The following is a 128,146-nucleotide window of genomic DNA, read 5'->3' on the forward strand; positions in this document are numbered from 1 at the left end:
GCATTTCATATTAGCTTACAGCAGAAAACTACAAAGTCCCAAGAACAAGTTCTCAACAGTTTCTTGTAATCTCTAAGAACACTAGATTGGTTTTATTGTGAATTATGGAAGCAGACAGATTTCATAGTCAGAATTTAGACTCTCCCTACTTAGCTGCTATAGAAGTAGAAAAAGGTGACCGTCTTTGCTCTGATGATTATATAGTCCAGTTTAGACTTAAGAGGGAAGATGAAGGCTACAGCAATGGGAACACAGGGTTACATACAATCATTACAATGGAACCTTTAGGATTCAAGTTTAAGATAACAAAATTTGAATTCATCCATGGAGTACATGCTAAGGTTTCTCTTCTAAGATATCTGTGAAATGTTACTATATTTTGGGAGCTAGGGCAGTTACTCATATGTGAAACTATTTTACTTTTTTTTTTTTGAATGTGTTTTCCTTTCTATGTACCCATTATGTTATATAATGGGTATATTATGTTATATACTGCTGCTATAAAGCAGCAGCAGTTCTGTATGGTTATCACAGACCTCACTCTACACCCGTAGAGGTGACAGAGGGATATAAAGTATTACTTTAACTACAACATGGATTTTTGTTACCAGCATAGTAACAAAGCTAGCAAATACTTCTAAAAGACCCAAACTGCTGAAGTGTTTGCTTGTTAAAAACTTCTTTTGACATATGCTACAAAGTATAGTTAGTATGATTCATTAGATAATTAGCATGCCTGAAAATGTATTCAGATAATAATGCTGTCTCAATTACTTACTTCTCCAAGGCTTGATAAATCAGAAAAAAAAAACAAAAACAGGAAAAGCAAGCCAGTAGATCTTAATATTTGAAAAGTCTCCAGATGAGTTGGGCCTCACAGAGGCTACGTAAGAGCCACTACCTGAATGATCATCACGCATCTGCCATTAAGCATTCTGTGCTATGCCAAAGAATGCGAGGCAGATGTTTTAGGACAAGAGGCATAACAGGACAGAGACATACTACAAAGACAGTAGAAAGATCTTCCTAGGCACCAGTTAAACAAATCTGACACTTAACTATATTGTGAGATAAGACAAATTCCAAATGTAGAAGTAGCTGGACAAAGCTTTCCTTTCCTCTTTTGTTTTCAAGGGAGTAAACGTGCAAAATAAGGTGTAGTTAAGAGTGAAGATTACACAAATCAATACAGATCACACAATCTCAAATGTCAAAGCTAGGGCTTCTAAATAACCTCTATATCTGCAGTGCCATGCCTCCAGAAAATATAGCTGCTCTTTCCATCCAGTTACTTGAAACAACTGCTACACACTACCTACTTCCTCAGAAATGTGACAAGCATATTTTAGCTGGCCTGTATAGTGGTTTCCTGTCTGCGTATATTTGGTAAGAAAAAAATGAGAACACACACTTTTACATATAATTTCTTTGAGAGAAAGTCCACTCCAAATAGTCTTTTTATGCCTAAAACTAATCTGAGTAAAAGACAAAGTAAAAGATACTATGTGACACACAGAGATTTTCAAAACAACTTTGTAAACACAGGTGGAAACCATCTGCATACCTGAACCTCAAATAGAAAATGTTTTGTGAACTCAGAAATAATGTAATCATTACTGAAACACAAAGCATTTGTTAATTTTATGTCAAGGGTTTGTAAGACAGGTCACCAACTCCTCCCAGGTATCATTTCATTTAGCTAGAAAAAAAAAAAAAAACAACACAAGAGTGCCAAGTCAAAGCAGAAAGCAGAAGCAATTTTATCCCACATCTCTGGCTCGTCATCCAAACAGCACAAACTCTCTCAAATGACCTGAAGAATGCAGATGAGAGAATTATAAATAAATACATAAATAATCTACAAACAGCTACAGGTTATAGATTTTAAAATCCCCTTTGGTCTGAAAGTTTTAACCATGAACATGTATGATGGCTCAATTTTATCAGATTATTTGCAATTACTTACAGGAGCAACACTGTTGATTCTTACTCCGCTGTGGGCCCATTCTAAAGCTAAAGTCTTGGTTAGGTTATTCACTGCAGCTCTTGCAGCTCCTGTATGCCTATTGAGAAAAGAAGGCAAAAGAAACATCTCTTCCCTCAGCTAACAGTGCCCAATGTTAATTCTACCACAGCCTCACTAAGTTAGTCACTGTAGCTTTCTATGGCTGGACCAACCATCTGAGACAGAGAGAGAGAAATTTTCTAGTTTGTAAGTTTGACCATAGCTTTGCAGTTTAAAGAAGCTATGCTATGATTTCCTGTCATTTCTGGAAATACTTATCATCTCTTCCCCAACATGACATGAGGTCAGCTACATTCTACTGCAGAAGCACGCTTATAAAATGAAAACAAAACAACACTGGAGGCAAAGTTCAAACTCTGTACAACTATGAAAGGTAGGCTGCACAGCTAAAGCAACACTTGGAAGGACAGTGCTCTAAAAATAGTTTAGATCTCTTCTGACAAATGCAATTCAAATAAGCCACTATTTGAAAATTACTATGGTGGATGGAGATAAGAGACCACCGTAGGCAGAGTGAACTCATTTACCTTGATGCTCTAGGAAACAACTCTGAAATGATTACAAGCTTGAACAAAGGCAGACAAAATTACTGCAGTGATGAATAGCGGACAGCGGGACTCAGAGAAAGCCATTAGAGTTTAGTTCCTTTAGCCTAGCAAAACAGACTTAGAGGAGATAGATAGAATAGCTTCTCAAATACCAGGAAAGGAATAAGAAAAACTTCAGAAAAACATAAGAAACCCCAACTTATTTATCTGTTTAGGCCAGAAATAAATAACCTCCAGGCACACTATAAGCAAACAAACTTGACTAGTTTTATGTTCAAAATTAATACTTATGAAAAATTTTATCAGATTATTTTTGGTATGAGCAGTGGCTGGACTTGTAAAGCCAAGTCTTTTTCAATAGTACATTTCTAAAACAAGTATCAATTCAACAGGAATTTAATTTGAAAGTAGTTTTGTCTGTCCACCTACATCCACACACAACAGTTATTTGGGAAACTTTTTTCCACTGTTATTCAGAATTTGTTTTTTCATCTCTTGGTGCAACTCTTAAATATAGCTTCAATCTATTTGCTGTGACAACTCAACCCAGACTTAACCAGAAGGGAGAAACTCAAATAATGTAGCTTCAGCACCACCCTGTGGATCTCTAAATTTATTTTGTACTGCCAAGAACAAGCTAGTAAGAAAATATTCTGCTGTTCCTTAAAAATTTTAAATTTTGAAAATTGTCAACCCTGAATCAGGACAAAGAGAGGTCATGTAACATTTGCTCAAATTATATTTTTGTATTTTCTTCAATAGAAATGCAATTTCAAAGTTAAAAAAAGAAAAGGTAGTTTTAAAGAAGAAATTCAGATTTTTTTTTCAATTAAGAAACTGTCAAAATGCAGCATTTTGACAATTTCAAAATCTCCTTTGAAAACAAAATAACTGAAACAATTCATTTTTTCTGAGCATTATTTCTCTTTCAACACATTGGAAGCTTTTTGGTGGAGAAGCTTCAAATCAGAAGACTCCTGAGTACCTCCATTTTGAGGGTAAAGAAATTTGAACAAATATAGTACACGTATGGATACGGAGATGATGCTGCATTTTCATGCAGACAGCTGTGATCATTTGTGTCAGTATATAAGAACTACAAATGTGGTAATACGTTTGTACCCATGAGCCTTCTCCCAGTCAAGAAAGGAGCAGAGAAAATAGAACTGATTCTCTGCATCAGAGACCTCCTCCAAGAAAGATGGCTATAAAGCAAGAGCAAAAAGGAAAAAGCCAACACCTGGTAACACACTAGAATGTTCTGCCTACTATCCTACTCCCAGCCCAACTCCCATAACTCGTTACACCATCAAGACTTGTAAACTGACAGTAGAAGAGGAAAACAGGTGCCAAGTTGTTGCAAACCCTCCCAAAATTTGGAGGGAGAACAAATAAAGGTTACATTTCAGTGCAACTAGTCCCACTAGCATACCACTTCCAGTTAAAGCTTCACTGGCAAGTATTGATTCATAGTTTCTTACAAAGAAGTTGACAGAGAACAGAAATGTCGTTTACTCCTGTAGACTCTACTAAATAAGAGATCCCCACACAAACAGCCAACTGATACTATTGCTTTCTCTTGAGCTAACTGCTGTATTTCTATACTCGGCTGCTGTCCAGTACACACCTTTTTCTAAAGTGAAGTATTTGGGAGCAATTAGTACTTCTAGGGGAAAAATATAGGAAAATGTAAAAATAAAATATATATTACGACATTCCAGGAAACCCATTTCTCACGGCAGCAGTAATGTTGACAATGACTCCTCCATGTTCCTGCATCCAGGCATTGTACACTGTATGAAGGAGGAAGATAACCTATAAATATCAGAAGAAATGCATACAAGTGAACTTGCCAATTGGAAGCCAAATTTGTGGTCTTAATTCCAATTACACTACACATTTCCTGTGCAGATTTAGAAAAACAATCTGCTCTTTGTACCATATTATCACCACTGGATTGGTGAGATAACAGGTGTGGTCCAGGTAAGGCTCAATGTTTGTCAAGAAGCCTTTTGGTGGACATCAAGTTTCATGCTTCCACGTAAATTACTTTCATTTCCACATTCCCGATGCTATTCGATTATCATGCATCATACTTAAATTTAACTTTAAATTTACATCCCTGATGGGATAGAAATCTTTTTCTGTGTTACACACCCTGAGTACAGGCCACAGAAGTTAAGTGATTTTCCTATTGTCTTTCAAGTGAGTATCCAAGCCAAGCAACTCCCCAAACTTGGCCTTAACCAGAAGGTCATACTTGCCTAAATGTATGTTTGTATATATGAACAAATGTAATGTACAGTTTAAGGTAAAGCTTTGGATGAGATTCATGATGTCCTCTGTCAGACTAAGTGTGTGAAAAAATAAGGCAGGGAAACTTTACATTTCTTGTCTTCTGGTATTGCTGTGAAAAACAAAACAAACAAATAAATAAAAAAAAAAAAGCTGAATGTTCAGTCCTTACCTGCTTTGCAGCAGTAGAAGGTCCCCGTCAGATTTGTGTCTATCACGGCATTCCAGCCTTTTGCACGGATGGCTTCAGAAGGACTTGCAAATTGGCCCCCTCCATTATTCACCAGGAAGTCAATCTTCCCATGCAGATTCAGAGTAGACTTCACCAAAGCTTCAACCTGAAACAGTATTTGTTAGTATGCTGACTAAGCTATATACCCAATTTAATTCTCCGTGTTTTCTCTCTCATATTCTTTTCACACACAAAGAGGAGGTACCAGCCTTCAGAGAGGCTGGAACATTGGTCTGACAGGTTTAGTCACACAAAAAGGATTGGGCTGAGTCCATGTTTACTTCAGAAATCTTCCTGGTATAATGCAGGTGCTACTAAAATAGCAGCACTGAAAGAAGAAGTGGATCTATGCCATTGAACATTTGTGAAAACAAACACACACAAAAGCCTGCAAGACCTACTAAGAATCTCCTGACGTTTTTCATAAGGGTTGGGATGTTCACATCAGATGCTGGAAGAGTTACATATAAGGTAGCTACTGTGTTTTTCATGACCTATATACCTGACCATTTTAAATAGAAAACATAAGTCATCTTGTGAAGTTTTAACATTCTTATCTAGAAGTTTTGTACATTCACTAAAGCTCTGACATAATGAGTTCACAATAGACAATTTTCTTACGCGGACCAAGAAGGTTATTTTGTTACCCCACAAAACATGAACTCTAAAAAGCGCTGGAAATACCACATGTTGTCTTCTTTAGCAAAAGAAAGGTGAATATTTGACTAAGAAGATTCTTTCTTTCTACAAGCAGGATGAATACTTACGATTAAGAACACTGTCTGGCACTATTTACCTTTGGGTACTCTGGTATTGTATTAACAGCAAATACCAATAGACATTTTATTCACTCAAAGAGCTGTCTGTGCAGAAAAGGAGTTGCTTACATTCACATGGAAAGAAAGAGATTTTGAGAACCTAAACCTAGCTCTAACACTGACCTAATGTGAGCTACAGGCTGTAACCTAAACCTTTCATATTGTCTTCTGTTTTGGAAGTACAGCAGTTTTGCCACACACACTAAACACAAAAGAACTTCTGGAGGGGAATGTATTTCAAAGCACTCAAAGATTTTACAGATACCAAAGCTGATGTATTTTTCCTATTACAAGATAGCAATAAGAACTCTATAGCAACTGCTCAATAATTAACCTTTATCTCAAGTAACAGGGGAAATGGGACAACATGACTGTTTCCTGCTTACATTACCTATCATAACCAGATACTATGCATCAGTTACTCCTACTCAATCATATAAAAAAAATTAATCTAGCATCTGTGGTCAAAGAAAACACAGACCAAAAAAACCCCCAAAAACAAACAGCAGGAGTGATGCTGCTGCTGAAACAGATTTAACTAAGGGAAGGACATCAATCAGCCTTCCTCTGTACTGAGTTAACAGTAGAAAACATCAGAAACAAAAGAATAAGCAATGCATGATCTGTATCTCACCAAGAGTGTCACCAACCCACTCTCATAAATAGCTGCCTTACAGCTTTTGCTGCTAACAGTTCAGGATGGTTTTTTAGGTTTCCTAAATCACCATCTTTAAGTTCTGAATGGCATCTTATTCCTCACTGCAGCTTGTGGGATCCAAGGGAAAAAAACACCAAAAGCCCAAAACATCTCTGACAGCAGTCCCAAACCCATAACTTGCGAGAACCACCTTGCCACAAAGACTTCTATGTTTGCTCACAACCAGAGAAAAGTTATGTCTCGCTAGGCAGCTGTCATGGTTTGGCCTCAGCCAGCAACAAAGTACCACGCAGCTGCTCGCTCGACTCCCACAGCCGTGGGAAAAATCGGCAGAAAAGGGCAAAACTCGTGGGTTGAAATAGTGTAATTTAACAAAACAGACAAAGGGAAGAAGAAAGAAAAACAATAACACCGAGAAAGGAATACAAGAACGCGATTACAGTACCGCCGCGCAGCGCACCGGCCGGACCCGCACCACCGCAGCCCGCCCCCGAGTGGCGACTGCCTCCCTCTCCCCGGCTAGCGCCTCTTATAGCTGGGCATGGGTCACGCGGGATGGAATACGTGCCTCCCCTGCCGGCTCCTTGGGGAAATTAACCCCATCCTTGCCGGAACCAGGACAGCAGCAAAAGTTATACTTTGCTCAGCAATATCAAACTCTTCTCCCTGTCAGCCTGAGAATCTTGCTTTGAATATCGGTTTCCATAAGTCACTGAAATATGGGTTTATTTATGGAAGATAAATGGTTTCAGTACAAGGACTACTTGAACAGACTAAGGCTATTCAGGCTGGGGAAAAAAGAGAGAAAGAGAGAGAGAAAAGGGAAAATGTTAAGAATCTTAACAAAAAAAACCCAACACAAATTAATAGATAAAAAATACACTGAAAAGAAATATTACAAGCAACTTTTCAACAGGGGGACAAAACCTGCTACGACGTATCAATTCAAAATGGTTCACATGTTGTATCTTAAGAAACTCTGTTGTTCTTCCTTGTCGCATCATATTCTTAGGGCAATAAAAACCCCCACCTAAAACGCGTATCAGTGCTTTCTGAAAGCCAGCAAAGGCTGGCAAACTCTCCAATGACGGCTCACACAGCTCCAACTGTCGCAATCTTCACAATGTTTTCTGTATTTCAGAGAAAGCGTCATTGCAGTGCTTCTCCCAATTACAGTAAACACAGTAACAGCAGCCACCAGCACAGTAAGAAAGAGGATCTGGTAGAACACATTTAAATCACAGTGAGAACTAAAGAAGAGTCCTGTCTGTTCCTAAATATTCAGAACCCACAGCGAAAGAACTTCATAAATGTTCTGGTTTGAAGTAAAACAGAACCAATTTTCCATTCAGTAATTTTATTTTGCGGCTAAGCCTCTTCTAACTAACTGAACTCTCTGTCTGAAATTAACAATGTATTGTGGAGACCCTGTTCGTTCTCAGAGTGATCTTATGTTTGTAATTTATACCAAGGAATGCTATGCAGAGAGACTCCTGCTTATACTTATTGCTATAACAATAACAAGTCAGATAACTTTGTTGTGTGCCCCATTGGATGGCCAGAAGTGAAAGAGGATAAAGGGGTTGCACCTGTGGGCAGGAACAGACAGGACAGGTGACTCAAAACTGACCAACAGGGCACTCCATCCCATCTGCATCACACTCATTATAAAAGCTGAGGGATCAAAGGGTGAGCTCTTTTCTTTAATGGTCGGCATCCAAGGAAGACTCTGTTCATCTGCCTTTGATCCCGACCCCTGCATTCCTGAATCCAGATCCAGAATCCAGTTCCCATCCATCACTAAGTCCAGTCAGTCTGGGACTTTCCCAGTGCCTGCTGGTGACATGACTGTCATCCTGGGGGCTCGATACTGGTTTTGTATATATTTTCATTATTTCCTTTTTATTATTTTATTAATATTTCATTAAAGTAGTTTAATTTCTTCTACACTCATAGGTCTCTCTCTCTCTCCCTCTTCTCCTTGGAGAGAGAGGTGGGGGAGAGCATCTGTCATTCATTTTTAGTGGCCAGTCCAGCCCAAACCACAACAATAAAAAAAGCTACTAAAGACTCTCTCTGGAAGCAAAACATAACTGCAGAAGCTATAGTTAACAGTTTAGGATGTTCTTCTGAAAAAGACTGAAAATAACAAAATCAGGCACTTCAGGCATAATCAGAAGACTGGAGCTCTTCAATAAGGACCTTTTTTGTGTGACTGCAGCTCAGAAGTATTATGCAGTAGCACACTTTCATAGATAACTGAGATGACAGTACTCACTGACACAGAAAAGGGACAAATGTCCACATGCATTCACGGGTCACCTTGAACTTGAGTAAAACTCCACAGACAAACTACCCACTACAGAGTGTTAGAGATTGCTATTTGAGGGCTAGAACTAGTAGGCATTCTTGCCCAGTGTTAACAGGCATTTTTAAAGTACAACAACAGGAATCTCTTATCCACAGCTCTCCACCAAACCACACTCTTCCACTACAGGCTTCACACAGACAGGCGTTAAGTGTTTATAAACCAATTGAGACTATGCTAAGCGATAAAGTTTATTGGAAAAGCTACTGGTGAACTCAGACACAAAGTGCTAAATAGTACTCTATTGAGTCTGTCTCAAGGATTCTTGTTTGTCAGACACCCAAGTGATAGCTTTTACCCTCTGGATCTCGTATGATCTCGAGGGGACACAGTGCACAGAATTCTGAATTGCTGGTTTCAGGAAGAGCAGTGGCCTACCAGAAGTACAAGGGTTTATCTTCCACTTACATAGATATGTCTTCTACTTATCTAGTTACCAGTTAAAGAAATGTTTGTCCAGAGCATATAGCACAAAGGCTTTACAGGGCTAAAAAGTTCCTCATGTCTGTCTTTCCCCCATCAATACATTTGCTGTAGCTCAACATTTAAGACACACAAACACACACTTCCCCTTCCCAACACCTACAAAGATAAAAGAAAGCTCTTTTCATAATGGAAAAATGATGGGGTCTCTCTCCTCCACTCTGCCCACCATTACATTGAGGCACTGAAATTAATTAGATCCTTGGATTTTGAAAAAAGAGCTTGGTGTAAAAAGACACACACACACAGAGCTGTCAGGCCTGCATCTCAGCAAGAGCAAACTGACTTACTTTTGTTATATTCAACACATTATGTGGGCAGTGCTAGAAAATATCCAAATAATTAAAATCACTTCAGCTTCACAGTCACTAAGAAGCAATGTTGATCACGACATACGCTCCAGACCACAGGATAAGGCACAGGTGCACAATCACTGCTTCAGGGTACGGCGCCATGAAGACAGAACATAGAAATCTCAGGTGCTCTTGCCAGCATCCCAGAACCCTCTACTCTTCCACCTTTAAAAACAAAATAGGTTTGCTACCCTTTACAAAACACTCAATGGAAAACTAGCCAAAAGCAGCAACAGCAAACTCGTGACAGAAATAAGCCTGACAGGTTATGCAGTGGTTGAAAATCTTTGTACATTAATCTTGCACATTAAACGAAAAGTAAGCTTTGCTAGAAAGCAAGAGGACCTCTGAGGATGAATATTAAGAGACTTAAAAATGTGAATTCATTAAACTATTCCCATGATATCTGCCATCAAGCTTCTGCAGCAATTAATTCACTGCACCTTCTTTGACTCTTCCTAAGCCAGAAAGAGCTGTAACAGACATATTGCACTATATGATGACGGATGAATCTTCCAATGCTTGAATTTCACAGATCCAAACTAGGGCACACAAGAAGAATGAGCTATGTCATGTTCAAAGCAGGTCAGTTACTTTAAGATTTGCAATAGGAGGCAACAAAAAATAATCATCTGGCAATTTTGAAAGCACTTTCATCTTTCTTAGATCTCCTCTATTCAAAGTCCCTCCCTCCAGTTTGCCTGATTATAAAATTAAAACCAGGACAAAATTCATAGGGTCCTTTAGAGAAATGAAGAACAACTGATGGAGAGACGGAAATAAAAAAAGGTCTGCTACAGCAAGAACAGATGGGTTGTTCCTACAGGTGATCACAGTGGCTTCCTTTAAGAGAAAGATTTACTCTTAGAAAGGTTTCGCTGAGATAACAAAGAGAAGGACACACTAAATGAATTATGTAGTTCTTGAGGAAGTTTCCTGGGCTTTGTAGCTTGTGATGGATTAGTTCTGACATCTAAGGAGGCTTAAACTCTTAAGTTTTTTCCCTTGTTGAAACATTTATAAGGTCTTTCTCCTTCACACATTCTTTGGTACCTGGTATAAGAACTGAGAAAGAGGATGTAATAACTCACAAGGAATACTTGTAGAGGCTGTCCTCTCTACTCAACAATGTGCTTCCGTGAATTTCTGAGGTAAATACTCTTCACTCATACGAAGCTGAAACCAGACAATGAGTTGTAAAGCTATTAATGAGTAGCATACAAAGCCAACACAGTTATACAAGTTTTGTTTCTTTCGGGAGGGAAGCCAAAAGTTTAAATGCCCTCTCACACCATCTTCCACTGTAAACAGAAGCTACTTCTGTATTTGTGAAAATGCTGAAGTGAGTTAGATTGCTGTGTTCCCTCTATTCAAGATTTACGTCATAGGCTAGAGAAGTCCTTCACTACATCTTTTACTGATCCCTGTTCTTAAGACTGCCAAGTCCTAGGCACTAAATTCTGGGTTAAGAATGGAATAGGTTTTGAAAGTGGATGTGTGATGCTCTTTGAACAACAGTGCTATCCTCGCTACAAATTTATAACTGAAAACGTGCTCCACACGTTCCTGGTCCAATAGTAATTTTAGAAATCAAGTAACAAGTAGCAAGGATTTAGCAATCTTTGAGAATTTCAGCATTAAAGAACTAACAAGAGGAGGACGGAGCCAGAAAAACAAGAGCTAAAGAACAAAAATCACAGGATGTCTCTAACCAGTAAAAATATCTGATCTTGGAAATGGGCATCTGGAATAGGTAAATAATTGTTTAGCGGGTACACTTAAGTTCTTATGTTAACATGCAACAGAGCTTCTACAAAAGGCTTACGAAATTTTCACAGCGATTTTTTTCTAAATAGGACTTCAACAGAAAGAGGAGCAGCTGGAGAACTGAAGTCAGTCAAACTGTAAGACTGAGTCAATGACTGAAAATTTCAAGAGTGGAGTTTCATCTACCATATTCCTCTGAACCCTCTCTTCAATAGATACGGACATGAAATGACAATGGTTTAAGAGAACTTCCAGTGGCAGGAGACACCTGGTGGAGGCTTCTCCAATATCATCTGAAAAGTTCTGGTGCGTCTGTAAATGCATAGAGCTTAAAACTAAACTGGAAACAAGACAATTCTATGATGAACTGCAGGGTAATGGCAAAGATAAAAGTTTCTCCAAGTATCAGCATGGCTACCAGTAACACTGAATAATGCCTAATCACTTTACACAGCACTATAAAAGAGACTTTAAAAGCACCTTTAAGTTTCCAAAGTAATTTAAGACTGTTTTGTCAAATATGTATTCAGCCACACTTAATAGAGAACAAAGAAGGAATAGTAGTTTGTTTAGTGATTACTTCATTTCACCATTCAAGCCCTCTACAATCTCACACAACACTGCAGTTCCCACTAAATAATTTTTAAACTGATGCAGAAATAAGATTCACTTGTAGAAGGTTATTAAGCATGCCAGAGTACTTTGCAAGAACAGTGATGTGAAAGGCGGCCTTTTCTCTCTCTTTACCTCTTTTCTTTCCTGTAGCTTTAATCATGTAAGCTGCCCTCTGACATCTGTCATAACCTATTATATTGCACTGCTGATGCTAGTAAATACAAACCTAAAATTCACTGGTAGGTGAAGTGACATACTGCACAGCCCCAGGCTTCATATCCTTCAGGAGAGAAAGTCTAAGTATATCACTATAAATATTTTATGGCACGAGCTGTTCCATGAGGGAAGAATTTTACTTATTTGCTTTATGGTTGTATATTCGGATGTTTCCAGAATCTACATAAGTACTGCAAGTCATTAATATTTCTTTAAGTTATGCTAGAATTTAACAGAGATTTTGAAAGGTTAAGAAAAAATAGCAATGAGTGGTTACTGAGATATTGTCTAGCTGTCTTCAATAAGTTAAAAGTCTAACCTGATGCTGGACTTTTAAATGTTTAATTACACAGGTTAAAAAATTAGGGTGTGAATGCAGACTTCCAAATAACTTGGATTAAATATTTTTGCTCTTGATCTTCCATTTTCTGTAACATGAAGAAAAAAGAAAAAACTCAACTGGGATGGTAATAGATTTTGTAATGAGGTACACCTCAAATTGTAACCAAAATTTGCAACACGGCGAAAAATAATAATATCTGTGGGGTTTTTTTGCTTTACTACAAGCAAAACTGACAACTCAAGGCACTTTCGTCAAGTCACAACTGCTGAGATTCTATGCTATGACTTTCTGTTTGAAGGAACTATTCTGAGGTTTCCATCTTCACAAGTTAACTGCTGTCACAGAAACGTGACACAGAACCATGCTAAGTGGGCTCTGGGTTGGCTGTAGAACATGCCAGTTCCAAGGCCATCTTCTCCCAGAAATATCTGAAATACGTATGCATAGTCAGAAAAAATATTTGCAATTACAAATGCTTTCTTGCTTAGGTGGCTAACAAATTACGTCCCCCTTGTCCCTATATCAATTTAACTGTGCTTTACTTCACTTCTCCCCTTGATCTAAGCCACTTTTGAGGGGGCCAGATAAGATTTTTGCAGATCTGAGAATATATATACACAATATGCTTTTGACATGTTAAGCCCCAAAACAAGATCACTAGTCTTTACCTCATCTTCTTTGCGGATATTGCACTGTATGGGAGTCACTTTGGCAAGACTCATGGAAGAAAATGTATTATTCAGTTCTTCTGCAGCAGCTTTTAATCGGTCAAATTTACGAGAGGCAATAACAACATTGCAACCTGTAAAGACAAAATGAAACATCCTTCAGCTAACATAGTTAAAATTACAGTTATGCTAGTTTTTTAATAACTTCATGGAGATATGTGTTTATTAGTCACTGACTAGAAGACGCAGTGTTGAAGTTCTTGCAAGAGAGAGAAATGACTGATGTCAGGTGCTTCTTAGCAACAAGATCCCACTGTGCCAGAAAAAGAGCAATCAAAAAAATGTGCACAAAGTTCCCTCTCCTTACTGCAGAAGGGAAGATAGCCTGTGAGTTGCAGTGTCAGCAAAGTACCTTTCAGACATCACTTTTGCTGCCTCTGCTCACAGCTCCCTCATTTATCTATTATGCGATTTAAAGATGTTTCAGCAGGTCTTGATTACAAAAAAATGCTTGCTCCTAAAACCACAAAAATAATCTTACTGTATGTCTGGCTGTAATTTTGACCAGCAGTGAGCAAATGTAATGCTCTGCTTTTTAACCCTACAAAGTCTGAAGGAAAGGATGATAGCCTCACGAGATTAATTCCTATCTGCAGACTACAGACAGCAGGAACAGAGGCTTCCCTGTGGCACTGACACAAGCTGTAGAATCCTAGCTCAGAAAAGAGATGAAAAAAACTAGGTAGGAGTTTAAGCCTTCTGTTTTTTTCAGCATTTGGAGGCAGAAGGGTTCATTCTACAGAAAAAAACTATGCAGATGCCAAATTAATGGCAACCACTCATATAACAACCAGTCTAGTTTATTCTGTCACACCAGCAGACTCAGGACAGCTTTAAGGCTTCAGCAATTGCTACTACATGAACTAGAACAGACCACCCCAACTTAATTCCTAGTGCAAATCCTGTAGGCATGCAATTTTATATTATGGATAAGCAAATTACTAGCTTCCACTGCCAAGCAAGCAAGGAGGTCTTGCTCTCAGTTCCTTTCTTCCACAACGTCTACATCTCAGCAGAAGCCATCCCTTCCTCATACCAGCTCTGTAGCTCATCTGCTTTAACATAAACCAATTCAACACTCAACCAGAGAAAAAAAAGTTAACATCGTGCTAGGTGGTCTTTTGTTGTTGTTGCTATTTTACTGAGTGGAATTTGGCCTCTCATAATCAAACAAACACCAGAATCAACTCAAAATAACTAGTGGGAGTAAAGAGCAGCAAGCTGTTCATTTGGCTCAGGCTGTCTTGTGAAACTATACATAAAACTAAAAATAAAATAATAGAGGAGTTGAATTCTTCCAGAAGGAAGTGCTGCAACTACATATCCCTAGGAATGGGAACTTCACCTTCAATCAGCGGCCATCTTAAAACAACACATGTAAATGTATTAATCTCTGAGGTCTCCTGATTTTTTAAATTAAGAACTCTAGTCACTTGGGCAACCACTTGACTAATGCAGAGTTCATAAAATGGCACACACAATTACCGATTAACACAAAATATTAAATTACAGCAGCACGGTTATATTTATCAACTTAAGTGCTTATTAATACACACACTGATATAAAATAAGGTCCAGCAAAAGACTGTATTCTTGCTAAATACACTAATTAGTGGAGGGGGAGATTCTAACTCACTGAGGAACACATGGTACCTGCTGTACAAGCTGAAACTGCTTCACTTATTTTTCTTCACAAAGAACAACCAGACCATTTCCTGATAGGGTTGAAGGGAAAAGGGGACAAATTTCCAGATGAAATGTTTAAATTTGTCCAGAAGGCTTCAAAGGAGACTAGTTGTAAAAACAAAGTACATCATGACTGGCATTATCTGTCACTGCTCCTACAGGCATTCTCTGTCCAGCCAAGCCCCCCTCCAAAAAAATACAGCCTAAAGCACAAGGTATACATGGAAATAGTTCCCAGTCATGTTCTTGTCAGGAGTAGGCAGCAAGTCTGCAGGTAAGGAAGATTACTCAGATAGATTTAAGCCATAGCTCTTTCTCTATTTTCTCACATGTGCTTTGTAGAGATTTGCAGCCTTGTTTTGTATTTAGTATGTCACAGACACACACTTTTGTTATTTGTATTTTGCTTGAGAAAAATAATGCAGATCAAATTAAGTACAGTTTTAAAGTAACTGGGTAACATCATCAACCAACAGTACGATAGTGTTTAAAAAGCACCTCTTTAAGGCAGCATGTAAGGACATCTTAAAAAAATGCTTAGTTCCCCAGTAGCACAAAGGTAGCGGAACTAGCCCCTACTTCAGCTGCAAAGAGCAAGCAGAAAGCTGGGGCGACAAAGACAAGGAGAGGCAGAGATGTTTCCCAGCACACAGTCTTAACAAAGAAAAGCTCTTTACTATGCAGTGGAATGGCGCGGTGCACATTTCGAGAGCGCAAACCACGGGGAGTGCGGCGCCGTGAAGCATAACGCTAGTTGTTGGTATTCTGAAGACAGCGAATCTAATAACGACAATCAACATTATCCGAAGCCAGTCCGATGCCGATGATCCCTAGCACCTATGTTGAAACCTGCAGAAAAGGTGTTGCAAGGTGATGACTCAGAAGTCTGCCTTTCACTCCAGATTTTACCACTTCTCTGTAATCAGCAAGCAGGGAAAGCAAACCCAGACAGCGCACGCTGAAGGGATACTTTAACTTCAGGAGATTCCTGTCACGCGCACCGCCAGAGAAGCACCATTTCTCCAACCTTACTGTGCGGACAACCGTTCAAAACCGTACTACTCCATAAGACTTAGTTCAATAACCAGATAAATCCTCCACTTAAGCAAGACGAGGACTCAGCTTAAGAGAGAGTATGAGAGACAGGGTCCGGGTTTAATATAACCTCACTTCGACCGCTGTATTTAAAACAGCGTATCTGTTAAGTGCCAGGGGGTCAAAGGACGCATCCACCTCACCTCGCTCTCCCCGCTACTCCCTGACCCCCGTCACAACGTCCCACCTACAGACTCCTCACAGACCCGCTCTCCGGGCGCTGCCTACCCCCAAAACGCACCACAACCCCCGCCCCCCCCCCAACACTCCCTGACCCGGCCCCTCAAACTCCATTCCCCGCCTTCACCTCACGCCCGGCCCCGCTCCCTGTGGAGCTGCCCCGTCTCCCCTCTCCTCTCCTCTCCGCGCCCACCTAGCGCCAGCAAGTCGGCGGCGATGGCCTTGCCGATGCCGGTGCCGCCGCCGGTGACGATGGCCACCCGCCCGCGGAACAGCCCCGCCGCCAGCAGCCCGCGCGCCGCCGCCGCCGCCGCCATCTTACACCCCCCACCCCCAGCTCACACCAGCGGCCGCCCCCCCCCCCCCCACGTGACGCGCGGCCCCGCCCGCCGCGCCGGGGCTCGGCGCCGGTGAACGGCGAGCGGGCGGCGGCAGAGCGGTGCTGGCGGTGCCCGGGGCTCCGGCGAGCCGGGTCGCTTCCGCGTCCCTGCGGCACGGCACAGCGCGGCACCGCCCCCCCCGTCCTCCCCCCGCGCTGGGCGGCAGGTAAGGGGGTCGGTTATCCACGGGTCGGTAACGCCCGGGGTCTGTCCCCGTGGTTGGAGAGACCGTTTGGCCGCACGTTGGGCGCCTGGGAGGGATCGGTTCCTCAGGCAGCGTCCCGGTGCCTCGGGGTCGCCTCTGCCGGCTGGAGCCTCGCAGCAAACCCACCTATCCCCCATCCGTGTTCTCATCTGCTTTAAAAGGAGGGGGGGCTCGTGTTTTTCTGTACCGTTTTCGGGTCACCTTCTGCAGCGAGGCGGGAAGGCGCCCTCAGGAGCACGGGGAGTGGAGCCTCAGGCAGGAGGAGTCGGTGTAGTGCTCTGAAGGTGTCAGAAAGAGCAGAGAAAGCTGATGGTGTTCTCCTGGCAGGGACCCGCGGACGGAGAATCCTCTCTCCAGGCGTGGACTTTGTCGGGAAGAGGCCGCAAAGGCTGAGGTGATACCATTTACCACCTCCCCAACATAGCCATTTTGTGCTAAAATACCATTATGGTGGGGTTTTTTTGACTTAAAATCTCCTTCAGTAAGCTCAGTATTAATTATTCAGTTGCCACAGAGGGCAGCCAACGTTATTTTCTTTTCTATCCCACAGTGAAGTGACAGAGCATCTTTGTCCACGGCAGGTGATTTTAACCAGCGCTGATGTGCCCAGGAGTATGCGTGTGCATGTTCAGTGTCTTTCCAGGCATCTCCTCTGTCCTTCTCAATAGAAGAGATGTTTGAAAGTATATCTCAATTTTGTCCTGTTATTTTTGCCTGAGAGGAGATGGCTAATGTGAGAAGAGAGTGAGGAAAAAAAAAAATTTAAAAGAGACACATATCGGTAAAGTGGGAGGATCATTGAGTCTGTTTTGGTTTTCTCATTTGTTAAACAGGTTTATTTACTTTTCTCAAAACATGTTCTAAGGTTTTATACTTTAAATCAGAGACAATTGTAAGATAACATTGTCAGTGTGTTTCAAAGGAAGCTGTATACCCTGCTTTTATGTGTAGGGAAGGGGAGGCATGGAGAATTTAATGGGGTATCCAGACTCATTCTGCAGAGGGTGACAAGACAGGAATGGACTTCTGCATAGGGGCTTAGGCCAGTGAGGGAACCATTAGACAAAGTTGCCTTCTGAGTGGGTTCATATTTGCAGAATACTTTAATGTTTTAAACCATGGTATTACTTTCTGGATGCAAAACGTGAAGCACTGTGGGTGACACTGCAAGAATACTTTTTTTCCCTTTTAATTATCTTCCATAATCTGGAGACTCCACTGTCTGTGGCTGCCCTACATATCTTAGGCAGGCCGTATCAGAGCGATCATTAATTAATCCCAGGGAGAAGCATTCATCTGTGGTAGTGAACTAGAGCTTCATATTCCAACCTACTTGCCATCCTGACTGAGCCACGGGCCACCAAGGAAAATCCAGTGGGCCTCACTGCTCGTACGGCTTGCTTGATTTCAGTGTTCTTCCTGGAGAGCTCTATCAAATGATTTTTCTTCCCTATCAGCTTAAGTTGCTTGTTTGTTGGAATTTCTCAATTAATGTTATCTTACCCATAGATACACCATAAATAAGGGGCTGAGCACATGAGTTAAGGTTCTATGAGTGATGGGGTGGGGGTAGAAAGGGGAAAGGCATAAAGATTGGAGTGTAAGGAGGTCAGAAAAGGGGACATCCATTCCTTGGCATTCAATGGAGGGTAGCTCCTTCTGGTACAAAATCTATCCACAAAGAACAGAGCTGAGATAACCAATGCTTACAGATGTTTTCAGCAAGACAGTGGCTTCTATTCACTGTTGTGTAGTTTGCCTTTGAACCACAGATTCAAAGTGTACCTTTGTGTGGATCAATTTTACTCCAGGGGTTGAAATTCAAAATTATTTAAGCTGAAAAGAAGAAAATCTTATTAACTGAAATCAATTTTAATCTTCTATGCTTGTACTTTCTTATTCGCAAAGGAATGTTCGTTTTCTTTTATTGGTAGCATTAAAACATGTTGGTCTGTCACTACATGCAGCCATAGTGGTAAATTCAGTGAGCAGAAGGCTCTTCTTACATATTTATGGTATTCTATAAACTTAATGTTCAGATTCTTAATGTTTATATGTTAGGAAATAGTGTCTGATTAGACAGCTGATTTTTTATTTATTTATTTTTTCAGTATGTGTCAGCTTGCATTTAGAAGAAAATAAAAAGAATTTAAAGCCTTGGAGTCTTCTTTTTTATTTTTTTTAAGTTAAAAACCATCTGATTTTTTTCTTCCTTGGTATATCTATCACTTAAAACATTAACCACTCAAAAATCAGAATCACACAGTTAGGAAAAAGAATTCATCAGTAGTTTTTTTCCCAGTTGTCAGCTCCTTCAGAGTTGTGGAATTAGCAAGTCATTCTTCAACATCTACTATTTATAGATTGAAGAGGAAAAACTAGATTTCCTGTTTTCACAGCTCCCAGATTGTGTCTTGGCTTTGAATGAACTAGTTCAATTTGTTGAGATGAATAGGAAACTGCGTTTTCAGAAAAGACTACTTTTGTCAAAAGCTGATTTTGTGCTTTGCCAGCCTATGGCTCAGCTATTCAGCTGATGACATCTGCCAGTCCAGTACACTGCCATGCTTTAAAAATCCTGGCAGTGATATGTACTGCTTAATAATTCCTTATCGCCTGCTGTCCTTCAGGGGGTCTCTGCCCTCCCATAGCTCATAATCCATGTCGGCAAGGGGGAAGGTCTCAGAGTTGTTAAATACCAACCCGATGTGAGAAAACAGATGGCTCCAAACAGGAGAGAAACCTGGGAGAGGTACCCTGGAGCCAACAGTCTCACAAGGAGGAGAGAGCAGAGGAGATTTAATGAAAAGCATCTCAGTGCCAGAAATAAATCTTTAAGGTCAAAGATGATTTCTGACAGAGGGTCTCTGCTAGTTCGCCTTCAGGAAAAAAATCAGGCTTGCACTCCAGCAGCCTCTGCTTTCCCAGAACCTCATTCTTATGGATGCTCCATGTTCATATCTTTCTTGTCCTGGGATACCAAATTGCATGAAGTGTGGCAACAATAATTTTTTCTGCCCCCATACCTATGACAAGAAATGCCCGGATTGAGTGAAAACCAAATGAAAACTGGTGTGGATTTTTGTTTCCTTACCTCTCTGGACCTTTCTGTGGGATTATGCAAAAGGACTCTTTGGAAATCCCTGCTACTTTCACCTCCTGTCTGTGTATTTTCTCCTGTGGCTGTTTTTCTTTTCGTCGTCTTCACCAGGAGGTGAGAGTCTCTGTTTCGTGGCATCTGGTTTCCATGTCAGAATGCCTTCTGGTCAGCCTCAACTGATGGTCAGGCTCTCTGGTCAATTGGTTTCTTTAGGGAGTTCTCCTATGGAAAGGTACTTTACTCTCAGTGGTATCTCGGGGAATTTCAGTCTAATTAGGAGATAATCAGGATTTTACAGCCTTTCATTGTTATCCCTAGGAATTTCATTCCAGCGATTAAGAAAAATACAGGAGATACTGCAGACAGACACCCCACTCAAAGCAGGGTTTGTAGTGGTGCAAGGTGTAGAATGTCAGCATCAAACAGTTTGAAACTGGTACATAGCCAGATTTTCTAAATAATCACACACCCCACTAATATCTTACTAATGATACTGAAGCATTCACTTGTCTGCAATTGAAAGTGCTGCATTTTTAATTCTCTGGCACCATGGATCTGTATTTGCACTGGTATACAATCGAGAGTCCCCTGAGCCAACTAATTCCTGTTGCTGGAGATACTGTCTAAATATCTTAGATTATATTTACTGTGCAATGCATTAAGTAATCCTGAATCACTCCCAGGGGAACCTTCCAGCTCTCTGACTGTGCAGTTTGGCTCTTAAGCAACTCCTGGGCTGTAGCTGGGCGTAAGTAACTCAGAGAAGCTCTGATCTGAAGCCCCAAAATATCTTGCCCAGATAAAAAACGCAGAATGTAGTTTGGTGTCAGTATTTTTCAGATAATCCTTTCCAGACTGGGTTTACAATTGACTGTGTTTTCCATTGGGCTGCGTGGTTGCAACTTCTTGCTCTCTAATTGCAGGTATTTCTGTGTGGTCTCTCCTCACTTTGTCTGAGTAAAGCACTAGGGTGCTTGATCTTGACAGATGACTGATGTCATCTAGATCTAGATAGATGACCGATGTCATCTACCTGGACTTGTGCAAAGCGTTTGACTCTGTCCCACACAATATCCTGGTCTCTAAATTGAAGAGACATGGATTCGACAAATGGACCACTCGGTGGATACAGAACTGGCTGGACGGTTGCACTCAAAGAGGTGCGGTCAACAGCTTGATGTGCAAGTGGAGAGCAGTGACGAGTGGCATTCCTCAAGGGTCAGTACTGGGACCTGTACTGTTCAACATCTTTGTCGGCGACATGGACAGTGGGGTCGAGTGCACCCTCAGCAAGTTTGCCGATGATACCAAGCTCTTTGGCGAGGTGGACATGCTGGAGGGGAGGGATGCCGTCCAGAGGGACCTGGACAGGCTGCAGAGGTGGGCACAAGGCAACCTCATGCAGTTCAACAAGGCCAAGTGCAAGGTCCTACATCTGGGTTGGGGCAATTCCAAGCACAAATACAGGCTTGGCGGGGTATGGCTGGAGAGCAGCCCTGAGGAGAAGGACCTGGGGGTGCTGACTGACAAGAAGCTCAACATGAGCCAGCGATGTGCGATCGCAGCCCAGAAGGCCAACCATATCCTGGGCTGCATCAAAAGAAGTGTGGCCAGTAGGTCAAAGGAGGTGATTCTGCCCCTCTACTCCACTCTCTTGAGACCCCACCTGAGTACTGCATCCAGCTCTGGAGTCCCCAACATAAGAAGGACATGGACCTGCTGGAGCGTGTCCAGAGGAGAGCCACGAGGATGATCCAAGGGCTGGAGCACCTCTCCTTTCAGCCTTCAGAAGAGGCTGAAAGATTTGGGGCTGTTCAGCCTGGAGAAGAGAACACTCTGGGGAGATCTTATTGCGGCCTTCCAGTGCGTAAAGGGGGCCTACAGGAGAGCTGGGGAAGGATTTTTCACTAGGGCATGTAGCAATAGGACGAGGGGGAATGGCTTTAAACTGGAAGAGGGGAGATTTAGGTTAAACATTAGGAAGAAATTTTTCACTTTGAGGGTGGTAAGGCACGGGAACAGGTTGCCCAGAGAGGTTGTTGAGGCCCCATCCTCTGTTTTCATGTAGCTTGCTCCATTTGCTATTTTTTTCTAGGCATCTGCTTGGATGTTTAGAGGAAGCACACCACCAGTTTGATGTACAGAGTGAGGTCCTAGTGCATCTTCCAATCCTGTTTAATATAAAGACTTCAAACGGAGGATGGATTGGGTATTATACCAATAAAAACAGCTGCTACACCTAATCCCAGCCTAAGGGCACCACTGTGGAAGCAGGTTGGTGGGACCCACTTGGTTCAGGAGTTCCTGTAGTACCTTGTAATCCGGCAGTGACCTGGTGGATGGGGTAGGAATTACAATGGGCACCCGCTGTTTCAAGGTGCAGGATGGACTGCTTTGGCAAATGCAGAAGTGAGGGGTAGAGCAGGGGAACAGAGAGAGCATGTCTCCACTTCATTATTGAGATTTTTTTTCCTACAATATTTAGGGACTTCTGTTGAGTTTATTCAAGATTCATATCTAAACCACTTGGTTTGCTTTGAAGATTTCAAACCAACCTCCATTTCCAAGTCATTCTCCTTTTAAAGCCTTGGCTTTAAAGGCTAATGTACACATCCCATTCATTGACATTTTTAGCATAGTATGATAAAGAAACAGATCTCATCTCTGTGGAGGCAGTGTGAAGCTTTGAGTCCTTTGTCTCCATTTCTCTTTCTTCTAGCAGTCTGGACAAAGAAGTGGGGAGACAAGGGAGAGACAGCTGTTCAGACTTTTGCACTAAGAAAAGGTAGACCACTACAGATTAGGGATTTTTAAAAAGTTGGTATGCAAGAAAATCGATTAAGTATTTAATTTAATATAAAGTAAAATGCACAAGTATTCTTGTATGCTGTTTTCCAGCCTTCAGTAATACTTATCTACACAGCAGTTGTTATTCTGTGACATTTGGAAAAGTTATGGAACAGCAGAGGAAAATAAAAAGAACTGATTCATAAAACAGATACTCTGTAAAATGTCCTTGACTTTTAAAAAAATCCTTTGAAAATGTCATCCAGAAACAATTTAGTGATACTTTGCAACGCTTCTCTCTACTACTTTTTTTGTTGTTTTGGCTGTATCCGTAGGATACTGTCAGCAAGCGTTGGGGTGTCTCATGGAAGGATGGCGGGGAGAGCAAGGGGCCTGAGCCACCCAGCATGGCACTGGGAGCCAGCGAGCCCTTAATCCACACCAAGGCAAGTCTAGTCTTGCTGCAGCTGCAGCTTCAGCGGTGGTCAACCCGTACTGGCCAACACAGGTCCAGCTCACTATGTCAGTGGGATTGGCCCAGAAGCTGCTTAGCAATGTGGGGCAGCACTGGCACTAATGCCTCCTGCTGACTGGCAGGAGCTGTGTGCCAGGGATAAATCAGAAGGACTGGGTAAACTTGTGTCTGTCGGTGCTCACCTGCAGAGATTCTGTCACTTGCCCACTCTTCCCTTTGCTTTTAGCTTGAGCTTTTAGCACCCTCTGCTCCTGAGGGGAAGGCATGGTGCAGGGGGGCTCCATTAACAAACACCATAAAGATTTTTATGGCGTGAGTCATCTCACTGCATTATCCCCTCTGCTCTCATGCTCAGTGCCACCTTCTGCTTTTGGCAGTCCAGCTTGAGGTCTGCTCCTGCTCAGATGCACACCCAGAGCATGGTCATTTTTCTTGTCTCTCTCTCCAAGAAACGAAAGTGTTTTGAAGCTTGTGGATTAAGAAGGGAGGGAAAGACGTGTGTGATCTATGAGCTTTGCTGTTTGCTTTCTCCTACCATGCTGGGATGGCATAGGTGGATGTTTCTCTTTGTGCCTCTTACTATTGTTACATAGACAATGCAGCCTTACAATGGGCTGCTGCCTTGAGGGGTAGTTTTTCTCCCCTTCCTTAGACATTCTTTCCTCTAGGGGTACCTGCATGGTGAACCTGATGAGGAAATCCATCTGGCTGAAAATAAAATTTTATTTTATTTTAAAATGCAAAAGGGTTATTTTCAGTGAGATAAATCCTCCTGTCAAGCTCACCACAAGCTGCGTAGACACTAGTACTGATAGGGAGGGGCTGCTCTTGCCTCACCTTCTAACATGTCATTCATCACAGCCTTGAGTATTTGCTAGAGTGAAGTAACTGTGTAATCTAATTTGAGCTATTTCACCGTGAAATGGAGACAGACATCCTCTGTTTCAGCAGGGTATGGTGAGGATGAACATGTGAAAGATCATGTGCAGTCATTTAGGTATTTAAAACAGATCCAAAGGTGTTGAAGGAGCTCTACTGTTTGGCCCTCTCCCAGCATAACGTCTGAATTAAATGTGCTTTCTTATATAGGTCTTGCCATGTTTTTTTGTAGGGTCTGGGGCTGCATATCCTGCATTAGACCAGTACATTTTGTCATAACATGATTGACTGGTGATAGACAGATCTGTCCCAAACAGCTGGATGTATCTGATACCATTTATTTTTCATGTGTACAATCTTCCAGCAGATAACCCTTTTAAAAATACTATTGATTGGAAATAATCCTTTGGGTAACATGCATCCTCAGAAACACACGTGCACATGCACAAAATCAGAGGTGGGGTTGGGTGGAGAAGGGACTGGGGATGGGGAGGCTGTGGAGTAAAAGGAGCAGGCAAAGGAGGATCTGTGGCTGGGGAACTCTCTCTCAAGGTAGGTCTCTGGAGTAAATTTCCCCTTATCTCTTCCCCACCCTGGGTAACTCACAGTGCTTCTAAAGCACAGGTTGCTTTTTGTTTCTGCAGATAACCCCTGCATAATGTGAGTGAAGATGCAGTGCCAGTTCTTCTTATGTGTTGTACATTTTATGTGACTATAAAAATAAAAATTGATGCTCCTCACTGCTTACCACCTACATTTTTTCCTCTCATGTCTGCTCTGAGCAGTCATAAAAAGGTTACTTGTGCTGTAGCAGGGATTTAAGATCAAGGATTTTATTAGCTTGCGGGAAGGCTCTTCCCTCCTGTCTGCACTCAAACCGGATAATTTCTCTTCTGTTAGTTGCAGGATCAAGCCCTGAAAACCAATGGAAAAAAACCTCCTTTGACCTAAATGGTGCAAGGCCAAGCTTTTAGGCTCCTGTTTTGTGTGTCAAAGACTAACACTGTCATGGGAAGCGTAAGCAGCAGTACCTTCCCTGCATAGTAACAGAAGACTGTGCTTCTAAAAATTTCTCTACAGAGTGTTTTTGCAGAGCCGCCTCCCCAGGGTTCTCCATCTGTTTTCACACGGAGATTAATAACAAATTGTTTGGCTAATAAACTGCTCCCTGCTATCTCTGAAATTTGACCATTTCTTTTCCTTCCCTCCCATGGACATTTACTAGATTCCTGACTGCCCCTGTGCTCCCATGTGGGAGACATCACTAATATTAGATGCATGGCAGTTGTCATGCTTCAGCTCCGCAGCAAGGCTTTTAAGGGGTGAAGATCTCAGTGTATGGCTGAAAAAGTTGGTGCCATGGACAGCTGTGTAGTGATGAGGGCTGACTTTGTTCTTACAGGATGTAAAGAAAAGGAAGAGGGGAAAAAAAAGCTTTGTGTATACTACTGTGATTTCTGCAAGAGCCCATTTTTTGTTTGCACCTACGGAGAAAATATCCCCTGGAGAAATGGGACTGGGGCAAGAACCTGTTTGATTCACCAGCATCCCTGCGAGATGTGGGGCTGATGGTGGTGTTTCAAAGTGCTGTGTTCAGAAGGTCTGGACCAGGTGGCAGAGGGTATCCCAGCTGCTCCATTGGCAGAAACAGATGAGAAAAGAATAAACAGCTACTGTGGAAACAGGCTTAAGACCAGGAGAGATCTTTGTGATCTTTCAGTCTGACTGCTCCTTAATACAAGACCACATAAACACCTCTTCTGGTAGAGTACTGGTGACAAAACTGCTTCCAAGATACACAGTCCAGATTTGGAAGTTTCTGGTGATGTGACAACTATCCACAGCCCTCCATGATGTATATCAAGTGACACCTACCCACTTTGTTAAAACACCTACCAAACGTCTGCCCTGTATTTCTGTCTTTCAGCTTTTTATCTTACTGCATCTTCCTCTGATGGATCAGAGGGATCTTCTTCACCGTGTTTTTGTTTCTGATGTAGACAGACTGACATCAGATTTTACCTCTTTGTGCCTTAAAGAGAATAAGCTGGGCTCCTTCACTTCCTTATCCCAGCTACAGCAATGGCGCTTCTTAGGGGCTTGCCCCCCATTGCCCACTCCTTCCCCTTTTCTCAGCTCAGGATCAAGGAAAGAAGAAACTGAGCTGCCACTGCTTGATAACCTTGTTGTTGAGGTGTTTCTTTCTCATCCTGGTGGTAACTCACAGTGGCAATAGCTGCTGTAGTGGGGATGGGAACATCAGACATAGCAAAACAATTCAGATGTCATAGGCATCTTCTGGCCATTAATCGGCATCCTGCCTGCCCGGTGAGCAGAACTGGACACAGGTTTCCAGTAGCAATCCTATCTGTGACAGATTCAAAAGCAACATCACCTTGCTCCTTGCATAGTCAAGGCTGACGTAGTCCTTTAGGCTTTGGCATCACACCAAGAACTGACATTGGCTTATCATCTACTGTGAGTTTTACCAAGGTCACAGCTGGATAAAATTCTAAGAAAAAAAGCCCAACCACAAATCTTTGCCTGTAGCTTTGGGTTATTTTAAAATGTTACTAGCAAATCATCCCTTTTCCAAGGCAGTAGGGACTGAGCATGGAACTACAGCCAGGAACTTTGGGAATCTAATCCCAAATCAACTTCCGTGTCTCCAGACTTCTAATAGATCATCCCAGCAGTGATGCTTTTGACTTCTCTGTGACTCCAGGCCTGCTTTCTTTTCACTGCCTCTGGGAGGGGACTCTCACTGTTGTCTTAGGGACTCATTAGGCTCAGTCAGGTGATTTTAGGATTTCACAGAGGCAAAACACAAAGTTTTATTGTTGAGCCTCATAGAAAAACGTTAAAGCCTATTGTACCTCCTGGATGAATTTACTGCAAAGAGTGAGTTTATTCCATAGAATAAACATTCCATTTCCCCATAAAGGCATTTTAAAAAAACACTGAACCAAAGCTTACCAGAATTCCAATGGATGTGAAGAGATCTGAGTCCTGCCAATGTTAACACGTATGCTATCTTTGAAGTGAGTGGATGGTTTGCTTTGGAGTTAAAAGGGGGAAGTAGAAAGCAAAACATTAGATTTCACTGTGAAGTTTCTTGCATATCCCATTCATCTTTTATATTATGGTATGTAGAAAACTGCCTATCTGCATGCTGCTTCCAAACAGATGTAAAGGCCACATTCCTCAGGCAGACAAGGTACAAGAACTATATTAAGGAATTGCTTCTCATTAGCTCAGTTATGTGGGGTTTTTTTGGGGGGTGGAGGTGATAAGATGTTTCTTCCAGAAACCCAAGGGGAGCAAAATTCCCTTCTTCTTTTTGCTCCATTCTTTGTTGGGCTTGGAATTTGGGATGAGAGGAGAATGCACAGGTAGTGATCTTGGACAACCCACACACTGAACTACACTTATTTGGTACACCAGACTATGGCATTCATCATCACTGCCCCTCTTCGGTCTTGCTTCCCTTGATCAATAGTGGAATATTTAAACCGAGTTGCTTCTAGGTAATTCTAAAGTGCAACACTTGACACTGCAGTGAGGGGAAAGTATTTGCAGTAAATGTAGTATTTTATAGAGCTGTTTTCCAGTATGTCTGCAAATTTAGGCATACATTTTCGCATGGCAGGCGTAAACTCAGATGGCAATCTAAACAATCTGTTCCCAGCCGTGTGGCAGAGTTAGCTGAGGCTACTCCCTGCCCAGTGATTTAGAAGCAGTCTGACTTCTGGGGTGTGCCGAATCTTGATTTTTTTGAATTCCATTTTATGTGTCTTCTGATCACCAGGAAAGATTTATTTTCTCTAATGCAAAAAATAACCTGAATTGTTGAGTTCTTTAAAGCCACAGAGCCTACTGGCCACAGTCTTAGGTGTTAAGGTGGTACGATTTAAAGGGGAGGGGGAGGAGTGTATGTGTGTGTGAGTGTACGAGGCATAAATAGTTGATCTAAAGTTCTGCAACAAATTTCAAAACAAACCAGCAAAATCTTATATCTGTAAGAAGACCAAGACCATACTGCCAAATCTAAAAATGCTCAACTTTTTTCTAGCATCTGTTCAAGTAAAACAATTTCCCAGCATTGTGTGGGGTATAAATTATGGCAGCTGTGTTCCCTAGTTTCCTATTCAAGAGATGACTCAGATACTAGGTAGAAGCTTAACTGTTGGTCATGTGCATTCTTTTAAATTCATGTAAATGTTCAAACGAGCTCTTCAGAGTTGTTAAAACATTATTCAGTGTATTCAGATTTGTACCGAAATACTTCATGAATACTTAGCACAGTTATGAAATCTGAGAACCATTAATCCTGTGTCTTCCATGTTCATGGAGGAGGATTTGTCTGCCTCAATGCATTTTTAATTATATGTTTTTTTACTTAGGCAGCTTTCCCATAAATAACAGTGTCACTCGATATTGCTGTTAATTTTGCTTGAATGAGGAGTAAGAAACGGAGCCCTTATATGTTACAAAGATTTGTGAAGATTTGGGTTGCTTTCCCTGCACAATCAGAAGACTTTGCTGTGGTTTCGAATTCCCTCCCCAGTGAAGTCATCTTAATAGTAGTTTTGCTTTAAATCCACTGTGTATACTGTATTTTTAAGGTCTGACAGTGCTACATAATGCTAAATTGGTAAGGTTTGAAACATCATTCATTTTGACATAATTTGATTACTTTTTGTAATGTCCTTGCAATGAGCAGTAAATCAGAAGACACTCAAAACGAGAAAGGCTGGCACCAATATAGCTGTTATATTGGATAATGCAGGATGAGCGCAGTGTTCCTGCTGCAGTTGTCTCTAATCTAGGCCAGTCCTTTAAATCAGTCAACTTCTTTTTGTCTATGGTTTCATTTCTTCATTCTCATGCATGTGGGCCAAAACTATTGTCTTCTGTTTGCTTCCAGCATTGCAGAGGAATGTTAAAATCACCCAGTAAGCCGTACTTGTTTAATCTCTTCTTATAAATGTGTTGCAGTTTAACCCCAGATGGTAGCTAGGACCACTCACACAGGTCTCCCCTTTCCCCCTCAAGAAGGGTAGGGAGAAGAAGGAGAAAAGGAGGGGAAAGGAAAGGGAAAAAAACCTTGTGGGTTGAAATAAAGACAGTTTAATAGAACAATAACAGAAAATAACAATAACAATAACAATAACAATAACAATAACAATAACAATGATGACACAAGTCACTCTCACCACCCAGTGAATTAGTGAAATTGGCACCTTCCCAAGCAGTGATCATGAATTCCCGCCCCCAGGTCAACCCCCATTTATATATTGAGTATGACACCTACAGTATGGAATATTCCATTGGCCATTCCATTGTTCTGTCTATGCTCCTTCTCAGCTCCTATGGGAAGCTGAATAAAGTCCTTGCATGGTATAAACATTGCCTAGCAACAACTAAAACAATATGCATTATTGACATTCCTCTCTTACCAAATCTGAAACAGAGCAATCACTAGAAAGAAAATTAACTCTATCCCAGCTGAAACCAGGACAAAATGTTAGTACTCTCCTTTTCCAATAGCTTTGGTTTGTTATATTTAAAATTGGAACCTGAGAATCAGGGTTAGATGACATTACAAAACATGTATCCGTGTAATCAAATTGATGTTGAAGACAGTAATAAGGATCTTCAGATGACATTTAAACCAGCTGGAAGTAATCCTTTTTAGGAAAATTCTAGTATTTTTTTCTGCTTGGTAAGAAAAAGACACTTTTTCAGCCTTCTCTCTCATTTTAGGCTGGGAATGGAGTGCATAGTTTGGATGTCAGCAGTGGGACACCTTACCAAAACAAAGCATCCATGGGACTGTTGTCTAATCAATGACTTCTAAGTGCAGGAGTTGTTAGATTGGAAACAAGTGCTACAAAATGCCAAGTGAGGTGCTTGAGAGCAGCAGTGGGATGGAGGAGACCATGCAGAAAGAGACCAAGTCTGGAAGCCAGAGCCCTTGCCGTGGCACTGTGAGAAGAGCTGTGGCAACCACTGTCACCTTTGATGGGGAAGCCACTATGGACCGGAGGAAAAAGAAGAAGAAAGAGTCCCGTCCCGAGTCAATAATAGTGTATCGGTCAGAGAATGAGAATAAGGTGGAAGAAGAACAGGTGGATGAAGAAGGAGGGGAGAGGACATCTGAGGAAGGCTCCAAGTTCCTGGGTCAGTCCATGGCAGATGGTACGTATTCCTGGGAATGCCCACTTTCCATAAACCTTTTTGATGCCAGCATGCACTGAGGTCAAATGGAAGTGACTGTGGCACCAACCCTCTCCAAAACTGCAGGCAAAGAGAGCTTGAGTTCATACATGAAAATGCTCTGAAATATAAAGCACTACAAGCTGATTTGGTGTCTTCTGCAGTTCTTTGCAGACTTTGGTTGTTGCTGCACTCTGAGTTTTAAATGTACATGCTGGTTGGGGTTGATCCAGAAAAATGCTAAGCATGCTTTAAGCCAGTGATGCTATGATCAAGCCCCTGTCCATGCCTAAAACAACTGCCTGTTAAGTGAAAGGATGGAAGAAGATGGATTTAGTGGCTCTACCTGTGATAGGGAGTTTTACTCATTATCTAGGATTTGCTGTTGCCTTCTGTTTGCATATTCTCAAGACAGCTTCCTCTTTAAGAGCAATTATTGGGCAAAGTCATCATGGGGCATCTTGGAGCCACTTTCACTTCTGATGTCTGTCCTGGATAGCCTTGCACGGGAGCAGTGTGGGAGGCAGGTCCTATGGCTAATCCTCTTGTGAGTCAGCAGAGCAAGCCAAGACGGTCTTCAATGTGAATGCATGCTCCTGGTCCATCAGCCACACCAAATTCCCCCATAATCCCAACCCCTATCCTTATGGCTTATCTGCTGCCTTTCTATTTTTGTGGACCACTTCAAACTGTTCTGTCTCCTTTTAAGAGTCTCTGAAGACCTCTTTCCAAGTTAGTCAGAATTAAGACCAGGAGGAAGCATGTTTTATCCCCATAGAAGAGTTTATGGCCAGTACCACTGCAGGGACCATCATAAACCAATGTCACTTGGAAACTAAGGCAGTCTGTTTGTGACTTTAACACACATCACAACACTTTTTCTGTTTGGTGCCTTTGTTGATCCCAAATATAATTATATGAGAGTCTGTAAGGATTTGCTAAACTTTGGTAATTATTTTGCATTGAGATACAGTGCAAATGTAAAGTGAAGTATCAGCTATTCAAGTATAACTCAAAGTGTGGATGTGCTTATTCCAGAACAAGAGTCTTAGTCATGTTTAACTAATTTACGCCAAGTGTCCACCCTGTTCAAGAATAAATCTATGTGGGTACCAGAGAAAATAGGCACACCATTTTTTATTCAAGTACTCTGTCTCATCTGTCTCACCTGTCTCATCTCTTTCTCTTACTCCTGCAGCACTTTCCCTTCACGTATTGTCCCCAGTGCAGATGCTGGAGTCTCCTCCCTTGTGATTTCTGCTATCTGGAATTCCTGTTTTCTCCCTCATTAGCTCTTCTTCCATTTTCTTCTGTGATAATCTTCTATATACTGCATTGCTTCTTGCAGATCTTTTTTTAATTTAACTATAACTCCATATGCACTATCTAATTGTCTTTGGGGATTTACACAAAATAATCCATACAGAAAATAAATCTAACATAGACGAGTTTATCTGTGTCCTTAGGTGTCTGGAACATGCCTTTAGACAGCCGATACGTCACCTTGACTGGAACAATCACCAGGGGAAAGAAGAAGGGTCAGATGGTGGACATCCATGTCACACTAACAGACAAAGAGCTGCAGGAACTGGCTAAGTCAAAGGAACCTCCTAAAGAGGATGTACCTGAGAAGAAGAAGAAATGTGATGTTGGATTGGACAGAGGACCCCACATCGTCCTCTGGACCATCATCTGCCTCCCTATCATTTTTGTAGTGTCCTTCGTGGTTTCATTCTACTATGGAACCATTACATGGTACAATATCTTCTTGGTGTACAATGAAGAGAGGACCTTCTGGCACAAAATCACCTTTTGTCCCTTTTTGATCATCTTCTACCCAATTATAATTATGATTGTGTCTTTTTCCCTAGGCCTGTATTCGGCTGTGGCACAGGTAGCATGGTCCTTTGGGTACTGGTGGCATGCTGTCAGGGATATGGAGAAGGGCTTCTGTGGCTGGCTCTGCAGCAAGCTGGGTTTGGAAGATTGTTCTCCATACAGCATTGTTGAGCTGCTAGAGTCTGATAATATCTCAGGTAGTCTCTCTGGCAAGAGCTCTGCACAGGGGGTGGAGACCTCGGCAGTCTGAGCCTTTGCCCTGGCTGACTATTTTGGTCATATGTGAGTGGTTTTCACCTAGAAAATAATACACTGATGATTTTTATATACATATATATATTTAAACACAAACTTAATGAATAAAATATTGGGCTGGGAGTGCTCTTTAAATGTCACAGAATGCAAGTGTGCTAGCTTCATGTGGTCTGGGTGGGGACGTGCATGGCTCTCCAAGGATTTGTCATCTGTTTTAGCTAATTACAACTTCTGGGAATGGTGAGAAAATCCAGGTCTGTGGGACTTGGGCTGTTTGTGAGGTGGCAGAGATATATGCTGAAAAGTCCACTTGTGTAAAGTTAGACTTTACTTTTAGGGAATGGGACATAACAGTGACCTGTTGACTCAGTGAAAAGAAGTCTCTACTTGGGGCATGACCTTCAGGAGCTAGGAAATCATTCAGAGGTGAAGACTAAATTGCAAAATGTGATGTTCTTGCAGTTTTCCTAGAAGGGGTCCTTTTCCAGTCCTTCCGACAAGCTCAGCAAACCTTCCAGGTCGGCTAATTACTTAGACACTGTCAGAAAACAGTGTTTAGAAAACAGATCCCTACAATAGTTGTGCCCAGCCTTTCGCTGGGAGAGGACAGCATAGCCCCCAACAAAGGCACATGAGCCCTACGCTGACTTGATGGAAGAGATGATGGAAGAGTAGGGCTTGCTCCGTAATGTGGTGCATGGAGACCTGACAGCCCTGTCACGAACCACCCTCAGGAGACTGTAGGTGCAAAGATAGGTGCTAGGACACAGCTCCATTAGATCTCTTGATAGGTGCACCGCTAGGAAGGAACGGGCTACAGGTGCTATACACAGTGTGCAGTGCAAACAGTTGCATTATAGGAGTGGATGGTGCTTGGGATGGGAAGGTCGATTGAAATGGTCGTTCTGTTTTTCAAGTTGCTGTTATGGAAGAGCTGCTGGCCCTTCCTTTTCAGAACAGGGACATCGCTGAGCCCATGTCTGTTAGTGCCAGTGCAAACTGTGTTCAGCTCTGGAAATCTGCATCCCCCACACACTTCCTGGTTAATTATATGGAAGAGCAATGGATTATACATCGTCCTCCCCTCATGTCTCATTTTCATAATTGGTTTCCCACCTTTTGGGACTTTGCATGGCATATTAGGGGGCTCCCAGAACAGGCTGAGGTGGCCACCATAGGCTGGAGAAATTCTAATTGACTCTTTAAAAAAGTGACTATCAGGAATGTTCTTTTTCTGAATTGACTGTTGGGGTTTTGGCCTAAGGAGGAGACCAGGAAAATAAAAGAGAGGTATAATGGACTCTAATGGGGACTGAGTTACATGTCTAAAACATGATTAATTTTCTGAGTGCTCTAGTTCAGCTGGTGCTGCTAGAATGTCTGGCTCAGGCCCAACCCAGAGGAGCCCCTCATTTGCATGCGTGTAGATAATTCTTAGTATGCAGTCAGTCAGGCTGCACAGTCACTCATGTCTTTGTAGGTGTTTCACTTCCTCAGTCTCCCTACCAGAGGGGGAGCTGCTCTAGTTTTAGGATGGTGAAGAGAAGCATTCAGAAGCTGGATTTCACAGGAACTAATTCTTTGTGTTGCATTTCAAGGAAGAGGTCAAGACTACACTGATGGGCTGTCCTGGTTAGGACATCTGGGAACTGCTGATGTATAAACAAGTCCATCTGATGCTCTAGGCCTGACACTAAGTAAAGTCCCTGCTGTGTTGTTGGTCCATCCCCTTCCGGGATGTCCAGCCACTGGCCAAGCACTGGCTTGAGGACTTGACGGTATGAGTAGTGTACAAGCCAAATATCAAGAACAAGCTTGGCCCCACACTTTACTGACAAAGCAGAGGTGCTCCCTCGGCCACAGGTACAGCCAGGCTCTGTTTGCTGATTCCTGATGCAGAGCTTTCAACTTTTACTGGCTAAGTCTTTAAAGGCAATGACCAACTTCCAGCAAAAAGAACAAAAATAAAATACACCCCAACCTGTGAGGCAATGGCAGGTAATTCAGTGGGGTTCAAAGAAGCTGACATACGCTTGGGACCAGTTCAAGCAGTGAAATGCTGTTTCAGTCAAGGAGCTTGATATGCCTCTGAATTAATAGAGAAGCTGAGGATAAGTCATGCCAGTGCTGGCAGTATGTAGTGATCCAGTGCAACCACTCTGCTTAATACTCCTCCACATGGAAATCGCAGGCTCCCACACGGCTGGAGGGTGGGAAGAAGTGATGCTTAACAAGCATTAATGGGAAGGAAGGCCCGCTGGCAAGTGTTCTCACGCTTTGCCTAGAGGGACACTGCTAGCGTGAAAGGAGTGGATTGTGTATCTTGGCCCCAACATGCAGCAGACAAGTGGGTTTGGGGGATGGCTGGCTGGCAAGTGTGCATTGCTGCAGAGGGAGAAAACCCAATTCAGCTGTCACTGCCAAACAGCAGCTGTTCAAGGCTAGACGAAAGGCTGGGGTCAGTAGCACAAAGAGCCTTCAGCTTACAGAGGGCTTGAATGATAAATACTAGCTCATTACAGAATACAGCCGTGTGAAATGTCTGCTGAGCTGCAGGATTTGCTTTCAGGATTGCAAACAGCATGCCAGAGTGGGGACAAAACCAAATCTGTGCCTCTTACTGCTATGTAAACACAAAGGAGCATCAGAGAAGTCCTATTACCCTCCCTCTGCCATGGCAGCTATGCTTCTGGGTTTGGAGGCCACCTTTTGGGGGATAATACTGGAACAATCCATCATGTGTTTTCTACTTCTTCACACTTAACCAAGCTTGCCTCTGCTCCTGCTGAAGTCAGGGTGTTCTGCCATTGATTTTGGTGGGGGCTAGTTTAAGCTTGGGGTTAGTTCTGGTGCTACTTGTAAAAGTTTTATTCAAACTTTTCTCAAAACAAATCTGGAAAGCTTTCTCTCTTGCTTGTTATCCCCCAAAGCAGTTTGCCTGCTGCAAAATATATAATCATAATCACTTGTAATATAAAAAAGCACAAGTTTTTGTCTTCTTCTACCCTTGCTTTCAGAAACTCACAAGTAACTTCTGCTTATGTGCCACTGTCAAACTACAGGGAGTTATTCTGATTGTTGAGTGTGTTTCTGGCTGCTCTAGTCTGGATGTTTTTTTAAGTAAAGATAATGTATGTTTGCTGATTGTTACTTTTAATTGCATTCCCTTTTCCCATCCTTGCTGGCCTGGGTGGAGAATAAAGATGTGTGTCGCTTTAGAAGAGTGCTGCTCTCATGCTTCTGCTTGACTTTGAGGTAAACACAGTGCTGTGGGATGGATACAGTCATTCTATGCTGATAATTGATTACAAATCATTATCTTTCAAGACTCATTTTAAAGTGTGTCTGAAATGGGTCCCAGTTTTACCTCTTGTTAACCTGTGCTTATTCAGAGCTGTCATAACTCTGGGCTCTTCTTTGCTTTTACTTCATAGTGCACAAATGAAAATTTTTTGATTTAATTTCACTCATTGGGTATCTGTTTGGCTTTAGCCCCAGGGATCTGTAGGGAGGGACATGCTTCCATATCAAAATAGGAAGTACATTTACTCTACAAATATGGTCTGTGGTCTGTGACTTGGAGCTGCTATTTACAGCTGTGCTGGGAAGATTTCTTACAACCCCTAAGTACTCCAGACATGTCTCTGTTGTGACAAGTCAAAGGAGAATCCACCAATTCAGTTCTTCGAGGTGTCTAAATATTAAATGACACCCTCCGTGCACTCCCACACATTCTTACTACAGTCCTACCCTCCTGCTAGGCACAGGGCAAACACTTATTTGACAATTTCTTTCTTCTAAGGAGGAGATGTGGATCTTTGAAAAACTTGAATGAAATTCCTAGCTGAGGGCTGGCACAGCTTCAGTGTAACAGATCTTCAAGCCAAAAGGCTCCCTGTAGGTGATTTCCTCAAACTGGCAATGCCATGTCCAGCACTACAGCTGGAAATACCAGGAATATGCTCTTGGTCTGATGCCAGCTGCAAACGTTGACCAGGGAATAGGATTACCTGCATGGCGGATGTATGTGTGGGACTTCCACCTCCAGTGAAGAACCTGGTGAAGGACACTTGGCTTCCTGGTGTGGCAGGGTGTGATGAAGGTAGTGGACCCAGAGAATTAGCTCATTAACGTTTGCAGTTCTCACCTTTGAGGTACAAGGTAATCATTTTATAACATACTGATTAGCAGTGAGATAGACTCCTATTGAAGACTCTTGCACCAGGCAAAACACACGTGTATGACTGCACCATGTATTTCACCAGGGGAAGAGAAGGTGCTAACTCTGCCTGCTGACTTAGCCATCTCATTCATTTTCTCTGAGAACTGAACAGTCATAGCGTGAACTGTGCTTTTAACCACAATTAGTCTCTTGAAATTACCCTTAATCCCTCAGGCCAGTGCTTTCAATCCTGAGGCCAGGATCCTGCAGTTCCTCACTCTAAGACTATCAGCAGGGGCTGCTCCACGGATCCATGTGGCCATCCCCAGGGGTACCTTTCTGAAGCTGCAACCACTAGTTACGAAAAGCTACTCCAATCTGCTCTTGCACACTGAAGCATACAATTACATTAGTGTTAAAGAGAGAAAATAAGGATGCACAGCCCACGTTCCTGCCCCTCTCATGGACACAATTTTGCTCAAAACTTATGCAAGCCCTTTTTGTCCCTGGCAGTGAATTATCTGGGAGACCAGTGCCCTCCCTGCTTCTGTGCAAAGACTTGTTGATGTGAAGGCAGTTAGATTAACGTGGATTTATTTCTGAGTAGATTAGTCCATCCAAATTTATTCCTTGGGTGGAAATGGGAACTCACAAAAAGAGAGAGAGGCTGAAGCAAATTCAGACCTTTTCGAAACACCACTACCTATAAAACGGGGCTAAACCACTTGGAAACGCAACTTTTCAATTAATGTGGCAAATTAGAAGGGACATCATATTTGCTTGTCTTAACTACTAATGCATGATTTCTCTTCTAACAGGCAGCCACTTAATGATGAGGGAGGGTTTGTGTGTTTGATAACAAGGTAAGTTGCCATGAGGTTCAAAAAGCCCCCTAAGCATCCTTGCACATAATCAGGTGAAATGGGGCTGCATTTGAACAGGCAGCCCAGAGAAATGAGGCTTGAGGGGCTTTCATGGATCCCCTCTGGTCACCCAGTTCCTTTAAATTTTAGTCTCCCTAATTTCTTGTCATTACACAGTAGCTGAAGTCTGTCAGAATGCATTAAAATAAAGAGACTGCCTGAGTCAGGCCAACAATGTGTTTGTCTCTGTTAAAAAAATGCCCTTGCTTTTTAGCGTGCTAAAATACAAACCCGTCCCCCCAGAATAGAGCAGCTAAAATCCGTTGTTGTTTGCATCCATTGAAATTAGGTAGGCCATGGGTGAATTTGACCTGTAGCCCTCTAAGATGCAAAGTTTCTGCCCAGATGTGATCCCCCTGTTTTAGGGGTCCTTTTCCCAACCATTTCTTCCAGCTGGAAATTTAACTTCACAAGATAAAAAAGGATAACTATGGAATTTGATAGTATGTACTGCCTGGTAAATAGGATAAAAACCCACCTCCCAGGCAACATGTTCCCTCAGGACGTGGTGTATTACAAGTTCCTCCATCAGTAATGTATATTAAGACCAATATATTTCAAGGTGTCTTTGACTATCTTTACATGTACGCCAAATTCTTTCTGCTCCTCCAGTGATAAGGTAAGTGAATCAATTATTTCTACTACAAAATAACAGCAAGCTGGCTCATTGTGGTATAAGACAAATATAGCTTAATTTATTCTAGCCTGGTTATCTGAATCACATGCAGTTGTGATCCTAACAACCCCAAATATTGCAAGTAAACTGAATGGTTTTTGCAGTGTCAATGCCAGGCATGAATCCAACAGCTCTTGGAGTAGTTTGCCTGAGGAGAGCATGCCATTTGTTCAGTCTTTCTTTCTAAAACACATTACTTGTCCTAAACTATGGAAGTGTCAACTTCTAATGTCTTAGGCTATGATGTATTTAAATGTATTTGTAGTGAGCCGCCCTTATAATTACAGTCAATTACTAGAATATCCTTCCATCATAATGGAGATTTTCCTTAACATTTTAACTATGTAAAAATTGCACACAGAACTAATAAACACAAGCAATTTTAACCTTCATTAATTTATTCAAATGAGCTCCCCTGTGACTTAAGAAATGAGCAGAAATAATTCCTAGTATCTGCATGTAGTAAAAAAAAGTGAAATATTTAATATAGTAAGCAGTATCATCCCAGGGCACATGTAGTGTCATCGCTAAATGACATCTCACCAAATCTGTGTTGGTAGAGCTACCTTTAGTGACCAGTGACGAAAAGCAGATAATAATACTGACTCCTCTACAATGCGATTACATGTTGCAGAAGCGATTAATTTTAATACTGACACAAGCTCTAAGGCAAAAGTTTCACGTGGCAGTGGTGACTTCAGCCAGCCCCATGATTACAGCAGGATTGCTCTGAGGCTCTGATTCCACACCAAAATCAAGTCTCTTTTGACGGCTAAATTTGTAATTTATTTCAATAGGAAGTTATAAAAATTTGAACATCTGCCTTGTCTAGCACAAGAAAACCCTGCAGAAATCAGCAGTTGTCATTCTGATGACTCCCTTCCCTCCAAGGAATTCCTGCAAAAAATAACTGACGGGGAAAACATAAAATTATTCTTCCCCTGCCTCTACACCCGACATTATAATGTATTTGCTAGTGCCATGGGTTGGTATCAATTTACACAAATAAAAATCAAACTTAATCCCTTCTTCTTTCCTCTCAAATAGCAGCTCTCTCCTTCACATTGCTGCTTTGTCTCCCAAAGCTGTACAAAATGGGAATGCACAAGAATTAAAAGCTTTAAAACATGATGTCCCATCCTCCGTGTTTGCAATGCTCCATTTTAACAGTGCATTAAGGCTGATATTTCTCTAAAGATCCAAACTTCCGTTCTTTCAGTCTGATTTCAATCTGCTTCCAGGTGCAGCAAACAAATAGGGATTTAAAATGGGATCCTCTCTCCCAGCTCGAAAAGAGCCGTGTTTGGCAGCTGAATGCTCTTCCCGTCCCCTCCTGCAGGCCAGTGGATGGATAAGGAACAAATCCCTGTGCTATAAGGATTAAATGGGACTACTAGCCAGCGTGCATGTCTGCGTGCATGCATACGTGCATGATGCTGGTGGGGGAAGGATGAAACAGGGAGGGTACTAAAGGCTTATCCTTGTGCATCCACAAAGCAAATCCTTCACACAGTGAGTTATCCTAGCTAGGCTGTCCAGAACAATCCCGCTGCATGAAAGTGCTTTCCAGAGATGCCGAAAACACAGCTGGAATGCTAATGGCTGCAAACAAAGGCTTACTGCACAGACAGAGGTGAGATAGAGAGAAAGACTGTGAAATCAAGAGCACGTGGAGAACAAGATGGATGAGATTCTGCTTCTGGGATAATCCAATCTGAAACAGCAGCAGCCGATACAAGATTTCTAGGCAAATTGTTGTTATTTTGCTGTATCTTATAATGCAGTCTGCATTTTCCCCCAGTTTCTAACATACCTTTTAATTTTATTGGCATCTACTTTGTATTTATTACCTCTTCCTAAAACACTGGCTGTAACTTTTTTCAAACACTATTTGCTACTCTTTTGCTGGGCTGGTGCTTTCCTCAAAGTGAGCATATGAGATATGAACTCCCTGGTCCTCTCCAGGGTCCCAAGTGCTCTGAAGTTCAGTCAAGCCATACTATTTCTATTAATTTTAAAGAAAATCAGACCCTACACTACTGATAGTCCTCTAAAATGCAATAAAGAAATAATCTGTTGTAACGGATTTGAGAACTAATCCAGAAAAGCCTACCAGAGTTATTTCAAGAGTAGAAATATGTGTCAAATTTTCAGTTGCTTAGCAGTGGGAAATATTTTGCCTCTCATGATACCAGGCTGAGTGGGCCTTGCATCGTCTCCTTCAGAAACCCTTTGGCTAATCCATGGATTTATAACTGAGGAAAACATCATCCTAAGTAGAAATACAGCTTAATAGATTTTAGATGTAGGAATACATTTATAAAACTACGTTCTAAAAAAAGCACAATGTAAAAATATTTTAATTTAAAAAAAAAAAATATTGTCTGATTTCTGCCATACCTTTATGCAGAAATTCCTCTGCAGTTTGGTGGCGCTTGCTGGGTGCAGCTCCCGAATTCTGCAGGCTGCAGTGCTGCTTCTGCCGAGGTGACTGGGATCATGTTGCCCTCCAGTGGCTGAACTGAAAAACAGGCAAAAAAACCCGCTGCAGTATTTTTTTTTTCTGCCTTAGAAATGCATCCAAAGAAGTCTATATACCGTGAAAGTGCAATGGCAAATACTAAGAAGTTACCTCATGCCAATTTTTAATATGTGCATATAAAATTAATCACTCCCTCCCCGTTCCTTATAGGTATGCAATATGAAGCAATCTTCTGTCAAAGGAGTTCATGCTATTCTTTCTCTGGCGTGCCAGCTTATATAGTGGGGCATGGGAAAGCATTTAATGAGAAGCCAATCCAGCATTTTGCTTTGCCCTTATATTCCAAAGTGTGGCTAAAACCCATTTGCACGGATAGTGCAAAGCAATCTCTCAATAATACATGCCACTGTGACATGTATTTCACATAAATATTTTTTTTTGCAATAACATGTGACATAAATGCTGATAACCTTACATGTGGCAACAAAGGCACAAGGATTTTAAAAGCTACAAATGTCTATGAAGTCTAAGTGCCCCTCTGAGATGCCTTGCAGCTGATTTTTTCAGAACATTTAGCATCATGAGGCATCTTCTATGTTGAAAGTGAAGCTCCTTTCATGAACACCTGTGAGTGCTCAGCACTTACGCAGATCTGACTGTATCTCAAACTGAGCACTCAGAAAATGTGATTCACATAACCAGTGAGTGACTTAGGTTCAAGTGATTTGTAAATCAGAACACGGGCAACCTGCTGAACAAAACCAGAGAATTAATTCTTAAAATGTCACTCAGTTACCATAATCATAAGAATTTCTTCTTTTGCTTTATGTCTCCCAATTTTTGTAACAAATGAGGCAAGACTCTTATGACTCCTTCAGTGCACAGTCCTAATTTTATCCCAATATGTATTGAAAGAGATGATGGCATTGTGGGACAAAAAAGTACCTGCTTCTGTAGTTGAACCTGTATCATAATATACAGACATAAAGCACTTGGTTAAGGTTGTAAGAGGAACTTTAATGTCAGAATTTCCTTGGATTTTGGAGCTGGACTTTTGCAACTTTAGTGTTCTCTTTACTTCTTAAAGAGAAACACATTAAAGAAATAAAACGAGATTCCATTATATAGACTCCTCCTGACAGCTACATGGGTTTGAGCTGGGCTGAAGCCTTTGGACCCACAACATATGCTTCTGCCTTTTCAGCTAATTAAATAACTGACAGTTGTGGAAGACCGTCTGTTTACAAAGGTCACCTGCAATCAGGCAGCAACACAATTAACACCAGCAGCACGAAGTGATCTGAGATAAAACAGGGAAAGTCAGAGTGTGCTTAAACAGCAGAGATGTTTTTAAATCAGCTGAACCAGGTGAAGTTCATCCAAGGCAAATATAAAACTGACTAAAGTAATCTCAGGAATATTAATGATTTTCCTTGAAAAGATAGATGAGATTACAAGTATAGTATCTACTTCTAAAAAGGGATGAGGGAGTGCAAAGATGTTAGGGAGTTATGGAGTATTTGTGCTTCAACTACTGGAAACTAGAACAGCCAATACTTAAACCATTTATAGGTGCTCAGAAGATAATAAGTAAAAGGAAAACCAGGGGTTTCTTTTAAAGAACAAATGGTGTCAAATCCACCCCCCCTCCCCCCCTTTTTTTTTGTGACAGAGAAACAGGCTTTTTGGATAGAAATTATTTACCTTGATTTGAATAAAGTTTGATGCTGTTTTAAATGACATTCTCATAAGCAGGCTAGGAAGCTCTTGTGTATTTTGATGTATGATAAAGTAGCTGCAAAAGCAGCTAGAATGTTATATACAGAGCTTGCCTAGTAGTTTCTCCCAGGGGTGGCCATCTCAGGCTGAGCACTGTTCCTTTATGACTTGGCTGAAGACAACATGAGCGTATAAAATCTGGAAACGACACCAAACTGAGTGGGATGGCAAACACAGTAGCTGAGTAGATTAGAACTAAAAAATGATTGTTGCAAATTTCATAAATGGTCTGAACAAGAAAAAAAAACAACACAGCAGGACAACTTGCTAGGCAAATGTGGTGTTCTGTTCATCAGGAATAAAGAACATCATGTGGCAGAACTACTGGATGGGCAGCAATTCTGCAGGACAGCACGCGCGTGCTACAGGAGTGTGATTCTCAATGTGAAAAAGGTAAATACCACATGGGGAAAAGGGGGTTGTAAATAGAGTTGGCTTATGACTTCGTGCTTTCCCTCTCTGTGGCACTTAATAAGGTCTCTGCTGGTGTATTACAGCCAGTGGAAGTTTTTATTCTGCCTGAGAAATGCGCGTTAGCTGCATAGTCTGGAGAAGAGACAGGGACCGGTCAGAGGGAAAGAGGAGGCTGTAAATTCAGCAGTTGGGGTGGGGGGCAGTGAGGAGGAAAAGCAACAGTGACACTGTCTTTTGGAAGAGGAACGATGAACGTGGGGCCTCAGAACCTCTCAGCTCTGTGCAGGAGGATTTGTGGAGCCGTTTCTGAAGTATTCCCTGTCTGTTCTGCGATGGGGTGGGACTTAGGAGCTGTGGGTGTGCTGCTTTGAAGTAGTTTGTGTATCAGCCGTGATCCACCCATGTGCCAGTTGGGGAGCCTCTGAGCTAGAACACGCCTGGCAGGACACAGCTGGAGTCACTATACTCTCCTAACTTGTTATCTCTCCTAACTATGTTTTTCTTCTGTTTTCAGGCAAGATTGGATGGTGTGGTATAATCCTTTCTATCTAGCTTTCTCATTTTCCTAGCACAATAATTTTCTTATGTTCCTTGGTAGACTCATTTCCTTCCATTGCATGAACTAAATTGAAAATGGACTGAGCAGGTAGACCAGCAGATAGAAATTGTTAAATCCCCAGAAGGATATATTAATTTTTAAGTTTATTAAAGGCACAGTTTTATAATGTGCCAAGTGTTCATGAGTCATAGACTGCCAAAGGACAAGCCCTGTGGACTTAAAGCTGATCCTCAAAGACAAATTTTGCTTTGGAGAGTGAAACCAGTGTTTGAGATCTTTTCCCTGGAGACGTATTACAGAGAAGCAACTAAGCAAAGACAGTGTGTTAGGTTTGCATCTCTTGAGGGGATCATCAGGAATCACTAAACAGACATAATAAACACTAGTGTTGGTCTGCACCACTGTTTTGGCATGTGCTTGCAAGCAGGTGTTTGGAAAGACCTCTTGGGAGAAGACAACTGTGCACATCTCATGAAGCCTAACGCAGGAAGATGCTAACAGATGTGCTTCTAAGCCCTGCTTTGCTTTGGGTGCCAATTTCCTATCTACTTTGTCTTTCAGTTTGCTGCCAAGCTTGTGCTGGTAGAAATACAAAGCTGATTGGTGTCACAGTGTCCTTGCCCTGCTTTGTTTATCTCTGTAAGAAATTCAGTTCATAATTCCTCAGTGTGCAGTTAGTGCCCATGTCTACGTACGAACCCAGGCAAAGAATAGCTAATGGTTGCAAAGTTAATTCTTTGGAAAAGTGGAAAAGTTCTGTTTCATGTATCTATTTCAATAAAACCATTGGGCTAGATCCCAGATGGCCATGGTATTCCTCTTCCCACCAGGCACTTATCCAGAGTTTTACCCTGTAGGCAATTGCTCCAAGAGGGAGAAAGGCCAAGACATCTTTCTGCTCCTACACCGAAGCCATTAACATTTGCTCAGAGCTGCCCTAAGCAGCTGGGTCCCAGCTGCAACTCTCTGGGCAATACATTCCTTCTTGTAACAAAACAGGGAATCCATTTTCCTTGCTGCCTTATAAAGGCATCGAGTGAAGTTAAACACGAGGCAGGCCCCTCATTGCTACTTCCCAAGAGCATGCTTATTCAATCCAGCCTTAGTTTTTGGGGGGGAAGAAAAGTAAGCAGAAAAGGAGTAAGCAGAGGAATGAGTGAGAACCTCGCTGGGACTGAGGTCTGACTCACTTTGTTGCAAATGAGATTACAGCTGATCATCCTGGACACTGAGTCCTCTGAGACGTCACATATTTATTATTTATACCCAGAGACTGACATTCTGTAAAATGGAAACGGGCAATTAATTACAAGCATCTTTTGGCAAGTGTTTACAAGCAAAGATCTTCAAGTCAATCCAGGCTAACAAAGCCCCAGTGCCCCCAGATGGAGTTGATTAGTCGGATCTGATGATTACCTATAAGGGAGCTCTGTGTGGAGTTGTGAAGGAAATGGGGCTTAAAGTTTGTTTCAGAAACGATTAGCCAGTTCTTCTTTGAACAGTGGAGATAGCTCTGAGGAAATCTGGCAGCATGAAGGGGCAAAGGGGAGAATGTTTGTGTTTATTGTTTGTGTATTTTGCTGAGAGAGTTATAAGACCCCATTGATGCCAGACTGAGAGCTAATGGATAGGAAGATCACAGATGGAGTTTCATGGGTACAGGTGTCTTCAGTTTTACTCAGACTTTGTAAAGGAACAGGGCTCTGTACCTGGGATGGGCACACTGACCTTCCTGTAAAGCAGAGGTTCCTCGTTCACACCCAAATTAGTAATGAGTAATGTTTGCAATTATTGCTCTATCTATGAGAGTTTGGACCAAAGTGTGGCATTCAGCTTTTATGTCAAATGAAGGATTCAGAGAGGACTATGAAGGGTTTTGTGTCAATATTCTGTGCCAGCAGTCAGGGCTGAGGTTTTACTTCCCAACCCTGGCATAAAAATAAAATGTTCATTGATTATGATGCCTTGCAAGATGCTTTTCTGCTGGTGCGTGAAAAGTCATTGCTGATGAAGTTGATCAATTCTTATTTCTCTGTCCTTCCCATTTATGTGTATGGGTGTGCACATCTCTTGTGTTACACCTAGACTGCAAGCTATGCCAGAAATCATTTGGGGTGGGGGATTGCCTGATTGCTAGCCCATGGTGGGGCTTTTGGGCTGTGGCAAGCACTCCTAGGGACTAAGATAACATCAGGAACAATAATAATAATAATAATAGTAAGCAGACCTGATTTCCTTGGCTGATTAATCTGAAATCCCCTTAGAGACATTCAGGAAGACAACACATGGCTTTCTCTTGCAGTTGCTAACTGCGTTTTTTGTCTACTGGTTTCCCATAAAATGTTTGTCTCATTTCCAAGCTGCTCTATGCCTTTAATATGCAAAGTGCTTTGAAGAGAGAATCCCTCGATTACCAATATTGCCAAAGCATGGCAATGTAGTAAGCAGGGGAAGGGGATTTTTGTCTTCTGACATCACTCAATATAAAAAGGAAAAGTTTACATTTGAAGGGTTGGTTTTCTGCTACAAGGTTTTTGAAGTGTTCATGTGAGATTTACTTTTCTGTAGCAGTACTAGTACCACCACTTTGCACTCTGTTTTGAGAATAATTACAGATAATAATGTGGTTGAGATACACTGAGAATAGAAAGAACACTGATAATGACATTCTCAAAGGCTACAGGGAAGGTAATGCAGAACAAGAAGTAATCAATACGTGCGATGAAATTTTGCCATTCTCTGTGCATCTCTGCTCATGATTTAGTATCCAACAGGTGCCAAAATACATGTAATATAGCATCCGGTATACTTGGACTTTTTAAAATCAGCAGGCTTCAGTTTCATCAAACAGCCTGAATGTAATTTGGTTCAGACATTGTCTCTGTTGTTAATGCTGAGAGAAAGCTAGTGTTGTGCCAATGTTTAATTAAATAATCCTGTCCCACTGGTGATCCATGGGCAGAACGCAACTTGTGAGACACTTCCATCCAGCCCCACGCCCGGTCCAGGTGGCAAAGGAGAATGGCTGTTCCCTCAGCAGACATGTCCTCCAGGACTCGGGGCACTGGGAGGAGGAGACTGGAGGGTCCTGGCTGGCTGGGCCCTGATGGTGGGCGACAAATGGGGTGAGCCAGGGGGTGCCTAGAGGCAGCAGAGGACAGGAGAGCCTCTCTGGCCCCCGAGACATGTCCTGCTGCTGCCTCTCCTCAGGGACCCGAGCCAAGTCCACCCAAGCCAGCCTTGTCCTTGGCTACGCTGGGCTCACCCTGTGGCCGAAATCACCAATACAGTCACGCCTGTGAGATGTGGCACTTTGATGGGGGCTGAGGAAATGACCTGAAGAGAAAGATGAGGGGACCACCCCACATCTCCCTTCCCTCTCACCCGGCCCAGCCACCCCCTGCGGCCTGCCCCGCACCCGCCTCGGCCCAACTCCAGGCCATGGCTGAAGAGGCCGCGTCCCCTCACGCTGCCGCGTCGCCCCCCTCCCCGCTGCTGGAGTCTGGGGCTGGATCAGTGACGGGACGGGCCCCTCTCCTCCCCTCGCCCTCCCTTTGTCTCCGTCCCGCCCGCGCCGCCGCATCCCGCCGCTGGGTGGCGCTGCCCCTCCCGCGGAACGCCAGGCGCCGCCGCCATGTTCCCGGGGGGACGCGGTGCGGACCAGGGCGCGTCGCCGGCCGGAGCGCTGAGGGCGGTGCACCGCGTCCCGGAACGGGCGAGATGGCGCGTAGCGGCAAGGTGAGGGCGGGGAGGGGGGAGAGGAGAGAGGAGAAGGGGTCTTCTAGTATCCCGACAGCCTTTGGGCACACGCACAACCTCCCCCGGCCCGGTGTGGCGGGGACGTGCCTCAGGGGTGGGCTGCCATGGAGGGGGTGCTGCCCGCTTGGGCCCGGCCGCGGCGGGGAGGGGGTGTGGGGGGGAGGGGTAGGGTGTGTGTGTGTGGAGGGTGTGGGTGGGTGTGTGGGTGGGTGTGTGGAGGGTGTGTGTGTGTGTGGAGGGGGTGGGTTGAAGGGGGGGGGGGGTGTGAACTGGACGTGCTTCATACCCACCTGAAGGAATTGGCTTTACTGCCATCAGGCGGCCTGGCTAATAATAGTAGAAATGGTTTTGCCCTGTTAAAAATACAGTTTGTCTGCCTGGTGTGTTTAAGGAGTCCTGTTGGTGAAAGCTGCGTTAAGGTCTCTTCTGATACGGGGCAGTTTAGTATCTGTTAAACACAGGCTTTGTCTGTGCTGCAGGCTAAATTGCTGCTGTGGCCAAGTCTATCTTAGTTTTATTGTAACTAGCTTCAGCACTGAGAGGTTGGAGATAAAGGTAGGCTCGTCTCATTTGCACTCTTATCAGCACTTGAACAAAGCAGACTGATGTTAGCTCAGGTGTGACAACGTTGTCCTGCAGTCACCCATGCTGAGCATTTTAAAACCGTCGCTTGGTATTCTGCACGTGAAAATGGCAGTGGTGGATGCTCAGTTAGATGCACAGAGGTTAATAACAGATGAAGAGACATATAGAGGAGGATTACCAAAAGAGACATCTGCCCTCTTTCTGAAGGAGGATTCCACATACCTGGCTAGGCACCAGGCTTGGAGTTTTCTGCCTTCCAGAAGAGCACATTAGCGCTTGACACTTGATCACTTTCTCTCAAGGAAAACAGCAGCTCTTCACTCCTGCACTTGTTTGGTTTCTTTGCTGTCATCTTGCAAGCTGGGAAGAGCATTTTACCTGTGTTGGACAACAGGATTAATTCAGCTGCCAGCCATTTTGTGTCTTGAGACAGGATAGCAGGAAGCTGAGGGGCTGCAGTTGCTGATGCTGGTAGAGTAATTCCTCAGGCTGGCAGGTGAGCAGTAACAAGGCTCTTGTGAGAACCTAGTGCAGCCTCAGTTACTGCCTCTATTCTACTCTTAAGCTTCTGCTCGCCTAGCTGCCTCAGAGGCATTAATTCCCTGCTCCCAGGCAAGCCACTAGTGAAGGCAGAGTGAGGAGCAAACTGCTGAGACAGAGTATAACCTGCTGGATGTCTTGTGGAGCCCTGTTGCTCAGCCTTTTTCTTTCTTCCCTTTGTCCTGTCCTGGGAGAATGCAGGGAGTTAAACCAGTGCTTGTTAAAATGACAGGGGAGATGCACAGTCTATTTTATAAAAAGGTGGAGGATGAGAAAGTAGTTTGAGAGCTGCTAATACAGGGCATTAGGCAATTAATCTGGACAAATTATTCCTATAGACTTGATATTAAGAAATATCTATTTGGGCGACAAAAAGATTCTTTTGGTTGATGTTTATAAAGGTACTTGGAGTTATTTGCATGGTCATATGCAAAAGAGTTTTGACCAGCACCTTTTCTTTCTGTTCATCCCTTTTGTTTTGCAAAAGCAGACTATGCGTCTGGTGTCACTTGATTCTTAATCTCCTGATTTATTGCCCACGTCCCTTTGGCAGCTTCACTTTGTGGAGAATTGGATGTATTTTGTATTTTAAAACAAGGTGACTGGCTCCAAACTAGATAATACCTGACCTTCCTGTGTTCTGGCTAACAGTATTTTTTGTATGCAGTGTAATTTAAGCTACTGGCTGTCCACCAGGCAAGATTTTGTTGTATATTTAAAGAACCTTGGTTTGGTCAGTGACAATAAATTCGATCTGGCCTTTTGTCAGTGTCCTTGAAGATTCAGGATGTAATTTTGTTGAACTCCTCTTGTAGCTTCATTCAGCTGGATGGTAAAATTACTTAGATTAATCAAGGTAAGTAGAGTCTGTGGAGAAACTTTAGAGGAACTTAGCAAAAACAGTTGAATGGGCAATACACTGCAGGTAATACTCATTATTAATAAATGTTGAACAAGAGAGCTCACAAGAAGCAATTTTATTTTATTCATATGCTAGTTTATAAATCAATTAAGGGGAAGACTTGGGCACTGTTATATATAGATAAGTTAAAGCAGTGATCGGAAATGCAAACACATATACTAGCTTGTGGGATTTAAGCCCCTAAGTTGAAATCAGAATTCATCTTTCTGAGGCATTAAGAGCATAGCTGCATGCTGCAGGCACCGGTGCTCACTGCAGAGGCGCCTCCAGTAGCAACAAATGTTCTGACTCTCCCTGGAAGCCGTTGGAGTGCAGTCATTCTTATGTTCTTGGGTTAGACCAAACAGTGGTCTGCAACTATTGCAGGCTATCTCAAAGGATGGATGTAGCTGTATAGTTTAGGGAACAAGCTTGTATCTCCACCTTGTGTTGTGCTGGTAGTTGTCAAATGAAATATCTCTGGTTTATTTCCTAGTGTAGAAGAGCCCTTTCATTCCTAATATGTTTACAGTGTTGAATAGAAATTGCCCCTCTTGACAGATTATTGTGTAACATAGGATTTATGTTTTCCATTGAGATGCCTGGAACCATGGTATAGGATTAAATGATTCTCAGTTCAGTGCAATTGTACTGGTTCTGTCCTCCACCATTGTCTCATATTAACAGTTACTCTAAAAGAAACCAATACTGACGTAGTTTGATTTTTCTTTTTTTTTTTTTTTTTTTTTTATGTTCAAGGATCTGAACTAACCCTTTCAAGTAATTATGCTTATGTTTGCCCTTTTACATTCTTATTCGGTATTGTCTTTCCTTTGTAGGCAGCCATAGTGCTGTGCCTGGATGTAGGCTTTACAATGAGCTATTCTGCCTCTGGCGAGGAGTCTTCACTTGAGCAAGCCAAGAAGGTTATGACAAAGTTTGTGCAGCGACAGGTATATGTGACTTTACATGGGATCAAAACCTGTTAAAAAGGGACAAGCAGCAATGATATCTGTGAAATATTTTCCTCATTTACTAATAATTTAAATAAATGAGAAATGAGTAAGAAATAGTTCGGTTTTATGCATGAGTAACTGTGCTCTTTGTTTCAGCTGTACTTTTGTGGAGATGTGGCAGTTGGATTGGTCACTGTTTCTTTTAGGGAGGAAAAAAGTTGCTCTTTCTCTAAAATGTTTCAACCTACTTAAGATTTACTATATTGAAGATTCATTTCAAGGACTGAGTCAGCCAGTTTTACTTGTTTAATCTCAGATAGCCTCATGTCAGTCTGGTTTAGTTATATCTAAATTAGTGAACTCTCCGGTTACATTTTGGTAGGATAACACCGAAAAAGTAAGACAAAGTAAATCCACTGTACTTCACACTGTTTCAAAATTAGTTCATCTTGCTTGAGTCTACTTAATACAGTTGTGCATGAATCTACCTGTGTTTTTATACCTGTTTTGTATTTTCTCTGTTTCCAGGTTTTTGCTGAGAGTAAAGATGAAGTCGCTGTAGTTTTGTTTGGCACAGGTGGTACTAGGAATGCGCTTGCCAGTGGGGATCAATACCAAAACATTACTGTACATAGGTCACTAATGCTACCAGATTTTGATCTGCTGGAAGACATTCAAGACGGGATTAAACCAGGCTCTGAACAAGCAGACTGTATCCTTTTGGGCCGGAAATCAATGAACCATAGAATGGTTTAGGTTGGAAAGGACTTTGAAGATCATTGGGTTCCAACCCCCCTGCCATAGGCAGGGACACCCCCCACTAGAGCAGGTTGCCTAAGGCCACGTCCAGCCTGGCCTTGAACACCGCCAGGGATGGGGCCTCAACAACCTCTCTGGGCAACCTGTTCCAGTGCCTTAACGCCCTTAAAGTGAAAAACTTCCTAATGTTTAATCTGAACCTGCCTTCTTCCAGTTTAAAGCCATTCCCCCTCGTCCTATTGCTACATGCCCTAGTAAAAAGTCCTTCCCCAGCTCTCCTGTAGGTCCCCTTTACGCACTGGAAGGCTGCAATAAGATCTCCCCGGAGCCTTCCCTTCTCCAGGCTGAACAGCCCCAACTCGCCTCTCCTCATAGGAGAGGTGCTCCAGCCCTCGGATCATCCTCGTGGCTTTCCTCTGGAAACGCTCCAGCAGGTCCATGTCCTTGTGTTGTAGAGCCCTTCTTGAACTGATTCAGCTACATAGGAAACAGAAGTTAGTGTTGTGAAAGGGGCTCAGATTTGCCTCCAAAGTTTTAACTACTAAGAGTTCAGCTAATTTGTAATTGTAAGGTTGTTCAAAAGCAGATTAGCTGCTTTTTGATATTCTTTTAGGCTAGCAGATGGAGTCTTTGCCTTAGGGAATTGTTGCTTTTATGAAGTGTTCTGATAATTAAAGAGAACAAAGATAGCAATAATATAATTTTAGGCCTCAAATGAGGCATGTGTTTTTAAAAATAGTGTTGCGGAACTTGGTATATGCTTTGTCATCAAATAAAAATATTCTTTACGAAATATATCAGCCGAAGTACCAGAAGCCAGACAAAGCAGAATAGAGGTTTATCAGATTGATTTCTATATAAAGTATTTCTAACATTGCTAAATGTCACTTGCTTGTTTGAATGTTGTTCATGGTTGAATGTATTCTGTTAGCTGCCTAAGGTGAAGAGTTTTAAAAGAGGGCAATCTATATAGTGTCCCTCTGTGTGTTTCGGTTGCATGCTGTTCTAATTTCCCGTGTTGTCTTCCCTCTTTTTGGCCATAAAATGATTTTTGTGAGCTCTATTCAGACTGTCAGAGCTGTTTCAGAAAACCGTGCAGCCAGTCAGCTGTATCATAGCAGAAGCAGTGTCATATTCCTTCTTCAGTGGGTGGGCAGGATTGTGTCCAGTGGTAAAAATATGTTCCCAATGAAAATTGTGGTGAGGAAGAAACTATCAAGAGGTTGCCGGATGCAGATAGTGAAGGAAAACTTGCATGAGAAAATGGTATCATGTATTGAAAATATATATACATTTTGTTTGTGGATTCAAAGTAACATTGTGAAGACTAGATTTCTCTTTCATTGGACTTGAGCCTCCTCACTGACAGTTAAAAGATTGGGCCCTGAAGCAGTCTTTTTACTGTGGCATCAGATAAATGGGAAAGAGACAAGATCACAAAACAGAACAGTTATATAGGAACCCCTTGCACCGTAGGTATTTGAAGAGTACTTGTCTCAAAAAATTGTCTGCTTGTTAGCTATTATGCATGTTTGTCAGTGTTTGGGGGAGAGTGAAAACAAGATTGCTTCATAGGAAAAACACTTCTGTGACATGATTCATGTTCTAAATGAGATTTTTCTTAAATTTGCTTAGTTCTGGATGCAATTATTGTCTGTATGGACCTACTTCAGAATGAAACACTGTGAGTGTGTAACCCAAAGCCTTTTACAGAATTCTGACCTTGCATTTTGGAGCTGATCTGATTTCTTGTTGGTATTACATTTCTAGTATTGTGTAAATATGGAAAATGCCTTTTTTTTTTTTTAAATAATTTAAAAACAAACACCACGCTACAGAAGTCTGTCCCTGAAAAGTCCCCAGGAGAGAACTAGCTTTTCCAAACAATCTAAGAGCTTTCTGACGCAACTGGAAGCTTTGCAGTAGATTTATGAGAATATTAATGCCCTTGTACAGGGCACAAAGACTTCACATAGTATGATCTGTTTTCAAAAAACACTAATTCAGATGTTAAAATGCCTAGAAAAGGGCTACCAAATTTGTAAGGATGATGGCATATCTTACAAAGAAAAAAAACCCCAAGGCTAGAAAGGTGAATTTGTCCAGCCTAGAAAATTAAAGGCTGTTGGAGATGCCATGGCTGTTTGTAAATATGCAGGCTGTGGGAGATAAATATGCAGTAGGAAAAAACACTGTTTAAGCTGAAAGAAAATGTTGGCACGAGTGTTACAAAATTGTCAATCAGTGTGCTTAGACTGGAAATGTGACTGTTTTCAAGACTCAGTGGACTGATGGTCCAGGGGAAGGAAGATAGCCTTACTTTCTCTCAAAACAGAGATTCATCATGTTGATAAATAGATTGTATGATCTAATCATGAATGCAGAAGACTAGACAATGATGCAGTTTGTATTTCTATGAGTAAAGTCTAATCTGTGCGGAAAGCTGTATCAATTTTAACAGTTAAAACTGAGTTGTGAATTAAAATCACTGTATTTTTGGCAGTATAGCCTTGAATACCTATGGACCAGCTGCGTTTGTTACTTTTTAAGTTGCTTTTATACACCAAACCCTTTGATACGGAGTTTACCTTCAGTTGAGAAAATACTATTGGGTAAAAATTCAAGAAAATCACCTATATCCTTGCCTATCCAGCTAAAAACTATAGCTGTTTAACTGAAGTTTGTTCTGTAGCTGGTAGAACTTTCTGGTGTTTATTGTTACTACTTCTTAGCCTATTAAGTAGGCATTAAAGTCCATCTTATGCAATGAATTTACTGAATTACCTTACTAGAATGGAAGTCCTGCCAGCAACACTAATTTAAAATACATTTTCCATTTTCACAAGGACAGACTTACAGCTGCAAAGGAAATATCCACTATAATCAATAAACAACCTAACATATTTTATTAGCATTTTATCTACATTGGTGAAAATTGGCAGAATTCCATTAATTTATGTGTAGTTAGTGACTTATACAGTCACAGGGCTAGAGCGCTCAATTTTAGGGGGTAGGAGCGAGTAGGGGGAATCATATAAAGATAAGAACTTTCCATAAATAATATAGTAATGATAGAGCAAGCTCTACCAAGTGGGTTTGTTTATTTTTTTCAGTGTATTACTTTTGTAAAGCTTTGATTTTGTAAGGAAAGAATTAGAAAAAGGCCTTCTAGATACTATTTCCAATATATGTAAATGTCCTTTTTATATTTTAAGAGGAAAGAAATTCGAGAAGAGACACATTGAACTGTTTACAGACCTTGGTAGTCCTGTCAGTGAGGATCAGCTGGAAATTATCATTGCTAACTTGAAGAAAACAGGAATTTCAATTCAGTGTTTGTAAGTATGGAAGTGGCTGTTATACACTATGCCATTTTTTTAGTGAAATTATTATTCTTTCTTAATAATGATCTTGAAGGAACTGGTGATCTGTTGGTGCATTGTTTCTATAGAGGTGTACCAGTATGTAAGAGATCGTTATAAGTAGTTATATCAATTACACATGCCATGAATTCCAGTTATGAACCAAGTCCCCTTGATCAAGTGATGTGCAAATACATGTTAAGATGATGGCTTCTTCTCCAGTTAAGCTTATAGCCAAACTCTAAAATGGGAGACAAAAGATCTATACAATCAGAGAAGTGAGCCAGAAATAGTCTCAGAAGCAGTGGTTTGTCGCAGTGACAGCCTAGATCCTTTTAGGTAAGGGAGTTACTGGGAACAAATAATGAGGTAGTGTTGCAGATGTTTGTAGCCTGATTCTGGTGTCAACAGAAGAGCAAGTCTGAGGAGAAGGGTTATGTGTTCACAGTGATGGGCTTGGAAAACGGAAGTGGAAAATGGAAGCAATGTCGTAAGTGTTATGACAGGAATCTCTTGGCTGCCTTGGTATTGGTATAGGCATTGATCTGTAGAATCAATAGTGGACTGAGATCTGTATTAGTTGTTGCACATGATGGTAACATAGGAAGCTGTAGGCCGCCTAGTAGGAGTTTATTTAAAAGCAACGCTTTGTGTGAATGTTAGTGTTTGCTGTTTATAACAAATAATTTCACAGGAGAAAGTTAAAGCTGCAGTTTTACTTCTGACTATTTTAATATTTACTTTCACCTAGATCCAGTGTTCTGTAAGGAGCAATGTTGTGAACTTGATAAATTCATTAATGTCTTTTGCGGACCCACCTGCAAGATAACAGAGGGGTTAGGTAGGAAAGGGTGACTGAAAATCCACTTAATATTCCTTTTTTGCCCGGGCTTGGGAGAGGCTGAATGTAAAAATACCAGATGATTCTCAAGTTCTGTCTACATAGCAAAAGAAGATGTGCTTGCAAAGTGCCTTGACATCCCCCTTCTAGGTTATTTGAGCTATTGGTGGCACTGGAGACACAGCACCACGAACCTGAGTACATGCTGCCAGCCACAATACATCTTTCAGACACCTGGTATTTAGCCCCTGCTACCTTGTCTCCATACCTGTAGTTTGCTATGCAGACTAGCACCATGAGTTAATGTTGCAGTTTTATTCTGTGAGATTTCTGATCTGTCTTTGTCTTTTTTGTCTGTAATGTAGCAAAGGAAAAGCCCCATGGCTAATAGAAGCACCAGGGAAATGTTGCTGTTAAGGCATCAACTGCAGATTTACACCTTGTCTCCCAGCCACAAGTGCAAATGATGCTTTGAGAAATACATGTACAAATGTAAAATATTCAGGATACTGGTTTAAAAATAATTTCTTGATAAGCCATGTCCTTTCATTATAACCCATATTTCCTTCTCTCACGCCCTGTTCATTGATTAGGTTGTAACTTGTGGCAGATAGTTGGTTTTACTTTCTGGTATCAAGGGCCAAGCACGTGCCAAGCACTGTGTAGCTTTGGGTATTACACAGTTCTCATCACGGTAGTCTCTAAGCACTGTATAGTGAAAGTAGTCTAACTTTTATGTATCAGAGGATTGAAGCTTTTTGCTCTTGTCATAGCTTTAAAATACAGTTTCTCTATTTGTTAGTGGATGCTGCTTCCTTAAAAGGTACCGAACACTTTGCTGAAGTTTGATCTTTAATTCTGCTGTATGTGACACTGTTGTGCATATTGTTAACTCTGCTTATTATATGCTGCTCCACCGGTAAGTTTAGTGAGGACTAATGAGGTGAAAGTAAGGTAGAGATCTGTAGGCTACTTTTTAAAAAACATAATACAGTGCTAAAATTCTTTTACTTTGTGGAAATGTGGTAAAAGATATCATGTGGTTCATTGAAAATTAGATCAGATGAAAGATTTGAAAAATCTGCAGGCGTTGTTGGGGGCACAGAGTAGAGGATCTTGCACATCTCTCTTTTCTGTGGTTATTGTACTTAGTTAACTCTGTTATATTTTGAAGAGCAGCAAAATAATTTTCTCTATAAACCCTGGTTAAATTTTTAAATATGATTCTTGAAGTGCAGGAAAATGTGTCATCTTCAGTCAGAAATTCACCTAGTGTTGTAAACTATTAATATCTCAAAGATTAACATTTATTCCAGAAATACTTAATAGCCCTACTGCAGAGGAAGTCCCATTTGCTGGCATTTAGAGCCGATACAGAATCACGGGTCAGGAATGGCTTTTAACAAGTCATCCAGAGCAATCCTCTACTTCAGACTGGGTCAGTTGTATGTGTGTCATTGCTGAGCAGTGTTTGTCTAATCTTTTTGTAAAGATTTCCAGTGATGGAGACTGTCTCCTCAGGCAGTTGGTTTTAGAGATTATGGTTTTGAAGTGCCTTAATCAGGTTTTTGAATATCTGACCTGACTCCATGATGTAATTTGAGTGCAGGCTGCATATGAAGAATCGATGTTCACTTCCTCTCTGCAACATCCTTTTATATTTAAGACTGTCTTGCCCTCTGACTCCCTTCTTATTTTGCACAATCTTTTTTTCACAGATCTTATTTTCTAATCAGCATTGCCTATACTCCCTAATCCCTTCCTGTATGTGGACATCATTATTGATGTATGATGCCCAGAACTGATGGAACACTCTGGTCAAGATGTTATCAATGCCAAGTAGACTTGAAATAGGTCTTCATCTGCTTTGCAAGCCATGCCTCTCTTTATACATCTGACAGCAGCTAGATAGAAATTGTTGATCCTGATACAATTTTTGTTTTGTTTTGGGTTGGTTATTTTAATTAAGAAGAAAGTCAAACCAACTGCTTCTGCTTGTGTTCTTAGTCTGCCATTTCCAGTGGATGTTGGTGATGGAGGTGGAGACACAAGTGCCAGCGTACATTCTCAAACGCACAGAAACTCTTTTCCAAGCAAGGGTTTAACGGAGCAACAGAAGGAAGGCATTGTTGTGGTGAGGAAACTGATGCATACTTTGGATGAAGAAGGAGGGCTGGAAGAAATTTATACTTTCAGGTAAACTTGGCTAATCCTCTTTATCGCACTGTAAATTTACTTTCTGATTTCTTCCCCAAAAGATGAAATTAATTAAGTAATCAGTCACTTGGCTTCCAGTTTCAATGGAGTGAAATTTTATAACTTCTTGTACACTCGGTCCCTTTCAAACAGCTTCTTCAGTGGCCTTAGAATGGCTAGAAAAGCTTACAGATTTCAGTGGAAAATGAATTTTCTATACCTGTATTTAAAGAAAAAAAATCAGTTTTCTTCCATCTTTAGTGTTGGCGGATTTTGGAGGGAAAGTTTCTATAAGTGAGGTTTCAAAAGCATGTTTTGGAAAAAGTTGTAATTTGTGACATAGCGCAGGTAGAACATTTGCATTTAACAGTAGCCTTTGTTCCATGGTCTCAGACTTCTTTTAGCTCACTAGTTTATCAAACTCCCACAAATGTTTTAAGTAATGTTGTTTGTTGAATCCTGCTCTTTAATCACAGATTACTATGCCATTGTGCCAAACGATATACTTTTTTAGCAGCATTCCTAATGCAAGAATTGAAAGATGTGTTTTCACTTCATGTTTCCCCAATGAAAGAATAAAAATATGTGTGTCTCTAAAACACTGTAGCTAATGATGTATCCAAGACTTTTCCACATAGGTGGGAAAACAAGCCAAATGCATCTATGCGCCTTATAAAATTATGATTTTATTGTCTTAGTAGTTCTTTTCTACAATTTTGAAGTGTGATCTTTTACACAGTGTGTTTTTCAGGAAACTTAGCAGACCATAGCTGCAATGTGATTGTCAAGTGTAATTTTTAGATGAGGTACCTATAAGTTTGCATGCTGTTATTCGTCATTTTATATGTGGGATTTCCTTCCCCCACCTTGCCCAACTGATCTGCTTTGCGCCTCAGCTGCTGCTTAAACTGTTATTTGAGCATTAGTGTGAAGTAGTGAAGAAAAATGTGTTACTGTGTATGTATTCCATACTAGTCAACAGAGCGATCTGAGCCTCTAGAAAAAAAGCAGGCTTTGTCAGTGTATCAACAGACTGCACAGAAAAGCAGTATCTTTCTGGGCCTATTTATCCTTTGCATGAAGCTACTGTATGTCTTGGCCCCTTCTTTATATAATTTTTTTGCATCGCAGGCTCTTACTACTGTGCAAGCTGTCTTTGTGCCATGCTTTCAAGGGAAATCCAAAATCTTTGGTTAAATAGGCATTTAGCTAATAGATTAAAGCTTTAATTGTTTAAGAATATGTGAGGTTTTAGATGCGGTTAAGTTGCTTATCAAGCTTTAACAAGTTAGTCTTGCAAATCTGTCACGATAATTTACCAACACAGATACACTCTCTGTTTTCCTATATTCGTTATTCCTGCTGCTAAAAATATTTCAAATCTTGTGAAAATAAATTAGTTATGCCAGGAATGTGAGAGAGAAAATTTTGTTGTATTGTTTTAGGGTTTGGTATTCTGACTATCAGGCAGGAGGTACTTCTGCTGCCACTGGTTTTGGGGGAAGGGATTGGAGAGCAGAGAAGAGATGTGTTTTTAAAATACCAGTTGGAATGTGCATTTACTAGGGTTTTATTGGCTGAGTCATCTTTGATAACAGGGAGCATTTCTCTTCTATAAATATAAGAAATTAAAGGATAGAATTAATAAATTGAGCTTAAATGACATTTTTAGGCATTTGACACTTAGGTATTTGATTTTCATATTCATCCTTGACTGTATATGTTGCAGTAGTTTTAATGATATAGTAACAGGTTCTTTTTAAAAATCTTATGTTGATGGTCTATTGCCAGAAAAAGTAATTCTTCCTCCATTCCTTCCTTTCCCCAAGGAAAAAAAAAAGGAAATACAATGTTTATCTCATTATAAAAGTCCTAGTGCATGTTCTCCTTTCTTTGTGCTTTAAAAAAAAAAAACAACAACCCTGCTCATCCGAAGAAAGTTGAAAAGTAGAATACCAAGTTGAATTCTGTACCGATGTTTTTAGGAGTTGATCTTAATTTCTGCCAGGCAAGTGCTTTAATCACGAGAGAGGTAGATTTTGGGTTCTATCATCATCTGAAAAAAGGTGAGGTCAACACTGTTTTATCTTTACTTCATCATGCAGTAAAGAAATTTACAAGCACTGTCCTCTGCACTAGAATTTTATAGCAGAATAGTTGATACAGTTTGTATTAGCTAAAAGCTGTTCTGGGGTGCAACACTAATATATTCACAGTAATATATTATAAATTACTGCCAGTTTTCAATTTTTGGACTCCATTGGTGAAGTTGTGCAGTTGAGTTAACACTCTTCAGTACAAAATCATTACAGTTCCTTTTTTGTTTGTTGTATGAACTTACATATATGCTGTTTAGGGTAGAAATATTCAAAGTAACTTGTTTCGCTCTAACCAAATGCCCTGAAAATAATGAGTTCATTAGTACTTTATAAAAAAAAAAAAAGTTAGAAGTTAATTACCACACAAACAAAATCCTGTTAATTGAAACTAGGGTTTTTTATTTCTTCACCTCCACTGGAGAAAACATTTTACCACTTAGAGAAGCCTTTTCTAATTTGGGTTGTTCAGCTAACTAAATGCCCTAATTGGGTGAGCACCGATAAATGTAAAATGCTTAATAAGCAATTGTGTAGTTTTGTCACCTAAAGACATACTGTCGTTAAGCCCTAATGTCACACCATCACAAAGGCTCGAGATGGGAATAATCTTCTATACCACCTCTTTTTTTTCATTCTTTTCTTACAATGGTTAATGACAGGATTATTCATATGGTTTATTTTCTAATGCTTTATGCTGTCTAAGCTGAAACAATTGGATTCCTGCATCTCCTTGAAGAGAGTGTATTGTCTGTAATACTTTATTACAGTTCACCAGAGTTCATTTCTATTTTCCTCAATCCTTCATTTAGAGAGAGCCTGGAGCGCCTTTCGATGTTTAAGAAAATAGAAAGAAGACCTATGGCTTGGCCCTGCCAGCTCACTATTGGTTCTAATTTGTCTATAAGGATTGTGGCCTACAAATCTGTAAGTTCGTAAAATCGTGTGTTTTAGTGTATTTTGGCAGCAAGTTAGGTGCAGCTGCATGTTTTTTCCTTACAGCTAAGAAAATAAAAGATAAAACAAGATCCAAAATAATTGTGGTAAGAGATTTTATGTGTGTAGAAGCCAGTACATCTAAAACTGTGGTTCCCACGGCAACTCTAACTTCACCGTATTGTACACATGTTAAAGAACTAAAATTCATGATGTACAGAAATAGAAGTAATTGCTATCTACACTGTGACACTTAATGGTATTGAAGCTGACAAACCTGATTAAGATTGCTGTGGCTGTGTGAAGCTTTCCATTTGGCATTAGTGATGCGTCTGCAGCTCCATGAGACTTAATATATATTTCTTAAGCCCTAGGCATGAGAGGAATTGTGCACATGTGTATGTAAAATGGTGGGTGTAAATGTTTTACTGGCTATTGTTTCAAATCACATCTATTGTTATTTCAGACTTGGGGAAAAAAGGTGTATTTTTTCAACCTATTTGCTTTATACTGTTTGGCAGAGCTTGTGTGCAGTCTGTTTCCCTTACAGTTTATATAGGGCCTTCACACAGTGCTAGGAAGAAGTAAGTGTATTTAAACACAGCAAATGTGCAAAATTCCAATTATTGAATAATTAATAGGTAACTATATAGTGTGGCAGCATTGATGGATCTGGTGAGATAGTTTGGTTTTTATTTGAACCCAATACTAAGAGTCTGGCCAATATTGCAAGGTTTCAGGAAGATGTATTATGACGTTGAAACATACCCAATTTCTGAGAGATAGGCATACTAGCCTTGAAAGAGATCTTTGCTGTCAGCTTTCTATTTATACTTATTCTTAACTTTTTTTGTTAGGGTATTGTGCCAGACCTGTACAAATATGCAGTAAGAGTCCCCTCCCAAAGGTGTTTACACACAAAATACATGAAGCTTGGGAGAGTAAGCAATGTGAACTGAGTGACTAGCCCACGGTCATACAACAGTTGATCAGAGCTAGGAATAGACTTACGATATCTACTGATGTAATCTATTCTGTCTTTTCTGTTTTCTGCGCAGTTCTCCATTTTTCTTTTCATGCACTAAGTATACCATCAATTTCACTTAAGTAGAGAGAAAAGAAAGCATTTTTCTTTCCCTGAAATTGGGAAACATTCACTCATTGCAGATATTTATTCCTTCTTTCGCTTCCTTCTTTCCCCTCCCAGTCCCATAATGCAACCGGGATCCATTTCTACCTTTTGGAGAAGTTGCAGTAATATGGGGTATTTTTATCTTGTAGTGTAGTAAGCCTGATGCAAAACTTGGGCAAACAAGCTGAATGAGCATTGAGCCTTCTTGTATCTTTAACATACATCTTAATGCGTTGTCGAAAGTATTTATGTAGGTGGAGGAAGTAAAATACAGAGTAAGCAAGTTACATGTTGTCCTGTGACTAAAAAACTTTCACTAATGACTTAGCCTGTGACTTCAATGAATAACCAAGACAAGTGTGTTAGGTCTCCTGTAGGGGAAACTGCGTGCTGAAAGCACTGTGATAGCAGTCAGAGATGCATATTTGGGGCTGTCATTATCAGTCCCTTATTGGACTTGGTCTAGGCATTTTTGCATGTTCTGGTAAGCACTCTGGATCCCACTGAAATGTTAAATACTCCTTTTCTTTGAATTCTGATATAAAGATCACAGAAGAGAAGGTGAAAAAAATTTGGACGGTTGTGGATGCTAAAACCCACAGAAAAGATGATGTGCAAAAAGAAACTGTTTACTGCTTGAATGATGATGATGAGACAGAGGTTCAGAAAGATGATACTATTCAAGGTATGACTTCTTTATGTGCACCCTGAAGATAAACTGAAGTTAATGGCTTGTACTCTTAAATCACCTAAGTGCCTTTTAGTTTTATATGTTGAAGTGTAGCTGTCATCTTAGAATGTAAACTCTGTAAACTGATTGAACACAGAGAATATTATGTGAGACTCTTTGTCTTCACATATTTTAAAAATTCTTACCTTTGCCAGTAATAGGAATAATAATAATATCACCAGGTGGAACTTGGAAGGCACTACAGCTTCCTAAACTGCGTTCTGTGGAGGACCATACCTCAGTTCTGTAGCGAGTAGTGTGGCTACTTCTACTCTTTTTTCAAATCTTCAGTTGTACTGATAACATGAATACTTTCATAACACTGCTTTTTTTCTAGATAAGCAACTGCTATAGATATTCTGCAATTGGGAAGGTGAAACTATTAAAGGAAGGTTTAGTATTCAAGAGTCTGTTAGCTTTGCTGTTTAAATTCTGTAACAGGTTCAATCTGAAGTAGTGGTATGCAGAGTACTTTTATAACCTTCAGCTTCTTTCTGAGTGGATTAAATTCCTTAGAAGACTAAAGGGCCCAGAAACAGTATGAAATAGTCTACTTTTTAAAAATGTAGTTAAACAAATGCGTTTAATTTATTTTGATTTTATAGATATACTTTGTTCCTAGTTTTTTCTTGCCTTTGCGGTTTCAATCCCACACAAGTGGGACAAGCTTATTAACTATAAAGGGCAGAGCTATTCAGATAACAGTGTAAAAAGTGCTGTCAAATGAATAAAATAAATTGAAAAATTAAGATAAATACTGTATATTTTATTTAACCTCTTTCAATTGTAGCAATCATAGGTGTTTTGTAGCAGTAGTGGATAAAAATGTCCCAATGACAGTGTGATTTTTCTTTGGTTCTTTAAGCAGAAGTGATAGTTAAAAACTAGTAGTCTATTTTATAACTTCAAAACTTTTAGTAAAATTAAAAAAAATAATCCACTTTTTATAGCGAATATATTTTGAAGCATTTGTGACCGTTTTCTGCTGGTGTCCTGACTGCCTAAGTTGGTGAGTGGTTGTGAGATACTAGTAAAAAGAAGTGATGAACAGTTCAACGTGAACAAAAGAGGCCAAAGATTTCTCTATCGATGGTGTGATATTTCTTACAGCTAAAGAGCTGCAGATGTCTCATGGACTTTTGTGGACCTTTTGAGAAAAGTCATAATTAGGCAATATTTTGCACTTGAGGCACCCATACTGAAATTTATTTCATTCTGCCTCTGTGTTTCTGCTTTTCAGTTTCCAGGAAAATGTATCTGCATATAGGTTTTTCATCCAGGGATTTACCTCTGCTGCTTGTGCTTTATTTGCACGTGAGGATATCATCCCTAGTCTGTGACAGTATAATAAAGTGATGTTGTTACAGGGAGGGTATTGGAGCTTGAGGTGGGCAAATAAACAGTTGGAACAGATGATAACTCTGAGAAACTAACAGCTTCCTATTTTGTGGAAATACCCCTGTAATGTAAGGCACGGGAGGTAAAACACAGATGTGTATGGAAAGATCACTTCTGCATACAAGAGAGTTTTGGTTTTCCATTGCTTGTGAAGGTGTATCTCACTTCCACTGTTAACACATTTTGTTTTCTGAGTCTTTTTTGGTGTCATTTCCTGTCCATGATTTGTAGTACGTTAGGGTTTCTTTTGTATTACGTTTGCAGGGAGTGTTGCAGTCTCTTTGCTGAAATCTATTCTGATTTGCTTAATTCTATTCTGTGAGCATAACTTTGTTGGGCAAGATGTTCAGTTCCCTTACTTTCCTGCTCTCTACAAGGGTAATTGCATTACATAAAACGATGTACAAGGAGTGCAACTGCTGTTGGTGAAGTACAAAATCTGTCTATGGGTTGTGTGGTTTTTAACAGGAAAAGTAATTTGATGAGTGTGTGTGGAGTGTAGCTGTGGGGCATGCATGCATTGTTAAAATATTCAGAGAGCTAATTTCGGTGTCAGAATTGTAGGCCCATATGCTTACCAGATGCTCTTCTCTTGTTCTCCAGGGTTTCGCTATGGGAGTGATATAGTTCCTTTTTCCAAGGAAGATGAAGAGCAAATGAAATACAAAACAGAAGCAAAATGTTTTTCTGTTTTAGGATTCAGCAGATCCTCTCAGGTACAGTACTAAACTTCTTCCCATTCAGTTTCCTGGGTTGTTCAAGACAATTGATTTCAGTTTGAATTCATTAAAGTTGTGGTGTTGTGCTGGGTTCCAGCATTGGGAATGGGGCATCTGCAGTCAGGTATACTGGGGTGAATTATTTGCTGGTTCTAGTACATGTAAACAGTATGGAGTCATTTTAAGGAGAGAACCTCGTAAATGTGGCCATTGGGCCCTAAAGTGAAGCAAGAGCCACTGACCTCTGATCTCTGCAAAGTGGAGACAGAGGTACTGTAGTCTCACTTCATCTCACAAACTTAAATAGTGATACCAGATCTGCAACAGAAGATGGTCTCTCTTCTGTTCAGGTCATGCAGAATCCTTTTGGGGATTTGTCCAGCCATCAGTGTGTTCTTTTTATGTTCTTTCTAACAGAAGAAGCCTCTCCTTCAACATTAAAGACATGTTAAAGAAAGCCTGATAACCGACTGCATTCATTCTCATTTCCGTAGGACTAGTTTGTGAACTGTGACTTGCATCTTGTTTTTACTATAACAAAGCCTAAATGTAGTGAAGACTTCATAGAACTTAGATGAAAATGACATAGTTAAAAAACTCTTCATATTTCAATGAGATGCTTGGTGTTTGTATGCACTTACCTGTACTTGTGGTATTAACTTGGCCATTCATTTTACCTGGAGGTTTTTAAGAAACTTACATTGAGCAAGTACCTTAATAAAAGCTATTCAGCACAAGATTATTTCCTGCAGAAAATCCAGGACTTAAGCATTAGGAAAGCTTTAGGCAAAGGCCTAAACCCTTTATGAGGCAGGACACATGAGGAGAAAGTACAGAGATGTGAGTGCCAGTAATTGCTAGAAACATTCAGCTGCTCCCACTCTTTCTTCTCCTGGATATTGCACAGAGTGGCTGAAACTTCACTCTTGGAGTTCACTGCACCCAGTCCCCTTCATCACTCAAAACTGAAAGGATATTGTAGGGCAGCTCTGCGCCTTGTGTTATGAAAGCTCCCAGCCCTCCTGCTCTTCTTTGAAATGTCTCACTGCCTGAACAAAATAGAACCCTTGACAAAGGCTGAGGAATTGTTACCCATACAAGGAAGGAAAGATGCTAATGAAATAGGAAGTATCTGTGGGAGCTTACTCCCAAATGGATGTAACTAAACGTATTTTTACTTTATGGTACAGGTAGCACAGAGACCCCTGCTTGTTGCTAGATATACCCTTCGACTACTGCAGTGCACTGGTCCAAAGCATATTATTAGCTGCGGAGCTAGGAAAGTTGATTTATTGAAATGAGAAGCCAGCCTAAATGGGAACTGTAACCTGGTTGCTCCTTGAGGACATTCAGAACTTAAAGTTGTTAAGTAACATGGAGGCTTGTGTATGCAAAGTGATTGATTGAGAGAACATATCACGCTTGAGCTTATATGCCCAAAATTGGGCAGGGCAGAGAGGTGTTGGGGACTGCTAAATCCTGTACTGGAAACTGGGTCTAATGAGTGAAATGTGTCTGAACCCAGTGTTTCAATGAGGCAATTTCTTGCATCTTTTCACATGTTCTTAGCCTACAGCTGCGTCTTACTGTCTTCACTTAATTCTGTAAGATGTATTTCACCATGTGCAGCGTTTTCTTATGCTGGAGGCTGGCCTCCTATTTCGACTTAAAGTCTGACTTTTATCAAAAACAGAAACTAAGATGAAAACAGATGAGAAGCATCGTGCTCCTGTAAGTGAGCAGTTATTTCACATGGATTTTTTTTGCCAACGTTGGTCAGATAGTGTAGTAATACCTTCGAATACAGTTAGTAATTAATTAATTTAAACTGAAAGAGGGTAGACTTAGATTAGATATTAGGAAGAAATTCTTTACTGTCAGGGTGGTGAGACACTGGAACAAGTTGCCCAGAGAAGTTGTGGCTGCCCCATCCCTGGAGGTGTTTTAAGGCCAGACTGGATGGGGCTTTGAGCAACCTGGTCTAGTGGATGGTGTCCCTGCCCATGGCAGAGGGGTTGGAACTAGGTGATATTCAATGTCCTTTCCAACCCAAACCATTCTATGATCTATGGTAATTGTAGGAATATAGTTAATTGTAGGAATAGTTTTGGTTCACATAAATACACCTCAGAGAATTAACAAATTTGTTTTATTTTTTTTCAATGCACAAAGTATTTATTGCTTTTGATAATTTTTATAATGTACTTCTCTTGCCTATGGATTTCATAACAAATAGGAATTACATATTAAGTAAAGTGTGCTCTTGTCCTGTAACTAGGAGTGCAAGTAATTATGCTCAATAGTAGTTACATAGACCTCAGTGGAATAGAATTATTCATGTGTGATTGCAGGATTAAAATTACACTGTATAGATAATGATATCAGAAAGTTTTCAACTACAACTGGAATTGTCAAGACCCATGCTTTCCTTATATTTTGGCTTCTGAATTTTAATTTTTGGAATCATAATATAGACACTATTCAAATGTTTGTTTTATATTAAATTGTTTCTTTTAAAAACTTTGGAGAAAAGGTAATTTATTAACTAGAGAAACTGGAACAGCTCCAAATGCATAATTAAAGAAGGAATAGAACACCTCGTATTATTTTTCTGAGTTATTCACATCCCTCAGGAAAGAAGATCAGATGCCTCTTAAACTTTGATTTTTAATTTATAAGCAATATCATGTAAATCGAGAAATAATACTTGAAAATATAACAAAGGGACCTTTTTTATTTTGCAAACAGAAAAGGTGTAGTGATACACAGATCTAGATATTTATACTATACTGAACATAAAATTTCCTGAGCTTTTAAAGACAGAACAGCAAGAAATAATTGCAGGTAGAATAATACATGTGTTGTAATACATTAAACAGATCTGTTATGGTGCAAGTTGTCACTGGTTCAACAGCATTCTGGTAATTTGCTAAATAATGAAAATACAGGTTAGTTTGGAGACAGCGTAATTTGAAAGAGTTTTTTCTTTAACAGAGAAAGGTCATTTTGACCAGTGTTCATAGTAGTGTGCAGTCTTTGTGACAGGTTTTCCACTATAGCAGTGTTTCTCTGGGTATGTCTCACAGCCTCTTTAGCTCCAGCTATTCCATCAATGCCCCTTGATGAAACTGTATTATTTTTTGAGGGGTTCAGCCATGTTCATGAACAGCATAAACACTGATGACAGAAGTGTTTCTTTGCCAGCACAGCTGTATATACTCCAGGTTGCCGTTGAAGTAGCTTTATTAATTAAGGATGTGACTTTTTTCAGCTCCTTTTTGACATGTCTTTGCTAGGAAAATTTAGTAGCATGGATGTGGTGTCAGTTAGGCTTAGGTCTTTTGTTAGCTACTGTGGTTTTCCACACTGACTTTTTAATTGCTGCAGTGTTATTCAGACTGTAACAGCTGCAAGTATCATAGTCTTTCATTCCTGCCCATCAATAGGAAGGTATGAGATATCTTGCTGACTGTGACAGAATATCCATATTGAGGGATAAATGGAGATATAAAACAATAAACAGGGCTTTAACTTTTATGCATAGTAATTAAATTTTGTGGCTTCTCACTTGAGTAACATGTTAGTTTCATAATTTAATTGGTCCAGTCACACTAATGACATTTGTTTTAGATCAGGCTAACTCTTGACCATTTGAATCTAGATCCAGAGGCATTACTACATGGGCAACCAGGTTCTGAAGGTCTTTGCAGCTAAAGATGATGAGGTAAGGTGAACTGAACTTTAATGCTGAAGGTGTTTTGCTGTGGAACAGGAAGGAATGGTAGTGGCACTTGAAATTGTTCCTTCTTTCCATGTTAATAAAACAAATATTCTTAATGTGGCTTACAGAATTCTTGTTCCATTTCCCATTAGGATGAAATAAGTTGGATTAGACCCCAAATGAATACCATATCTCATGAATAATGAGAAACTGGTAAAGGGCATGGGGAAACTGGAATTGGTGCTTAAATCCATTCTTACGCAGAGCAACAGTGTGCCCTGTCACTGTTATTTAGAGCAGACCTCAAAATTATTAGAGGTAAAAACCTCACTGTAGTACTGTGATGTGTTCCTTTAAGGGTCTGATTTCCCTCCCTTTCTCTCTCTTGTAATACTACTGAGAGCTCTTCACACCTAGTGGAAAAGGTGGAATGTGCTGGATCTAAAGTTTGCTCAGCTTTGAATGGATCCACTATCATGATGAGATTCGACCTTTCTGCTTCTTCATTTTTTGAACGTGAAAAATGCTTGTGTTGAAGTTATAGCTAAAATGGGAACTAGTCCTGACTAAATCAGTGCTGTTGAATTCACCGTGAAAGATGTATTTCAGCAGACTAATGAGAACTTGCATGACTCTAGACTTTTTTTCTTTTTTTTTTTTTTTTTCAGAATGCAGCAGTTGCTTTTTCTGCCCTTGTTCATGCACTGGATGAATTGAAAGTGGTAGCTATAGTGCGTTATGCTTATGATAGAAGATGCAACCCGCAAATCGGGGTGGCTTTTCCGTATATTAAGGATACATATGAGGTAATTTTTCACCCTTACTTTTCTGTAGAGAACCTCTGTATTGATGCTTTACAAATACAAATGAATAAATGATCATATTTGAGCCACTCATTTGCAGTGTTAAGTAGTATCAGAAGAAACCAATATGACTTGGAGTGATTTTAGGAAATAGTATGAAGTCTTAGGAGAAGGAGGTAATAAATAGTATTAAGAAAATCCTATGGAAAAATATATGGAAAAATAGTGCCATATGTTTTAAATTTGGAATATAGAGGATACTAATAAAATAATCCTGATTTTTATTTCAGTGATATAGTAATAATTTCATGTTTTATCCCGGAAGCATCAATTTTTTTAGTATCTAGAAAGAGTGTAATCACATACTTATGTAATAAGTTAGCGCTGCTTTCTTGCTGTGTTACTACCTACCTTTCTGCGTACAATCCAAAGTTGCACTAGATTCTTTAATTTTCTTAAACTGTGGATTTATCTCCAGGTTGCTTGGTAGTGCAAAATATGATTTTTTTGATAGTTGGTGTGGCATTTCAAGCATGTCCAACTATGCTGTTGTCATTAGGTTTCCAAGTCAACTGGAATTGAGGGGAGGAGCTCACAGCATTTAAAGCTGTTGTTTAAATTCATATGGAGAGTTAGGAAGACAATAGTATATTTACTTACTTGAAAAGGTTAGTTTAAAAGACAGGAGAAAAAAATGAAGTCTGTTTCTTTGGAAAAAGAAAAGTTTTGTATACAGCAGAATCAGATTTGAAATAATTTTTTTTTAAATTCTGAGAGACCCAGAAAAAACACAGTGTGTTAATTTTTGTAGCATATGTTTCCACTGATCTTTCTTACGAGAGACTATTGAAAGAGCTAAATATGTATAGCATGGCTAAGCAATGACAGAGGTGGGGGCGGACATAACAATCTTCAGACTTTTGAAGGGTATAAACATAAAGGATAGAAAGGAATTATTTAGGGTGATATGGAGTGGAGGAGGTATTTGAATAAAGAAAAAATTAGGCTGAGAATTTTAAAAAACCAAAACCAACTTTTGACTTTAAAACTATGGTAAAAACTATGTTAAAAACTCCCAAAGCATTCATGTGTGGGGTATTTAAAGTTTGGCTGGTTGGAACTCTGCACAAGAAAAAGGGACGAGATGACCTGGGAGGTCTTTATTCCACCAGTAGAAAAAGGAGTGTAGCCATCACTATATTATGAAATAATGCTGTGTTTTATTCTGCTTAAAACTATGTTGCTCTGTAAGTATTTTGATATACGCAGGTATTACATCTTTGGATCTTTGTTATGTTTATATTGCCCTGATAGGACACTTTGGGATACTTTAGATTTTTTTACTTCAGACTCAGTTGTTTCTTTTTTTGTCTTGCTCAGTGTCTCATCTATGTGCAACTACCCTACGTAGAAGACTTAAGACAGTACATATTTTCATCCTTGAAAAACAATAAAAAATGCATTCCTACAGGTAAGATAGTCCTTCACTGGGCAACTGGACAAAGTAACCTACTCGTCTTCCTTTAAGACACTCTAAAAGACCTAGAATATTTGGCTCTCCAATGAAAACATAAGCTTTTTCATTATTTGAATCTCTCCTGTGCAGCTTGCTGTAGGTGACCCTGCTCTGGCGGAGGGGTTGGACTAAATGATTTCCAGAGGTCCCATCCAACTCTGACCATTCTGTGATTCTGTGATTTTGGCTTAGGAAAAAAAACCCAGTCCTTTGGGAATACATTATGGTGATGTCATCTTGAAGTGTAAATCTTGTATCAAAACTTTGCCAGCTTAGTTGCTTAGTTGACTTGAGGTTTGCAGCCAGTCTTTTAAAACTGTCCTGTTAAATGACCTCTGGCTCGGGTTATGGGATTATTAGTCTCACAGGATCTCTGTGACAGAAGTCTGAGATTTAGTCCTCTGTATCCTTTGATCTTTGAACTCATTTGTTGGAATAAATGGCCAAACCTTGTGGGACCCACAATAAGGGATTAGCTAGCTAGAATTCGAATAGAGGCATCAGCTCCGTTCGTACAAAGCTGGTCCTGTAGCCAGTTGCAGCTGTTAATATAAACTACAAAGGCAAAGACTGTATTTTCTGTGGTGTGTGTTTTTTTTAAAGCATGCACTTACTGGTGTCCAGATTCAGATGCGGGGTGTCTTTGGAGAGCCGTAGAACATGCAGCCATACAAAGCTTGACTCACTGTTCTGAGAATTCTGCACAGCAATGAGCATAAATGGATGTAGTTTAAAATCCACTCCCACTTCTTTAATTTGTTCTGAGATCCATTCAATGGGCATCTGAACATCAGGGTATATAAGGCATGCTGTGTTGTTTCTGAAACAGTTTCTATTTTCTTGCCTGTAACCAGCAGTTTGAGAACAAATCTAAAACCTGTCTTACAAAAGCAATAGTTGACTATTGTGAACTGTGTTAATTTGCAATCATAACTTTTTAAAATTTATATTACACCATTTAGTTTTTTCAAGCCAACTGTTCTCCTTATTTTCTAAGTGGCCTATAAACCTTCTGTTGCAAATAAAAACATCTTGAAAAAGAAGAAAAATGGAAGAAGAAAGGCAGCAATAATTGAGGTCCGGGGGGTGGGGGGGGGAAAGGCTTTATGACTTTACAATGTAGTCCTTAAATAAAGCAGGGGTTTTATTACTGTGTCCATTATCTATATTCTTTATTGTCAGATCTATATCTGCAGTGTATTCTGTGGCGTGTAATGACTTGGTCAAAATCTCACATTGTGAAGTGAATCTTCACGTATAAATTGTTTCAAGAAATGCATCCATCTGCAAGTGTATTTAATTTTTCTTTGTATGTAATCGCTGTCTTAGTGGATCAGTTATCTGCTGTTGACTCTTTGATTGATTCTATGAATTTGGTTTGTGAAGATGATGAAGAAACTTTTGAGGACCTGTTTAAGCCCAGTAAAATCCCAAACCCTCATTTTCAGAGGTTATATCAGGTGAGATGATCTATATGGCATTTTTTACAAACTACTTTTGTTAAGACTTTTCACCTCTCTGTCTTTCTCAGATTTATGTTGGAAAGTTCTGCATTGTGAAGTGGGAATAGAAATTCATTTGCATACATAAGTGTGGGGTAGCCAGTGATTTCTATGTTGTCCCTGACAGAGATTTTATTCTCAAAATTTCCAATTTCCAGGCACCTGTGCTGAGATGTCTGCAAACAGCGTCAGTGAAATTCACAGGCACCTAGACTAGACAAGTTAAAACTTGCTGTATTGCCATGATCATGGTGCGGACATACACTCAGTCTTCAGCTTCTGGACAAAGAGAGAATTTGACTGAAAATCAGGGATCTCTTTATTTCCTCATTCTGTGTCCCATCAAATCTCGGGCAGAGTCACTTTTCTGTGCATTGTTGCATCTAGCAGTTGTTCCAGAACAGATCAGTTTGAGGTGAATTTGATCAGTGGTTAACATTGTTGACATTTAAAATATTCCATTAGAGTGTCTGTGCTGACACATTTTATGGGCGAGCAGAACAGTTCACACTTCTCACAGTTATTGTATCAAGCTGTCTACATCTTGATTTACATTCCTTTCATCTTAAAGATTTTCATTGCAACTGTAAGGATGAGAGACTTAATTATACATTGGAATTCAAGTGCTCAAAAAAATGACACAGCAAATTCAAAAATAAGGAAAATTGTGTTGCGATTTATGCAGCTGCAAAATTGTGTTGTATACAGAGCCATGGAGATATATTGAGTGCGTGACTCCACTCTGAAAATTGACCAAAAATGGTGTTCTAGCAACCATGTTCATCATATCTCAACAATTCCAAATGAAAATTTTCAGTTTACAAGTAGGAAGAAGATGCTTTTTTTAAGCTAAGAAAATTTACCCTAGCTTCCAAAAGCCATGCTGCCCTCAGTATTGTCAAAAGAAGCGGAGGATCTGAAGGTCGTATGTATGTTTCAGGAACACGTGTAAGCCCACTGTCTTCAAATCCTACTCTGATTGACACCTGAAGAACTGAGTGTTCCCTTCAAATTCTGCCAGTCATATTGACAAGACAGTGTGTAACTGAATGTAAGATTTGGTCAGTAGAAGGTTATTGCTGGGCAAGAGCTTAAAATGGATTGACCTCTGCATGACTCGTATCTTAGGAAGGGTTGTAAAGCTTAGGTATTACAAAACAAATATGGTTTTGCTTGTAAATGAAACACATAATGCATAGAATCTCCTCTATTATATCACTAGGTACAATTTTGCATTCTTTTGGTTCAGTGGATATTACCTGTCAATGAAAGGTGTTTTTTTTAGGTGTGCCATTTGTCTTTTGAAACAGTATGATGGTGGTGTCCCAGCAGTTGTGCCAAGTGCTGCTGGAAGACAGTAACTGCATAACTCACCATAGAGGATAATAGAATTTTGTAAGGGTGAATGCTACTGGTGGAAAAAGTATTTATTCACTGTTTCAAGGTACTAGGTAGTATACAGTTCCTGTCCACAGTGCTTGCTCTTTAGAAACTCCTAATTTACCAGTCCTTTTAGTGCTTTCTTTTGCCATGTACAGCCCCATCTTTTTGTCTTGGTTACAAAACTGCTATTAATTTGTGTAGGTTACAGGAAGATTGTTCTCTCCTTTGCTGCAAACATGTTCTAGTTTCTTAATATTTTGCTCTTAGACCAAGTGGCAGTGTTGGTTCCTTAAGAACTACAAAGAAAAATCGTCTTTTCAATGTAGCCAGTAAATTGATTGGGCTCAACAGGACCTATAGATGGTTTGGAAAAATAACTTTGAAGAAAGGATGAACTCCCCCTTCATTTCCTTGCTCTGTTGCCTCATGAAGATATTTGGAATGATAAGTGAAAAGAGCCAGAATTTAAACAGAAACATCAAGCTAAATTATATCTCTGGAAGTTGTGGTAGGCATCAGGAAATGACAGAGTGGGTGGAAAGGAGTTGCTGATGCTTGCTAGAGTGGAAGATGAGGAATATCCTATATCCAGAGTTCCAACTTTTATTCCTTGCTTCCAGAAAAGTGTGACCAAACTTCCATAGCTTTTGTGATGGCAGAGTTCCAATGTCATTAAGTTACTCCTCCTAAATACAGGGATTTGAAGCACCTAAGACATTTCTGAAATGCGGTACATTTTACTTGATAGCCAAATAAACAAATTGCTCCACGATGATTGTTCTCTACTGAGACAGACCTGGGTGGAAGGTTTGTGGGGACGGTGGCCTGCAGCATTGCATAGTTCATGGGATCCAGCTGTAGAGTCTGCATCTAAAGATGCTGTAATGGCTGTTGTTAGACCACGTGTAAACATCCGTAGAGGACTGAGTTTGTTCGTAAGTGGTTGGACTTTACAGTGATGTTCTTTGAAAAAGCAGAGCAGCAGCACCACATGAGGTAGCTCACAGAAGTCTGTAAGGGCTTTCAGCAACAAGTAGTCTTACTTCTTTAAGTACTTTTGTACTGTCTTCCATAACATCCTCATAGGTAAGCTTAGGAAGTGTGGGTTAGGTGAGTGGACAGTGAGGTAGATTGAGAACTGGCTGAATGGCAGAGCTCAGAGGGTTGTGGTCAGTGGCACAGAGTCCAGTTGGAGCCTGTAGCTAGCAGTGCTCCACAGGGGTCAGTATTGGATCCAGTCTTGTTCAACATATTCATCAACCAACTGGATGAGGGGACAGAGTGTACCTTCAGCAAGTTTGCTTACGACACAGAACTGGGAGGAGTGTCTGACACACCAGAAGGCTGTGCTGCCATTCAGCAAGACCTGGACAGGCTAGTGTTGGCCAGAGGGGAACCTAATGAAGTTCAACAAGGGCAAGTGTAGGGTCCTGCACCTAGGGAGGAATAACCCCATGCACCAGTACAGGTTAGGGGTTGACCTGCTGGAAAGCAGCTCTGCAGAGAAAGACCTGGGAGTCCTGGTGGACAAGTTCACCATGAGACAGCAATGTGCCCTTATGGCCAAGAAGGCCAATGGTATCCTGGGGTGCATTACAAACAGTGTGGCCAGCAGGTCAAGGGAAGTCATCCTGCCCCTCTACTCTGCCCTGATTTGGCCACATCTGGAGTATTGTGTCCAGTTCTGGGCTCCCCAGTTCAAGAAGGACAGGGAACTACTGGAGAGAGTCCAGCAGAGGGCTACAAAGATGGTCAGGGGAATGGAGCACCTCTCATAAGGAAAGGCTGAGAGCCCTGGGTCTGTTTAGCCTGGAGAAGAGAAAAGGGAGAGGTGATCTCATCAGTGCTTATAAATATCTAAAGTGTGGGTGTCAAGAGGATGGGGCCAGACTCTTTTCAGTAGAGCCCAGCAACAGGACAAGGGGCAATGGGCAAAAACTGGAACACAGGAAACCCCATCTCAACATGAGGAAAAACTTCTTTACTTTGAGGGTGACAGAGCACTAGAACAGGCTGCCCAGAGAGGTTGTGGAGTCGTCTTCTCTGGGGATATTCAAAACCCACCTGGATGTGTTCCTGTCCAACCTGCTCCAGGTGAACCTGCTTTGGCAGGGGGGTTGGACTAGATGACCTCTAGAGGTCCCTTCCAACCCCTACCATTCTGTGATTTTTGTTTAATGTAGTTTATCTGTTGGAAGGTCATTTTGAAATCGTCACAAACTAGGTGTAAACTGAACTGTGAAACACTTGTGTTGGGATTCAGTTCACACAGGTTTAACCATGCTAAAGCTAGCTAACTAGTGTAAACTGGGTTGTCCAAGTCTATTCCATAATCCATGAAAAAAGAACCTTGGGAAAGTAATTGATACTTCTTGTTTTGGATATCCTAAGTACACAGTCGTCGTGGTTGTGTAGAGTGAGTAGGTGACTTGTATAGACTAGATGCTTATCTTTTAGATAGCTGAATGTCTGCCATGCTCTAAGGCTTTGAATACTATCAGGTTCCTGTAGGATTTGCCAAAATATGGTCTTACAAAAGTGTGTTCCCAGATGCTGTGTGGAATGGAACAAGGCAGGGTCCTTTCTTGCAGTAAGTTCCTGTCTATTCATGCATTTATGACATTGCTTATCATGGAACTAATTATGTGAAAAGCCCACTTCATTGGATCCATTGTGTCCCATGTTCCTGAAAGCTGGCTATATCTCTAGGCTGGAAATGTAACAAAATTAGGAAGAGCAAGGAGGAGCTGATACATTGCTGACAACATGCCTGAATAGAACAGTGAGTCTGGAAGCCAGTGGCAGCGTGGGTTGCCTTCTAGCCAGTGAAGGTGGGAGTGGTTCTTGCTGGGTGCAGAAGGAAGAGGAAGCGAGGTTTAAAGGGACTGTTTGGGATTAGAAACTTCAGGTTAAGTCTATTCAACTTCATCTCCATTTAGCACCTGAGTTTTGATGGTACCTGCCATCTCAGGTTTCAGAGGTTGTCATCTACTCTAAAAACAAGTGGAGGCTGTGGCTATTTAGTCTGCTTAGCTCTTGCAACTGCACACACAGAGATTTCAGATGCAAAAGCCTGAAAAACACATTGACAACAGGGGACTTAAGTTTTTTGCTTTGTGAGTTTAATTCAATCCCCTAATGTTGTTTTAATATTTTTTTTTTGTATCACAAGAGCCATTGCTGCAGCTTCCAGCAACATTTTTACTCTCTTTCAAAATAATTGTGCCTCAAATCATTACAAGTGTTTCCAAATCAGTAGCCTTGTATGACAGCCTCCTTTTGAAAGTATGCTCTAATATGGATTGGAATCTTAATGGCAGCATGAAAGCACATCAGTATTGATGTGTAGCATATGGTCTGGATTTTCTTTATTGGCAGCTTTTCAGCTTGAATAGAGGTTTTTTTTGTTTGCTTTGGTTTTGTTTTTTAAATTAATGTCATGTCTGACAGCCAACAGGGGAGCAAATCTCTGCTGTATTCCTAGTTTACTGAGTAGTTACCTTCACACTTCTAATTTACCCAGTACAATGGGCTTGGAAAAATTATTCTCCTGTGTACATCACGTGTTTTTATGTATGTATGTGTGTGCATGCACTGGCGTCTGTGTATATATATGCACGTACATATACGTCTCTACTGCTATCCCACACTTCACAACATTTAAGAGATACCTACTTTGTTTTTAAAATTCTCAATGGAATTTCTGTAGCCTGCCTCATTAACCTCATCTCTCTACCTCTGCTTCACTCCCTGACTATGTGTACTGTCTTTACACTTTGTTGAAAAAGCCTTCTCCTCTGTAGCTCCTACCATCTGTTCCAACTTTGATGTACATCTGTCAGGCCCCTTTATTCCCTCACTCTTTTCAGAGCTAATTTGCAAACATACCCATATTCCGTGCCTCACCTGTGCACATTTAACTTCTCTCTTTCTGTTTGCTCTTAAACTCATGAAAATTTCTCTTGTATGCATGCTGAGTTTTATTGACCAAGAAGAAATATTTTCTTGGTGGGACGATAAACTGACAATAACGGGAATACATGGTAGGGATATATATCTCATTGCCTAGCTTTGGAATGTATAGAAATCTCTCCCATGTGACTCTTTTATATAAAGCAGAGTTAAAAAGCTGAATAGATGCAGATGACTTTTATTTCTGGATTTTCCTAATAGTTTTCATAGAACTCATCCCAGTGAATGTGGGAACGCTGATCTGCATCAGTGTTCTTGTTTAATATCATTAATCTCCTTAAACAGCTGATCATATGACTTTCAATCCACTTGTGAGCTGGAATATTTGTCAGCGATATGACGGTAGTTTCTTTAATATGGAAGATATTTTGCATGTACTGTCTGATGTCAGGCCTACAGGCATTATACTAAAAGCACATAAACTAAATGTTTTTCTTTGCTCAAATTGTTTCTTGCAGTGTTTGCAGCATAAGGCTTTTCACCCCAATGAGCCATTGCCACCAATTGAACAGCACCTTTTAAAGATGCTGGAGATGCCCTCTGTGGTGAAAGAAAGGTGTCAGGTTGCTCTTGAAAAAGTAAAAGCACTTTTCCCCCTAAAGGAAGTTGGCAAGAAAAAAGAAGAGAAGACTGCTCAAGACATCTTCAAAGACAAGTAAGTTGGAGATGTATTATGGATTTTTTTTTTGAAACTTTTTTCCACACTTCAAATTGTTTTTGCTGAATGAAGCAGGCTCAGAGTCTTTTGAACATAAGATCGATGAGTTACACACGGAAAAAAATACTGATGAGTGGAGAATATTGTGGTACCACAGTATGTCTGGGGTATTTTGTGAGTAGTGGTGGTCTTACTATTACAGGGCAAGACACGCCAGGAACCAGTCTGTAGCTTCCTTGTGTATATTTGTTGTCACAGAATCAGTTAGGTTGGAAGGGACCTCAGGAGGTTTCTTGTTCAACCTGCTGCTCAAAGCAGGGTCATCTGTGAGATTTGAACAGGTAACTCAGGGCTTCATCCAGACTGGTCTTGAAAACATCCAGGGATGGAGACTGTACATCCTCTCTGGGCAACCTGTTGCATAGCTTACTGTGTCCTGGTCAAACAGCTTGTCCTACTGGTAGTTATAAAATAGTTTAAATAAGAATAACAGAGGGCTTAATTTAGTTTAGAGTAAATGCTGCAGAGCTTTAAATTATCTGTAAAGATGAGTCTTCCTTCTCAGCCTGCTCGATTTAGGTTGTTCTGTAGCTTTCATTTTGAATTCCGAATCAAAAGAAAAGCAGCTTCATTATTATCTGCTGTGCAATAAATGTCTTGAAAAATCAAACTGTTATGGACTCTTCCTGGAACATCCGTTGTCAGAACAGATTTTAAGATTTTTTTTTTTTATTACATATATTTACTTTATTTGTGCTGGAAATATGAAGAATAAATGCATAATTGCTACTGCAATGGTACTGTCACTCCAGCCAAGTCAATTCGCTTAAACAAAATCTGCTTCTTAAAGCTTAATTTATTGAATGCCTATAATATAACTAGTGGGTCTCCTGGGATGTTGGAGAGTTCTCAGTTAGCTCCTTCTCCCTCCTTTTTGTTATTTTTAGCTCAGTCATTTCAGCACTAGGAACAATGTCTTTGAGCCATTTTGAGGCCTTGCTTAGCTGAGCTGTCATATATGCTTTACCTTGGGTTGGCTAGAGCCTCCTCAGCACGTTATCTTTGGGAAGACATGACATAAGACTTCCGATGTTACTGCTTTGGTATAATGACCGTATTTCTGTATACAGACTGGGAAACACCTTAATTTTATTTTGTTCATTGCTGTGTGTGCCTGTCTTGCCTTAGTGTCTCTGTGAATTCATACTGATTAAATTCTCTTGTCCTTGCTCTGTACCCCAATTTCTCTGTGTGTGTATACATACATACATTTATATCTGTATTTGAGAGAGATAGAACCAGTTTAAAAAAAAAAGGGGGGGGGGGGGAGGCAAAACTTGTGTTCAGACAAGCTAGGGAGAGAATTTAAACAAAAAAACAACGACCCACTACTGGTAGTTGCTTAAAAACATGTTGCCCCAAAGGCATCAATTTGACAAGCAAGAAGGAAAGCTATTTTGTTTAAAAACTGGTTTACTTTAGAGGGGTATTGAAAGCAGCTATAAAAATAATTGAGAAGGAAATTGGTATAGGGCATTAAAATGATTTAAAAAAATCTGTAAGGGAGGCAAAAGGATAGACACTCAACTATGCAAAGAAGGATGAATGGTAATAGGCTTTAAAAATATGAAAAAAAAATGGTGTTGCTGCAGTAATGAATGGGAACAGTATTATTGTCAGTACTACAACAGCAGTGTTAACTTTATATTTTTGTTCTGTGTTTGGGAAAAAGCTGAGTGCTTTAATTAAATCCTTTGATAAGGAAAAGTATATCAGTCTGCAACAATGACTAAGGAAAATGTTAAACACCAGATAACATTCGATTTATTAAAATTATGAGATCTAGATAATTTGCAGTATAGTGTTTTGAAAAAGTTGGCTAGAAGCTCTCTTGACCATTATTTTTGTTTTCTAAAACTGATCTGTGTCTCCTGTCATCATATCACAAGTAACCTGCTCGGTTGATACGGGGTGAGTGGTGGACACTGTCTATCTGGATTTCTCCAAGGCTTTCGATATGATTCTCCACAGCCTCCTCCTAGAGGAGACAAGTGGTCTGTGCAGTGGGTGGGGAACTGGCTGACAGGCTGCACCCAGAGGATGGTGGTAAATAGCTCTTTTTCAAACTGGCAACCTGTCACAGGTAGGGTCCCCCAGGGGTCACTGTTGGGTCCAATGCTGTTTAATATCTTCATAAGTGATCTGTATGATGGGATCAAGTGTACCCTGATGGAGTCTGATGATGGTACCATCTTGTCTAGACCGTGCTTTATCCGGGAAAGGTTGGACCAGATGAACCTTAAGGTCCCTTCCGACCTAGTATTCTTTGAGCCTATGATATTGACCTGATTCACCTATGTTTGATGTTTAAGGTCTAATGGAATTAAGGCAGCGTAAATATAGGTGTGATATCTTAATACAGATTTTAATATTCAGTATTCAGTTGTTTCACTTTTGCTAAGCTCTGTGTAGTTTAAAATATCCCGTAAAATAGAAAGCATTTTACTTTTTCCTTCTTAGGTTGGCTTTGGAGAGACTGTTACCTCATCCAGTTTTGCAGCATGTGAGAGGCTTCTATATAAATGTAGAAGTGGGTGTTTTCAATTAATCTTGTATTTTATTAGTTTTTTTTCAAGTAGTAGCTGCACATTTTACAGTTTAAAAATACTGCTAATTGGTGCATTACCAGTAACAGATTCTAAATGTCACACCCTTGGCTGGTATAAATGGGTCTGGATTCACTAGTTTCTGCTGTATTGCACTGATTAATGATACCTATAGATTTGGTCCTAGTCAGTTAATTGCAGCACCATCATTTATGTTCTCCTTCTTCCTCCAATCCCAAAGCATTTTGGATTGGTAAAAATAATGCATGAGGAAAAAGATTGAGTGAGAAGTTGAGTGCAAAACACCTTTGGAGAAAAAGATTCTGAAAGAAAATTTTCATTGTTCTTTGCACCTTTCATCAAAGCATGTCAAGAATTTGGGTTCAAGTAGCAGTTCTAAACTCGCTGGTGTTAGGTAAGCATCAGTTTCTCCATTTTACAGACAGGCATATCAGCTGTCCAGAACAATGAAGCAACTTGTTCAAGGTTAGCCAGAAAGTCAGCAGAGTTGAGAATGAAGGAAGGTATCCTATCCTTGTCCTGAGGCATAACCAAAGTCATCATTTCTCTTAGAGTGATAAGTGAGGTTATGTTGGATGACAGGAGTTGCTGAGTAGAAGGGATTTCATTTCAGTAGTGACAAAATTAAGTATAGGGCAGAAAGGACTACTGAAACAAAGCGGGATAGACACTGATTGTGAAGTAGGGGGAGAGTGTGCTATAGAAAGTAAAAAGGAAGAGTGTACAAGTTTTTTCTAATAATTGATTGCTTCTGTAAGGTGCAATGCAGGTTTTAAAATCAGTTCTAACCTTGTAGAATGCAAAGTGGCAACTAGTCCAGGATCTCTGGCTTTGTCCCTATATCATCAAGCAGTTTCTTCTTTTCACTTCAGTAGTAGATTTTTTTAAGAAAAACTTCTTACTTTGTTTTGAGATTCCTTGAACACAAATACTGCCATTTAGATTGCTGAGTAGATTTCAGTCATTCTTAAACTGAAATCGATTCTTCTGTGTCAGTAGCCTGTCACATTAAGTGACAGAGAACACGGCGTCTGATTTTCTTCCCCTCTTGTGATTAGCTGGATTTTCTTCTGTTGCCAAGGTGTGCTCTAGAGTTTGGCATGTTAGATGTTGCGATTAAGTTCCTGCTTTGAATGTACACCTTGGTATATGTTACCTGTGAGGGCAAAGCTAGAAAGTAGCCTAAAAATCACAACTAGCTTTTTAAAAACAAATAGTCTTTTGAAAGCATTTTGAGATGTAGCTTAAAATGTTCTAAGAGAATTCTTACATAATTAATTGGGGTTTTTCTAGCAGGTTTTGACTCCTGTAAGTGGAAGTTTATAAAGCTCTTGTGTGCTGATGGAGAATATTTTAAACTCCAAAGCCACTGTATAAGCAGATTTGTAGTAGCTGTCAATTCCAAGACAGGAACTAGCAGGTAATTTTTGAAGAGTAAATGAATTTCTTAAATGTTAATTTTCATTGCCACTTCATGTTACGAAGATCTGGTGAGAATACCAAATGTCATGTAATATACTGTAAATCATATACTGTAAATTATCAAGGTTAACTCAATATACAGATTCCAAATAAAGTGACTGGAGATATTATGTATTGAGAAAGGTGGAGAAGATGTGTATGAGTAAATTGACTCCTGAAATAGGCATGAATAATCTTGTACCTTCAACAAGCAGTGCCTTTGCTTTATGCTAGCATAAAGTTTGATCTGTTTCTACTGTCTGCTTTCTGCAGCCTGGGGGGAAAAATGAGGCATGGCTTAGTGTTAATTTGAGAACAGTTGTATGAAGAAGTGTTGTCCAGTATTCAGTGTATATTTCATTAATTTACTGACTCCCTACTTAGTAGGCAGGACAGTTTACTTTAAGTGTTTATATTCAATTTTGTCCTTCTCATTTGCAGCAGTGAAGATGGACCTAAACTTAAGAAACCAAAAATTGAAGATGAGGAAGGTAGCTTTAGCATCATGAAACTTGCCGAAGGCAATGTCACCTCTGTAAGCATATGTTTACAAATCTGATTATTAAAATGGAAGATTAATTTCTCTAAGTGTACTATAGTGAATATACAGAATTCCTGATAAAAGGGCTGTTTCTAGCTGAAACATGACTGAAATATTGTCTACTTGTAGATTTAAGACTCTCTGCTAGAGATTTTAAAGACAACTTCCTCTGCCCTTAGGTGTATATTAGCACAACTTTCCATCAGTCTTGGATATTTTAGGACAAAATTCTCCCCTAGTGTCTAGAACTCTAAAGGGCAAGCCTGAGGATCTGAAGAAAACAGAATCTCAGATTTGAGGTTCAGTGATTGAATTTTGGTTTTGCTCTCTTTCATCTGCAACATAGAAGTTGCCTCTGTATATTTAATCAAAGGTATTGCTGAAGTTTTAGAGGCTGTTCTCTGCATTGGTTGGGGTTTTAAATCACGATTTTGGCTTCATCTTGGTGATAGGTTAAATGTCTAACTTAATTCCAGATATTGCATACATGGGTAGGTGAAGCCTGTATCATAATGTGAACCTTCCTTTATTTGATTTTGAAATTACAGGAAAAAAAGTTATTTAATATTAATTGAGATAACTTCACTTGTTGTCAAACTGTGCTTTAAGGTTGGTTTTTAAAATGCATGACTGAGATTGTAAAAAATATTTAAAATCTAAAAAGACTGAAATATTTTGAACTCCTAATATAGACTTCTGATTTTTCCTGAAAAGTGGCATTACCAACTTTAAAAGAAACAGAAGGAGACCAAGCAAGCTTATTGAAAGATCAAAGAATTATTTTGACAGCAAAGCACAAAATTTTGAAATAAACTTAGGAGAATTTTAATCCCTGAAAGGAAATATTAATCAATGTAATTTTTTTTTCTGAAGTTATTGCATCCGTTTTTCATTAGATGTTTATTTATATTTGACCTGGTTTTAGTTCATGTGTAAGGTTTCTGCACTTGTATGCTCATTTAGAGCTGTAGCTTTAAGGATCTCAGACTGGGTCAGAAAGGGTAAATGAATTGAGTGCAAGCTTTTAACTTTGAGCTTCCTGTTGGAGTGGCAAACCAATGATTCTATACCCATATGCCTGGGAGCTCCCATTCCTCATTAAGCGTCTGTCAAAATTAGTGAGAGGTCTGTGCTACAGAAAGTCTCAAAGCTGAACTAGCAGATAGCCTGAATTACTGTGCTTCTGACCTCTAAACCCCAGAGAATATGGTTGGCTTATAAGAGTGCAGTGTAGTTAAGTGTAAGTTCATCTTGCTCATGTCATAAGTAACCTTTGCTAGGAGTACTGCACGTTAACACACATTGTAAGACTTTCATTTTATGAGTCCGCATGCAGAGAATTGTAGAGCTTCTGTTTCCATATTAAAATAAACAGAAATGTAAAGATTCTTGTTGCCTCAGAAGAATAAAGAGATGGATATTGGCAAATAATTGTATCATTTTTGGACCTTTTATAGGTTGGCAGTGTTAATCCAGCAGAAGATTTCCGAATTCTGGTGAGGCAGAAAAATGCTGACTTCAGAGATGGTAAATTACTTTTATCTATCTTAATTATATTTAGTAATTTAGTAGCATCTTCAGTTCAGTAAATGCAATCCATTTCTCTAAACATAAGTTTCTAAAGCCATGTGAGATGCCCTGGAGTTCACTGCTTAGCTTCTAGTGGCACTCAGCAAAGAAAGTTGTTGCTAATTCCTATGTCAGTATTTGCCTTCCTATTTCAAAGTCTCAGATACCTGTGTTTGTGTAAGATTGCACTGGACAGCTACACTGAGGCATCTGAGCCACTCCTCAGGTGTCTCTAACAGAAGATCCCTTGGTATTGACTGACTGCCTCATTCAGACTGGGTATCAGCTTTTCATCTGGCTTCATGGGATCTTTCTGGCTTGAAGTGAAGGGCTGCTGGCTGTGCACGGAGTGAGAAACCTGTCTTCTGTTGTCTACTTATTCTGTTCTATGAAGAAATAAGAATCTGATGCCTGGGATTTGAATCTGTACATGCAAGATCGGTTCTTACTGCTTGTTGTGAGCAAAAGAAAGCGTGGGTGAATTTAGAGTGTAATAACCAGGTAGTGTGTGACTCTGAAAGCAGGATCTGTGTGCACCACATCTATTGTCAGGATACAGCAAGACAGGGTTTTGATGCAGAGGCGAGGAAGAAAACAAAGCACAGGTCAGCCACTGTCTTGCATGCCCTCAGTCTGAAAACGCAAAGGAATGTTTGTATGGTATTTCCCTACTGGAATAGCTATACAGAGATATATGTAATCTAAAGGTATCCTAAGAATAATGCACAAGATGGATGGGGTCATTTTTTTCTTTTAACGGATGAGTTGAAGGTTGCGGCAAGATAAACCTCATCTGTCGAATAGCCACTCATGTAGTATTCCTTTTCAAAGAAAAAGGTTTGCAGAGGTGCTGAAGTGAGGTGCTGGGTATTTCAACAAAGCCTGTGGTCTTTTGGACATAGTTTGAGGAGGATGTTGAGTAGTATATTGATTTGTGATACAGTCTGTTAAAGCTTACACAGCTGTTTCTCTCCAGAATTTCCAGGCTTGTAAGCCAGCTAGCCAGCTTTTCGCATGGTTTTTGCACTAGATCCAGAAGAAATTGTTTATTGAAAAAATATTTGGAATTGTGTTCTCAAATCTCACATATATTAAGATGCAGTAAAAAAGCATTGTACAATATATTAGAATACAGAAAATGTGAAACAGTTGACTACTTTGAAACGGTAATTAATTCTATCATGTAGGAAAGTTTTATGGCAGAAATAAGTATAGTGATTACCCTTGAAGATGGTTTAACTAAAGAGTGCTTAAATATGTCCACTTGGTAGCTGTGCTGGAGATAACGGTACATGTTTGGATGGCTTTTTTTTTTGAGCAATCTGCTTTTATGTGTGATCTGCTCTGTAATTATAAGGTGTAGGTAGACAGAAGGTAGTGTAGTCACCCATTTACAGGAGAGATAGAAGACACTAAATAAAAACAAGCTCTGCATATTATTTTTTTCTTCTGCATAATCTTTTTTCTGCTTTAGACCTTTTTAGGTAGCTTAATACATAAAACATTACAGGCATGTTTTTAATGGCTTGCTGTATTGCATTCTGGTTATGTAAATGGTAAATTCTGCCTTAAAACTATTCAGTGGTTCTAAGGGTTTTTTTAGTATCATTTTCTATCATATTTAGTGATGAAACTTTTTTTTTCCCCCTCTACTAGAACATGTGAAATGTAAAATATCTTTGTAGGAAAGGATCATCTGTGGCATTCAAGTAGTTTATTGGGAAAAATACCCAATAATTACATTATATGTGTCAGGATGCAAACAGGTTGCATCCTGTTTTGCTTCTTTCTTGTGTAAAAAGAGCATCCAGTGTAGTCTTCCAAACTGAATAGAGCCTATTTTCTCTTTTTAAAGAAGGTAGCAATTCCTTCTTCCTCCTCTCCCCACTAAATAGCAACAGGGTCCCTCCATAAGGAGGACAAAGGGCTTTCAACTGTTTGCTTGGGAGTGGATTTTTTTATTTTTTTTTTAAGATAGAGAAGTTGTAGCAATAGGAAGAGTTGTACTTAATACTGACAGTACAGTGGCTTTCTAACTAAGCTGCAGGTTATTGGCACACATCCTCTTCAGTCCACAGCAAGTCTCACCAAAATTATAAAGTTATCAATACCTAAGTATGGCAAAGGCATTTTTTTATTTTTTTTTTTAACAGCTTGTACGAATTTCTGACAGTATATTTATCATCAAAAATGAGTGCTAATGCATCTCCTGCAGAGGCCTCACTGGGATTTGATGATCAGGGTTTGTGCCATTCATAGGAGAAGCCTGTGTGCAAGTTAGACAGCCCATGTCTGAATGCTGGGTCCCACAGCAGACCAGAGCAGGAGAAATGATGCGTTCGCTGTTTGTGAGAACTAGGTCACTAATGTGTAAATACTTTTTTTTTTTTCTTTTTTAGACTAAGAGTTTTAAATTGGCAAGGGCCTCAGGGGTAGTTTTTCTGAGACTGGCAGCTCAATTCCTGAAACAGTAATCAACTTTGTTTTTAATTGACATCTGTGGAGTTTATTACAGTAGGGACCCACTTATGGCTTATGTGATGAGTTGTGTATGAGGGTGTCAACTTACTGTTTAATGTTGATTGCTTCTGTAACTAATATTGTGTTTCCCCTCCAGATATCTTTACTTTCTTGTTTGCATTCATGACTAGAGAGATGTCATTTTATGCAGGTCTTATTTCGAGCAGGTTACAAGTACACATCACAAAGAGCAGTCTTCTGATAACAGCTTCTGACATTTTTGTCAATGAATGCAAACAAAATAGATTAGTTTGCTTGAGTGGAATCTAATCGTTACCCCCAAGAGTGTACAATGAGTTCTTCATTGCTGTGGCTGCAAAGAAGATTCTCAAATGAAGTGGGTGCTTGCCATCTTTGTAATGGCAGAGGAGTAGCCGCACAACTACCAGTTCATCCTATTTGACTGTTTACAAGGTTCCATCCGTGTTGGCATTTCTGGACAGCAGAAGGTGTCTGATACGGGGTGTTGTATTTTCATACCCTTCTGTAGAAGATAGGTGGCTTAACAGGGGTTAAAAAAGATACTGACACGTGCATAGTATTTTCTTTGATTTGTAAATTTTCTGTGTAAGTTTATAGGCCAGATTTCATTGCATCTTACAGGACTTCTATCTGAGAACTTGATGTCTGAAGTCCTGTAGTTCAGAGAGCCTTTTTTTATTTTACTGTTTGTCAGTGAAGAGAGAAATTGGCAATGACAACTGTACAGTTTATGGACATAAGAAAAAGGTCCAGAGACAAATGGTACCAAATGCTCATTTTTATATTTATAGCAAGTTTGTTAATATTTTTATTCCTAGGCATTTCTAGAAAAAAAAAAGTTAAGAGTCAGTAATTGCACGTGTAGATTTCAGCAAATATTCTGTTGTGCCTGAGGTGTCACACTTTGCTATGGCGTATAGATAGCTCCTGTTGTGCCTGAGGTGCCACACTTTTGCTATGGCATCTAGATAGCTCCTTAAGCCAAACGTAAAACACTGGTTTTGCACTGAATGCTTTATATGCGTAAAAGAATTGTGCATTAGAGATTTGCAGTGGGAATTTATTAGACAGTTGCAACAAGGATGATATTTTAATGCAACATTTTCTGTAGAAATGTATATAGTTAACTACCTTTCTAGACCTTAAGATAATTTTTAAAAAAAATAGTGTTTTCTTTCACTTTTTGTTGGCACATGTCTTTGCGGTTAGTCTGCATTTTTATCTTACTGGATGTTTTTGTGTATTTCGGAAACTATTCATGCTCTACTGCTAGGTAGGCCAAATGCAATGACTGGTTTGATGAAAATGATTCAGTCATTGGAAGAGTATTTGCAAACCAAATACTTGAGTATATAAAATCACTTTGAAGTTTCCTGTACATCTGCTTCACAGAGGAGATGAAGCCAGATTTGTCTTTGAAGGGTCTAGCAATTGGGTGAGATGCAAAGCTCTGAGTTGCAACAAACAGAATTTAGATTAGATGTTACGGGATGAAAAAAAACACCCTCAGTGATGGTAGTCAAACAAGAAAAGAGGGTCCCAGAGAACTTGAAGACTCTCCATCTTTGGAGCTACTCAGTACTCAAGTCAGTGGAACATTGAGCCACCTAATCCACAGTAGTCCTGGTTTGAGCAGAGGTTTGGACCAGATGTCCTTCAGACATCCAGCCTAAATCATTCTCATCAATACCCACAGACCATTTAGAGAGACTGTTTCAAAACTGAACAGCACCTCATAGGACACTGGAGTAGTTAAACAGCTCTTGATCTTAAAATTCTTATTTCTTGGCTTAAAGATGAAGGAAGTCCTTAAAAAATTAGAACAGTTTTCTATTTATAATCTCTTTCTTCTTTTCAGTTACAAAAAGATGATACTTACAGAGAAGTAATTTACAATTTAATATCGGGTAGTTTAACTGATTTGTCAGCGACTTATTTAAGCACTGCCCACTAATACAAGTCATTACCACCACCAGTGGATAAATCAGAAGATTGGTAACAACAGGAGTCTTTGTCTACAGAAAGAGCTGGTTTTTTAACCTAATGATTTTTTTTAGGGGGGGAGGGGAAATCCCCTAAGAATTGGAACATGGACTATAATACAGACTTATCTATTATTATGCTGTAATCTGGTTGGCATAGTCATCAAGAATAAGGACTGAACTGAACAAACATGAAAATATAACTACACTTTTGTACTGTAACTATTCAGGGGTAACATGAATGTAATTGTTCATGGCATATTTCACAAGAAATAACAGTAGTGGTGAATGTATTGTAGAGTAGGGAATGTATCTGAATGCCAGTGGGGAAAGGATTAAATTCTATTAGAACTAAAAGATCTTCTGTTCAAAGATTATTTTTTTTTTAACCTGTAGTTCTCCAGCCTTTAATGGCTGTGTTTGTTATCTAACCAATCAGGTACAATAGAAGAGGGAAGCAGAAGATTAAAATTTATTTGGATGATCTGCAGAATGTGGTGCTTATTAGGAGTGCTGGAATTCCAGTTTATGCAAAATGCAGAATTTAATTAGTTCACTTCCTTAAATGTGTGGGGGGATAAGGAATTTGGGAGAGAAGGAAAAAAAAGTGTTTATTACACAGTAGTGGCCTGAATAGGCTGTCAGTTTGTAACTCTAGGACCTGCATTTCAAAGCCTCAATGCCTGAGATTTGTCTGGGACCCATCAGAGTTAATGGTAATACTCACAGCTTGCTTAGATAGACATCTTTATGCACAGCACGCCTTTCTGCAAAAACAGGGAGATTTATTTTTTTGCAGCACCCAGTACAAAAGATTCATGCTACTGGAAAGGCAGATGACAGGCAGCATGAAATCAACAAAGTTCTCAGACCAAGAAGTGTGAAGGAACAGAGTCCCCTTCAGAGAACTTCCAGTTATAATCCCTACCTACGGTCTCTGGTATTGTCTTTGGCCCCGTGAACTAATTTGGTAGTCTAATCAGAACACAGGAATTTTATCTATTTTAGATTCATCAATTATTTAAGGGAAACCCAATGGACAGACCCAATTTTAGCCAAGATGTTAGAAGAATCTGACTTAAAATGTTGTTGCCATGTAACCTGTTCCCTGCATCTATTATGGTCTTTCAGTGCCTAGTAAAACATTGTAGGGTTTTTTTTGGTTCCTTACAACAGATTTCAGAAGGAGGCATCTTACAGTCAGTAGCAAGAAAAAGTTTTTTCTTCTGATGCCTGCCAGTGCAATCAAAGGGAAAAGGATTTAAAAAAAATTAAATGCAAAAGTAGAGTGTCTGATAATTTCAAACAGTATGCTGGAATCATTCTGACAATAAAGACTTTTATTGCACCCTCGTAGTGCCTGGGGTTTTAATTTAACACATCAATGAAAAAGGCAGCATTTAAAAAAACACCACCACCACTGAAAACACCAGCAGGACTTACTTTTATTAGTTCAATTCGTAAGAAATTAGAACATTTAATGAGAAAATCGTTAACCATGGAAAAAAATGGACTGACTTAACTTGAGGAGCTTAAGTAGTGAGACTTCAATTTAGTTTGTCAGCTACTGGTAAAATAGATAAAAAGAGTGAGCTGATCACCTCCGGAGCAGTAGGCGCTTCAGCACACTTTCTTGTGTGATAGCTGCTGTTGGACAGAACCATTATCTGCCTCCTTTTCTAGAAACGGTAGAGTCAAAAGCTAGTGGGAGAATATCAAACATGTCTTGTTTCCCTCTTTTCAGAGCTGCTGTCCTTCAGATTCAGTTCAATTAGGCATTTTATAGAACATAAATATAACAGTGCTGTGTATGCTTACAGTGAGCAGAGTAGAATACAGTATTGAAATGATGTCTGCTTCTTGCTGTGTTTGCTTATCTTTGTCTTTTCCATCACTCTGGCAGATGATTTTCTATGTTGATGTTTCCATGGCTGAAATAGTTGCGGTAACATAAGTGCCCATAATATCTGAATGTAAGAAGGGCTATAGGTCAGGCTAAAGGTAATCCAGTAACCTGTCTTTAACAATGCAAGAACAGGACAGGCAGATGCTGTGACTTGTCCAGAATGTTCTCCTGCATTTTCTTCTTCAATGGCAATGTCATCTTTAATCCCTCTTGATGGAGTTCCTCTTTTAAGAATTCTAAGAATTTGTTCAAGCTTTTTTTTTTTTTTTTAAGCTGTTAAAACTTCTAGCATCCCACATCGGCTTGGTCTAAAGAGGTTAACTGGTTTTGTTTGAAGAGGTACTTTTTTTTTTTTCATTTGTTCTTAAATCTTTGCTCTTGCTTTGGGAGAGGCAGTGGACTATCACTGCCTATTCATCTTTTTCACAGTGCTTCTGAGTTTATAGTTCACTGTTGTATGCTCTTCACGCTTGGCTTTTCCCAGGGTAAAATTGGACAATTCCTCAGCTGTAATTAAACATGAAGAAAAAAAAGTGCTAAAATCCAGCAGAATTTAGTTGGGCTTGCAGAGCTCTTGGTGACATTTTCACTTGACACATTTGCCATGTTTTACAGCTGCATACCTTTCAGGAGCTCAATAGTGGGGATGAAACTAGTGTTCCCCTTCTTGTTGGTACAAGTCTTGTTTGCCTATGCTTCTCTCTGTCGGGCATGCACAGTTCATAATACTTATCTCCATAATCGTTAACAGCATTGCCCCCCTGAAAAATCATCAAACTACCTGTACAGAGACAAGATATATTCTAATGTCAATAACAACAGGGTAGTCTTTTAATTCCAATCACCCTACAGCTGTTGTTTTGACGTTATTACACCTTCGTTGTAAACTTAACGCTTTTATTGAAATATGCATGTATTTCAAAGGATGTTTAGGGATATGCTTTGTGTTGTAGAACATAACCTCCCTCAGCTTTAGGATCCAAAATGTTCTGCTTTTACTTTCTGTCAAATAAGCTATGCCAGTGCCTTTTTTTCTTGGCTTTCAGGGTGACTTTTGCCTTGGCCATGCTTGGATTTCTTCCTAGTGTATCTAGCTTTTCCAGAGAGATTGAAGTAATTATCAGTAGCTTAGATAACAGTTACCAACTTGAGTAGCTTAAGGCAGTATGGGTATGATTAACTCTTTTGATGCCTGTGGAATTGAAAAAGAGAGGTGTAAAGGAAACATATTTTTTTGCCCTGAAAGCGTGCATTCTTTGACTTGTTTATTTCTCCTTGTCTTTCAGTGAGTCAGCAGTTGATAAACCGCATTGATCAGTTCCTGGAAAATAAAGGTTCACAGTACTACATGAAAGGGATCAATTGTATCAGAGTTTTCAGAGAGGAGGCCATTAAGGTAATGTTAATATGTGAAAACTTTCGTATCTTTCAAATTAAAGACATGATGGGCCTATTTTCTGTATTAGAAACTTGATAATTTCTTGCTACAGCAAAAAGAATTGATTTGTAGATTAAAGGCTCTTATGCTGTTTGAAAGTTTAGAAGTATATTTGCATTTTTTTATATTTGCTGGACCACTCTCCACCATCTTTACCAAGTCTTGGGAAACGGGCGAGGTGCCTGAGGACTGGAGGAAAGCAAATGTCACTCCAGTCTTCAAAAAGGGCAAGAAGGAGGACCCGGGTAACTATAGACCGGTCAGCCTCACCTCCATCCCTGGGAAACTGATGGAGCAGCTTATCCTTGGTGCCCTCTCAAGGCATATCAAGGATAAGAGGGTTATTAGGGGCAGTCAGCATGGCTTTTCCAAGGGGAAGTCATGCTTGACCAACCTCATAGCCTTTTATGAGGAAATAACGAGGTGGTTGGATGATGGCAGAGCGGTGGATGTGGTCTACCTTGACTTCAGTAAAGCATTTGACACGGTCTCCCACAGCATCCTCATGGCTAAACTGAGGAAGTGTGGACTGGATGACCGGATAATTAGGTGGACTGCGAACTGGCTGAAGGAGAGAAGCCAGAGAGTCGTAGTCAATGGGGCAGAGTCCAGTTGGAGGCCGGTAACCAGCGGAGTGCCTCAAGGGTCGGTACTGGGGCCCATATTATTCAATATATTCATTAATGATTTAGATGAGGGAATTGAGTGTACTATCAGCAAGTTTGCTGATGACACTAAGCTAGGAGGAGTGGCTGACACGCCAGAGGGCTGTGCTGCCATCCAGAGAGACTTGGACAGGCTGGAGATTTGGGCAGGGAATAACTTAATGAAATACAACAAGGGAAAGTGTAGGGTCCTACATCTGGGCAGAAACAACCCCAGGTTCCAGTATAGGATGGGGAGCTACCTGTTAGAGAGCAGTGTAGAGGAAAGGGACCTGGGGGTCCTGGTGGACAGCAGGATGACCATGAGCCAGCACTGTGCCCTTGTGGCCAAGAAGGCCAATGGCATCCTGGGCTGTATTAGAAGGGGGGTGGTTAGCAGATCGAGAGAGGTCCTCCTTCCCCTCTACTCTGCCCTGGTGAGACCGCATCTGGGGTATTGTGTCCAGTTCTGGGCCCCTCAGTTCAAGAGGGACAGAGAGCTGCTGGAGAGAGTCCAGCATAGGGCAACTAAGATGATTAAGGGAGTGGAGCATCTCCCTTATGAGGAAAGACTGAGGGAGCTGGGTCTCTTTAGTTTGGAGAAGAGGAGACTGAGGGGTGATCTTATTAGCGTTTATAAATATATAAAGGGGGAATGTCATGAGGATGGAGCCAGGCTCTTCTCAGTGGCGACCAGTGATAGGACAAGGGGTAATGGATTCAAGCTGGAACACAAGAGGTTCCACTTAAATTTGAGAAGAAACTTCTTCTCAGTGAGGGTGACAGAGCACTGGAACAGGCTGCCCAGGGAGGTTGTGGAGTCTCCTTCTCTGGAGACATTCAAAACTCGCCTGGACACCTTCCTGTGCAACCTCGTCTAGGTGTTCCTGCTCCGACAGGGGGATTGGACTAGATGATCTTTTGAGGTCCCTTCCAATCCCTAGCATACTGTGATACTGTGATACTGTGATTTTATGTTTCTTTATTCTTACTGGAATGGGGACGAGCTTCTCTGGTATTATGTGCTGCTGTTTGTTTTCTTTTAAACATAGAAACACAAGGCCTGTGACCTGATGCTTGTAAAAGAAAAATAAGCAATCCTACAACTTTCTGCTGAAATAAAGCTGGTTACAAGAAAGTCTAAAGCTAGTTACAGGAAAGTCTTTCTAGCTTTCTGAAAGGCATTTTTTGTGGCTCACCTTTCCTTAGTACTCTTGGCTTTAGTAGAGATAAAAATACAAAATCTGTACTGACTTTTGTGCTCACCATGTTAGATGACTTCATGAAGAATTAAGTTTGCAGTGCTGTTTAGTAAGCGTCTTTAATATTTCCTGTTATCTTTGCTGTTATTTTCTTCAGCTGTCCCAGGTGCAGTGCTTTAATGACTTTCTGCAGGTCCTGAAATCAAAGGTGGAAGATAAAGCTTTAGCTGATTTCTGGGAGATCATTATACAAGGTAGGATGGCATTTGGGAACAACAACAACAACAAAAAGCATTTCTAGTTGTATTATCCATTATGTAAGAGAAAACTTTGGTAGCAACGGGACACTTAAACTAACCCCAGAGCAGCATTTTGATATGGTTCGTTCCTTCAGCCTGTTTAAACATATAAAAAAAAATCATTCGCGTTGCAACTTCCTTTTTTGCACTAATGGTTTCATATCAGCAATATCCATAATGCCTTGCCAAGTCTTGTTGAAATGGTAAATTAATTGTAGAAGAAGAGAGACAAATTAAATGTTACAGAGTAAGGAGAAGAAGATATGCTTTCAGCTGAATTTCAAAATAAATGGAAAAAAACTCATGCAGCAGAGATATAAAAAGAGTCTTCCAAATTAAGCTTCAAAAAAGGCATAGATAGCATTGAAATCTGTCACTGATCATTTTGTGTTTAAGCAACCTGAAGGACAGAATACGTGGTAATATGACACCTACCTATGATTAAACTGGAAGATACAAGGCAGTGTAATTCCAAAAGACATTCAGAGACTACGCAAGTGATAAATAAAGGAACATTTTTACAAATATGAAACCTGTTGGACTAAAAAAATCTTTTACATCATACCCTTGTTTTTAATTGGAACCAGTGCTAAGAAAATCTGTTAAATGCCCAGCTCTATCTGTTCAGGGTGCATGCTATAAAATGCAATTATATGCTTTTGTATAGCGCCTTTCAAAGTGACGAACCCCAGACACTCTGTAATGTCTATTTTGTCCAACTTTTTCAAAATACAAGATGGGAGTTTGTTTAGCAACCCAAAACCAGCGCAAGACAACATTGAAAGAATAATATATTCAGTAGTATTGTAGGGGACCTTCTCTGAAGAAATTTGGGGGGGACGGGACCCAAAAAATTTTTGAAAGTAGGAAACTTGGATCTTCCAAAGCTATGCTAGAATACCTTTTCAATAATTTTTAGCTGGTACAAACAGTTTTTAACAAACTGCGGTATATTTGTGAGGAAAAAAAAAAAGCTCTAAATACAGAGGTGATATTTTTATACCAAATAGGTTATCTTCTTGTGAGAAGATGATGAAATCATGGTGCTTTATCTGTAACCTAGCTGCTTTCAGTAAGTAGCCGAAATTGCTTACTGCTTGCTGCTACCAGGAGCAGAAGTCCTGTCTTCCCCACTTCTTGCCACGTGACTTACCTCTTCTTTTCTACCAGATGTGGCACGCATTGGGCCTTGTCATGAGTGACTGCAATCACCAAAAGAGGGTAGATGTGTTAATTGGTGGACTTGGCAGTGCTAGGTTAATGGTTGGACTTCATCCTAAATGTCTTTTCCAACCTAAACAACTCTATGATTCTGTGATTCTAATGAGTTAGTGGCTCAGGAGGAAGGCAGGTCTGTTTGATGAGTTCACTTTCAACTGAAAGCCTGCCATGGAGTTCTATGGGCACACTAAGGTGATGTTACAATTGTGCTGCTGCTGAAACCTTTATGAAACTACTGCTCTTTGCTCTCACACCCACAGCTTCTTTATTCAGGCACAAGCATTCGTGTAGCCAAGTGATGAGCTAGATTGGAAGAACTATTGGAGTAAAAAGCAATTGAGATTATTTCTTTTTTCGGGAGTCCCTGCATAGGATGGTAGTGCTGGCACAACCAAGGAGCAAAGTGGGGGCAGGACCAGCACTTTGGTAGTCACACTGTAGGTAATCGCAGTATAAGTGTTTGTATGTTAGGAGTTAATTTTTCTAAGGCTATTAAGGACTGAAGAGCATGCTGTGAATGACTAAAAGTGTAATTTCTGATAGATTTTCAGCATTTCATCTGTGATCTATGATTTCAGTGTCTCATTAGTTTGATTGTCATAATATTAGCAGTTTCCTAAATGGATACTTCCACCAGCTTATGAATATGCTCATTAATTTATTTTTATATCATAGTTGACTCATTTATGCAAGTCACATTTTCCTTTGAGCAATATTTTTTTATTTTTGCTGCTGCTGATGACACATTCAGAAGTTGGAAGACTTTTTTCATTTCTAACATTAAGTGCGTTTTTGGGAAGCCTTCTAATGATATTTTTATATCTCTTATTTTTTTTAGACAGAATTTCTTTGATCACTAAAGATGAAGCAGAGGGAAGTTTGGTGACTAGTGAAGAGGCTGAAAAGGTATCGTTTTTTTAATGAGCATTTATTTGTTTAGAGCCTGTGCTGTGGAAAAGATTCTTTCTTATGTGGATAAATCTTTAGGTGAATGAAATCGGATTCGTATGAAGGAAGAAGAGGATACTTCCTGTTGCCCCACAATTGAAATTGCCCCAATTCAGAGCAAAAATAATTCCCTAGCATGTACCACAGCATTTGCTTTAATTGGTCTTTAGAAAGTAGCCTATATTAATCTCATTATCTGAAAATGTCCTCTACAAAGAATAGGAACTTCAGGAACTTGGTGTAGTGGAACAACAGACTATTTATATATACAAGATCACTGTTTGAACTTCATAGAAAGAACATGCATCTCATTGTTATCACAAGTTCAAAAATTGGGATGCTTTTTTTGCCGAAAGGCATTGTGAACTCTAGCAGTATAAAGCTGTTTGGCTAGTTTTCACCATATATGCAACGATATCAATATTTTCCACTTCTTTATGCAGCACTTGTGAATTGCTGGACATCATAAGCGATGCTGATAGTATTATTGGTGATGATATTACATCCTTTTGGAAACAAAAGTTTTGGAGTATTTGCAGGTATTCTTTCTACAGAAATATAACACTTCAGTAACTGCAGTGATGACTGAAGGATGTCACAGTTACAAAGGAGCAAATTCTAATAGGCAGAATGGTGCCTTCTGTTTGAGAGAAAGCAGAATTCAGAGTTGCTCTCAAAAATTGTATTTGTGTACAGTGAGTCTGGTGGGCATTCTTGTATCAGGCTGCTAGCCATGTTTTTTAATAGTTTAGGAGAAAGAAGGTCTTTGTATTACAGACCCCTGAAGGTAAACCTGTGGCTAAAATCACTAAGTACTTTGCAGAGAAGCAGCTTTTCTAAGAGATGCCACACTGATTTGCACAACTTCCAGGCCTTACATTAGCAATAACCAGAAGGGGGTAGAAGTAGGTTCTCCATGAGTGAATTAGAGTGGGTAAAAGGTTTTATTTTAGAAATTGCTTTTTTCATCTGTAACAATTTACCTCAAGGTGAAGAAGGCACAGAAATGTCATGAAAATGAAAAGCTAACAAACTAAGAGTCCAGAAAGCTAAGCACGTGTGCAGAGTACAAATGACACAATATGATGTTTTTTTTCTAGACGTGAAGGACCTTCTGGCAGTTTCTTATCACACACAATTGTATAGACAAACTTTGTTCCTCAGTGGTGGTTTTAAAGGATATCAGTTTTTGTTATATGTTCCAAATGCTACGAATTTACTTGGAAACTTCCTAAGACAATATGTTTCTTGAGAATTTCACTTGCTAGTCTGAAACTACCATTCATTCTCAAAATGTGCTAATGCTGTGTGAAATAACCACTATTCCTTAAGGAAATCTTTACTAGCCATGAAGACCTTACAGCATACTATTGCCTTAACTGTGAGCTTGTGGTGGCTAAAAAATACTGTGACTGCATAGGAATGCAGCACAAATTTTAGAGTACCAAGGACTACATTTACAGCTGCCAGGCTAAGCTGGAGCAAAACATTTGTAGACTGATTTTTAAAATCACTTTTCTGTTTAACGTCACCTTATAGTCAGCAGGGTGTTGCAATTCAGGAAATTCTTTTGTGACTGATTGAAGGTCCTACAACAGCCATAACTTCCCTTTAAAACAGGGGAATAAGAGAGACTGCATGAAATCAGCTCTGCAACAGAGTTCTTTAACATGGCAGTTACCTTGACTTTCAGAATAAATGGGTTGCATCTCTTTGCTGACTAGGCGGTTGGCAATCCCAGTTATTCACTAGATAACCATCTCCCCACATACTCTCCAGATCCAAAACCAGAGCGCTGATTTGCCATTGTCTGTCAAGGTTTTATATGACTTTTTACTGAAGAAACTGGGAGACTGCATGTTCTTGGAGTAAGATCTGCAGGGATAGAAAATTTTGGTTTGAAGTTATGGCGGTGATCTGAAACCTAGTCCTCCGTGGTCCAGTTAAACCCTGCAACAGGTTTCCTGTGTGATAGAAAGCCAGCATTTTCCTAGCTCTACAGTAGATGGACCATTGCAAAAATGGTTCATTTGTTTTCTATACTGAAGGCAATACCCTTCACTAAAGGGTTATATTGGATCTTTTAAAATATCACAAAATACACTAAGATGCAAGTTTTCTTCATGTCTGTAATAGATCACATACCAGTGATAAAGGTCAAGGGATTGCCTGCCAGTGTGGTCCTCTGTGACACAGAAGCCTTTTCTCTTATGTACAGATCACTAGCTGATAGTTTCAGGACTGTTTTGGGTGGAAGATTTCGGGTTTGTAGGGTTACTGTTTGAAGGAGAAAGGAGGACTTACAAGGCCACTTACTAGAGAGGTAACATGTAAAAATTTTCTTGTTCTTTTTGGTTGAGCTGGGTTATCCATGAATATGTTCCTGTCACTGAGAAAAATGGGGTTAGGTAGTTTTGGGTTTTTTTCCCCTGTAATAGTGGAGATACTCTTTTTAGAGCATGAGGATGATAGGTTAAAAGAGCAGAAATGTCAAGTGATTTGTCTGGTTGCTTTGGGGAAGATAATGGATTTCAGCACAACTATTATATGTAATTTGCTTTTGCATAAATCTAAAACAGGCTTTGGAAAAAAAACCCGACTGTGAATGTTCAGCATTTGATGGAAACTTCAAGTTTCAATTGATTGCAAATCTTCATCATACATTTCTTTAGCTTTTAGCTTTCTTTACCTAACTTAGTGTGGGAAAGCTAATTTTAAAAACTTTGAAAAATGTGCTACTTTCAGAAATACCATTTGACTCAATTAACTGTGTAAGATGAAATTTGATCTGGCACAAACAGTCTTGCAGAGCTGACAATGTCATTAGGTTTTAGTTTCATAGTATGTGCTTTATATTACTACTAGATTGAGAAATTTTCCAGCAAAAAAGTTACACAGACATATGGCATCTTGAAATTCTAATTCCTTCTGGCCCTGTCACTGTCTCTTTTCTTTTTCTTTTTTTTTTTTTTTTTTTTTTTTTTCAGCTACAAAATCTGTATGATAAGTTGAAGTCAGCATGTTAAAACATGAGTGTTGTCTGTGGAGTAAGCTTTCTACGTTCCTCTTAGATGTTGCTGTTTTGGACATAGGAAACATCTGATCTTTGAGTAGTGAGACAACTATACAGAGGTTGTCTACATCCTTTGTCTTTGGTGTTAACCAAAAGCAATGTCTTCATCCTAGTGAATATGGTATCTGGTACTTACCCACAAGTGGGATGCAGCAAGTAACTTCTCAGTCTTTTACCCCTTGTCTAAAGCTATCACTGTTGCCCTAGAGAAGGATCAGAACATTTTATTTACGTAAAAGAATATGTAAGCTTTTTACTGTACAAGTATATTGTCTTAGAGACTGGTAGTGCTCTGATAGGGATCCCATGACCTTTTGCACAACCTCTGTGGCTGTTATAGTTGAAGTCCTTGGGTAAACAGTAGCTTGCTTTCAGGAGCCAGCTGTTTGCACAAAAACATTACCTAAACTTTAAACAGGTATTTGTAGCCTGTTTAATGTGGTTATTTTCTAACTAGTTGTTCTCTTACATCATCTAGAGTTACAGCAAAGTTGTTTCTCAGTTAAGAATGATGGAACTCAAAGTCATGGAATGTGGCTTTTCTTTCCCCCCAGCTTTCACATCTATCTCTTTATCTATGTCAGGGTTGTTCCTGGCTCTATATACTTGTTCTGGGGCATTTTAATAAGAAAAAGAAAATTTACGATTTTATAGTAAGGATATTGGTAAAGACACAGTAACTAAAACTTGTGGACAACCAGATACTTTTTAAGTAAGAGTCAAGTATTTGTATTTTTTTCTACCATGCTAGCTAAATTATTATTTTTTTCACTATGTTAGGCTAAGAGAAAAATAATTCAGAGGTGGTTGTACTCCAGATATTGTCTGTATGTTTGATTTCAGTTGTTATAGTATCTGAGCAGCTTACCTTTGTCTTCTGTTCTGCAATGCCTTAAGTGAGGGGCATATGGTAAGTTGTACCAGCAGCTACGGCAATAGAGTTTTACGTAATGAATTTTCTATTTTTAAAGACTGGCATTCTAACCATCTTGTGTGATTGAGGGTTTTTTTAAAATTCATGTCTTTGTTCATTTGTTAAATGTTAATTGAATTAAATGAGAAACTTCTAAGTTCCACACCAAACTAGAATGCCGCACTTAAGAACTTAGCTAAACAAGCCGTTGGTCAGCTTACATATGTGTTTATATCAAAGGGGGGTGGGGGGTGGGTATTTTGCTGTCCTTTAGCATTTTGTAGCTATACACAATATTACTTTTAAAATTTTCTTTTTTAAGAACATAAACATGGCCATACTGTAATGGACAAAATGTTCATCTAGCCCAGAATTCCGTGTTTGACAGTGGACAGTAACGGATGGATAGGGAAGAGTGTACAGACCCAGGTTCCAGGCACTGATGTCTCCAATACTTCCCGTGCTTGGGGTTGTTTCTGTGGACTTAGTAGACTTTAAAGGATTTCTCTTCTATGAACTTTCCCCATCTCCCCATGAGACTAGGGATTAATATTTGCAGCATCCTTATCACAGGGTGTTTAACCATATGTTGTCTGAAGAACCATGTCCTTTTGTCTGTTTTTCAACACGCTTCATCATAAAAACCTTTAAAAGCAAGTCTTATGAAATTCCCTGTAGTTTAAGATGATTTTGGAGGGTGGAAACCAGAACAAACTTCCTTCATAATTTTTAATTACAGGTGGATTTGTTTTGATACATGAAGTAGATATTTTGTTAATTTAACATTAAGGGTCTGAGTTTTGTCAGTGTCATATAAATACATTTGTATTTTCAGTTCTTGGCTCCAAAAGAGAAGAAAAATGACACTCTGCCTCCCACAGATGAAGGTGGTGATGTTGATGATTTGGTGAGTACCGTAAAGATGTGATGTGGCTTTAGAATTGAACTACCTGAAAGGTGCAGTGAGAGAAGAGAGCAAGCGCTCTTTAAAGCAGTAGACTAGAGTGCATGGCTTAGAAAACACCTAAGGAATTGAGTCAGAAAACAGCCACATGGAATACTTATTTGCTATTGTAAAACATAACCAGGTGTGTAATTTCATGATGGCAAATACTATGTTACATAGTAACACGGGTGTTTACATAGGTTAAATGTGTCCTCTAGTGTGTGTTTCAAAAGAGCCGGTGAGGCTGCTCATTTGATAGCAGATTGTTATAATTTACTGTAATAGCATTTAGCAAAGCTTGTAGATCTAGAACAGCTATTTATGTGGGTTGAAAACTGAAAATCATTTTTAAAAAAGATGTTTTAATCTTCTCAATTAACCTTCTTTATATAGGCTTGCTGAAATTCAGGGATTTCAAGAGGGTTTTTAATAAATATTTTAGCCATTTTTTACAGGCTGAGTCATTACAAATCTGTCTCCGAGGCTTAAAGCTGATGGTGGAGACAGTTTTAAAGAAGCTTCAATAGCAGGCAGATTTCTACTTTTGGACTGTACTTTTTTAAAATCTATAAATTGCACATAAGATTATGTGAAGATGAGATTTTTAGGTTGGTTTTTGTACTTTATAGCAGCTCAGTATTAAGTTCTGTGCAGTCCTTTTATGTTGCATGATAAGGATTTCCAAATGTGCTTTGTTTTCTAAGTGCTAAACACACGTAAGAAGTACCTTGAATTCAATGCTACTTCTTCCAAATCTTTTTCTTCTATTTGCAGCTGGACATGATGTGACTGGGTGATATATCGTGACTATACAAGCAAAGTTTTGGAAGAGATCTTCCTGTGAGATGTGGGGCACAAAAGAGGATGCTAATGAGAAGACAGTATATTCATCGTTATTTTCTCAAATGAGAGCAAAAGTCCCAGAGACATTTCCAGTTGGTATAAATGTCATCTGATTTTTCAAAACTAGAACAGAATATTGAAATAATCTAAAGTATTTGTGAAGTAATGATACCTTTAAGGCATCTCTCTTTTTTTTTTTTTTATTTTGTTAAAAATCCTTGGTGTTGCTTTCAGCTGAACACTACTAAATTTAATGAGAATCTGTGCTGGTGCCTGAAATTCTTGTTACATTGCCTGGGAAGGAAGATAGAACTGTCACAGTAAGGTTACCAGGTAATGCTGAATCTTTAGTGCAGGTAACTCTATAGCATTATTGTTACAGAAGTGGAAAAGTCTCCATTTTCATGCTTTTTTCCTATTAAAAAGTCAGACCAAAAAAACCCACAAAAGCTTATGGGAAAAAATTCTAGTTTGGGAGTCACAAAGTACTAATTTGAAATACACAGAATCTAAAGCACACAGCAAAGCCAAGTGTGCTGATTTTGCCATGCTGTACCAAAATCAGTAATTATGGTCATCTCTGTACTACAGGTTCTCTATCCTGTCAGCTCAACAGCAGCTGAACAGTCTCTGTCCCTTTCTGTTATACGTTTTCCTGTTTATATGCTGGTATTTCTGTTTGTGTAGACATTTAACTAGTACGGTTACTGTAGATACTCCTGGTGCTAAAAGGATGAATAAATCGGATATATCCCCATTTCATACACTGCAGATATCTGCTAACACAAAGCAGAAGAATCCTTGAAAATGGTACACTGACACCTGTGATAGATAACTGATAATAGTTAACATTGGTAACCAAAACAGAGTACTGTCTACACAGAGTGATCTGGAGTAGTAAGTTGAAAGAGATACTCAAATTTGCTTAGAGATCTGGAGAGGCAGTAACGACACCTTCACAGATGCTTGTTTGTTGCAACCAGATTCATTCCTTCAAAAGCTTTTATTTCATTATTGCAAATGTATAAACATACTGTGCAAAATGGTATTAAGATCATAAAGAAAAAATCATGAGCTGTAGTTAAAACATGTTTTGGAATATCTGCACCTTATACTGAATAACACCTCCTGTGTTGGAAACAGGAATTGCTTTTTGCCCCTACCTGCTCTCTCCTCTTTTATATCCTATCCTGAGTTCATGCAGACTTGGAAAGGGTTTCTCAAATGCAGGTGGCAGGGAGCAAGTGATCTTTCCAGACCTTTAGAGCATTTGTGTCACCAGAAGATATTTTTCTGAACTGTAAATAAGAAATGTTTGGGCAGTTCATTGTTTTGAATGTCTTTTAAGGCCAATTTATAGAGTATAACACTGGCTTGGGGTTTTTTACATTTTATTAATTTGTTTGATTAATAAAATATTTAGAAATTTGCTTTTGTCTTCTTCAGAGCCATGTTTGCTAAAATCGCATGATTAACTACCTTTACGGTACCTAAGAGACTATCAAAAGCTCTTTCCCTGGACATACAATGCAAACACTGAGTATCAAAATCCATTTACAGAAGCCAAGTATAATTATTTGTTCTATTCTTTACAAACTCTAAACTTCACAACACCCCAATAAAATATTTTTTACTATTTTGCAGAGATGAGAAGTCTTGGTCACAACCAGACAGGGTGTAGAATTACTTTGCAAATCAAAGTAAGGCTTTCTATTTTTTTTTGAACCATTTGACCACATTTTTAGAGAGTATTGCTTCTGTCAATCAATAAACATTTGGTTCATGGAGTATTATTTCATAGGTCTTGTTATGTGTACAGTACAATTAGGCTCAGATGGTAACTGAGTTGCTCGTACTGAAGAAGGGAGTGGGAATTTATGACTTAAAATTAGTGCAAGCAAATTCTTAGAAGGCGAGCAAAGTGTCTTTCATTCTGCCCAGCCTTCTGCGTATCAGTCATCAGAAGCTTGTGTTATGTCTGAGAGTCTATCAGATAGCAACCTGATTTTACACTTGTTCTTTGGCAAAGGGCCAGCTTTCGGGTTCTTATTAAATGACTGGAAGAGATCTTTTCACTTAGTCTCAGCTCACGTTTTCAGTTATAAAGTCTGACCTAGTTACTCACTAATTACATTGAGGATTCTCGTTCTGAATTGCAATACTGGCCAGTCATCAGAAAAGATAGAGCTGTTAGTCTTCCACTCCAAAAGCAGATATGCAGGAAACGCCATGCAAATTTGTTTTCTTGCAAGCAGCAGAACATCCCTTGTCCTGTACTTTGTAGCTAGAGAAATTATCAGTGTGTCTAAAAAAAAAAAAAAAAAAAAAAAAAAAAAAGATAACGTCTGTGATTTTGTTATATGTTACTGATTTATTTCTGTTTTTCCCCTGGAAGGAAGGCCCCTCTGGAAAGCTCTTTGGGTTCTAATAATATGGGACAGTAACCTTGGTTAGCCTTGTTTCCTGAGAGATCAAAGCTTACGGTTGTTGTTTGTGTCTTTTTATTAATCTACTGCTCTGATATCTCCTTAACTCATTGGGCAGTATCGGTCAGTTTTGATGGAGAGGCAGTGATTTCAGCATTATGTTTTAAAAGATTTATATGAAAGTTGAAGCTGGGAAGAGGTGAAAGCGAAAGGAATGAGGTAGTTCTACCTTTTTTCCCCTCTTTAGCTGGCCTGGCAGTGAGAGTACCATCCGGCAGGCTGATCATTTTGTCACATCGGCAAAATTGCCTATTCTGCAGGTCCTCTTCCTTCTGCTCTTTCTCAGAAGAGGAATGTGGACTAGAAAAGGTAATTTGCAGTGTGGACTTTGGGAGGTGGAAAGTATCCAGAGGTATTATACCAGGAAGCCTAATTAAAATGGGAGGGAGCTGGGGCCATAGCATGAAACTGAATACTCCACAGAAAGAATAAAATACTGTTTGGGGGAGCCATAGAGGAAGAATGAGGCTCTTTCAGTCACAATGTACCATGAATCTGTAAGCAATCAGGATAGATCTGTTCTGCCAGTGAAGTGGCTTGCTCTGTCACTGAGTAGTGGGGTCTGCTGATTCTGTAACACAGTTCTCCAGTCTTGTCTCATTCATTTTTTTTTGTATTCAGAAACCCAATTTGTGCTCTCACAGTTGTGAAAATGTCACAGAAGTAGTGGAAGATAACTTCCAAAATGTTAAATAGTTGAAGACTTTGGATTTGTGTGATACTAGATTGGCCTGAAATGAATTATCATGTTAACAGTATGGTGTCAACATGTTTGGAGAGTTCTGGAAGTAAGGCTCCATCTCTGTCCTTACAATGTGGCATAAAAGTATGACACATACCATCAAAACACTTCTAATGCGAGGAGATCTATTCTGCTGCACTGCAGTCTCTTAGTTGCCAGGGTAGATTTTCTTCTTGCTAATCCTGATATTTTGATTTTGGCAGAAATGTCTGTGTGGGGTTGGGGCAGGGTCTTTGGAATTAGATAAATGAAGAAGGAAATTCACAGTCATCTGTGGAAGACCGGAGAAGTTATGTAGGCTGCGAATTCTGCAGACAGGGCCCATCTTTATATTCTGCATTTGCACATTGCTTAGCATAGCAGATCCTGCTCTTAGGATGAGGTTGCTGGCCACTACCACAAGTCAGGTGATAGGCAAGGGACGAGTTCCCTGGTGATCTCAGTCAGGTTCGGGGTAATCTGGAAAGAGGAAGAGTTTTGGCTTGTATTTTGTTAAGCTGGTAAATATGTTGGTGGATATTCCTCTTGTGCTTATAAGCAATAGGGTGGTATTGGTTTTGTGTCTGTCCCTCCCCTCCCGCTTCTGACCCATGTGAAGGAAGCAGTTAACTTTAGCTGTTGGTTTGTGACAGAGGAAAACTCATTTCCACCAAACTTACAGCTTTGCTTCCTTTTCCCTTTGTTCTTCATCTCTTCATACTGGTACAGCATAAGATGCATAATGGAGCGCAGCGTATGGTAGCATTAACAAGAATAAGCATTGGATGTAGAAAACCTCTAAGTTTTCTCATCCCTCTTTTGAGTTGCAGGTTGAAAAGATTATTAAAAAAAAAAAAAAAGTTCCCAGCGCTAGCAGGGGAATGGAGGCCCACCCAGGCCCATGTTTCTAAATTCTTTGAAGAACTACAGCATAGAAAAGAACAGCTTTCTCTGTAAGCCCCACCACTGGAAAGATGCTAGTAACTGAAGACAGCATGGATTTCTGCAAGAGGTTACCTGTCTTTGTATTTCTAGCTGGTGGAGTTTACATATATAGCATTTCTGTGCACTGTGTTGAAAGCAAAGTGGTCCCTCAGTGCGCAATGTTAAACATTCTGCCAAGCAGCTTTGGGAGAAGCTCTGCACTTGTTTGGGCTGTTCTTTTCTTGTAATTATTGAACCTGAAAATTTTAGAGGAATAGATTACCCCATACTAAAGAAATAAAGGAAAATGGAATAGGTGAAGTTTTCATTTGTAATACTGTCAAAATCTGATATGAAGAACTAAAATAGATATTTTTTAAAAGTCAAGGCTGTGATTTTTACCTCCCCCCCTTCCTCTTCCCTTTTTACTGTTTTGGAATAGTACTTGCATATATGAAAATAAAAGAACTCAACAAGAACTAGAAGACCTGTCCCTTCCTCTAGTTTTTACAGCCCAGACATAATTTTAGTGCATCTGTGAGTTGAGTGCCTTAAAATAGACCCTTCATTCATCTAACTTTCTCTCTGCCCATACTTACTGTACTTCAGTGATTTAAGTTGGACAGAAATTAATCTGCTTCCTCTTCCCAATAACTTCGTGAAGCCAGTGTGACTGAGACACAGTGAAATGAATCCTGTTCATTCTGGTGCCTCACCAGTACAGTTCTCAGCTATTGACCATCAAAAGCACCTCTTTTACCAGCAGCCTAAAGCGCTCACAGTACTTCTTGCTGTTACCAAATCACTAATTATTTCACAGCACTAAAAAGTACTTAAATTCACTCATACATATATTTACAAGTGTACTAATAAGAATTAGGACCCCTCTGTGTGCACCAAGTCAGCTGTATGGACTCCTATGAGAGTTTGGGAAGTCTGTGATGGAATCGGTAGGTTGGCTGTAGAAATGTATTTAATGTTGCTTTCAATATATCAAACCAAAGGATTATTTTTCTTCCTTATTTTTACGGAGTTCTGACCCTGTCTCATCCTTTCTTCCTATTTTGATGCACGATAATGGGCAGTAATAACTGTCATTTCCTTTTCCTCCAGAAGGGAGTGAATCTTGCAGCTTTCAAGATATTAACAGAAGAAACCAGAAATACCCCCAATGTAGGGTATAACTAGAAACATTTCCTATCTGCTGCCTGAGACAATGCATAAAGGGAGCACAAGCCCACGAGGAGACCAACTGTGGTGCAGATATTTTTGCCTGAAGCAAATGCTGGGTAGAATAAGGTAAAATAGCTGTAGTACTTGATTGTTGGGGTTTTATGTGGCTTGGATGTGTGAGAATTCCTTCTGCAGTCTGCTAATGTGAGTAATGAAATGACAAATACTCTCTCCCCACAGACTGAGGTACCCCCACAGTGGGAAGAAATGGTATATAGCCCCCTGCACCACACTGGCTTTTCACAAGAGTTATAGCAGCTATATCAGAATGCTTAGGGACACTTTCCTTACTAAAAAAGAAGGGGGGGGGGGGGGGGCAGGAAGTATTTTTTTATTTGTTCCCAAGCAGGCTAGCATGGAAAGCCCTGACCTGAATGGGTAAGAGAGTTGGTCAAAAGCTTTTCCCTGTGGTCCCTTAACACCGTGCATGAATCATGAATCCTGTGTGAATTTCATCTTCTAGCCCTCAGCCTTCCTGAATGTTCAGGGAGTGTCGCTTGTATGTCTACAAAGGATAAAAAATGGCTCAGCAAAGGTGAGATGAGAAATAACATGGCCTCCTTTGTTTAGTGACTTGGGATGTAAGTTTTTTTACCCTGGAGTCTTCTAGTACTCTTTGTGAACTTTCAGCAATTACCAACTATAGTATCTCAGTGTTCCAGTTTGGCCCCAAGGTTTAGAAGGCTGTATGGTCTCTAGGAAGAACATAGCATAAGCAATATTGATCCGCCTTTCACAAAACTGCGCAGGGTAGCACACAACTTCATATGTTGTCTGAACCCCACCTTCAACTAACATTCTGATTGTCTTCTGGAAGCTAAACTGGCTGATTCCCTTCATTTTCTTATGAGGGAATTTATCAAAGATAACATCAGCCAGCTGGTATATTCTTCTTCCAGAGGAAAAGCAGTAAAGGAGACAGGGCTTTGAGGAGGAAAGCATGTTTGGTGATATGGAAATTGCCTATGTTTAATGAACTTCCTTCTGGCTTATGTTCTACCACTGGAGTACCAGAGCTTACCAGTGTGTTCTGTAGCTTATTAAACCACTGTTTCTCTGGTACGGGTTGTGCTTTGCAGACAGTAACATTACGTTTAAAGGAATGAACTGCAGAAAAGTCGTGAAGGGACAGAGATAAGGAAGGTTTCTGTCTTTATTACTTGCTAGCAGATGAGGAAAACTTTAGGACACCTGCACTTACAAGGACCATATGTATCACTGAGCTGGCTGGGTTTGTTGCGCACTGTTTGTAAGGGGTCTTTGGCTCTGTCAAAAGGGATGATTCAAAACTTTGTGAGATCCTGGTGGTCAGGCTTCTTGGGAGGTAAAGCTCTCACTCTAGATGAGGTATGTTCTATAACAGGTGGAATCTCTCAGTGACGTACTAACACTAAATCAACCTGTAAGTTAAAGAATCAGAGAAACAGGCTGTGTCCCCTGTACCTTCATTAAAATTTTTTCATTGCCTTATTTCATAAGAAAGTAAGAGAGAGAATCTTCTGGTTCACTAGTGGAAGACAGCAACAGGAAGGTTTTATTCCTAGCTCTGCTGAAGACTCATTTGGGCCATTTAATCTCTCTGCCTCTTGATTATCCTCCCTTTGCAATTGGGGAAAGACACACACTCATGTTGTCTCATGGAGAAGACAGCTGAAAGACTTTTGAGGGACTTTGGTTGGATAAGACTTCATATAGAGGGGATATGTACATGCAAAAGTTTTATGGCAAAAGATTTGGGAGGTGCAGGGAGTAAATGAAGACTAAAAGCAAGTTATTGTGGTGCTCCATGGGAAATGAGGAGAACATGATCATTAGTCTTGAGGAGAAGTGGAGCAGTGGGAATTCCATTAAGTGTCTCACAGGCAGCAGGAATATGTGAGTGGCAGACATTAAACAGACAAAGACCGAGGTATTCTGGAGAAATGGACAATCAGTTATTCCACTTAATGACTTTGAAAAGCAAGGAGAGGAAACAGATAAGGTTTCAAAGCTTATTATTGGAAAGAACAGCCTTTCCACATCTCTTTCACAATCCAGAAAGAATGAGCTGTTTTACATAATGAACATTTACTTACTGTTCTCCCAGACACACACGCACACTGACCTATTTAAAAATGTAAATGGTCACAAAGTTCCCTTTAGGCAGCAGTGACAAAATCAATGTAGAAGGAATAGGGTTATTCCAGCAAGGCAATATGTAATTGGGTTGTAGCTTGTCCGGCAGAGATTCCTCTTCAGTCCTCAGGAGATGGGAGCAATAGAGGCTTCAGTATTAGAATGACTCACGGCTCAAGGTTTACCCATGAGATTGTGTATAATCCCGACTAACCCAAAGCTGATGATGACTCAGATATACGAACTGCAGTGAGACAGAGGACGTGAAAAAAAAACAAACATGAAGAGAGAAAACCATGCAGGAATGACCTTTTCCTACAAGAGATCACTGTAACTTGGAACACAATGAGAGCGATGCATCCCCTAGGGGACCAATGGGACTCAAGAGAATCATATTGTTGCATATATGTTAGAGAGTGAGTGCGTGCTGGAAGGCAGGACTTCACCTTCTGGACAGCTGCGTAGTCTTCAAGGGGAGATTACTCCACAGAACTGAGTTCTTCACAGAAGAGCTGTGGGCAGTTTCAGAGATTTACTGTAGGGTAGAGAGAATTGAAAGGTAAATTGCAGCTACATGGAGAAGCACATGTTAGGTACTCAAAGCAAATTGTTTCCTTCTCTGAAGTTTAACTGCTGAAGTTTCTGTGTGGCAATTTCTGTATGATGAGATCTGGCCTATAGGTTGACAGTGTCTGGTCTTGAAAATTTACTCTGGACCAGGCTGCAAATGGTTTGAGACTGGTACAAAAACCATAGGGTGAGTGAAACTGAAAAAAATAAGCTTCTATGATTCTCTTGGTAGCTGCAGAATGACCAGAATTGTTGGGGTGCAATTCTGTATTTTCTTTGGCTTTAAAGAACCCCACTTTCCAAATCCTAGAAGAGCAAATGCATCTGAAGATAATTTACCCTTGTCTTTAGTCTTCATTGTACAAAGATTTCCTGAAGATTTCCTTTGTGCTCTCAGAGCTAGCGTGAAACCAGCTGATGGGGCAGAAGTTGATGTCTCCATTGCACCACAGTTATCTTGGGCAGCATCAGTTTTCCTCTGGACAGCAATGACTGCACGGAGGATACTGAGGCAAAGTCATGAGGTATGCTGAGAACTGGCAGCCCAGTTGCTCAGGTTCAAAGCGCTCTGACGGTGGGGTGCAGGGAAGCTCGCATGACCACTGCGAATGCTATTCCTCTACACTCATTTGGGGTTTTGTTGGGTACCCAACAAGCCAGCTGTGTCTGTGGAGCACAAATTGCTCTCTGCATGGATTAAAGGCATCAAGGGAAGGAGGAGAAGGGAAAAGTAACTCAATATACGTATCAGAGTGGATCAGAGATGAGCTGAAAAAATAGTGCTTCATGACAAGGAGGGAGGAAATTGAATAGATGAGCACATAGTATTTACTATGAGAACTGAGCAAATCATCTCAACAAGCACTTTGCTTAGGATTCATTTAAAGGGACACACACAGGCCTTAAGGAGCACAGTACCGCAGAAAACGTATGTTCTTTCTTGGAGTTTGTATGGCTTTCAGGATTTAGCTGTGTGTCATCAGCTCAAAATGCTATTTGGTGACAGAGAGTTCTTGAAGCTGCTATACTTGGAGCTTGTCAATATTTGTAATGTATAAACTGGTCTGTATTAATGCACATTAGCTATAGATAATACTCATGTGTCCTAGAGCTGCAGTCCCTTAATGGGATGCTTTTAACAATGATTACCCAGGCTTGCATTGCTTACTGAGGGTGTTTTGTGGAAAAAAAAAAAATAAAATCATAGCACAGAGCTACACAATTTCTCTAATACATTGGACTTTTCGTAAGCAGTTGTGCTTTCTGGACCAGACAGCTCTATTCTCTTGCATTTATTCAGCTGGCTAATTCACAGCATGTTTGTCACTCCTGCGAGCATTGCTGTAGAAGCCTTAAAAGGTGGACCCTGGCGTGTCTGCATCAAGGGTGCAGGTGTGGGGATCCAGGGTGGGGTATCAGGGCTGGGGAATCCTGTAGCTTTGTGCCATGGTGCTGATGGGCTGCTGCCATGAGCATGGCTGTCCTTCCTGCCTGCCTGTGCCGCCATCCGTGGGAAGCTGGGCTTACAGCCAGACAAGGCTAACGTATAGAAAAAGGTTTATCAGAACAATGATATAAACAGCCTTCACTCCCTGTGCAGTTGTTTTTTTCTGAGTTCAGTAGGGTGGAAACTTTTTGGTGACCCAGAGTCAGGTTCTCAGTTTCTTCGTCATTTCCTTTGGGAAAGGTTACCTCTATGGTAGTGATGTCTGCGGACATGTGAGCACACATGACAGATGTTCCCATATAAACACACAGCTCCATAGCAGCACAGAACAGAAACACTGAAATCCCCCAAATTAATTTTTAAAATGTGAAATAGATGGGTTATACCATTCCCCTGTCTTTGCACGCGTTAATCTGGGGTAAGCAGCAAGAAGTGGGTTATGAGGTGCTATAGGCTGAGTGTATGATTTCTGGTTTTTTACCGTTGCCCTGAGATCATTAACAGCTCATTTGCTGACCAGCTGACTGTTAGCCCTCTGGGAGGAAATGCATATTTTATATTTACTAGCAGAACTCAGAGATACAGTCTTGCTCATCTCAAGCTCAGCAGGCCTCTGGGCGCAAAACGTGCGCGCGTGCTTTGCCTCTTGTGCACGGAACAGACAACAAAGCATCCCCTTCAACTGGGTGGCAGTTCTCTGTGAGATTTGAAAGTAGAGACAATGTGTTGAGCGATGGTGGCTTTGCTAGTTGGTGTTTGAACAGCTCCAGACTTTAACGCTTTAATGCGAAGAGGCAGGGAAATGCCATCACTCTGAACAAGCAGAGGTGGGATGGGAGTGAGCTGCCCTGGCTCTGTCTGCTGATTCTCTAACGTCTTCTCTTTCCTCAGCGTTGCTGTGGGTCTGCCGCACATCTGTTACAGCCAGCACGTTAGGCCCCTTGTCCAACCACTGTCACGCTGCTTTTGCGTATGTGTTTGAGAATGCGGAGATCGACTAATTTGGCATAAGGAGCAATGACTGGTTTATGAACTGCAATAGGTTTACAAACTGTGATAGGTTGGGCACGTGGAGGCTCCTGCTGCAACCATCGCTGCCTTCCTGCACAGCGGGAAGCAAAGACACGGTGGTTTCTGGGCAGGTGACCTCACATGGAAGTACTGTATCATTTTTTTTTCCTCTTTCTGTGCACCATGCTTTCTCGGTGTGTTCCTCTGCCTTCTTCAAGTGCCACATGCACTGCCTACAAAGCACTTCCAAACAGCTACAGGTTTTTACGTGTCCATCCAGCTTTGCTCACTGACAATTACTTTTGCCTTTTTGGCCGTTTCTAGCCCCAACTGTGTGACTGCTCCCTCTGGCCTATTTTGCTGCTGTGCTTCATTCTCAGCTCTTAACCTTCAGCTGAAATCCGCACTGTCTGCTGCACTTCCAGATTTGGGAGGCAAAACCACTGGTTGCAGGAAATCACCATCTGATTCTGAGTCCTGGGGGCTGGAATGAGACCCCTAAAACCCTTCTGACTTAATGGCTTTTCAGAACTGACCTCTCCAGAAGGGTACCAAGGAAGCTTCAAAACACTCTTCCTTGGGGACATATCTATTTCTCCAATGCTATATGGTAGACCTCTTGCCAATTTGTCGTCTTTAGTGCTAAGATGCTCCATTGTAGTTTTTTATCTTGTTCCGGCTGTACAACTAATATCTGCTTTCCGGGGCCAGTGTTAACCTGGTGACCTATAATTATCTCTCCTTGAATTTTCTTGTGAATACTAGTTCTTTCAAAACCATTCTGGCTGATAAGGTGAGAAGAACTTGCATTATGGTGCTGCTCTATGAGCAATTCTGGGGTTAAGCACATATATTTAATTCATGTCCAGAAATTTCTATGAATGATGAATCAAGGATTCAGGTTTTCCTGTGCTGCTGGATTCTAGCATGTACAGGTGGGGTTTTTTTCAGTAAGAATCTGCTAAAAAGATTTCAGGACTTTGTGTGTTTATTAATAACTCAGTGGCACCAGAGAGTGCTGTAATAGCTTACTTTCATCATGAGGTTTTCAAAAGAACATTAAGTGTTGCTCCTATTTTTCAGCTCAGTGATTAAGAATGTGGAGAGGCAATATCCACACAGATGGGTCAGTACTGGTAGAAATATAGATGTTGGCAAGGCAAGCTCATTTCTGTAGAGGATTTTGAAGATGTCCCTTTTGGACTGTGACAGAGCGGCAAAGGCTGTGTGCTCTGCCGGCATATTCTGTGTGCTCGCTCCAATGTCCCAAGGCTGCATTGCTTTCCTTGCAGAATTAACAAAGAAAGAGTTCTTCACCCGCAGGCCTGAGGGTAGGTGTCCTCAGATGATGTCTATGAAAATAGGTTAGATCTGAAAAAAATATAGTGGAGACAAGCTGGTTGTGCTGTTCCCTTGCCCCATTATTGTCTGTCCTAGTCAAGAGGCCAAAGCATTTTCTAGCAATATTGGAGTCTCAAATTCAAATCCTTCCTCTACCTGATTCCTCTTAGCTGTTAATCTCGAATCTTAATCTTTACTGCTGAAGATGTGCTCTTTTGTGTAAGCTGAATATTTACCAGGTGATCAGCTGGAAGCTACATCTGTCAAGCGACTATTCAGTACTGACCTAGAGCTGCATTTGCTGGGACACTCTCAGCCTCCTTTGCAGACAACATCCCCTTCAGGCCACCAGGTACTGGTACTTCAGAGCCACTTTGCTCTGCGGACAGAGTCTGTCTGACCATACTATAAATAAATGAGCAAGCCCTGCATTTCACATTTCAAGAGGAAAACGTAGTAGGAAGGTGGAGGGGGTGGACCGACAAAAAAGGGACATCATGTCACAGTACAGGAGAGGTAGACTCTGTTCTGGGTTCTGCCACAGATACTCTGCACCTTACGTGCAATATACTCCTCATTTTCCCCTCCATACCTGATTGCAGAGTGCCCATTTATCTGTGCAGTGGATGAGTCCTGTTGTACAGAGATGGGTGTCCCTCCTCAGCTGAGGTGGCTGAAGACTGCAGCTGCTGCTGCTTTGTTATGGGACTGCTGCTTTGCTGTAGGCTTGTCCTTCCAACCAGCAGCTTTCTGGTAGAAAGGACGTGGGAGGTACAACTTAGCTCCTTGCTTTGCAAAGCCAGCCAGGCTGGTTTGGTCACCTCTGCTGGCTGGCTTTGAGGGATGCTTACATTCCTGTCCCACCAAGTCAAGCATAAGGCAGGCAGCGGTGTCTTAAATAAGAGCTTAAATAGTGCCAGGGTCCTGGCTGAGTTGGGGCCTTTAGTTGAAAGCTAACTGGGGCTTGGAGCGTGGTGCCTGTAGCTCCATCTGAATCATGGTGGAAGTGCAGCGTTTAGTTGGTGGGAGCTCCTCTTCCAGCTGCTCTTTGGAGCTGAACTCTGCTCCCTGAGCTAACGCAAGTCATCCAGCTTTGCACTTTTCACCATACACTTTGTATGACAAAGGAGTGATTTTTATAGCTCAAATAGGATCAAGCATAGATGATCTTTTAATGAAGTGATCTTTGTGCCTGATTGTATTAACATCACAGGGAGACAAATGTAGTTGAGCTGCAAAGAGCCCCCTGCAGCTATAATTAGATGAATAAAGAAGTTCATATTGATCTGTAGATCAGCAGGAGGAAGGAAAGAGCATCACCCATGTAAGCTTTTGAGACCGAAAGCTAGCGCAGGCTGCAGAGAAGTCAACTTAGGCTCTTGATCCTAAAGCAAAATCTCCGTCCAGCTCATCTGATACTGGCTCCACCTACTCTGCAAAAGAGATGGCATTGAGCTAAGCCCCTGCCACTGGGGCTTTTGGGGTCACTGTGTTGCCTGGGAAGATCTGTGTCTGCATTTGTGTAGTGCAACTAGGAGAACACCTGCACTTGGTCGACCGAGCAATGAGCAAGGTGGCGGTCTGGTATTCGAAGAAAACTTTACGTAGGACTCTCCTTATTTGTTGGCACCAAGTTTGCCTCTGCATAACTCAGTGGTACAAGCGACAGCTGGGGATCTGTAAATTCCAGGTCTAGACACAACTTCAGCACTGTCACCCTGTGCAAGTGTTCCTCCAGCTGTGCCCGTTGGAGGGAGGAAGGTGCAGCCCTCAGGCGGGGCTCTGGACTGGCAAAGAGAGGCCATGTCCCTGCCACAGACCTTTGCGGACTGGCTCTGCACACTTGAACTGGGCAAGTCAAAGCCAGTGGGGAAGTGACATTGCTGACATGTCTTCCTGTGTACCATTGGTGCAGAGTCATACTGGCCCAGCATCAAATGTGGTGACACAAGCCTCAAGGGACTTTTTGAGGTCCATTTGGATTGTAAAAGACAGCAAATGTCCCATGTCTGGAACTCTTTCTGTGGGGTAATGGTGTTTAGCAGTGGGCTTTGCTCTACCAGCAAATGCTTTTCAGTGCTGGTTTCTCAGTGGAAAGCTGCAGAAAGGGGCAATGGGAAAACCTTGTGCCCTCAAGGGTGGGAATGATACAAAAATCCCAAATTTCCCTGCACTGCAAGGTTGGAGAAAAGGTGGAGAAAGTGTAGGAGGGTGAAGAGGAGCGTGACAAGACATGCTACAAGGCAGATTCTGAATGACTCTGAAAATACCCTTGCCGTTCCTGGTAGCAGAATGTGTCTCTCTGGGTTCAAAATGTGCCTGCACCGAGACTAGCATTGTCCTGTCATCTCTCCAATCTAATTTTATTGAGCCTAATAGAAGCCAAACTTTTCTACCAACTCATCTTATTGCTGCTGTCTAAGCACCTGTAGTCGGGATGGATGGCAAATTCTCATGAAATGCACTTTGAAAGTAAGCATGGCTTGCTGCCTCCTTTGGTAAATATAGGCTGTAACTGTGAGAGACAGTTGACATAGCCAGAGAAATTTTGATTTTAAGCACATGCATTTGCCTGTAGTAAGACCTTTAAGTTTTGATTCACTTTGCAGACAGTACTTGAATTCTAGACAATCTGCTTTCAGTTGGCACCATAGTTTTTTGTGACGATCTCACTGCACTTGGGTGGACTCGGAGTAACCTTTTTGCCCTGGTTTTGAGGTTTGTAATGTGTAGTTAAGTGATTTGCTCCGGGTCACATAGTTAAAAGCAGCAATGGCAGCAGACCTGGTTCCCTGCTCTGACAGTTTAGATCAAAATACTGAGGAAAGTGATGGATTTCCCCATGTCCTGAAGCCTTCAAATCAGTGCCATGGATAGCTTTCTGGGAAATTCATGATTAGCCAAAGGAGCTAAGGGGGAGTGTGGGAGAAGTCAGAACAAATGATCCAATTGTTGCTTCTGAGGTTAGAAATCCACAACTCTGCACAAACTTTTGCTTGCACGCTACAGCGTGGAAGATGGAGGATGGGAGGTGATAAGCCGTTTCTTTTGCCTCAGATCTCTTGTGTAAGATAGAGCAATACTTTTGTCCCCTTCACCGGCATGGATTGGCTGAGACTAATGCAAACTCTTGAACTTGGGGAAGGGGCAACTTTTCCCCCACACTATCAATGGAGGAAGAAAAAGCGCCTCACTTTTGTTCAAGGTAGGTTCACTGACCCTTTGTAAAGCATCTTAAACGGATCGCTGTGTTAGCAGGAGCCAACACGTGTGTGGCCCTTTTCTCTCAGGAAAGATGCAGCAGTTCGAAAGCAAGAGGTACAGAAAGCCCGTATTGCCTTCTGCTCAGGGCATTTCGCTCTGCAGCTGCTCCCTGGTGATGGCTGTAGCCCAGCGCATAGGGGTTTGCTGTCTCACGCAGTTGCCTGTGATCCTTACTCCAAAGGGACCAAACGTACTCCCTTTCAACTAGGCCTGCGCTCCCTTGATTGCTTTTTAAAATGTCTAAAAGAACATTTCCAAAACTATCAAAGCAATCTAATCATCTATTTGTGCTTGATTCTGTGGGAGCTTGCAAGAGGGCTCCAGGCACAAGTACTTCAGTGCAAGAGGTTGTTCGTGCACCCTTTGCTGTCTGCTGCAGCTTGGCTGACGGAGGACACAATGCGGGAACGTGTCATCGGAGTTGGTGTTGCTCTGCCTGGCGAATCAAAACATGTGAAAGCAAATCGAAGATCTTACATGCTAGGAGCCGTATTTTATGTGCTGGGAGTTAACCGGTGATATTTGTGATTAGGGCTTTTGGGTTCTACTTTTAGTTTTAATGCAACTACTCCCTCTACCCCCAGGGGCAAGTGGTTCAGGTCAATTGTCTGAGCTTAGCTTTGAGCCGGACAACAACTGCAGTTTTCAGTGCTTGCTCAGCACACAAGCTTGTCTGTCATTGCTGATACACCCTTCACTTTGTTCAGGTTTCAATCAAGAGGGGTGTTGACTCTAGTCCTAGATTTTTCCTCCTCCTTTGAGTGCTCCCTTGTTTGAGAGTAACTTACTGGTCATTTCTTGAGCCCTTTGGTAGATTCAATGCATATTTTACACTTTTTTGGACAGCCATCCTTCCTCTTTCTGTGCTTCAGAAGGGGTATTTGGCTCAGAGGCCACCTGTGAAAGAGCTGTGAAAATGCAGTGTTAAGTACATGAGATGAAGAGGTGTGAGAAAAGTGTAATAAATTTGCCAGGGAGAAAGGTATTAAAAGATGTACTGTATACATGGGTGAGGGGAAAATCAGTTCAAGTCAGAGTTGAGCTGGAATCAAGAATATTAGCTCTAATTCCTTCAAATCTAGATGCTGGTTTTGTCTCTTGAACTTTCTTATCAGCTGAACTGGAACAAACTGAATGGTCAACCCCAGACATGCATGAATACTTTGAAACATCATCTGTGAATGCAGATCTCAGGCCAAGATCAAAACGCTAAGAGTGTTGTGTTGCATTTTGATTTTATTTTTGCTGGTTTACGTACCAATACAGTTTCATTGACACAGCAGAGAGATGCTTATTCTGTATATTCTTGTGGATAAAATCAGTCCATCTACATATGCAGAGGCATACATTGGTCTGTGACAAAAATAAGGCAGCTACACTGCAGTAGTTGGTGAGCCAACTCAAGAACTACACAGCATCAGAGCAGAGTTGGTTTTGTTTTCCCCTCTTCCTCTTCTCACAGATTCTAAAAGGTACAAAGGAGAGACTCTCCTGACACTGAAAATTGAGAATGTAATTAACAAGTGTCTAATGTGCCAGTCTAATTAGTGCTTCTCCTGACTGTCCGTGACAATAATGCTATGTAAGTGGAGGTATTAGTTGGCTTATGAAATAGGAGTTAGAAAGTGATACGGTTTTTCGGATTACACTTCTGCTACGTGCCTGTTTGTGGAGGAACAGGAGAGAAGCGTTGTAGAGAACTGCTAATTCAACATGACACTTGTTTTGCAGTGTGGCACGTTACACCAAGTGCTTCTGTAGCACCTGGTCCACACAGTGGATAAAAAATAACATTGGGGCTTACCTTTAGCTGATAGTGGTCAGAAAGAAATTTGAAGTTAAATTTATACCTGCATCCCCAGCTTACCTTGCAACGGGCAAATACTGCAAGGAGCTTGGAATGGTGGTTCTTACAGTATGCTGTAAGGTTTTAATGTTGTTTAAAAAAGTTGTTTCTTCTAACTGGATTTTTTTTTTTTTGAGGGAGTAATGGCTTTAACATTAAAATGGGCTAAACCCTGAAACTGGGACAAAAAGTCCCTGCTCTTGGAGAGTGGTTTCTCAGTTCCCTCCCTGAACGGGGAGTCTTTTTGGGTTGGGCAACAGGGAAAGGACTTCTGGAGAGTAACATGAATTATATGTATGGTACTTGGGAGGAGTAGAAAGCAAAACTATGAAAAAAGGCACCCAACATGTCCTCTCCTCATCTCTGTTTTTTTTGAGTGGTCTTCAGTTGAGTTGCAGGTGGAGTCAGAAAATCTGACCCAAATCTTAGGTTGAATGATGGATTCACTCCACAGTGGATGCACATGTCTGTACACATCTGTCACGTCAACTGATCTGCAGAGACGCGCCGCCTTGTCTGCTTCCTGAAGATGGCTTAAAATGCACTGGCAGAACATTAGCCTCCTCTCGCCCTTTGGGCTCAGGGGAACGCTGTGCTCTGAAGAGATACTTGCATGACTCTGACCTCGCTGGCTTTTTTGAGACACTTAGGGCACATCTGTATGCTTCTATACTGTGCGATATAGACGTACCTCGAGGCAGCTGGAGCTCACCTGAGCAATAACAGCTCCTTTTGTATTTCAGTTACTCTTCAAAAATTTTAATTCTTGAACATCTGGTCTGTCCTAATTTCTCTTCCATTCTTCTCCGGGGAAATCTAAGTCCGTATGTGGCATCTGTCTCTCACCCTCCTTTGTTTAGATGGAGACAAAGAGTTATTAGTATTTGCAAATGGCCACTTCATGTGTTGGAAAGTGCCTTCCTATCATCCCCCTTTCAGGTCCATTTCTTTCCTTGACTAGTTTCCTTTTCTGTAACTGGAAAAGGGGTCTGTCATTTACTGTGCTTGTATGTTAAAAGTTCCTTTCCACAGTGAACCCTTTTTCAACACTTGGACAACCAGCTTCTGTCATTTGAAACAGGAGCCCTGTAAATAAACCCTTTTTGTTGTCCTCTGCTTAATTATCCCTGTTTTACCCTTTCAGACATGGTTGCTTTTCAATTACTGAACTAAAGACCCAGCAATAAGCAAGAGCCATGCACCTTATCCCTCTCTCTAATGTGATTATAGAGCAACGATCTTCCAAGTTCAACACCTCTAAACTCGGTTTCCTGCCCCGTTCCAGCACGGGAAGTTGCAGCCTCCAACACGCTCAGCTGAGGCTGCTGCTGTCACAAAGGGGATTCTCCTCTTGTCCTCAGGAGCGAGGCAGTGTTTAATCAGAAGAGCTGTCATGCCTCAACGCGCTGACGCCTGCAACTGACTGGCAGGTAGTGGGATTGTTGTATTGTGGTCGTATTAGCTAATCACTGCTGATAATTGTTATTAATCATTGTCTTGGATCTGTGGTATGAAGAAGCTTTAGTTCCTCGATTGTAGCTGTTCAAGGTGAAATGCAAGAGCTGCTTAACAATGCATAAGTAGGATAAAAATGGAAGGAAAGGCTTTTTTTCCCCCATCTCTCTGAAAAAGCAGCACCTTGTAGTGCAAGGTCTGCAAACTACACGTTTGAGCTGCACTGGCTCTAAAGATTGTCTGGTGTTCTCTAGCCTTGTTTGCTGCAAAAGAAAGTGGTCTTTCATGGTGTTCCCTCAAAATACCATTGTGTCCCAGCTGGGCTTAGTTTGCAAGGCTGATGCTCAGTGTAGACAGGGCGAAAAGCACTAATTCATCCTCTCTCTGCTGGCTGTGGCCAGTTTTCCCTGTAGTAGATTGACAATATTTTTTTCTCTTAAATGGTTGAAGGGCGGGTTTCCCCTTTTGCCTGCCTGATTCTGGAGTCTAGGATTTCGCACAGTAGAAAGTCCTTTGATCAGCTTCGTTTTCTCTTCTTCATGCCCTGCCTTTGCTCCTGCCCCCCACAGTCTGTGTCTGGTTTCTCAGACTCCAGCTCAGCACTTTCCTTGATCTCCCCACAGGAGGATTTGATTTGCCACCACTTTCTGGACAAGCACTGTTGCTTTTTGTCATTCTTTGAATGATGAACAGGGAAAGAATTGGAAGAGTTCAGCTCCCCATTGCATTTCCAAAGTCCACCTTTGTCAGGACTGATTACAACTGGTCCGAGAAGAACAGACATTCAAGGGCAAAAATTTAAGCCATTCATTACAGCTTGGAAAGTCTAAACAAAGGACACAAAGGGCCAATATCTTCTTAAAAATCTCCTCAGCAGTTCATGTCCTTTACTGAAACTCTCCCTTCCTCTGATCTTGAGAGGAAAGGAAGAAAGGGGAGTGAGAAGAAGATTAAACGAGAAGTTAAAATCGCCAGGTCTCAGCTCGCAGTCTTACATCAAAAGATTAATGCATCATGTTGGGGATGCTTCAAACTCCATAATCTGCTTTTCTGCCTCTGTTCTGGGGCTGTTCGAAGTGGTCTCTCCTGCCAGTTCAGTCAGTGATGCTGTTAGATTTATTGAGGACTTTGGCAATTAATTGCTTTCAGACCTGAGAAGGGCCTCATTGTCGTCCGTCAGAGTTTTAATTAATCAAAGCGGCAGATGGGTAGTATCAGCCTCAAATGGTGGTGTAATTAACTCATTCATTATCATGTTCTCTTGCTTTGTGATGGTTTATAAAGGACATCTTTAATCTAGCTGCCATCATGCTGTCCCCATAGCAGGAGTTAAATTATTTTCATCAGTCTTTACCATAATTACCCTGTATCCAGGATACCATTAGGGAAAATGCTAATTTTTGCCAATAAATATGTAGGCCCTCCTTGGCTTCAGACAGGTGAGTAGAGTTTGACCTGCAAAGACGAGTGGGGCTCATGAGATTAAAGTTCCCTTTGAAAGTCTCTGGAATTTCTTTGCGACTCACCCAGTGCCTCCAGAAACATCCTGTCCTGAACTGTCTGGTCTCCTGGCTCTTCACACCATGTCAAGACAGAAACGTGACCAACTGTCACCAGTTTCACAGCCTGAAACAGCCTTCTTACCTTGGGAAAATAAAAAGAACACACCTGCTTAAGGCCTCAAAACTGGATGTGCAAATTGCTGCAGGAGGGTTTTGCTCACAGCTGACCGAGTGCTTGCTGGGGAATAGTGCTACTTTGGGGGGTAGTTTTTGGGTCTTTCTGAATGTGCCCCACCAAAGTGGTTTGAGACACGTCCTCCATCATGAATGGATGCCCAGGAAACAATCCCAGGCACTGGAGTTTTCTTGATAAGCTGTTAGCATAGCTTTTGACATGCTTTTGGCCCAGGCTGTCTCCGTGAGAATACCCATCATGGTTCAGGAGTTGTCACGGGTCAAGGGCAACAGGCAGTTTGGATGTGGCCACTCTTTGGGCTTTTTTGCCCTGAGGAATAAGAGTTTGGACTTCGGTGAGTCTGTACCAATTGGCATCAGCACCAGAGAAAGGTCCTGAGCACATTGAGCATACTAGTATAGGTGTTGCTATAGATACTTATCAGACACAAAATTAGGAGTTTGAAGTAGAACCAGAAGCAAAAGAACAAAGAACTGAAATCCCATGTCTCTGAAATATACCCGGATCCCCTCCTAAATCTTGATGTGGTGCCTGGAAGAACTCATGGCTGCCTCATGACAACAGCTGCTTTAGGAACTTTGGAGTGACCTATACAACTGTTCACATTTAAATGGCTGCTCGCAACCTCACATGAGTGCTGGCAAGGTGCCTTTGCTTCCAAAGGCTATTTCCAGGATTGCCAGAATGTGATGTGAAAGCAGGAGCTTTGGCCTTGTGAGGAAATGTTTTGTCCTGGATGCTTTTTCTCAGAAGAAGGGGAGGGAGGGTCCCAGTCTTAACTGTAGCCCCTTTACATGAGGATGGGGGCCACCGCTCCATGGCACTGTCCATCCAAGCTGTGAAGCCAGTGCTTCTCCCCAGCACTGAGGCCAGCCTAAATAATGAGATCGTTCACCTTTAATGTGGTGCCAAGAAGGCAAAATAAAGAATTTAAATCTCTGACTGCTGCTTGAAGACTGTACCACTGCCTGCATGGTTGCTTTCAAAACATTTGCTAAGAACACAAAACCTATTCAAATTTAGACCAAAATCCTCAGCCAAACCAATACTGTGGCTTTGTTAATCAAAAGGTTTGGGGAAAGAACAGCTTGGCTTTTCTTAATTAAGGTTGTCTTTCCCTGGCAGATTAATTACCCAGAATTCATTGCAAATCTCTGGCTCCACGGATGGTATTGATCCAGTCAGGCTGCTAGTTTGTGCTTGCAGGGATCTGTCTGTGATCCTCCTTCTGTGGGAATTTGGGGAGGGAGGGAAGGAGGGAGCTGCCTGCCAGTTATTAATAGAATTTGGAACAGTTTTTTTTTTTCCCCTAGCTGATTAAATCTAAATGCTAGACAGTTGCATAATCTCATGCATCTCAGTAACAGCAGCAAATACCACCACCACCACCACAAGCCCAGAGAAAAGTGTGGAAGAAGTGTGGAGACAGATGCCAAAGGCAAGAGTGGATTTTTTTCTGGAGACGTAAAGTGATGCTATTGTTTTAGACATGTTCAGAAACAGTGTGCTTAGAAATGTGCTGTGAATGTTTCAAATGCCTCCCGGGCTGTAGTTTTAGTGTAACATGATGGGTTCAAATCAAGCCCAGGACAAGGAATGGGGTTGCTGCTCCTCTGATGATGTCCATATGAACTATAGGGGTGATCCCACCATAGTTGCCGGTGCTTGTGAGCTCAGGCTCGGTGGCCCACTTGCTGGTGGAGATGGAGTGCTGATGGGAAGCTAGTGACATCCGCCCCTGCTCTGCAGAAGAATAGCAAGTCTTGGCTTTCCAGAAGGGGAGACTGAGACAGGCTGCAGGGCAAGCGATGGGAGAGGAGCACTGCTGTTTGGGTAGCTGAGAAAGGCAGTCCAAGGAATGCTCCTGGGTGTGGAGCTCTCCCTGGAAAACATCAATTTCTTGTTGTGTGGGGTCACGAGTAATTCCCTTTCGTAGATCTGTTACTTTGAAAAATATAATGGGCACCAGCAGCTTTGGCTTTTTGAGCCCCTGATCTCCTTCAACCTTACAAATAGCATTTTAAAGCCTCAACGCACCCCTGTATGCTGCTCCTTGTTTGCTTTGACTGTCAGGCAAATGCCTTAGGTAAACATTTTCAGGGACAATTTCTAATCCAGGGGCTGTCCTTTAGCACGAGGACAGGCTTTCCATCAGGCCAGCTTGTTGACTATGGTGGCTGTATTTGCTCCATTCTGCCTGGGTACTCAGCCTCTCTCTACCTTCCCTTTTCTGTTTTCTCAGGACTTCTTCCCCCTCAGCCCAGTCTTTAAACAAGAAAACAAATAATTCCCCAAAGCTCTGAAAGATGCTTCTGATAGAAGATGCACTGTAATGATGAGAGTTCTCTGCAGTATCACGAGTCACGAATGGTGACAGTCATAGCACTGGCTGCCTCGCTGTTTAGAGCAGAGCTTTTCACCAGGCTTCATTCACAGCCTTCCAGAGTTTGCTGTTTAGAAAATCTTGGGTTTCCCCTTAGAGTTTAGAAAGTCAGGCCTGAATTTTCAGGAGGTAACACTAATTTGAGGGCCCTAAATTTTCCTAGCAAATATTTTTTTACTTTTAGGAAAAGATGAACAGTATTCTTTTGGGATTTTGCTTTAAAAAAAAAATACCTTGAATTGCACACCCTGAGTTACTTCATCCTTTTTGCAAAGTCAGAACAAAAGTTGAGAATAGGACAGGTTGCAAGCAGCAGATGTCACAAGCTGTAGACCATAAGCACAATTAACTGCAGGCCTAAGACATTTGGTGGTTGGAGTCTCATACTGACTGTGGCTGGTAGGAGAACCTCACAAATCCCTTAGATTCCTTCTCTCTTTTTCAGTAAACGAGTGAAGAAACCAGTATTTTGGGGACCACATCTGGTATACAGCCTGGGCAGCCTAACGTACTTCCGCTAATTAATAAAGTCTGAGGAAAGATGACAGATTCGACTGCGGGCTACCCAATACATGCAAAAGAAGGGTGGGTGCTTTTTCCCTAAGTTTAGGGACGGGCGTCAATTTAAAATTGAGACACTGGAGGCCAGTCAAGCGTCTCAAATCATGCTAGACAACTGTGTAGGCAGTTTGGTGCTGACTACAATTGGGATGAATCCTAGGAGGTACCTGTTTTTCTCTGACGATTACTAAGGCAGCTTAGAATTTGACAAGTGGCCTTTAGAAGTATAAAGTTGGGTGAGCTGTAGCTGTACGTCAAATACCTACATAGGCAGGTTGAAATATGTGGCCTTAAGCATCACTCTACTCATAGAGGTAGTTACTGGAGATGGAGGACAGAAGTAGCTTCCCAGGGTCACTCCACGTGTCGTGAACAGAAACAACTCCGGATCTTTCAGTACCATGAAACCTTACCTGAATGGAAAGGACAAACACATGGACTGTAGTGAAGTGATTTAGCCTCCCTTTACTCTGCTTATGGCCTTGAAAATGATCCCTTATGCTCTGACCTGAGACTGCTCCAAACTTCGATAAAGCATTAGTGACACAATAAAGTTCACAGCATTCACAAAATAGACAAGGCTGTGGACATTTAAAAAGTATATAAAATAAGTGAGTTTATGGTTGTCTGCTGTTATTTAGTGCATCAAATATCCAGGTCACTGTTTACATTAAGTAACCAGTGCTTGTTGCTCCCAGCTAAATTAAAAACGAGAGGGAGGGGAATACTTTAATTATTCTTTGTAAGATGTGCAGCTCTGTGACTGTGTCTTGCTCGTATGCATGGGGCAAGACACAGTCACAGAGCTACTGTTGGCTATTTTTTGGGGGGGGGTTAGACCTTGTTTACAGATATGAGTAACTGGACTTGGTAACGAACTCGTGGTGTTTCAGCTAATCTACCATAACTGCCTGCGAACAGGCTGTTTTCCCCTGCAGGTGCAAGGTAACTAACTACATTTCCACTTTGGCAGATGCCAGTTTATCGGGCGGCAAGATCATGCACGCCAGGAGTCATCACAGCATAGCTGGTGCACATCCCTGGCCTTGCCTTGCACTAACTCTGCGTGTGCCCACAGCGGTTTGAGTGCCATCTCACGCAGGCATATATCTCCGTAAACCTGTAAGCGTGACTGGACATAGGTGTGCAGATTCAGCACACTTTGTTGCAAAGATGATGCTTTAAGATTAATGGCTATTAATTCACTGGAAGATGAGGGTTTTTTTTGGTGGTGGATGGTAAAAATGGTGACTTTTGCAAATCCTGCCGTAAGACGGACTCAGTTGGCCTCGCAGAGATGGCCCACTTGCTGCTCTCCTGTGCTTTTTCTTCTGGATTGTGAAACCAGAAGGTGCGAGTACTGAGGAACTGGGAGCACAAAATCCCTCAAGGGACAGTCCTGATCCCATGTGCCCGGTCCAGCCTGAGGAAAAATCCTCCTGATTTCAGTCAGGTTTATGTCAGACCCTTAGGTGATCTTGTTCAAAATTAATAAACTAGTTGTCTGATAGACCTATAGTACATTGGGAATTTTGTCACTGCAATTGCAGACTGTTGTTAGCCATCTTCTTCAGGGATTGTCGTCCTGTGGCCATTGAGCAGATGGCTGTTGTATTGCTTCTGGAAGTGACCAGGAACTCCTGGATGGGACACACTTGTTCGCTGTTTGAAATTCTCAAACCAGATTATTTTCTCTTTAAGATTGAGGTAAATATATTCCCCATGCAGACACACCTATATTCATTGTAGATTAGGTATTGAAATTTTCACCCATGTCTAAACCAAAATAGTTTCATGTTCCCAGTGCTTAAAACTTCTTCCTGCCACCACCTTGCCTGAAATGCTTTTTACTCTCGAGCCTGTGATTTTTGCAATTCTGCTCTGAGTTTTGCAGCTTGAGCTCAGATCCCAATGTTTTGGCAACACTCCTGTCTGTGTGTGCAGGAATCCAGGCTGCAATATCACTCAAACCTCCTTGTTTTAAAGACAACCTTCTATCTCTAGAGCAACCTGGAGTTTCAGCATCCCTGTTCTCCTGAAATCCACTGAGCTGGCAAAGACCACAGTGCGTAATAGCTGCTACAATTCAGCAGAGCCCTGGCTGGCTGGTGTAGGAAATCACTTTTGTTCTGAGCAGGTGCAGGGCACATTATGGTTTTTAGCAATGTAGCTGTGTGCACAGAATAAAATAAGCCCCGGGAGGCCACGTTGAATTAGGAATAATCCGTTTTGGTAAGAATAATTGAGTTACAGGTAAGATGATGTGTGCCGCAATTTGTGTTTGCCTTGCCTGGGTGATGCAGCTTTTTGTTAATTGGGGGATGTAATCTAGCAAGAGGGTTGCTTGTCTGGCTGCAGCCTGTGAAAGACCCAGTTTTGGTCCTGGACTCACAGAAAGGCTGGTTGGAGAGGACTCTGTGAAGTCTGTGTGTCTGCCAGTGTTTCATGGCTCCTTCCTCCTTTCCTTGAGGACCCTCTGAGGCCTGCCTTGCCCTCTTCTCTCTAAACCACCAGTGTTATTGCTGCAGTAATCAATAGTTCCCACCAGCCGCTTCACACCACGTCTCCCTTCTCTCTGCCAGTCCTATCCCCGCTCCTTATCTTCTGCCCCCAGCCCCTGCTCCCACTGTCATATCCCCTCCCCTTGTTTTATGTCTTCCATTTCTGATTAGCACAGCTGTTTCTTTCCAAGCACCTCCTTGTTCTGCCCCTTTCCTTTTCTCTGTTTGTTCCCTTCTCCTTCTCCATCTCTGTGTATTTTGATAGACTTATTGGAATAGACTTATATTTAAAAAAAAAAAAAAAAAAGAAAAAGAGAGAGAAGAAAGGACTTATCTGGTTTCCAGGGGAAGGATGAGGAACAGACTCTGCGTGTCTGTCCAGGGCAGGATCCTCACATGTGCAAGCATGGGAAAAATCTGTGACCCTTTGGCAGAAGAAGAGTTTTCAGAGCTTCTTGTGACCGT

General features: G+C 40.8%; 3 protein-coding genes across 3 annotated transcripts in view; 2 read left to right on the top strand and 1 right to left on the bottom strand.

The window, feature by feature from the left end:
• The window catches only part of PECR (peroxisomal trans-2-enoyl-CoA reductase), a gene marked incomplete at its 5' end in the record, with an annotated part of 19,819 nt that extends 3,091 nt beyond the window's left edge, over positions 1-16,728 (bottom strand). Inside the window, 5 exons of the mRNA XM_082483446.1 lie at positions 1,967-2,063; positions 4,286-4,367; positions 5,042-5,207; positions 13,391-13,524; positions 16,605-16,728. Of these exons, the coding sequence (XP_082339572.1) occupies positions 1,967-2,063; positions 4,286-4,367; positions 5,042-5,207; positions 13,391-13,524; positions 16,605-16,728 (603 nt within the window). The remainder of the gene's footprint in view (positions 1-1,966; positions 2,064-4,285; positions 4,368-5,041; positions 5,208-13,390; positions 13,525-16,604) is intronic.
• A 13,406-nt stretch (positions 16,729-30,134) lies between these two features.
• Positions 30,135-32,545, top strand: TMEM169 (transmembrane protein 169; the record flags this gene model as incomplete). Its single annotated transcript, XM_082483514.1, has 2 exons — positions 30,135-30,438; positions 31,923-32,545. The coding sequence occupies 2 exons, from the start codon at positions 30,135-30,137 to the stop codon at positions 32,543-32,545; spliced, it is 927 nt and encodes a 308-aa protein (XP_082339640.1).
• A 14,441-nt stretch (positions 32,546-46,986) lies between these two features.
• XRCC5 (X-ray repair cross complementing 5) lies at positions 46,987-103,549 on the top strand (the record flags this gene model as incomplete). The annotated part of the gene is made up of 21 exons (XM_082483447.1): positions 46,987-47,283; positions 50,170-50,283; positions 50,815-50,998; positions 52,681-52,729; positions 54,261-54,383; positions 57,256-57,444; positions 60,353-60,467; positions 62,155-62,293; positions 64,340-64,452; positions 68,117-68,179; positions 68,845-68,982; positions 70,360-70,450; positions 71,825-71,955; positions 77,811-78,007; positions 82,540-82,633; positions 84,097-84,166; positions 91,885-91,994; positions 94,040-94,136; positions 96,241-96,308; positions 101,172-101,243; positions 102,057-103,549. 21 exons carry the CDS (start codon positions 46,987-46,989, stop codon positions 102,069-102,071), a joined length of 2,469 nt encoding a protein of 822 aa, XP_082339573.1. The 3' UTR covers positions 102,072-103,549.
• Between the last annotated feature and the right edge of the window lie 24,597 nt (positions 103,550-128,146).

This window comes from Vanellus vanellus (assembly GCF_965231255.1).
Source record: "Vanellus vanellus genome assembly, chromosome: 5".
NCBI lineage: Eukaryota > Metazoa > Chordata > Aves > Charadriiformes > Charadriidae > Vanellus > Vanellus vanellus.